Raw genomic sequence first — 144,179 nt, 5'->3', positions numbered from 1 at the left:
CCTGAGTTCTGTTGAGACAGATGAGGGTAAATATTCTGGCTGGTGGTAATTGTGCCACGGGTGTGGCTCAGGCATGTAGAACGGTAAATTGGATGTTAAACACTGGGAAGGGGGAGGACCTTGTCTCGTCAATTTTTCAGGCAGCATTTCATTATTTATTTTTCTTCTGTTTCTGGTAAGCACGTAGAACCCAGCGGCAGGAGGTCGGTTGGGCACACTTAGGGACAGTCCCCGACAATCGGGAGGGGGGAGGGAGTGAGAGATCAGGGGGCTTGGGTGGGGGGAGGTCGGCGATCACAGTGGGCGGGGAGGGGGAAGGGAGGGGGGGGAGGCCGTAATTGACAGAGGGGAGGCCAAAGACTTCATTGTGTGGCCGGGGTAGCAGTCCTGCTGCTCCTGGCCCACAAAGAGGCACTTACCTTTTTGAGTCGGGTGCATCCCTTTTGCTGCCGGGTTTCCAGAGCCCTGGGAAACCCACACGGCAAATGTTCAATTTAGCTTAGGCTCTCAATTGCACTGTAGGAGCCTGATATAAATATGTGAATGAAACTTTCCAGCTCTCGAGGGCGGGCGCTCGCATGACATGAAGCCTGCTGTCAAGTTTCATGCAGGAAGAATGAGCACTTGGATGAGGTACTGTAGGTCTGTCTGCAGCCACCAATGGCACCCAAGCAAGGAAAAAAGGAGAAAAGGGTATAAAAATGTGAGGGGAAGGGAAGTATTTCTCCAGCCTTTTTTTCTCCTTATTAAAAAGAAGTTGCCTTTCAACATAAAAGCAAGAGCAACTTAATATAGTTTATCGTTGAATTAATCTTCCAAATCTTGCCATGTTTGCTCTTGCCAGCAAATCTTGATGTTTCTGTATGTGGGCTTTAATGTTGTATTACAATTTATCTTGTAGTACTGAATTACATTTAATATTCAATATAATAGAATTCACAAGATGCTGCAAGAGATGCCAGCTGTTTATCATTTATTGAACCTCTGTTAACATTATGGAGCATTTTTAAACTGACGGATGATTTCTGTACTGCTTCAGTAAACAAAGCATATGTAGTCACCATAGCACTGCTTTATGAGACAGCTTAAACTTAATGTTATACGGATTTACACAGCACAGTTGGCACCCGATATCTTAAGATTTTGTTACCTGTGATATTGTGTGTTTTGAAATGTACAGACAAAATTCCTAGCTTGAAGGCAAGCTTCTCATATTACCTTCATTCTACTTTGCACACATTTACAGGACCAAATCATAGGACCGAGACCCAGCTGATTGTCAGGACTTGAAAACCAATAATAAATTTTAAATATTTTTCCAGTTTTCTTGCCACTTCTCTTTTCTCCTGAGGTCAAGACACTGACACTTGGTCGGTTATCTGTCCTTGGGCGCATCAAAGCCAAGTCCAATTCTGTCCCGGTCCAACACCTATGTAGAATTTACCAATATTTCGCAAAGATTCCTTGTGCCTTTTCCCCTGCAGAGGAGAAGAATTCCTTTCTGGCCTTTTAAAATGGAAGGAAAAACTTCGTGACACAAATTAGTTTAAAGGGGCAGACGAGGCCTGCAAGGGATAAAAGGGGATGCATTCATGGAGACACCCCCCCCCCCCCCACCCACCCCCACTGTTTGGACTCATAGGAAAGGGAATTTAATTTGGAACTCAATGAACATTTTGGTATCCTAGGAAAAACTCTGAGGAAGAGAGCTAAGAGCTTTACAAGTTTAAGATCTCTAAAGGAACATTTTGGAAGAGACTGCCAGAACAGAGGCTGGGATTTCACTCAGGAATTGGGTATTGGAGCTAATTTAATTTGTCTGGGAGAATGAGTTGATTGATAACTAACAAGAACTGTGAGACATAAAAATTCGCTCCCTAGTGACAATAAACGCATCAAGAGCTATCAGGCTAATCACCGGAGACCATTAGTGGTATGCATGTGCAAATAGACCTATAGAAATCACAGGCCCAGCCCAACGGCCTGAGAGTTTAAACACTGCTCCAACAATGCCAACAGGTGATTTTCCACATTAACACATCATAATCAAATTACTGCTGAACGAGCCCGACAAATTCTGACAAAGAAGAGAGCTCAAAACTAATGAGTAGCTCCCTTGAAACAAAGAGCTGGGCCAGATTTGGTGGGAGATAAGGAAGCCTTTTTGGGGTATATCTATTCCCAGTTTTACAAGGAAAATCACAAGCAGCCGGAGGTGGGTAGTGGAGAAAACTGCAAGAAATCATCAAGGACCGACCGAGCATGCCAACAGCAAGAGGCCCACGAAATGGAAGGTTGTCAGCAACCAAATTGACAACCCGGGCCACCACAACCAGCGAAACAACCAACCGAAACCAACTCAGCAAAAACCGAAGAATCTACATTTATTTCCACTCAACAATCTACTTCTGAATGACCAATGGGTGAGAAATTACCTAAAGGGGCTAATTAAAACTATTCCTGACCAAAGAAAGTGGGTACTTACCCCATACATCCAAAACGTAACTTACCGCATCAACGGACTCACCCCAACTGAAGACTACGCAGTCTGAAGTCCTCTCCTCCGTCCGGGGTCTGGGGTACGGCTCGCCTAGAAGGTCAAATACTGTCTAGTCCTGGTGGACGTGTTCTCAAAATGGGTTGAAGCCTTCCCCTGCTGAACAGCCACCGCACTAGGGACAGCTAAGATTCTAGTGAGGGAAGTGTTCTCCCGGTGGGGACTCCCACAGTGTGTGGAGTCGGACCAGGGGAGCCATTTCATCGGGCAGGTAATGCAGGCAACCCTTAAGGCTGTATGTTGACAATTTATTGAATGTGTTGTACCCCTCAGTGTATATTGGTATTACTATTCTGTGTGTGTTATTAAAGGTGTGCCTTTTACTTCCTTTTAGACACAATAAAGCCATACCTGCTTCCTACCTTGAAAGCGATTGTCTGTCCAAGTCTGCCACAGTCCCTTCAGAATTCCAGAGTCTAGAACCAAGGGTGTGGGAGCGATTCGAAATCGCTCATATAAGGTCATAAGGGAAAGCTGACCCCCCCGAAGACCACCCCTTACATAATGGCGACCACGAAGGGACTCTGGGGCAAGGAACGTGATAAGAGAGAGACTGGTTTCAGGAAAAGAAGCAAAATGGAGGAGAGGATTTCCTCATATCTGTTTAAGAGGGTAAATGTAGCTAAGGAGTGGGTACTCGATCTATTGTACGCTGAGCGTCCAGAAGATGCTGCGGCTCAATGGACCGAGAGCAAGGACCATAAAAGGTCGATAGAGAAGGCCATTTGGCTAATTTGCATTCGGTGACAGATCCGGCTTCTAGATGAGGAGAATGAGAAATTAAAGGGAGTATTGAAGCAGGCAGAAGAGAGGTCCAGTGCAAGGGCCACAGTCAGGGAAAGGCTGTGGACAGAGGTGGGACAGTTAAAGGAAAGTAGAGAGCTCACTAAAGAAAGGTACAAAACCCAAATAGACCTTTTACAGTGTCAGATTATTGAAGCCAAGAATAGCGAACGGGCGTTGCGGGAAGAGAATTCCTGCCTCGCCAAGCAAGTTAAAGAGTATGGGGAGAGGGTGAGAGACATTCAGGTAGCCTATAAGGTAGTCAGTACCAGGGAATTTGAGGCAGGAGACCATGGCCCGTGCCAGCAGCAGATCCAAAGCTTGAACCTTGCTGTATCCCAGGCTAAAGGCATGGTGTGCCTGATAAACCCGGGTTTAGCCCAGGAACACCTGATAGAACAAGGAGAAACCCCTCAGTCACTGCCTGCAGCTCCCGGGAATGGCCCGGAGCAGCAGGGGTGTCAGCCAGAGTGCAGGGCAGGCAAGGATTGCGAACTACCAACACCAGCAGCCCCGAGTTTTAACTCGGCTTGGCAGCAGGGGGAAGAGGGCGAGCCTATACAAGGGCCGGAACCAGGGCCAATGCACCCGGTCCGGCAGCAGAAATTTGGCCCGCCTGATGCCAATGGGGCAGCAGGACCCCTAGAAAGCAACTTCGTAGTCCCCCACGACACCCAAAAACTGAGGGCTATGATAGGCCACCTAAGTAACCTCACCCAACAGGGGGATCCCTCGGTACACTTCCTGGAAGTGGAACACACAGGGGATATTAACGGGTGCGATGATTCGGAGCAGGCTAAGCTGTTGCTCTTCTCGCTAGACACCAAGCTGTGCCATTCCCTGTCTGCAAACAGCAGAAAGGGGTGAAACACGTATGCTGCGGTTAAGGAGGAGGTTCTAGAGGCCATGGGATGAACGATGGGAGTCCTTTCTCCCGAGTGGAGAAGACAGTACAGCTCTATGGGGAGACTCCACAGGCTTTCGCCGACAGGTTGTGGCCGGTCTACGAAAGGGCCTGTAGTGGGGTTCTTGACCTGAACCCTAATGAGCTGGCTCACTGGCTCCGCAGTCTGGTGGCAAACAGCTTACCTGGAGTAAAGGCAAAAGCCAAGGTCTGGTTCGATCCAAGAGATCCCAGAACCACCGAGGAGACAGTGGTCAGACAGTTGACCCTGGCTTACCTGAACGGTGGTGGGACAGAGGAGCCCTCCTCTAAAGGGAAGGTCCATGAGATTAAACCCAGCCAAGGCAAGGGAGAGTGGCATCAGGAAGGTAGAAACCCTCCCCATAAAGGGGGCAAATGTTTTGGGTGTGGGAAAAGTGGGCACTGAAGGAAGGACTGTAGGAACCCTTGGAAAGAGACTAAGGGAAAGGCTCCTCCAGCCCCAGCCTGTAAGGCCAGGGCAGGAACACCCGATTCATATGAGACACTGGTAGCCGTCCTACAGACACTTATAAACGGACAGAGAGCAGTAGCTACCGCAACCGGTTCAGTAGCGGGTACGGTAAAACCCTCTGCTCCAACCCACCCAGATGCATGACTAGAGCCAGCGCAGCCTGTGTACCTGTGTTTCCTAGAGTATGATGCCTGGAAGAGACCATGCGTTACGATGGAGGTGGAGAAAGTGAAAGGGACCTACCTGCTAGATACTGATGCTTCCAGCACCCTTGTATATGTCGATAACCCAGCTACCTCACCTCTATCGAACAGGGTCCCGTACAGTCTAGTGGGGTTCACAGGCAATGAGCAAACCGGTTCGTTTTCCATCCCTCTCACCATTCAGTTAGGGATACTCAAAACCAAATGGAAGTGTGTCCTGATGAAATGGGAGCAGAAGGGAAAAGGGATCCTGGGTGCTGATTTTATCATTAGCCACCAGATCCTAGTGGATCTCAGGAACCACTGTCTATGGGGAGCCATAGGGACAGACAGGGAAAGTGAGGTGGCGGTGATCTCAGAAAAAAGAGCCAAGGGAACGTTGTGTACCGTGAAGCCAAAGGAGGGTTATGACTTGGAATTACTGGTCAGTAACACCCCAGTGGAGTACCAGGCATATGTACGGGCACACCTTGCAGCATTCGCCACCCACAAACATGACTGTGGTAGGGTAACGGGGGTGGAAGTTAGTATAGAAGGGGACCCCATGACCCGACCACAAAAGCAATATAACTTCCCCAGGGAGGCAGAGGCAGATCTGACAACAGCGCTGGGATCACTGGTAGAGGAAGGGGTGTTAAGACCGATAGCTACCCATGTGAACTCTCCACTGTGGCCGGTTAAGAAACCGGACAACTCACGGAGGGCCAGCGTGGACTATCGAGTACTAAATAAGAATTTCCCTGCCTGTGCACCCACTGTAGCAGCCATAGCGGACCTCATAGGGAGTATTCCAGCATTCGTGACCACTTTCATGGTGCTGGACATTTCAAATGGGTTCTGGTCCATTCCTTTAAAATGGGAGGACCAGTACAAGTTCGCCTTTACCTTCAAGGGCCAACAATACACGTGGAACTGTCTTCCCCAAGGCTTCCACAATAGTCCCAGCATTTTTCACCAATGTATGACGAACTGTTTAAAGGGCTTTAGCAGACCCCAGCAGTTGGTGCGGTATGTGGATGACCTGCTCCTGTTCACCGATCAGGGGGAGGAGCATGGCCCACTGCTGGCCAAGCTGCTGAAGCTGCTAAAAGAAGGCACAGATTGGCCAGAAGGAAGTCAAATTCCTGGGGCTGACTGTGCGCGCTGGGGAAAGGGCCATAGACAAGGCTAGAAGAGAGGCAGTACAGGAGTTACCGGCCCCCAACACGTGACAGGGGTAAGATCCTTTCTCGGACTCACTAGATACTGCAGAAATTTTATTGAGGATTATGCAGCCATCGCAGCCCCTTTGCTCAGGCTCCTACACAAGGGTGTAGAGTGGGACTGGGATGAGGGTTGCGAGGCAGCATTTAATCAGCTCAAGAAGGACTTGCAGACCGCACCAGCCTTAGGAGCGATAGATGTAGGAAAGGAGTTTTTCCTGGAGGTGGCAGCCAGCGGGGACAGTTTGAGCTCAGTGCTGCTTCACGAGCGGCACGGCCAGCTGAGGCCGGTGGTTTACTCCTCCAGGATCCTCACAGATGTGGAGAAGGGGTACTCCAACTGTGAGAGACACCTCCTAGCCACATATTGGGCAGTGAAAAGATCCTTGATCTTCACGGGAGGGTCTCCTCTAACACTCCAAACCCACCACACACCTACTCAGATGTTCCTAGATGGTAGGATTAAGGACGGGACAGTGAGCAGTGCCCGCATTGCTCGCTGAACCCTGCTCCTCTCCCAGATGGACCTCAGAGTAGAAGGCCCCCGTGAGCCAAGGCTCACAGCCAACCTAGTCTATCCAGGAAAAGCCAAAAGCCCACAGGTGCTCCATAGAAGGGGTATGGGAGGTGAACATTGGCCTTCGGGCTGGGTTACACCCTACAAGCCGGGACATCTATGTGGACGGGTCCAGCACGGTATCTGCTGGCGAACGACTCACTGGGTGCGGAGTCTATGACCCAAGGGCAGGTATTGCCCTGGCAATCAAGCTCTCCAGCACCATGAGCGCCCAGCATGCTGAACTGTCCGCCGTAATGTGCGTGGTGACCCACCCCAAGGAATTCCCTACCCCGTACACGATTTGCTTGGACAGTATGTTCATTTGCAATTCGTGTACAGAGTACCTGGCTATCTGGTCCCGTCGCGGATACACGTCCGCTGACGGGAGACCCCTGGCAATCAAGCCCTTGCTGGAGAAAATCATGACAGCGGTGGGGAAAGAGGGAAAGGTCTACATACATAAGGTGAAGGCCCATTCAAAAACCGAACCCCGTGCAGAGGGAAACCAACAGGCTGACAAACTGGCCAAAGAAGGTGCCCGCACGAGAAAGTTCTGGGACCCCTCTGACACCGGCCGCATAGCAGCGGTCAAGAACAGGGCAGCAGAGAGTACAGGGATAGCTTTGGCCCCGGACTTAAAAACAGTTCAGGCACAGGACCCAGTCCTGAAAGCTGTCCTGAACGCGCTAGCTAGAGGAGAGAGAGTAGAAGGTCTGTACGGCACAGCAGCCATTACCGTTAAAGAAGGCATGCTGTTTAAAGGGGACAATGGGTCGTGCCGCAACAGCACCAGAGGGAATTCCTAAAACTGGCCCATGAGGGTCCAGGAGCGGGACACCCCGGGCCTGAGACCACCTGGCAACGGGTGGAACAGGCAGGATGGTGGCCAGGACTCAGGGAGGACGTCCGCGAGTTCTGTGCGAACTGCCTGGTGTGTGCTGCGAACAACCCTGACCCCCAGAAAAGGAAGGTGTCCCTAGGACACGTCAGGAGGGTAGAGGGATCATGGCAGTCAATCCAAATTGACTACATCGGGCCCCTACCCACCGCCCAGGGAGGCTACAAATACTGTCTAGTCCTGGTGGACATGTTCTCAAAATGGATTGAAGCCTTCCCCTGTCGAGCAACCACCACACTTGGGACAGCTAAAATTCTAGTGAGGGAAGTGTTCTCCCGGTGGGGACTCCCACAGTATGTGGAGTCGGACCAGGGGAGTCATTTCACCGGGCAGGTAATGCAGGCAACCCTTAAGGTGCTCGGCAATGAGGGGAAATGGCACGTTGCCCACAACCCACAGTCATCGGGCATTGTGGAGCGTTTAAACCGCACCATTAAAGAAAGGCTGCGGAAGGAGACGGGAGACTCACCACAAAAGTGGGTGGAGGGCTTACCGTTGGTCCTAATGGGGATCCGAGCCAGCCAGTCAAAGAGCACGGGGTATTCCCCACACGAGCTCATGACTGGCCGGATCATGCGGACCCCCACCTATGTCCTAGCTCCGGTGCTCACAGAAGGTCAGCTCAGAGAGGTGAACTGGAACCGGTTTGTCAGGAACCTGTTTGAACACCTCAAACAGATTCACTGGCAGGCTGCTAGTAACATGGGCAGACAGCATCAGGGGAACCGATTGCTGCTAGAACCCAGCAAACACCACGAATGGGAGATAGGGGACCAGGTCATGGTGAGGAACTATGCTCGGGTAGGGGTTTTTGAAGCATTATATATGGGGCCATACAGCATTGTCGACAAGGCAAGCCCGATGGTCTATGCCATAAAACTGCCCCGCCGTACTAAGTGGTTCCACATCAACCAGTGCAAGCTGTACAACCCAGGGTCAGCCAAGCACAGAGGGCAGCCGGGAGGGGTGAACCGTCCTCAGGACAGGGACCCACCGTTGGCCGCCCCCGACGGTGGAGGGCCCACAGGGAATATGGCAGGCTCAGAAACCGTGCCTATATGGGAGGTGAATTGCACTACTAGGGGGGCTGTCCCACCCATCGTTTAGGATTCGGACGCATGCCCAGTAACCCAAGCCCTGAGAAGGATCCGCCATACATCACGGCCAAAGATACTGTGGTCACCGGTATCTGAGCCTCAGCGATTCTACCCTTGGAGAAGGGCAGCCCGACAGGGAAGGCCAAAGGTCAGAAGTACAGAGGCCGCTCAGAGTAGGGGTCCCCAGCCAGCCGCCTCCAGCGGTGAGGGTCAGCAGGAGCAGTAGCAACGAGCTGTCCCAGAGACAAGGGTCTCCAGCTTACCGGCTGCGGGGAAACACTAGCATCCAGGCGGCTATCAGGCTGCACAAGGCATAGGCCTGACAGGGACTAACCAGGTCCCGGAGACGGGTGGCGGTTGTACGTAGCTCTAATTTTTAGTTTAAGGCAGCTGACTGCACCATTTTACATGTTAAGGTTTAGTTTAGAATTGAGGGTAATGTTGCAGTAATGTTTAGGTGATTGTTTTGAGTTTGTCTTGTGTGTCAGCCAGCCTGAGAGCAGTTCTCAAGGGCAGGGCAGTGTGTTCTGTGTGTTTTACGGAAGTGGAAAGGAGGGAAGGAACCAAGATGTTGTTTAAGTTTATCTATGTTCTTCCATCTGTAATGTGGTTGTACGTTGCCTACATGCTGGTGAATATAATGTAATTGAAATGAAATGTAACTGTGCTGAAATGCAATTGTAGTGATTGAATCCCCTCCAAGCTGGGAGGGTGTAAATGTAAAACGTTTGTACCTGTAAAAGGAAAAGTGTGTATCTATGGTGTTGTTGCATAGTGTGATGCATATTTTGGGTATTAGTTTAGTTAATCTACGGGGAAGGTTATCTCTTGGGAGTCAGGAATTTTGCTCACCTGGAAGATGATACCATAAGCGGTATGGTATCACAGGGGGGAGTGCAGAATTTACCAATATTTCGCAAAGATTCCAGGTACCTTTTCCCCTGCAGAGGAGAAGGATCCCTTTCTGGACTTTTAAAATGGAAGGAAAAACTTCGGGACACAAATTGGATTAAAGGGGCAGGCGAGGCCTGCAGGGGATAAAAGGGGATGCATTCATGGAGACCCCCCCCCCCCACAGTGTTTGGACTCATAGGAAAGGGAATTTAATTTGGAACTCGTTGAACATTTTGGTATCCTAAGAAAAACTCTGAGGAAGATACCTAAGAGCTTTACAAGTTTAAGATCTCTAAAGGAACATTTTGGAAGAGACTGCCAGAACAGAGGCTGGGACTTCACTCAGGAATTGGGTATTGGAGCTAATTTAATTTGTCTGGGAGAATGAGTTGATCGATAACTAACAAGAACTGTGAGACATAAAAATTCGCTCCCTAGTGACAATAAACGCATCAAGAGCTATCAGGCTAATCACCGGAGACCATTAGTGGTATGCATGTGCGAATAGACCTATAGAAATCACGGGACAGCCCAACAGCCCAAGAGTTTAAACACTGCTCCAACAATGCCAACAGGTGATTTTCCACATTAACACATCATAATCAAATTACTGCTGATCGAGCCCGACAAATTCTGACAAAGAAGAGAGCTCAAAACTAATGAGCAGCTCCCTTGAAACAAAGAGCTGGGCCAGATTTGATGGGAGATAAGGAAGCCTTTTTGGGGTATATCTATTCCCAGTTTTACAAGGAAAAGAACACAAGCAGCCGGAGGTGGGGAGTGAAGAAATGGAGTAGTGGAGAAAACTGCAAGAAATCATCAAGGATTGACCGAGCACGCCAACAGCAAGAGGCCCACAAAACGGAAGGTTGTCAGCAACCAAATTGACAACCCGGGCCACCACAACCAGCGAAACGACCAACCGAAACCAACTCAGCAAAAACCGAAGAATCGATATTTATTTCCACTCTACAATCTACTTCTGAAGGACCAATGGGTGAGAAATTACCTAAAGGGACTAACTAAAACTATTCCTAACCAAAGAAAGTGGGTACTTACCCCATACATCCAAAACGCAATTTACTACATCAACAGACTCACCCCAACTGAAGACTACGCAGTCCGAAGTCCTCTCCTCCGTCCGGGGTATGGCTCGCCTAGAAGGCCAAGTGCAGCGAACCCCGAAACCGCGATTCACCGGCAACTGTCAAAAGGGATTGGTGAGCATAGCCCCTGAACCCTGAGAGCTATAACTTAGTTAGTTAGGGGAATTGGGAGGGGGAAGGCTGGGATAACTTGTGTAAATGTATCTGCATTCTCCTCTTTACCCCATTTAGAGTTTAAGCTGTATTCTTTTCCCCACAGGCTGTAATTTGACAATTTATTCAATGTGTTGTACCCCTCAGTGTGTATTGGTATTCCTATTCTGTGTGTGTTATTAAAGGTGTACCTTTTACTTCCTTTTAGACACAATAAAGCCATACCTGCTTCCTACCTTGAAACCGATTATCTGTCCAAGTCTGTCACAGTCCCTTCATAATTCCAGAGTCTAGAACCAAGGGTGTGGGAGCGATTCGAAACCACTCATATAAGGTCAGGGAAAGCTGACCCCCCCCGAAGACCACTCCTTACACCTATGTATATTTTCTAGCAGACGACACTGGGTTGAGATCAGTAACAGGAAGCATGGCCATTTCTTACTCGTCTCTAGCCCAGGGAAACTGAGGCTAATTGTGGTAATGCTGCCAATGATGAGATCAACTAACTCTGAATAGACCAAACATTGAATTTGGGGTCTTTCTTGGGTGTATATTCATGCAAGCAGCATATTTATCCCTTGAGTCTTGGGAGAATTCTTCCATTTATATTGGTCTACCTCTCTACCACCTCTCTCAACCTGTTTACTGCCTCTGTGCTGGCAGACTGCTTGTCTGACATCCAGTCTTGGATGAGCCACATTTTTTTATTTTTGTTTTTTATTTATTTTTATTTATTCATTCACAGGATAGGGATTCATATGCCCATCCCTAGCTGCCCTTGAGAAGTGGTTGGCCTGTGTGGTGTAGGTACTTTCAAAGGGATTCCAGGATTTTTGACCCAGCGACAATGAAGGAACGACAATATGTCCAAGTCAGGATGGTGTGTGACTTGGAGGGGAACTTGGAGGTTGTGGTGTTCCCATGTACCTGCTGCCCCTGTCCTTCTAGGGGCTCAGAAGAGCTGAGGGCCCAGAGGCAGCACGGGTCCGGATATAAAAGGAGTCAGAGGGTCTAGTAAGGAGGAGGAACTGAGGGAAATCTTTATTAGTCAGGAAATTGTGTTGGGGAAATTGATGGGATTGAAGGCCGATAAATCCCCAGGGCCTGATGAACTGCATCCCAGAGTACTTAAGGAGGTGGCCTTGGAAATAGCGGATACATTGACAGTCATTTTCCAACATTCCATTGACTCTGGATCAGTTCCTATCGAGTGGAGGGTAGCCAATGTAACCCCACTTTTTAAAAAAGGAGGGAGAGAGAAAACAGGGAATTATAGACCGGTCAGTCTGACCTCAGTAGTGGGTAAAATGATGGAATCAATTCTTAAGGATGTCATAGCAGCGCATTTGGAAAAAGGTGACATGATAGGTCCAAGTCAGCATGGATTTGTGAAAGGGAAATCATGCTTGACAAATCTTCTGGAATTTTTTGAGGATGTTTCCAGTAAAGTGGACAAGGGAGAACCTGTTGATGTGGTATATTTGGACTTTCAGAAGGCTTTCGACAAGGTCCCACACAAGAGATTAATGTGCAAAGTTAAAGCACATGGGATTGGGGGTAGTGTGCTGACGTGGATTGAGAACTGGTTGGCAGACAGGAAGCAAAGAGTAGGAGTAAATGGGTACTTTTCAGAATGACAGGCAGTGACTAGTGGGGTACCGCAAGGTTCTGTGCTGGGGCCCCAGCTGTTTACATTGTACATTAATGATTTAGACGAGGGGATTAAATGTAGTATCTCCAAATTTGCGGATGACACTAAGTTGGGTGGCAGTGTGAACTGCGAGGAGGATGCTATGAGGCTGCAGAGTGACTTGGATAGGTTAGGTGAGTGGGCAAATGCATGGCAGATGAAGTATAATGTGGATAAATGTGAGGTTATCCACTTTGGTGGTAAAAACAGAGAGACAGACTATTATCTGAATGGTGACAGATTAGGAAAAGGGAAGGTGCAACGAGACCTGGGTGTCATGGTACATTAGTCATTGAAGGTTGGCATGCAGGTACAGCAGGCGGTTAAGAAAGCAAATGGCATGTTGGCCTTCATAGCGAGGGGATTTGAGTACAGGGGCAGGGAGGTGTTGCTACAGTTGTACAGGGCCTTGGTGAGGCCACACCTGGAGTATTGTGTACAGTTTTGGTCTCCTAACTTGAGGAAGGACATTCTTGCTATTGAGGGAGTGCAGCGAAGATTCACCAGACTGATTCCCGGGATGGTGGGACTGACCTATCAAGAAAGACTGGATCAACTGGGCTTGTATTCACTGGAGTTCAGAAGAATGAGAGGGGACCTCATAGAAACGTTTAAAATTCTGACGGGTTTAGACAGGTTAGTTGCAGGAAGAATGTTCCCAATGTTGGGGAAGTCCAGAACCAGGGGTCACAGTCTGAGGATAAGGGGTAAGCCATTTAGGACCGAGATGAGGAGAAACTTCTTCACCCAGAGAGTGGTGAACCTGTGGAATTCTCTACCACAGAAAGTAGTTGAGGCCAATTCACTAAATATATTCAAAAGGGAGTTAGATGAAGTCCTTATTACTAGGGGGATCAAGGGGTATGGCGAGAAAGCAGGAAGGGGGTACTGAAGTTGCATGTTCAGCCATGAACTCATTGAATGGTGGTGCAGGCTAGAAGGGCTGAATGGCCTACTCCTGCACCTATTTTCTATGTTTCTGTGTCAGCCGACACTGCGATATGTGTGCGCACTAGGTCTGTCCAGCAGAGCAGGTCTCCAGTTGTCCTGGTTAATCCTTGCCACTGGATAAAGGCCTAGTTCTGTCAACCCCGTGTGGTGGCTGATGTGCAACCAAATTTTTAAAAAATCCACGCACAGGCATCTTCCACCCCTTCAATTGGAGTTCAGGACTGGAATATCGGGTCCTTCATTGAAACATCTGTGAACCCATGTGGAAGCAAGTCACCCTCGTTCGAGGGACCGCCTATGATGATGATGACTTGTTTTTATATTTTAACACCCCCAATCCTCACCCACCCATCATGGGGGGACAGCGGGGGGGGGGGGGGGCGGGGGGGGGGCGGGGAGGGGGTGGTTAATATTGAGGCTTATAGATTAGCTGGTGTGGAAAATGAAAAAATATTGTCGAGAGATGCTCTTCTGAGGGTCGACAGAGTTGAAGATCAGAACCTGAGCCAGAAATGCTAACACTGGATGCCTGAAATGATAGCTGTACTTTGGTTCCAAGTTTATATGCCAGGAGTGACATGCATATCCCAGCAGAGACAGGGTGATTCTGACAGAGCAAAGGCTATCCTAGCAGATGGAGGCATTCAAAACTGGCAACTATTTGTGTGAGCAATTCATGTCAGGTCCCATGTGAGTGTGGCTGGTTCATTTATCTCACTCAGAGCCACCTCAGGCAAAGTGGAAAGAGACTGGAAATGTGAAAATTGCCACGCCTAACTGTAGTTCGGCGATTTGTTGCCAAAGGTAAGAGATTAAGAACAGGGCAGGGCCAAAGCAAAAATGGAAATTGTGTTAATAAGGCCATGATTCCAATGGGAGTTTGTCAAATTATAAATAGCACGAGCCAGCCCACACTGCGATATGTGTGCGCACTAGGTCCGTGCAGCAGAGCTGGTCTCCAGTCGTTTTGGTTAAACCTTGCCACTGGACCAAGACCTAGCTCTACCAAGCTAGTGTGGTGGCTGGTGTGCAACGGCCACCACACTTTTAAAAAATCCGCACACAGGCATCTTCCACCCTTCAAGATTTAGTTCGGGACCTGGAATTTTAGGTCCTTCATTGAGACACCTGTGAACTTTTTTGACGTGGAAGCAAGTCATCCTCGATTCAAGGGACTGTCTATGATGATGAGTGTAATCCTACAATTCTAAAATATTTGCTTTCTCACACAATATAAATATTATTTTGAGTTTCTGCAAAAGCTGCCAATAAATGAAGTAAATTCAATGTATAATATTCAGAGCACGTTGCATCCCATTGGGTGAGCTAACATCCGGGAGGCAGGACATTTTGCGCCGGGCGCGGAAGACCCATCCTGCTAATGAACCCCGAAAGCAAAATAACGCTCTACTTCCTTTCTCGGGCGCCAGCAGTCGGACGTGTAGGGAGCAAGGCATAGCGTTACGGACTGGGCTGTGTAGCATTGCAGCGTAGGAGGGGCTCGTCCATTCATTAAAGGGAAGGACCCAAGCAGCAAACTCTGCACTGGAGAAATGGACCTCCCTGGACCACAGAGTACGTGGCTGACCAAACACGACACGGACCTCACATTGAAAGCGTCAACACGGCACTGGGAAAAATCACCACCATTTAAAAAAAATGTCTACCAACTCCCCTTTAAGTATCGCCCCACGAGCAGCCTGCAGCCCGGTTTATGCCACCTGAAGCTGTTGCTGGTATCGTCCGGCACAGCTTCAGGGGGCGCTCCCCAATTTTTGTTTCGGGACGATAATGGGGCACTGCGCACGGTGATGACGTGCCTGGCGCAATGGAGCGGGGCACTACGGGCTACCGCCACCGCTAAACACCCGGGTAATTTAGCAGGAGTCGTTAGCGGTGCCACATCTGGGCAAAAAGTTGTTTGCGCCCTTTTAGCACCCCATGAATTTCACTCCCACTTATAATAATAACTGAACAATCCAAACTTTATTGATTTAGAAAACTGAATATCTAACAGGAATTTATCCAGACCATATGTCATGATCAATTTTAATCTCAATAGAATCATAGATTTGTAGAATGATGCAGCACAGAAGAACCCCATGGCCTGTGCCAACTCTTTGAAAGAACTATTCAATTAGTCCCACGAGCCTGCTCTTTCCCCAGAACTCTGCAAATGTTTCCTTTTTAAATATATATTCAATTTCCTTTTGAATGTTGCTATTGAATCCGCATCCACCATCCTTTCAGGCAATGCATTCCAGATCACAACAACTCGCCACGTAAAAAGAAATGCTCATCGCCCCATGGCTTTTGTGCCAATTATCTTAGATCTGTGTGTCTGCTTGTTATCGAGCATCCTGCCAGTGGAAAGTTTTTTCCTGTCTATTCAATCAAAACCCTTCATAATTCTGAACATGTGTATTAAAGCTCCCCTTAACCTTCTCTGCTCTAAGGAGGACAACCCCAGCTCCTGCAGTCTCTCCATGTAACTGAAGTCCCTCATTGCTGGAAACACTCTGATAAATCTTCTCTACACTCTCGCTAAGGCCTTGACATCCTTTCTAAAGTGTGGTGCCCAGAATTGAACACAGTACTCCAGTGGGACCTAACTAGTGATTTATAAAGGTTTAGCATATCTTCCTTGCTTTTGTACTCCATGGCCCCGATATTTACTCGGGGCTGGGAAGAGAGCAGCGGGGGGTGGGGAGTGGGGACTTGGGTGGGGTGGAGGATTTCCAGATGGGAAACTCGGAAGTAAGGATTTCCGGATGTCCTGCGGAATCTAACTGCACAACACCTTTTACATTGTTTCTGTACGTTTCCCGCCCGGTAGCCAGCCTGATGTCTGCCTGTCGAGCGGGAAAGCAGCCGAGGAACAGTTGCCAAGTAAGTGGGGGGTGGGGGTTCAAAGTGCACTCGGGGTTGAGGGTGGGGGTCGGAGATCGTAGAGATGGATGTCAGAGATCACTCGGGGTGGGGATTGTAGATTGCGGGGGTGGGGAGTTGGGGTGGAGATTGCGGAGGGGTGGAGGTCGGAGGTCACTCGGGGGTGGGGCTAGGAGATCGTGGGTGGGTGGGGATCGGAGATCGTACAGGGTTGGAGATCGAGGGGGTCGAAGATTGCAGGGGGACAGATCGCATGGGTCAGAGATCGCGGGGGGGGTCAGAGATCTTGGGGAGTCGGAAATCTCGGGGAATCAGAGATTGCGGGGGGAATCAGAGATCTCAGGGAGTCAGAGATTATGGGGGGAGTCAGAGATCTCAGGGAGTCAGAGATCTCGGGGAGTCAGAGATCTCGGGGAGTCAGAGATTGCGGGGGGAGTCAGAGATCTCGGGGAGTCAGAGATCTCGGGGGGTCAGAGATTGCGGGGGGAGTCAGAGATCTCGGGGAGTTAGAGATTGCGGGGGGAGTCAGAGATCTCGGGGGGTCAGAGATCTCGGTGAATCAGAGATCTCGGGGAGTCAGAGATTGCGGGGGGAGTCAGAGATCTCGGGGAGTCAGAGATCTCGGGGGGTCAGAGATCGCGGGGGAGTCAGAGATCTCGGGGGTCAGAGATCTCGGGGAGTCAGAGATCTCTGGGGGTCAGAGATCTCGGGGGGTCAGAGATCGCGGGGGTCAGAGATCTCGGGAGTCAGAGATCTCGGGAGGAGTCAGAGATCTCGGGGGTCAGAGATCTCAGAGGGTCAGAGATCCCTGGAGGAGTCAGAGATCTCGGGAGTCAGAGATCTCGGGGGGGTCAGAGATCTCGGGGAGTCAGAGATTGCGGGGGGAGTCAGAGATCCCGGGGAGTCAGAGATCTCGGGGAGTCAGAGATTGCGGGGGGAGTCAGAGATCTCGGGGAGTCAGAGATCTCGGGGAGTCAGTGCTCTTCCTGGCCCATGAGCAGTGCTGTAAATGCACTTACCTTATGAATCCGGCCCTTCTTGTCTCCTGTTACCTGCCAGAATTCCCAAGCGCCGGGAATCCCAGCTTCCATGAGTTAAAAATAAAAAACCTGTTAACATGGAGGCACACAGCCTCCTTGAAAGATTCCAGTGACTGACCCACATCCTGAGAGTGGACTAGTTGCCTGTCCACAGTCCACTTCTGTTAAACCCGGAAATGGGCAGATTGGAGGCGGGTTGGATTCGGGTTTGAAATTTTTACCTGACCCAGGGATTATTTGCTCTTTAATTCGAAGGCCAGTGCTCTGTGATCAGTACAAGAAAAAACTCCCGAATTTAAATCTTCGGCTGGACCAACCTGTGCCTCCCCTTCTCTGAGCAACAGAGAGTCACTCGAAGATACCAAAGTCGGTGCTGGGTGTGTGCTCCTCATAATCTAATGAAAACACAAGACTCCCTAAGCAAGTGCTCTACTCGGAACTCCTACACGGCAAGTGAGTACCAGGTCTGTTGTGTATGGCGAAAGAGTCAGACTGAACACTGTGAGCTCAAAGTAAAGTGTGACCTTAGTCTTTTATTGCAGGTTTCCAGAGTGTCTCTCCAACCTGTGAAGCCTTCTTAAATACCTGTGCTCCCAAGGGATTACGGGATCCCTTGGGATTCTGGGGAATGAGCCCTCTGGTGGCTGTACAGAGTAAATACAAGTCCACATATATAACAACATTCCCCCACAAAGTCAATAGTGGAACTATTTACAATGTGAGTCGATCTGGGGCCCTTCTTGTCTTGGTTGATCATCTCGCTGTGAAAGCTGGTGTTGTTGAATCATTTGTTGGGTCCTCGCTGGGCTGCTGTGCAGCTGGCCTTGCTGGGCTGCCTGGTGTGTTGGGTCCTGCTGGGCTGCTGTGGATGATGGGTTCTGCTTCGTGGTAAACCGTGGTGTCGGTTGCCACTGGTGTGTATGTTGGGGGGTCAAAAAAGGTAGGGTCCAAGGTGGGTGGCTCAGGGTAGTCTGTGGATCTGAGTTTGATTTGGTCCAAGTGTTTCCGGTGAATGAGTCCATTTGAAAGTTTGACCTGAAACACCCTGCTCCCCTCTTTGACCACGACAGTGCCGGGAAGCCACTTGGGACCTTGACCATAATTTAATACAAATACAGGATCATTGAATTCAATCTCGCATGACACATTTGCGCTGTCATGGTATGCACTTTGTTGAAGCCGCCTGCTCTCTACCTATTCATGTAGATCAGCGTGAACTAACGAGAGAACATAAGAACAGTTCCAGCGTATCTTTCCCAGCCAGCTCCTGCCGAGCATAGAAACATAGAAACATAGAAACATAGAAAATAGGTGCAGGAGTAGGCCATTCGGCCCTTCTAGCCTGCACCGCCATTCAATGAGTTCATGGCTGAACATTCAACTTCAGTATCCCATTCCTGCTTTCTCGCCATACCCCTTGATCCCCCTAGTAGTAAGGACCTCATCTAACTCCTTTTTGAATATATTTAGTGAATTGGCCTCAACAACTTTCTGTGGTAGAGAATTCCACAGGTTCACCACTCTCTGGGTGAAGAAGTTCCTCCGCATCTCGGTCCTAAATGGCTTACCCCTTATCCTTAGACTGTGACCTCTGGTTCTGGACTTCCCCAACATTGGGAACATTCTTCCTGCATCTAACCTGTCTAACCCCGTCAGAATTTTAAATGTTTCTATGAGGTCCCCTGTCATTCTTCTGAACTCCAGTGAATACAAGCCCAGTTGATCCAGTCTTTCTTGATAGGTCAGTCCCGCCATCCCGGGAATCAGTCTGGTGAACCTTCGCTGCACTCCCTCAATAGCAAGAATGTCCTTCCTCAGGTTAGGAGACCAAAACTGTACACAATACTCCAGGTGTGGCCTCACCAATGCCCTGTACAACTGTAGCAACACCTCCCTGCCCTGTACTCAAATCCCCTTGCTATGAAGGCCAACATGCCATTTGCTTTCTTAACCGCCTGCTGCACCTGCATGCCAACCTTCAATGACTGATGTACCATGACACCCAGGTCTCTTTGCACCTCCCCTTTTCCTAATCTGTCACCATTTAGATAATAGTCTGTCTCTCTGTTTTTACCACCAAAGTGGATAACCTCACATTTATCCACATTATACTTCATCTGCCATGCATTTGCCCACTCACCTAACCTATCCAAGTCGCTCTGCAGCCTCATAGCATCCTCCTCGCAGCTCACACTGCCACCCAACTTAGTGTCATCCGCAAATTTGGAGATACTACATTTAATCCCCTCATCTAAATCATTAATGTACAGTGTAAACAGCTGGGGCCCCAGCACAGAACCTTGCGGTACCCCACTAGTCACTGCCTGCCATTCTGAAAAGTACCCATTTACTCCTACTCTTTGCTTCCTGTCTGACAACCAGTTCTCAATCCATGTCAGTACACTACCCCCAATCCCATGTGCTTTAACTTTGCACATCAATCTCTTGTGTGGGACCTTGTCGAACGCCTTCTGAAAGTCCAAATATACCACATCAACTGGTTCTCCCTTATCCACTCTACTGGAAACATCCTCAAAAAATTCCAGAAGATTTGTCAAGCATGATTTCCCTTTCACAAATCCATGCTGACTTGGACCTATCATGTCACCTCTTTCCAAATGCACTGCTATGACATCCTTAATAATTGATTCCATCATTTTACCCACTACCGATGTCAGGCTGACCGGTCTATAATTCCCTGTTTTCTCTCTCCCTCCTTTTTTAAAAAGTGGGGTTACATTGGCTACCCTCCACTCCATAGGAACTGATCCAGAGTCAATGGAATGTTGGAAAATGACTGTCAACGCATCCACTATTTCCAAGGCCACCTCCTTAAGTACTCTGGGATGCAGTCCATCAGGTCCTGGGGATTTATCGGCCTTCAATCCCATCAATTTCCCCAACACAATTTCCCGACTAATAAGGATTTCCCTCAGTTCCTCCTCCTTACTAGACCCCCCGACCCCTTTTATAACCGGAAGGTTGTTCGTGTCCTCCTTCGTGAATACCAAACCAAAGTACTTGTTCAATTGGTCCGCTATTTCTTTGTTCCCCGTTATGACTTCCCCTGATTCTGACTGCAGGGGACCTACGTTTGTCTTTACTAACCTTTTTCTCTTTACATATCTATAGAAACTTTTGCAATCCGTCTTAATGTTCCCTGCAAGCTTCTTCTCATACTCCATTTTCCCTGCCCTAATCAAACCCTTTGTCCTCCTCTGCTGAGTTCTAAATTTCTCCCAGTCCCCAGGTTCGCTGCTATTTCTGGCCAATTTGTATGCCACTTCCTTGGCTTTAATACTATCCCTGATTTCCCTTGATAGCCACGGTTGAGCCACCTTCCCTTTTTTATTTCTATGCCAGACAGGAATGTACAATTGTTGTAGTTCATCCATGCGGTCTCTAAATGTCTGCCATTGCCCATCCACAGTCAACCCCTTAAGTATCATTCGCCAATCCATCCCAGCCAATTCACGCCTCATACCTTCAAAGTTAGCCTTCTTTAAGTTCTGGACCATGGTCTCTGAATTAACTGTTTCATTCTCCATCCCAATGCAGAATTCCACCATATTATGGTCACTCTTCCCCAAGGGGCCTCGCACAACGAGATTGCTAATTAATCCTCTCTCATTACATAACACCCAGTCTAAGATGGCCTCCCCCCTAGTTGGTTCCTCGACATATTGGTCTAAAAAACCATCCCTTATGCACTCCAGAAAATCCTCCTCCACCGTATTGCTTCCAGTTTGGTTAGCCCAATCTATGTGCATATTAAAGTCACCCATTATAACTGCTGCACCTTTATTGCATGCACCCCTAATTTCCTGTTTGATGCCCTCCCCAACATCACTACTACTGTTTGGAGGTCTGTACACAACTCCCACTAACGTTTTTTGCCCTTTGGTGTTCTGCAGCTCTACCCATATAGATTCCACATCATCCAAGCTAATGTCCTTCCTAACTATTGCCTTAATCTCCTCCTTAACCAGCAATGCTACCCCACCTCCTTTTCCTTTTATTCTATCCTTCCTGAATGTTGAATACCCCTGGATGTTGAGTTCCCAGCCCTGCTCATCCTGGAGCCACGTCTCCGTAATCCCAATCACATCATATTTGTTAACATCTATTTGCACAGTTAATTCATCCATTTATTGCGGATACTCCTTGCATTAAGGCACAAAGCCTTTAGGCTTGTTTTTTTAACACCCTCTGTCCTTTTAGAATTTTGCTGTACAATTTGCTGTACAAAGCAGCGTGGGATCATCGCCCGGTACTACCCAGAGTGTTAGCTTGTACATAAGAACATAAGAATTAGGAACAGGAGTAGGCCATCTAGCCCCTCGAGCCTGCTCCGCCATTCAACAAGATCATGGCTGATCTGGCCGTGGACTCAGCTCCACTTACCCGCCCGCTCCCCATAATCCTTAATTCCCTTATTGGTTAAAAATCTATCTATCTGTGATTTGAATACATTCAATGAGCTAGCCTCAACTGCTTCCTTGGGCAGAGAATTCCACAGATTCACAACCCTCTGGGAGAAGAAATTCCTTCTCAACTCGGTTTTAAATTGGCTCTCCCGTATTTTGAGGCTGTGCCCCCTCGTTCTAGTCTCCCCGACCAGTGGAAACAACCTCTCTGCCTCTATCTTGTCTATCCCTTTCATTATTTTAAATATTTCTATAAGATCACCCCTCATCCTTCTGAACTCCAACGAGTAAAGACCCAGTCTACTCAATCTATCATCATAAGGTAACCCCCTCATCTCCGGAATCAGCCTAGTGAATCGTCTCTGTACCCCCTCCAAAGCCAGTATATCCTTCCTTAAGTAAGCTGACCAAAACTGCACACAGTTCTCCAGGTGCGGCCTCACCAATACCCTGTACAGTTGCAGCAGGACCTCCCTGCTTTTGTACTCCATCCCTCTCGCAATGAAGGCCAACATTTCATTCGCCTTCCTGATTACCTGCTGCACCTGCAAACTAACTTTTTTGGGATTCATGCACAAGGAAGAGTCAGCTGTGGCTCAGTGGGTAGCACCCTCGCCTCTGAGTCAGAAGGTTGTGGGTTCAAGTCCCAGTCCCAGACAAATAAATCTAGGCTGACACTCCAGTGGAGTACTGCATTGTCGGTGGTGCTGTCTCTTGGATGAGAAGTTAAACCAAGTGAATGCAAAAGATCCCATGGCACTATTTCAAAGAGCAGAGGAGTTATCCCCGGTGTCCTGGTCAATATGTATCCCTCAATCAATGCAACGAAAAAACAGATTATCTGGTCATTATCACACTAAGGGCTACAAGGAAGACACAGTGACTCTGTGATGTTTGGCTATATGAAGGTTGTGCAATAAAAGGGCTTTAAACCCTTGCCCGCTCCCACCGGGTGTCAGAAGCAGTGCTCAGCTGCCAGTCACAATATGTTTAGTGTCCCCCTCCCCTTTTATAGGGGGCACTTGGAAAAAAAAAATTCGATTCTGTGCCCCAAAAAAAAAAATGGCATTGTAAATGTTGGTGTTTCCCCCAGATCGGGGGGCACGGTTTAATGTTTTTCTGTTAACTCCTAAAAGAGTTTCATGCACAAGGACCAATCGTGGAGCTTTGGAGGCATGTCCTGCTCAGTTGGCTGAGTGAGCAGTGAGGAGAGCAGCTCCTGTTGTAGCTCCTGGCTGGGCCTGTGAATCAGCCCAGGAAGAGAAGGAAGGAAGGGGCTTCACCACCAACATTCACCCAGAGGGAGAGGAGGAAAGCAGAAAACATTAACAACTCTACCATTTCTACAAAGAGTTGGAGAGAGGGGGAAAGACCAACAACAACATCCAGTGTGGAAGGAGGGAGACTCTACCAGTCTACAGGTGGGTGTATTGGTGCAGTCCCTAAAAGACTTTGTTGTACCGGTGGGGGGAGGAAAGAAGACCAGTCGGGGGCCGGAACATTGCGGGGGTGTGTGTGTGTGGAAGTGTGTGTGGGGGTCTTGCTTACAACTAGGCCCCACACACCACTAAGGCACCCCTCCCCCATTGCCTAGCCTGGGATAGCTGGAGCTGCCAGGCTGAAGAAACAATTAATCCACCCTAATTAACATCGTTGGGAGTGTGTGCCTGTGTGGCTCCAGCTGCACCAGGCGAAGGCATCTTCTCCCCTCACCCAAAGACCACCCCAAAGACTATTTTGTTTGCCATCTCGGGATTGCACCCACCCACAGCTGCGAGGGGAGATTTGCCCTCGCAGTTTTCCCCCCTCTCTCTTTCTCTGTTACTCTCTGTTTCTCCCCTCTCTCTCTGAGAGCCCCTTCTTTCTTAAATTACAAGAACAATTAAGACAACTGAGCAGAGGGTGCAAGGCCCCTCCCCAATTGTCAACTAGGGGAGAGGTGTGCCTCATTAAGAGCTCCTCTGCTCAGTCTTTTGAACGAGGCCATTAAAGACCAGTAAGGCCTGTGACTTTGGGGTGGGTGTAGTTCTTAAAGGGACCCCGCGATGGCGACCCCATCCACGTTGGTGGCAGGGCCGGCAAGGACGTATGCGCAGGCGGCATCCGCAACCACGGTGCCTCCTGTGCCTCCTGCTGCCCTGCCACCTTTCAGATTAATAACGAAAAAGCACGGGGTCAAGAGCTACACTCACCCCACAATGAGCATCGAGGAGTGCGTGCGGGCGATGGCTGGGGTAGTCGGCCCCTCGGCCATTGTCGCGGCCTCCAAGATGTCTGGGAAGGCGGTGTTCTTCCTGGGGTCGGAGCAGGCGGTGTCCCTGGCCATCAAGAAGGGGCTCACGGTGAGCGGAATGTTCCTGGCGGTCGACCCTCTCGAGGCCACCGCTCAGAGGGTCGTTCTGTCGAACGTCCCGCCCTTTGTTCCCGCTGAGCTCCTCCTCCCTCACATACAACAACTGGGGGAGGTACGGTCGGGGGTCAACCCCATACCGCTCGGCCTTAGGGAGAGCCGCCTGCGCCACGTGTTCTCCTTCCGCCACCAGTTTTTTGTCCGGCTGGAGCGGGAGGAGACGACAGAGGGCCACTTTGATGTGGCGCACGAGGGGACTGCCTACCGCGTCTTTTGGACGTCGGACGGCGTGCGGTGCCATGCGTGTAGGGAGGTGGGGCACGTCCGCAAGAACTACCCCGCCTCCAAGGCCGCCAAACCACTGAAGGCGGCCAAGGCTGGCGCCGCCGCCACCCCTCTCTCTAGTCGCGACCGCGTACCGGAAGCCGTAGGTGCGCGGGCATCGTCGGAGGCCTTTGATTTCACGGCCTCCGGCGGGGGGGAGGGAGAGCGTCCGGCCAGAAAGAAGGCACGGGGAAAAGCGAAACAACTCAAGGCGGGCCCCTTCGGTGCGCCAGACAACCCGATCACCGCGCTCGGCCCAACCCAGTCATCGGCGAGCGTGGGGTGCCCTGAGCCCGTGCCCGAGCCCTTGAACAACACCGCAGAGGGGCCCGGGCGCGGGCAAGAAAAGGAAAAGGGGGGAGTGGAGCGGGAGGCCTCGGCAGACATGGAGGTCTCCCTGCCTCCGCGCTTCCCCAGTAACAAAAGGAGGCGCCACTCCAAGGAGGAGGAGGGGGAACAACACCCCCCCCGCGGAGGAGTCGGTGCCCGCCGCGCGTCCCGTGTCCCCCACCAGCGCCCCCAAATCGTGTCAAAGGCGAGAGGAGTCTATCCCCGGGGAGGGTGAGACAGTTGAGGCTGCCCAGCCTCTGCCTCCCAGGGTTGGAGTGGAAGAACTGCCTGTCGCGGGAGACGTGGGGTCGGCGGAGGAATGCATTACCGCCGGGTCGAGCGTGCCGGGGACTGAGGCAGGCAGGGCCGGAAAGGCCGTACCTGAGCCCGCCCAGCCAGTATCCAACTTCTCCCGGGATTTGCTCGACCTGGCAGAAAATGAACACGTTAACTTTAATTTAAATTTAAATTTTGAAGAAACCGTACACGCTGGGCCGGAGGGTGGCAGCGGGGAGGGGAAGGAACACCCACCCTCGCCCCCTACTTTGGAGCTGGAGCGCTTGGCGGGCCTGGGGATTTTCTATGGCCGGGTCTCTCCTTGTTCGCCGGTTCCTGGGGCGGAGGGGGAACCCCTTCCGCTGTCGTTTCCCGACCCAGCACCATTTTTAAAAGAGCCCAGTGGGGACTCCTCTGCCGACGATCCTGGGGGTGGGATCGGGGCAGAGCCAGGGCCGGTTGGAGCGGCCGGGTCGTTTGCCGTACCTTGTGCGGTCGATGGGCCGGCTGCTGGCGGCCACCTCCTGGAGGAGGACGGAGACTCGGTGGGGGATGCGGGAGAAGATCTAGAGTCCACCGCCAGTGAGGCGGTGGATCTGCTCGCGACCGCCGCTGAGACCCTCCTCATTCCTGCAAAGGAACTCCGGGACTTTTTGGTCCAGAACCAGGGTCGCCGCAACCAAGCCCATCTGGCCCTGGGAAAATGGTCCGAGCCAGAGCTGATCAAGGAGTCCGTCCGCACCGCCGCTAAAACCTTGGCCGCGGGCGGGCCCTTGATAAAGGCGCAATACCTTGAGCAGCGCGAGCTCGAGGGACTCCTCGCTGGGCTGCGGAGGGAGTGGAGGTCAACAAAAGACTCCGCTCCCTCCCCCACAATAGGTTAAGGTAGAGGTTGCACTATGCTTTTGCCATGAAGAGAACCATAGCCAGCCTCAACATCAACGGCGGCAGAGGGGCACGCCGTAGATTTGACATTTTTTCGCTCCTGCGGGAGGGGAAATATGCGGTGTGCTTCCTGCAAGAAACCCACACCGTTCCGGGAGACGAAGCCACGTGGCTCCTGGAATGGCAAGGAGAGGTCCGCATGAGCCATCTCACTGCCACTTCTAGTGGGGTGGCCATCTTGCTGGGCCCGCATTTTCAGCCGGAGATCTTGGGGGTCGAGGAGCCCGTGCCAGGCCGCTTGCTGCACGTAACGGTTCACCTGGGGGACGTGCCGCTCCATCTCGTGAACGTGTACGCCCCTCAGCCCGGCCCGCAGCAAGCGCGCTTCTTCGAAGAAGTGTCCGCTCTTCTTGGCTCCGTCGATGTCGGCGACTGCATTGTCCTTGGGGGGGATTTTAACTGCACCCTCGAGGCGAGGGATCGCTCCGGTGCCCCGCAGTGCATGACGGCGATGGAGAAGTTGAGGGACCTGGTCGGGTCCTTCGACTTGGTGGACGTCTGGCGAAATCTCCACCCCGACTCCAGCGCCTTTACTTGGGTGAGGCCTGGAGTAGGATGGTCCTGAGTCGACCGCCTTTACGTGTCTCGGGCGTACGTTTCCTGCGTCCCGGCGGCCTCCATGCGGCCGGTGCCGTGTTCGGACCACCACCTGGTGTGGGCGGAGCTCGCTTCGCTCCGCGCGAGGACGGGGTCCGCGTACTGGCACTTTAACAACCGGCTGCTGGAGGACGAGCGTTTCCAGGACTCGTTCCGTCATTTCTGGGCCGAATGGAGAAGGAGGCAGGGGGGCTTCCCCTCCTTGAGGCTATGGTGGGACGTGGGCAAGGCTCACGTCCGCGTCTTCTGTCAAGAGTATGCGAGGGGATCGACCAAGAGGCGGGCGGCCAGGGTCGGGCGCCTAGAAAAAGAGGTGCTCGATCTGGAATCCCGTCTCGGTCAAGTCGTCCAGGACCCGGCCCTGCGGACGGTGTACGAAGCGAAGAAGGCCGCGCTGAAGGACCTGCAGCTCGTCGGGTCCCAAGGCGCGTTCGTGAGGTCGTGGATCCGGTTCCTGCGGGATCTGGACCGCGGCTCCCCCTTCTTCTACTCGCTGGAAAAAAGGCAGAGTGTCCGTAAGCAGCTCTTGACGCTGCTGGCCGACGACGGCTCTCTCGTCTCGGATCTGGAGGGCGTCAACAACAGGGCCCGTGAATATTACGGGGCTCTGTTCTCTCCGGATCCGTCCAGCGAGGAAGCGCGTAGAGTTTTGTGGGAGGACGTGCCGAAAGTCAGCCCGGAGGGCGGTGAAAATTTGGAAGCTCCGCTAAGCCTGGCGGAGCTGACCGGTGCCCTCGACCGGCTCTCGAGAGGAAAAACCCCGGGGCTGGACGGGCTGACCGTGGAGTTCCACAGGGCGTTCTGGGACGTCCTGGGGAGCGACTACGCGCGGGTCCTGGGGGAAAGTCTGGCGACCAGGGAGATGCCCCTCTCTTGGCGCAGGGCAGTCATCGTCCTGCTGCCTAAGAAGGGCGATTTCCGCCTCCTTAAGAACTGGCGCCCGGTCTCCCTCCTCAGCACGGACTACAAAATCTTCGCCAGGGCGAAGTCTGCTCGCCTTGGCGCCGTGCTGGACCACATGATCCACCCCGACCAGTCCTACACGGTCCCGGGCCGGACAATCCACGACAACATCCATCTGGTCCGGGACCTCATCCATCATTCCCAGGAGGCTGGTCTATCGGTCGCCTTCCTATCTCTCGACCAAGAGAAGGCGTTCGACAGGGTGGATCACGACTATCTGCTCGGAACTCTGCGCGCTTTCGGGTTCGGGATGCATTTCGTCGCCCGGATCCGACTTTTGTACGCCGCCGCGGAGTGTCTGATTAAGGTTAACGGGTCCTTGACGGCGCCCCTTCGCTTTAGGAGAGGGATGCGCCAGGGTTGCCCCATGTCCGGCCAGTTATATGTCATCTGCGTGGAGCCTTTCCTGCGCCTCCTGCGGACGAGGTTGACGGGACTGGCTCTGCAAGGGCCGGGCGTGGAAGTCGTCCTCTCGGCTTACACCGATGACGTGCTCCTCGCGGTAGAGGATCCCGCTGACCTGCGGAGGATGCGTGAGTGCCAAGTGATTTACTCTGCCGCGTCCTCCGCCAGGATCAACTGGGAGAAATGTTCCGGATTCCTGGTGGGTCAGTGGCGGGTGGACTCCCTGCCGGAGGAGCTCAGGCCTTTTGCCTGGAGCACGACCCATCTCCTCTATCTGGGAGTCTACCTTAGCCCCGACGAGGAAGCCTGGCCGGCGAACTGGCAGGAGCTGGAGGCCAAGGTCGCCGCTCGCCTAGGGCGCTGGACAGGACTGCTCCGAGTGCTGTCCTACAGGGGTCGAGCGCTAGTCATAAACCAGCTGGTGGCCGCAATGTTGTGGTACCGGCTGGTCACTTTGACCCCTCCCCCTGCGTTTGTCGCCAAGATACAGAAGAAGCTGGTGGACTTCTTCTGGAACAACAGGAAGCACTGGGTCTCTGCCGCGGTCTTGAGTCTCCCGCTTGAGGAGGGCGGTCAGTCGTTGGTGGGCGTCAGTGCCCAGCTCGCGACTTTCCGTCTTCAGACCCTGCAGAGATACCTTTACGTCGAGCCCCTTCCTAAGTGGTGTGCTCTGGCGACGTATTTCTTCCGCCAGCAGCGCGACCTCAATTACGACACGCAGCTCCTGTTTGTGAACTTGGGGGGTGTCAGGACCGCCCTCCAGGAGCTGCCTGGCTTTTACAAGGAACTCATCAGGGTCTGGAACAAAGTCTCCACCAAGCGCAGCTCTCCGCTGGCTGGAGTGGCGGCTGTCCTGCAGGAGCTGCTGCTCGGGAATCCGTACCTCCACGACCAAGGTTTTATGTGGCAGTCGGAAGAGAGGGCTGTGGCTGGTGAGGTGACAGGGTCAGGGACCTGCTCGATGGCGGAGGAGCGGGCTGGATGGTGCCAGGCATGCTGGCGCGGCGTCTAAATTCAGCCAACGTCCGCCGCGCGGCCGAAGCCATCGAGTCGCTAAAAACAGCTCTGGGCCCTGACTCTTTAAGGTGCATCGAGGAGGCTCAAACACGTGGGGAGATCCCGTCCGAACTGACCCCCGTCCGGACGGAATTCCTCATCGGCGCCAAACCCCGGAACCTCCCTCGGGGGCCGGCGCCTCACAACTTGAGCCGCCTCGGGGAAATCCCCTCCGTGCCTTTCAGTTCCGCGCAGAGGGGTTTCCTGTACAGGCTGCTCCTGCACACTCTCAACTTTGCCATCCTCGCCGGCCGTCCGGACACGCCATGGCGTACCATCTTGCCGTCCGGAGGAGGCGGGGGTCCCCGATGGAGGGCACTCTATGCGGGAGTCCTCCCACTATTCATCGGGGACTTGGCCTGGGGGGTGGTGCACGGAGCAGTGCCGTGCAACAAATTTTTAAGCCGGTTCACGGACTCCCAGGCCACCTGCAATTTCTGCGGTCTGGAGGAGTCCGTGTTCCATGTTTTTATTGAGTGCACGAGGTTGCAGCCCCTGTTTTATTATTTAAAGGGGCTGCTCCTGAAATTCTGGCTGCACTTCAGTCCCACTCTCCTGATCTTTGGGCACCCTGTTCGGAGGGGAGCGGGTAGGTCCGAGGGCCTCCTCGTAGGACTGCTCCTGGGCACGGCCAAGGGTGCCATCAGCCAGTCCAGGCAGCGGGCGGTCGAGGGGGTCATTCAACCTGACTGTCTGCCTCTCTTCCGCTCTTACATCCGGTCCAGGGTGTCCTTGGAGATGGAGCACGCGGTGTCCACCGGTACGCTCGCGGCCTTCCGCGAGAGGTGGGCACCGGAGGGACTGGAGTGTATCATCACCCCCGGCAACCAAATTTTAATTTGATTTTACGTTTTAAAGTTTAATTTGTTTTAATTGCCGGTGCTTTTAGTGTCCCCCTCCCCTTTTATAGGGGGCACTGGAAAAAAAAAACACAAAAAAACCCCCAAAAAAGGCAAAAAAGGGCCTTGTAAATGTCTGGTGTGTCATCCAGGTCGGGGGGCACGGATTAATGTTTATGTTTTTCAGGTAAACTCCAAAAGAGTTTCATGCACAAGGACCCCCAGGTCCCTCTGCATCGCAGCATGTTGTAATTTCTCCCCATTCAAATAATATTCCCTTTTGCTGTTTTTTTTTCCAAGGTGGATGACCTCACACTTTCCAACATTCTATTCCATCTGCCAAACCTTAGCCCATTTGCTTAACCTATCTAAATCTCTTTGCAGCCTATCTGTGTCCTCTACACAACCCGCTTTCCCACTAAGCGGGTTGTCTTAAGTGCACTTGTCTGAAGTGAACAGTTTTCATGAGCAGTTCACCAGGTGGGATCCCAGTGAGTGAATGTGGTCTCATGCAGTAGCTAAGCAGGACTCGGGATAGGCGAGTCTGCAGTGAGCCTTCAGTTACCCTCTTCAAGCCTTGCTTGATGGTTTGCACTGCTCTCGCTGCCTGACCATTGGACGCTGGTTTAAGCGGGGCAAATGTGACATGTTTGATCCCGTTACGGGTCATGAATTCTTTGAACTCAGCACTGGTAAAGCATGGCCCGTTGTCGCTCACCAGGACATCGGGTAAGCCGTATGTGGCAAACATGGCCCGCAGGCTTTCAGTGGTGGCAGCGGACGTGCGAGCCGACATTATCTCACATTGAATCCACTTGGAGTACGTGTCTACAACCACAAGGAAGATTTTACCCAAGAACGGGCCTGCATAGTCGACGTGTGCCCTAGACCACGGTTTGAGGGCCAAGACCATAAACTTAGCGGCGCCTCCCTGGGTACATTGCTTAACTGCAAGCATGTATTACATCTGTGAACGCAGGACTCTAAGTCTGCATCGATACCGGGCCACCACACGAGGGATCTGGCTATCGCTTTCATCATTATGATTCCTGGGAGGGTACTGTGGAGGTCATTGATGAAGGTGTCTCTGCCCTTCTTGGGGACCACTACTTAATTGCCCCACAGAAGGCAGTCTGTCTGTACAGACATTTCAACTTTGCGCCACTGGAACGGCTTTATCTCTTCCTGCATTTCCACTGGGATACTGGGCCAGCTCCCGTGAAGCACACAGCTTTTGACTCGAGACAATAAGGGGTCCTGGCTTGTCCAGGTTTTGATCTGCCGGGCAGTGACAGGTGATTGCTCACTCTCAAATGCTTTCATAACCATGGCTAGATCTGCGGGCTGCGCCATTTCCACCCCCGTGATGGACAATCGCAGCCTACTGAGAGCATCGGCGCAGTTTTCTGTGCCTGGCCCGTGGCGGATGGCATAATTGTATGCGGACAACGTGAGCGCCCATCTCTGGATGCTGGCCGATGCGTTGGTAGTTGTCCCTTTACTCTCGGAAAACAGGGTTATAAGTGGCTTATGGTCAGTTTCCAATTCGAATTTTAGCCCAAACAAGTATTGATGCATTTTCGTTACCCCATAGACACACGCTAACACTTCTTTTTCTCTCGGCTTTAGACAGACTCCTGGATGCATAAGCAACCGGTTGCAGTTTCCCGAAATCATTAGCTTGGTGCAATAGACACCCGATGCCATGTAACGATGCATCACATGCTAGTACCAAACGCTTACATGGATCATACAACACAAGCAATTTGTTTGAACATAATAATTTTCTCGCTTTTACAAAGACATTTTCTTGGCTTTTGCCCCAAACCCATTCACCCTCTTTTCGTAGTAAGACATGTAGTGGTTCTAGCAGTGTGCTGAGACCCGGTAAGAAGTTACCAAAGTAGTTCAAGAGTCCCAGAAATGACCGCAGCTCCGTCACGTTCTGTGGCTTCAGTGCGTTCTCGATTGCCTCTGTCTTCGTGTTGGTGGGCCTGATGCCGTCCGCCGCAATCCTCCTTCCCAGGAACTCCACTTCAGGCGCCAGGAAAACGCACTTCAAGCATATTAATCTGAGCCCCATGCAGTTGAATTGACTAAGAACTTCCTCCAGGCTCTGCAGGTGCTCGACTGTGTTCCAACCTGTGACCAAGATGTTGTCCGTGTGCGGGACCGACTTCAGTAAACTTTCCATGTTTCTCTAGAATATTGTCATCGCTGATCGTATTACAAACGGGCATCTGTTATAAACAAAAAGACCTTTGTGCGTGTGAATGCAGGTGAGGGTCTTCGATGATTCCTCCAGTTCCTGCGTCATGTAGGCTGAAGTCAGATCCAGCTTCGTGAACGTCTTTCCTCCTGCCAGCGTTGCAAAGAAGTCGTCGGCTTTTGGTAGTGGGTATTGGTCCTGCAGGGAGAAACAATTGATAGTTACTTTGTAATTGCCACAGATTCTGACGGTGCCGTCTCCCTTGAGGACTGGGACAATAGGACTGGCCCACTCGCTGAACTCGATCGGTGAAATGATGCCCTCTCGTTGCTGCTGGTCTAGCTCGATTTCTACCCTTTCTCTCATCATGTACGGTACTGCTCGTGCCTTGTGATGGATGGGTCGCGCCCCCGGAATTAGGTGGATCTGCACTTTTGCTCCTTGGAATTTCCTGATGCCTGGTTCGAACAGCAAAGGAAATTTGTTTAAGACCTGGGCACACGAAGTGTCGTCAGCAGGCGATAGCGCTCAGATGTCGTCCCAGTTCCAGCGTATCTTTCCCAGCCAGCTCCTGCCGAGCAGCATGGGACCATCGCCCGGTACCACCCAGAGTGGTAGCTTGTGCACCGCTCCATCGTAGGAGACCATTATGGTAGCACTGCTGATTGCAGGAATCAGTTCTTTAGTGTAAGTTCTTAGTCTCGTGCGAACTGGAGTCAAGACTGGCCTTGAGGCCTTGTTGCACCACAACCTTTCGAAAGTCTTTTTGCCCATGATGGACTAGCTTGCCCCCGTTGACACAGGGAGTCCATTTAGTTCAACATTCAGCATTATCGGGGGATAATTCGTGGTGAATGTGTGCATCCCATGTACCTCTGCCTCCTCTATCTGAGGCTCTGGTTCGTAGTGATCCTCCGTGGATCTGTCCTCCTCTGCAACATGGTGGTTTGTGTAGGTTTAACAGGCTTAGCAGCTCACCTGCACACTCGTTGGAGATGTCCCATTGTTCCACAGTTCTTGCATAAGTATTCTTTGATTCAGCATGAATGGAAACGATGATCACCCCCGCAGCGCCAACAAAGTATTAATGGCCTTGCATTCATCAACCTTGATGGTGGACTCTGAGACATCTGCAGACGTGTAGCTGCAGCTATGTATGACTTGCCCTGTACATTGTGATTTGAAAACAACATCACTTTGTTTACAGTACTTGTAGCAGCACGTGGGCTGAGAGATTTGCTTAGTATTGTCACTGGTAGCAATGAACGCCTGGGCTATCACTATGGCCTTACTCAAGGTTGGGGTCCCTACAGTCAAAAGCTTGCAAAGAATGGTTTTGTGGCCAATGCCAAGTACGAAAAAGTCTCTGAGCATGTGCTCCAAATGTCCTTCAAATTCGCAATGTCCTGCAAGGTGTCTCAGCTCGGTGATATAACTCGCCACTTCCTGCCTTCAGACCTTTTGTAGGTGTAGAACCAGTACCTCACTATCAGAACGCTTTCCTTCGGTTTCAAATGCTCTCAGACCAGTGTGCACAAATCGCCATACGATTTCTCCATGGGTTTCTTTGGGGTGAGCAGGTTCTTCATGAGGCCATACGTTGGTGCCCCACAGACGGTGAGGAGGATCGCCCTTCATTTGGCAGCGCTCTCTTCTCCATCTAGCTCATTGGCCATGAAGTATTGGTCGAGTTGCTCCACAAAAGTTTCCTAATCATCTCCCTCCGAAAATTTCTCCAGGATGCCCACTGTTCTCTGCATCTTTGGGTTCAATATCTGTATCTCGTCGCCAGTTGTTGTGTATGGAGAAAGAGTCAGACTGAACATTGTGAGCTCAAAGTAAAGCGCGACCATAGTCTTTTATTGCAGGTCTCCAGAGTGCCTCTCCAACCTGTGATGCCTTCGTAAATACCTGTGCTCCCAAGGGATTATGGGATCCCTTGGGACTCCGGGGAATGCACCCTCTGGTGGCTGTACAGAGTAAATACAAGTCCACATATATAACAAGGTGGGCAGAGGACACCCTCAAAGCCTCCTTGATAAAGTGTAACATCCCCGCCGGCACCTGGGAATCCCTGGCCCAAGACCACCCAAAGTGGAGGAAGAGCATCCGGGAGGGCACTGAGCACCTCGAGTCTCGTCGCCGAGAGCAAGCAGAAATCAAGTGCAGACAGTGGAAGGAGTGTGCAGCAAACCAGACTCCTCACCCACCCCTTCCCTCAACCACTGTCTGCCCCACCTGTGACAGAGATTGTAATTCCCGTATTGGACTGTACAGCCACCTGAGAACTCACTTTTAGAGTGGAAACAAGTCTTCCTCGATTTCGAGGGACTGCCTATGATGATGATGAATGACTCCTATTCCTAGGATTTGGGCCGGGGTCATGTCAGTGTCACAACAGTGCCTGTCATCTTGTGTTGATGGAATTTATTTACAACTGGTATCCTGTGAGACTTTGGGGAAGTGAGGTTAATGCGTGGGGCCCAGTTGCAGCTATTCATTTCTGAGGAGATCATTTTATTGATGGAATGTGATTGGGCATAAAATTGAAATTAGAGAGAAAAGTTTTGCACAATAAGAGGTCTAAATTGACTTTGGGTGACCGACCTGCGGAGTGGTGATGGGATGAAATGGGAAATGGGGCAATGATTTGTAATGTCAGATTCCTGACCATTTTTGTGCGAGACACATTTTCTGTCATCAGTTTCAGCAGACGGCAGAAGTACCACCCATTTCTGGACACGTGCATGTAAATGATGCTGTAAGGACCCGGTGACATCATACATTCCACCTCATTTCTGGTCATTCATAGTCACATCATGTATAAAACTAGAATTCAAGGTTGTTGGGCACTATCCTGAAGACAGAAGTAAGTTTAAAGGGACACATATATTCAGTTCTGGTACAGTAAAAATGTTTATACTGTATAATGTTATTGTTTCTTTACTGTTGCCATGTACTTTGCAATTTGCTTTGAGCCATTGGTTAAGGAACTGTCATTCCCCCTCCTGCCCATTTCAAACAGAATACAATGGGTGATCAGTGGAAAGTTATTTGCCAGACAGATTGCAGAGCTGGGCCTTGACCAGACTTTCTTGGTTCCACTCTTACCTATGATCATGGCCAGAGCATCTCTAGCAATGGCTTCTTTTGCCACTCGCGTACCATCACCTCGGGAGTCCCCAAAGAATCCATCGTTAGCCCCTTCCTCTCTCTTATTTACATGTTGCCCCTTGCAACATCATTAGCAGACATGTGGTCAGTTTCCACATGTACACTGATAATACCTATCCACAGCTCCTGACCATTTCATTGTCTCTTTGCTGTCAGACTGTTTGTCCTATATACAGTCTTGGCTAAACCACAATTTTCTGCAGCTAAACGTTGGGAAGATTGAAAACACTGGCCCGGAATTTGCAGTTGTAATGACGACGAAACTGTCAGCGTTTGCCATAATTACTGTGTAAAACTGACAGCAACTTCTGCCATCTGCACATGCAGAGTTAAACGTGGCAATCCAGAAGTTTATGTCAGTGATACCCTGGTCCTCCACAGGGTGCTCTGTTGCAGTCTTTGCAGATGCAATCAACACAGAATCAGTGATTTGACATGAACTTCAAATTTTTACACACTATTCTCGCTGTAAAAACCATTGAAAAAGTTACACCTTATTGAATGAGGTATAACTGAGTTTTTAACAGTGTACTAAGTCATAATTACTGCTGAATAACCTAGCTGGCCCTGAAAAACTAAGTTTATAAGTGTGGAGTGTCATTCCATCCATTCCATAATAAGGATTTCATAGATTTTTAAAATAATAAAAATGTATTTTTAATTTATTTTTTTAAAGCTTGTTTATAATATTTCAGCTTCTACCTTAATCTCATGTATATGTCCCAATCTTTATTTTGCTGTCCGTAAAATTATTAAAAAGTGAAGGATAATTAGTGGTTTTTACTTCCTGGTTTGCTGTCTATGAGAATTCTTAAATCTGATTGGCTGCTCAGCCTGCTTGATGACTTCACTGTTCCTGAACCCCTTTAAGAGTCTGCGCAGCCCATTCAAAAGTCCATGCATGCATGTTTTTGCAATTTAAAAGCTGGCTCAACGGCTGTGTGAGACCCCTTGAGTGCTGTACAGCTTAAAGGGAACATTGCACCCTACCTGATCTTGGCAATCTTCCTCAGCTCTGCAACCTCCCTCCAAATTGCCCATTCCTTTGACTCCAGCCTACTTTCAACTGTGTCAGCTCCACTCTCTGGAATGCCCTCCTTAAACCCCTCCACCCCATCATCCCACTCTCCACCTTTAAGACTGACCAACCTTTTGGTCACCTCTGCTAATCCTTCCTCCTTTGGCTCAGTGTGCATTTTTCCTTGTGCCATGCTGGGCAGGAAGTTTTCAGGAAACAGCTGCAAGCCTGTGGAAATTAGGCCATTCACTGGTACACAGGTAAGTGTGAGGACCGGAGTTTTTGGGGAGTGGGGGGGGGGGGGGAGGCGGAGAAGGTCTTGTGGTAGGGAAGGGAGCCGCAATCCAGGCAGGGGAGGCCTAAACTTTCCTTGTTGAGCTTGGAATAGCACACCTGCTTCTCCTTGCCCCACAAAGGACAGTGAAAAACCTACCTTGAAAAGGCCTCTTCTGCTTCCAATCCTCTTCTGACTAATGTTCATCCGTGGGAAAGCCACAGCATCTTCCCTGCTGAGGTCAGAGTTAAAATCGCAGTCAGAGCCCGATGACATCACTGGATCCCGATCTGCATATTTAAAGAAGGACCCCACCAGCCTCAGAAGAGCAGGTTAAAATCAAAAATGGTGGGAGTCAGGCAGGACATCGGCGGGTAAGTCATTTGATCGAGCTAAGCTGCCGAGCCTCCCAGGTGGGTCGTGTTAAAATCGACCACTGGGTTCCTTTGTTTAACAACTGAGTTACAACTTCAGGTAACTACAAGTAGGAAAGCTTTCAACCCATCAATCGCCTATCAGAAATCACCTGACAGAGATGGGCACTGGGTGTATTAAAACCAAAGAGTCAAAACGATCAGAATTCTTTACATTCTCTCAAGAAGTTGATGAATTCTTTTCCTATTCTTTTTGTATTTAACCCTTGCATCACTCTCTCCTTTTACTAAGTTTGCATTTTGAAGTATGAACTGTTTTTTACTTTCAGACAGGAAGTGCTGAGGTCACCTTTCACATTGTCTCCAGCATTCACACTAACTCTGGATAGTTTATACCTTGCTCACCTTTCTACTGCCTTCCTCTTCTGAAAGTTATGTACCTCTTCGACTTGTTATCCATAAATTCCACTGTAGCCTTTACCCTCTCTTGAGTTGAGTTGCCTGGTTTCAGCCTGGCACTTGACGACACTGATACCACAGCATTGCCGTCTCTCTCATAACCTCACGGGGCTGTAACCATTGCTGCTGCTGTCATCCTGCCTCTAAAATCTCTGAACATCTCCTGACTGGTCACACTGAGTATCTCAAGGTCTAAGCTGTTTTAAATTCAGCCACTCCCAGCCTCACCCTACACCTATCTATCAGAAGTGGGTCCAGCCTCATGTAATTAGAGTTGGGCCTCCCACTCCCAATCAAAGTCCCATTCAGGATCAGCAGGGATCTTGTCAGTGCTTTTAACAGTGGAGTCTGGGGGGGTTGACCGACGAGCATTGCCCACTTTAGTACCAGTGGGTATTTTCAGCAGCAACAGAGGCTGCAGCTCTAGCCTGACTCTGCGACACAGTTTCCAATGAGAACAATCCTCCCTTTATACTCCACTCTACTTCATTGTTACTCCATGCTTGAGAACTTTTCTCAAACAAAACCTGAGACATTGTGAAACCTGGAGACCCGGGGAGAGGGATCCCTCCTGTGTCCAGAGCATCATGCTCTCAATAGTTGCTCCACTGGAATGGGCAATTTTATCAGCTATTTACAACCATTAAACGTTATGCTATGGGTAGCCCTCCTTGTGTGTTTGAGTACTAGAAAGAAAGAAAGACTTGGACTTATATAGTGCCTTTCATGACCTATTACGCAAGGAGTCTTGCCATCCACTATTTTATAACAATGTGAGCAGGCCATGAAATCATTACATGAAATAAAATACTTCATCCTTCAGTGCAGAGTAAATGTTGCATTAATATAGTTTTTCCTCTGCCCTCTCTTATCCTCTTCCCTTTCTCTCATCACGGCCCTCCTGCCTGTAGCTGCATGTTCCACCACTGCACTTTCTGCCAGTCTCCACTGAGAATATTAAGTCAGGACAAGGCAGGCAGGAGGAGGCCACAATCTCGCACTTGACAGGAGCAATTCATTCATTTTGATGCAATATTTTTAATTTAATATATATTTTAAAACTATCATGTTAAACAAGTGGAAGAAAAGACTGCAATTTCAGAGAGAATCTTGCAGTATCAATATAACTAGATAACAACTGATCATCGAACTAAACTTAGAAGGGAATTATTTGCTTATTGATATTGATTAGTTGTAGCATGTGATGCGCAGCAAACGCAAAATGAGAAATTCTCACAAATTTACTCATTATGCATGCATCCAAACATGTAAGACCATCAGCAGGCCGGGGCCATTAGAGGGAGCAATGTGCGACAGCAAGCCACTGCAGGGAGCAGCGTGTGCTGCTGCAGGAGGGCGACGGCTGTAACGAGGTCGACTGAATTTGACGTCACCCAAATCCAGGTTGCTGATTGGTGTGCGGGCAGGTACAGCTAGAACCGCGAGGTCTGGGCGAAGGAGCAACAATGTCGGGGCAGAGGAGCAGCGAGAGTTCATAGAGGGACATGATCAGGGCCCAGGAGAGGCAAGGGCCCAGGGGCAGCACGGGCCAGCCCACACTGCGATATGTGCACGCGCTAGGTCCTTGCAGCACAGCTGGTCTCTAGCCATCTTGGACCAAGACCTAGCTCTGTCAAGCCCGTGTGGTGGCTGGTGTGCAACAGCCACCACACGTTAAAAAAATCCATGCACTGCCATCTTCCACCCTTCAAGATGTAATTTGGGGTCTTTTTGGCATAGAAGCAAGTCATCCTCGTTTCGAGGGACTGCCTATGATGATGATGACACGTGTACATAGACATGAAAACTGACTCCTGAACTTATGGTTGAATGGTTTAAGTAGGCTGGTTTGTGAAAAGTTTTGTTACTTCACTATAAGCACAGGATGATACAGCACAGAAGGAGGTCATTTGGCCTTTCGTGACTGTGCTAGCTCTTTGAAAGAGCAATCCAGTTAGTCCCATTTATTGCCCTTTCCCCATAGCCCTGCATATTTTTCGGCCTTCAAGTATTTATCTAATTTCTATTGCAAGTTATTATTGAATCTGTATCCACCATCCGAATCACAACAACTCGTGCTGCATAAAAATAATTCCTCGGTTGCAGCACATTCTACTTTCTGGCCTGACCCAATATTCAGTCCTCAGTGTTAATTCTTCTCCGTTTGCTTTGTTGGCAATCTTCTAGTCAGGCTTTGCACAAAAAATCTTGGCAGATCTCCATCAACAGCTCCAGCCTTTTAACACAGCATTTCTGCAAAACCTCAATAGCCTCTCACTGAACCTGCTGGCTTAATGCTTCTTTGCATTTTCTGGCTCAAACAGGATTTCTAAGCACAAAAGGGAGACTACTGACCACTTTCATAGCTTTCCACTTCCTTCAGACTCATTTTTGTGCAAACAAACAATCTCTAGTTCTACAGATACATTTAAGATATACTTTGCAGCAGAGCTCAGACGCTTTCTCATTTTAGTCTCAGGTACAGTAAATTGGCACTGTGAGGCACCAAGTTAATCTGTCAAGTTCTTTTTATGAATTATAAGTAATTGCACTATGAGTATAAAAGTCTCAGGAGATTCTGAGCAATGGTAGGAGTATAGTCCAGAGCTTTTATAACTCCACCCTTCCCCCTTCGGGCCCGCCCTGAATTCGGGTGGTCATGTGATTGTAGAAGGGTATTGGCAGTGTTCAGGGCAGTAGGGTTCACATTACATTCACATTCTCAAAGGGTGAGAGAGAGGGAGAGTGCGCGCGCACAGTGTGTGAATTAAAATCAAGGACTACAGTGGGGAATTTACTAAACTGAGACAAGTAAGTTAAAAAAAAATCATACTGTAGCTAATGTTACTGTTTTCAGTTAAAAATTTATATTTAATGGTATGTGCAGTGTGCTTAAAGTGTTTTGATATGGACAAGCTGTAGTTCAATTATTGTTGGAAGTGAATGGAGGGCTAGTCTTAAACACTTTGTAGAAAGTATTCCTTATTCCTGCTTTACTCAGCTGTAACCGTGTTTTCTCCCTGTCTGCCTTACTTCTGTCTCTGACTTTTTTTTGTCTCTATTTCAGACTCTTCTCTCCCTCTCAAACTTTCATCATTTCACATTCTGATCCATTTAACTTGATCAGACACCCTAAATTTTTATCTGTATATTGTGAGACTGCTATTGCATAATGTATGAAGCTCTGGGCTGTTTACTCATCTGTTGTTGCCTTTGTGTCTTAAGCTGTTTCCTTTTCCTCAGTAATAGTCCTCTCACCATATATCCAGGAGCAGGAAAAAGCCAATTTGACAGATTACCCGAATTGGCTGAAGGGAAAAAAATCTAATTTTAACTGTTGTAACAAAAAGAAACACACAAGACAATATACCAATTCACTTCAGCTGCTCAAAGTATCATTAAGCCTCTTGCTGTAAACAACAACTATTTTGATCTGTGACATTAGAAATGAACATCATCCAGGAAGAATTGCAGAATTAAAAATATATCGAGTTACGGTTTTTGTCTGATCACTTGAACCAAAGAGGAATATAGTCGCACTTCGATAATTCGTACATGTTTAGGCAAAAACAAGGTTTAGTGGTAAAAATGAGCTGGGTAATGAATAATAATGTGTACTGTGCTGACGTGTGAAACAGTACCTGGAGATCTCTTCATCTGTGTAGTCATTGTGAAGAAATGCCTTGACCTGCACTGAATGGAAGAGCTTTGGGGACCACATAAAAAGATGTGGTTCTGATTACTAAGGTCAAAACTCTGTGGCTGGTCTAAAAGTAATAACTGTACTGAAATGGTTACAGTCTTTCTCAGAGAATACATTCCTGATATTTATTTTTTGCTGTTCTGTCAACTCCTTCCAACATGGTTGGAGGTAAAAATATTTCAGCTTTTGATCTATTCTGATCTTGTAATGGAAAGTTTCCTAATGTGATGGGGGCCTTACTCAGATATGTAATGATAATTCCATTTAATCCGAGACTCTGTCTGAACTCAGCTGAAAGTAATCTCGTCATCATCATAGGCAGTCCCTCGGAATCGAGGAAGACTTGCTTCCACTCTTAGCATGTGTTCTTAGGTGGCTGTACAGTCCAATACGAGAACCAGAGTCTCTGTCACAGATGGGACAGATAGTCATCGAGGGAAAGGGTGGGCAGGGAGCCTGGTTTGCTGCACGCTCCTTCCGCTGCCTGCGCTTGATTTCTGCATGCTCTCGGCGACGATACTCGAGGAGCTCAGCGCCCTCCCGAATGCACTTCCTCCACTTAGGGCGGTCTATGGCCAAGGACTCCCAGGTGTCCGTGGGGATGTCGCACTTTATCAGGGCGGCTTTGAGGGTAACGTTTCCTCTGCCCGCCTTTGGCTCATTTGCCGTGGACGAGTTCCGAGTAGAGCACTTGCTTTGGGAGTCTCGTGTTTGGCATGTGAACTATGTGGCCTGCCCAGCGGAGCTGATCAAGTGTGGTCAGTGCTTCAATGCTGGGGTTGTTAACCTGGACGAAGACGCTAATGTTTGTGTGTCTGTCCTCCCAGGGGAGTTGCGGGATCTTGCGGAGACGTCGCTGGTGGTATTTCTCCAGCGACTTGAGGTGTCTACTGTACATGGTCCACGTCTCTGAGCCATACAGGAGGGCGGGTATTACTACGGCCTTGTAGACCATGAGCTTGGTGACAGTTTTGAGGGATTGATCTTCAAACACTCTTTTCTTCAGGCGGCGAAGGCTGCACTGGCGCGCTGGAGGCGGTGTTGGATCTCATCGTCGATGCCTGCTCTTGTTGGTAGGAGGCTCCCGAGATAGGGGAAGTGGTCCACGTTGTCCAGGGCCACGCCGTGGATCTTGATGTTTGGGGGGCAATGCTGTGCGGCAAGGACAGGCTGGTGGAGGAACTTTGTCTTACTAATGTTTAGCGTAAGGCCCATGCTTTCATACGCCTCGGGTCATGCTGAGCCAGCTGTAGGTGTGAATGGTGCTGTTGTGGGTAGTGTGCATGGTTTGGCACTATACCTGCTCATATTGTCTTAAAAGTCATGAAAACATGGCCTCTCGCTTGTTTTATGTCTCATTTTCTTCTAAAACTACATCTCTGTGGGCTCAGTTTTATCCAGTGATTTGCACCGTTTTTTTGGAGCAGGCTGCTCTTTTTGGCCTAAGTTGTAAAACCACAGTTTCCCAATCAATTAGTTAGTTATGATTTTTTTAAGTCAGTTTTTTTTTAGCCAAAGCGGGCGTAACCAGCCACCTACGCCACTTCTGGCCATTTAGGGAAGTTTGACCAGCTGAGAATTACTCCAGTTCGGCTTCGGCCAGCATATGTGGCCTCTCCAGAAAAACCTTCCCTAGAGTTAAGGAAATCGGCGCAGGTAAGGAAAGCGGTGCAACAGATGCCCGGACACACTAAAATAATTGAAAAACACATAGCAGCAACTTAACTCCAATCCCGCCCGAAGGCTGTTCAGTCCCATTCTTGGTCCTCGGTTCTCACACACACACACAAACAGAGAGAGAGAGAGATATTCTTTTAATGTTTTGGGAGCTGGCTGTATGCTTCATTTGCAGCCTCAACTCGCATTGTGTCCCTGGTTACCATGGCAGCCCAATCTTTTTGACGCAGATCAAGGCTCCACCCCCAAAACTAAAGGTCGGGTTAGGCCACGGCAAAATGAAGAAATCCAACGAGGAAATTAGAACATTTTTTTGGGGTGTACTTGGGGCCCCCAAAAAATCGGGCATAACTCTTCAAGTACGCCAAAAAAATGCTTTGGGGAAAATTGAGCCCTATGTTACTGCATTAACCCACTGAATCCTGTGTTGTGAACACCTGCACATACATCTCATACAAAATACTTTTAATGCAAATAGTAAATAGAAAAGGAAAAGTAGTAGTTTGGTAACATTTCTTAAAGGGGCATGATCTTCGTGCAAAATGTTTGATAAAACTTTTCTTGTCTGGGGGTTAATGCCTTTGTAAACAAGAAAGGGGATTTTGGTAAACACTTGTTATGAAGATTTGCTCCTTTCACACACATTTTTTGAATATTCTTAAGAAAGGTATAATTGAGTTTAACAAAAGGATTTTGAAATGCCACCTCAATTTTCAAAGGGTTAATCTGTTTATTGGCTAAAAGATGACTTTTATTTCTTGAAGTTATTTAATCTAATTTTGGTCTAGTTATCTCCCACTGAAGATACTGCTTCCAAATCCCCCCCAGGACACCAGGATCACTACTTGGTAGATTTGAAACACATGAATTGAGCAGATGCATAGTTGAAATAAAAGGGCTGAAATAAATTATTTGTCTTGGAATATGTCACGTCTCTATGTCTACATCTACACATCACAGTTGCACTGAGGTTTTAAACAGCTGCAATGAAAGAGCTTCTCCATTGGTTCAATGGGCAAATGCATTGCATGATGCGGCACTGAGCTGTACAGACCAGTGAGGCACCAGAATTAATACCTGGCTGATTTCAGCCAATGTAGCAATTGTGATGTGCCTATTGGCTTCACGGTGCCTGGCCTAAGGGAGGAGCCAAAGTTCCCTTCCTGATTCCTGTTTGAAAATCCCTGCTGTAAAGTGCATGGGTCTTGGATGAGGACAGCACTGGGCTTCCCTGTGATGTCATCTGCACTTGGATAGGCAGCTGACACTGAAGCGTGGGTTTTAATTCTTGGATGGCCAGCATGCTGCCTGCACGATCATAGGAACAGGAATAGACCATTCAGCCCTTCGAGCCTGTTTTGCCAATCAATGAGATCATGGCTGATCTGTATCTTAACTCCATCTACGTGCCTTAGCTCCATATCCTTTTATACCCTTGCTGGGGACATGCACAGTCCATCTTGAGGGTGGAGCTTCATTACCATGCCACCAGTGGGCCATACCCACCCCGAACGACTCCAGACCGGAACAATATCGGCTGGCTCAGAGGTAGGGAGGGGAGGAAATTAATTGTGGAGGTGGTAGCATAGTGTGGCATCAGCCTGTATTATTCTTGTAGAGCCCTGAGGAGCGCTCCTGCTCCACCATGTACCATAAAAATCATTTCTCACCTACTTTGTGGGGCCTCTTCCTCTTCACGTGCGCATTGCGCATGCTCTGCCCAGTTGTCCTTCACAATTGCATTGAAGTACTATGTACAACTTAGGATCCCAATTTGCATTTAGCAATGAGGTTCCCACCTAATTCAGGCAGATGTCTGAGCCATTCAGCGGAATGCCTCGGAATATATGGCAGTGCAGCAGGAACACATAGTAAGTTCACAACAGCAATTTTAACTCTGTTGTTGCCTGTTTCTGGCAGGTGAGACCTGTTAAAATCAGCCTTCATTGTCCAGGCTCACACTGTAAGAATGGTCTGTTGGACAATTTACAAAAGAACTACTGGTGCCTGTAGAATTGTATCCCAGAAAGATTCAGTGGGAGAAAAGGGAAAGAATTTTGGAGAATAACCAACAGTAATTCAGTTTAAAAATGCCGCCTTCTGAGGTGGGTTAAAAAAGTTAACATATTCCAACAATGTAAATGATACAAGGGAATTGAGAATATGTTTCCTTATTTGTCAGTTTTGTGTAGGTATGTTTAGTTTAGGCCTTGTTTATACAATCTGGATGGGCATGATTAACAGTGAACTTAAGACAGAGGTACAGAGTTTCTTAACCGATAAGGGAATAAGAGGTTATGGAGAGCGGGCAGGGAAGTGGACCTGAGTCCATGATCAGATCAGCCATGATCGTATTAAATGGCGGAGCAGGCTCGAGGGGCCGTATGGCCCACTCCTGCTCCTATTTCTTATATTCTTTTGTTCTTATTAAAGCAAAGCATAGCATAGTTACAATAAATAAAACTTCAAACATGTTACAAAATGAGAAAATACATAATGCAAAAACAGATTGTCTGAAAGTTAGAATAAGCAGCTATAATCTAGTCAAGGATACAGACAAGATTTATTTCTTCGGTTCAATTAAGTAAGATTTAATTGTTGATAAATCTGCCCCTTCCCCAACTGCCCCACTTTGTTCCATTTTCTACTCCTGCCTTCTAGTTTAGTTCTGCACAGTGTAAATCAGGCCATACACAGCCCAATAGAGATCATCATAACCTAATGGACAACCAGTAGTTGTGAGCTTGAGTGGTGCAGGAGGGGGTCCCGTTTCCTTCACTCCCACTGCTAATTTTCCTGAGATCAGCAACATTGGCTGTGTAGGACTGAATCCTGAGGATCATGTCAGTGAATACTCCTGATGTTCCAGCAGTGTTGTGAAAGTGCTGAAAATGTAAAAGATGGTCATTACCTCCAGCAAATTATAACGTAATAGTTTTATCCATGAGGTGCATTCTGGAATTGGTCTAAATCCTAGGATTTATCCTTGGAATATATATTATACCACTCCATTAATGGGATATTTCTGCCTGTGTTCAGTTGTAGGAAAGAGTGCCATAACCTCACTCGTATCAATAGCATTTAAATATGTGATTCTGTCGTGCCCAGTGTCATAGTGCAATATCCTGTCTGAAGAGCACTTCGCTTTTCACTGGTATGAACAGGTATGGCTGAGTATGGCTTGTATTTCTGGAGGAATCGCATTAATAATACTGAGCAGCCACTAAAAAAAATCTGTTGACTGTCAGACTATGTTTTTATGTATGTTTGTATAGTTATGAGGAACTAATGTGATTTAAAAAAAAATTATTCCATCATTGGATGCAGCCTAACATGACATTTCAGTATCTTTCTTTGCAACTAGTAATATATTGTAAGTCATCCTACTATTATGATCTTAACTCATGCTTTCTGATAATTAATGGTCTTTAGATCAATGAGTAAAAGAAACTAGTCTCAAGGGCTTGACTGCTCCAGTGTCAAAAATGTATGTGTTAAATCAGGTACTGATATAACATTCTATGTAACAAATGAAAAGAAGCACCCTTTGCACTCAATTTTAATCACTCTACCATTAACGACTTTCAGCTGCCTAGGTCCTAGGCTTGAATTCCCTCCATAACCCTCTCTTCCTCTACTGCTCTCTCCTCTTTTTAAGATGCTCCTTAAAACCGACCACTTTCCTGTCCTAATATCTTCTTTGTGGCTTAGTGTCAAATTTTGTTTGATAACACTCCTATGAAGCATCTTGGGACATTAAAGGTGGTACTGTATATAAATACAAGTTGTTGTTGCACTGTAGAAAGAAAGAAAGACTTGCATTTATATAGCGCCTTTCACAACCGCCGGATGTCTCAAAGCGCTTTACAGCCAATGAAGTACTTTTGGAATGTAATCACTGTTGTAATGTGGGAAACGCAGCAGCCAACTTGCGCACAGCAAACTCCCACAAACAGCAATGCGATAATAACCAGATAATCTGTTTTTTTGTTATGTTGATTGAGGGATAAATATTGGCCAGGACACCAAGGATAACTCCCCTGCTCTTCTTCGAAATAGTGCCATGGGATTTTAACGTCTACCTGAGAGGACAGATGGGGCCTCGGTTTACCATCTCATCTGAAAGACGGCACCACCAACAGTGCAGCATACCCTCAGCGCTGCACTGGAGTGTCAGCCTAGATTCATGTGCTCAAGTTCCTGGAGTGGGACTTGAACCCACAGCCTTCTAACTCAGAGGCGAGTGTGCTACCCACTGTGTCACAGCTGGCACTAATAAATTCGACCCCAATACGTTTATCATTTTCATTTTGTAAAACTCTGAAAGCTTTGTTCCATAAATATCTCTATAATAATAAGTAATACTGTTCTAGTGCCCACTTGTTTCGTAGGAATCGTGATTGAAAGTTATGAGATTCTCAAGCCATGAAGTTCCACAGGCTCAAGGTGGGCTCTGGTGGGGATTTTGGGATTTATAGGGTTAATAAAGCGAGTGCCAGAAGAACTGAATTATTGGCAAACGTTGTAGAATGTAGCATAGCACCAGGAGAAAGTGCAATCAACACAAGGACAGATTAACGCATGCCTGATGTCTTTTTGCTGAGTGACACGGTTTAAATTGTGAGCACAAGGCATTTTCAGATGTGTCTCGGTTCAATAAAATAACATCGCAGTGGAGCAAAGCGCAAGACCAGAGATGGTCTGAAAATCACACAGAAAGTGCAGTGGGGACCATAAGGCCAAAAAGCACCCTGCAGGGGCTGGAGCCAGAGGTTGCTCGAATCATATAAATTGTAGGCTGCAGTTATCTCAGTTTATTACTCGGTTTTGTTTTCTGTTGGGCTCCCACTGCCACTGACAACAGAAAAAAGTTGGTCTTTGGACTGTTGCCATGTATGTGTGTAGACAGTGTGCAGATACCACTGTTGTGATGTAGCTCTGATGTGACTCCGTCAGTTTCCAGCTTCATGCTGGTGGGGGGGGGATTTGATACAACATTTTCCTACTGCTGTACCAAAGATTCAACTGCAAAAGTTCATTCAGTTTCAGAGTTCAATCTTTCCTGTAAGAAAATACTAGGGATCATATATAATGTGCTAATATAGTGGGGGGAAGGGGGCAGGAGAGTTGGAGGCGGTGAGCGGGGAGAAAGGTAAGTTTGAATGTTAGCAATTCCTAGATTCTTCACCCCTGTCTGGTTCCTTTTCTTTTGGTTTAGTGGTGTGCTGGAGCTGCTGGCTTCTGCCCACAGGTCGAGGAGTCCCTGTTTCTATTACAAGCAGTTGGTCTCAAGTAAAGCCCAGTGGACTTTGTCATTGCTACCAGATGCATAGGATAGGAGTCATGCATCAGGAACCAGCTTTTTAAACACTGTCTAGTCAATGAAGTGATCTGACAAAAACAGAAGTTTTACAATTTTCGAATAATGCCCTGCTTGCAAGACACCAGACATTTGATATTAGTGTGTTCTGGCATTTAAATAAATGTAGTGCGAAAATGATGTTGTGGGTCTGACAGTTATCACACAGTAATTTCTTATGAGAACAAGTTCCTTGACCACACCCAAAAAATAAAAATATCTTAAGTTACCAGTCTCAATACTCTTAACCTACACTCTGAGGCCTAGAAATTCATTTGCTTCCCTTTTGGGGGTGGTAACATCCGAGAGGCGGGAAACTTTGCGGTAGGCGCGGTAGTCCCACCTCGTTCGCTAAATTTGGGTTACCGCCCCCAGAAGGAAGTGGAGCACATGCTGGGGTGGTAATGGGCGCACGCCTCAGCAGCGCTACACACTGGGCCACGTAGCACTGCCGCGTATAAGGGGCTCTTCCCTCAATTAAAGGGAAGGGCCCGAGCTGCATTTTCTGCCAAAGAAGAAGCCACCTACTTGGACCACCGGAGGGCAGGGGTGCCGCGCAATCAGCCCGGCATTCAAGCGGCACCGACCCTGCGAACAAACCACGACCGGAGCGGCAACGAAAAGGGCAGATTTTTTTTCACAGCAGCCAGCCACTTCCCTTTTAATTTTTGCCCTGGTAGCGGCCGAATTTAGCAGGAGTCATTAGCGTTGCCGTGCCCGGTCGCAAACTCATTTGCGCCTCGTTGGGGGCGCTAATGAGAGGTGCAAATGCACCCAATTTCTCCCCCTAGCTTCTTACACCTTTATAGATAGAAATGTCTGAGTAAAAGGTTTTGAAGACTAAAGATATCTAGAAAAAGTAGGCAACAAATTCCTTTTGTGCGAAAAAAAAGTCCCAGTGAGACTGCAGAAACAAAACAGTTCAAAAACGCAATGAAAGCAACACATTGAAACAAAGCCATATAAAATAGATTGGAAGTGAGTAACACATTATTATTACATTGATGGGAAAAGCCTATGAGACCCACTGACAATTTGCTGAGTTTGAGCCAAGAGTGCAGCTTCACCGGTGCAATAGTATGACTCCCATTTCTGTCACTTACCCTCTGTACTTGAGTTCTAAGTTGATAGGATCATATTCAACACAAACTGGTTCCCTCTACAGGTCAAATCAATGATAGGTGTGGAGTAACTAGGGATGAATACAGTAGTCATTTTTTGATTCAGTTCAGTCCAAAATAAAACAAGTACAGATATATACATTTTAGGAATATATTTAATGTATTTTATATGTAGGCTTAATGTGAATAGATTCATATTCAAAAAAGTCTATCCCTTTAAAGAAAGAAACACTAAGTTCATACAGGTTCAGTGTGCTGGCTTGCCTGCTCTGTGCTTACAGAATATCATTTTGGAACTTGTGCCAAATATTTAACTTTACTACCAGCCATAAGGGCGTGACTGGGCAGACTGGCAGCAGGCTGAGGGAGGTGGCTAGACACTCATATAGTTGTATCTGGTGGGGGAAGTGCCTGTATTCTCTTGCAGTCTAGGTAAGCTCTTTGTTCTGCTTATGCTTCTGGCTTGTTGTTAATGGACCATATTAAATTCAGGTAGTCCAAATCCATATATTAAGTCAAAAGTTATATAAACCGTCGTAAACTTTTTGCAGTTTTCACTGATCAGCTTGCTGGTTTGACGAGAATGGTTACTTTTTACCTGATGTGGATTTCCACAGTAAAACCTGCAGTAGTCAAGCGAACCAATCTACAATATGTGTGTGTATCAGTGATAATGACAAAGAATTTAATATGATGGAGTGATATAAAGGTGATATAAAGGTTCATATCATTCACTAATACTTGCTTCATATTATTGTATTTGTGCTTTGGTGCTTAATTTGACCAAGCTTTTGGTCACCTATGCTAATTTCTACTTGTGCGGTTCGGTGTCAAATGTTTTATCTCATAATACTCCTGTGAAGTACTTTGGGACGTTTCACTATGTTAAAGGTGCTATATAAATAAATACAAGTAGTTGTTGTTGTTGTTGATTTACTTATGATCAACAGTGGAGGATCAGGGCTATAAAATATTGGCCAACACTAGGAAAAACTTTGGAATTTATATATCATTAGCCCAAAAGCTTTATCTAATAATTTTGGAAAATGAGGAGCTGAATACAGGGAATCTCATAAGCCTTATAAATAATGTTAATAAACCTGATTGTTTTCTACATCCCCAAATTCACGGCAGCCCTGCTTACTGGCACCAGAAGCGATATAATTTTTACCTTGTGAAAAAAGGGATTCATTCAATCCCAGGAATTGTAGACAAGGTTTAACTGAACTGTATCAAATGAAAGAGAATTTGTTTTCTTAAAAAGATCTGTATTCCCATAAGGTGTCACTTGTTCATTTGTGCAAACATTAGCAAACTCAAAAAACAGATTACATTTGGATTGGACATTTAAAAGAATCGTTCTCCTAACTAAACAACACTCATCGATGTCAGTCAGCGTACGAATGGCAAACAGCCAATTATCATTTCCTCAAAACCCCCCTGACCCAAACTGGCCCAGCTGCCCATGTAAATAAAGCTGTTTAGAATGTGTAAATGCCTCTCCCTGGTTTCACTCCACCTCAGCCAGCCAGAGCGGTTTCCTGCTCTTTGTTTCAAGGCTGTGGTTTGCGTCATGCATTCCAAGTGCTATTTCAATGTTCTTTCCTGTTTAGGTTGTTTTCTACCAGAGGAGCTGCAGCCCTGTCCCAGCCCTGTCCCAGCCCCAGCTCCTCCCTTCCCCCAGAGCTATTATCTGTTGACACATTCTGTGCTGATGGTCACTTCTCCCTGGTTGTCTCCAGTCAGGAAAGATGAAGCTTCTTACAAGATAACAGTTTACAAATTGATTTAAACTAGCTTTGCAGTTATTTTCTTTTTGACATCAAAGTTAATGCTCAGAGTACTCTGGGAGCTGAGACAAACGAAGGAAGTATCCAGTTGCTGTAAGTTAGATTTGTTGACATGCGAAGTATTTGTGGAGTGGCTTTCATAACTATATTTTAAACAGACAATATATTATAATTGAAATTATAAGATTTTTCTGATTGTTTCTTTTTTTAGGAAGAAACTGTCGACTGAAAAAGGAACGACATCAGTTGAGTGAAGAGACAAGGTAAGTGTTCTGTTGTGATTACCTCCTCCTAGTTAACTTATTTAATTATGTGGGAGAGATTGTGTTGCATCTATTGTAAGCACGTGAATATGCATTGGTTGACCAAGCTACTTTTCATGTAGACCTTTTAAATTATCTTTATAGCTGCTCGTACATTGGTTTTAGTGGGGTGTTGGTGCCGCCAGTTCTCGATGCACGGGTCCTGTGCATCCAGCACCAATCCCAGAGTAAATTCACTGGATTTGTTTAGGCCAACTGGTATATAAAACACAAGTCTTCACGGTGGCTGACCTTATCGAATCTGCACCCTTACGTTAACATGGTATCCAGCTTGCCTTGCTTTATAACTATGTTAACCGCAACTAAGACCACCAATTTCCACCTCCGTAACATCGCCCGACTCTGCCCTTGCCGCAACCCATCCGCTGCTGAAGCCCTCATCCATGGCTTCGTTACCTCCAGACTTGATCATTTCAAAGCAGTCCTGCCTGGCCTCCCACATTCTACCCTATGCAAACTAGAGCTCATCTAAATCTCGGCTGCCTGTGTCCTAACTTGCACCAAGTCCCGCTCACCCATCACCCCTGTGCTTGCTGACCTACATTGGCTCCTGGTTAAGCAACGTCTCGATTTCAAAATTCTCATCGTTTTTAAATCCCTCCATGGCCTTGCCCCTCCCTATCTCTGTAATCTCCTCCAGCCCCACAACCCTCCTGAGATGTCTGCGCTCCTCTAATTCTGCCCTTTTGTGCTCCCTGATTATAATCATTTAACCATTGGTGACCATGCCTTCTGTTACCGAGGCCCTAAGCTCTGGAACTCCCTGCCTAATCCTCGCTGCCTCTCTACCTCTCATTCCTCCTTCAAGACGCTCTTTAAAACCTGCCTCTTTGACCATCTGCCTTAATTTCTCTTTGTGGCTCAGTGTCATTTTTATTTTTGTTGTCTCATAATACTCCTGTGAAGTGCCTTGGGACGTTTCACTACACTGAAGGCACTAGATAAATACAAGTTGTTGTTGTTTTGTTACACCTAATTGTACTCAGAAATCAAGTTGTGACACGTATCGTGTGCCTGCAGTGCAACTAATATGATGATGACATGATGATGCCACCATTTGCTAGAATCTAGGATGTTTCATATATTACTGGAGATAAAATGTTGGAAGTATGAAATATAAAAAATGTTACAAGAACACTATCATTTCCTGAAAATAGGAAAGACAGATTAACTTTTCAGGTTCAAACTCTTTGTCAGAACTTAGTCCTTGAGTAATGATGAAGAGTCTGACCGAAACATTCCCCTGTCTTTTCTTCAGATGATGAGCCTGCAGACTATTTCCACTCTTTTCTGTTTAACCACCACTTACACTGTAGACAGCCCGTACTGTCATTATTTGTCTGTATTTACAATCTGCGTGTTTCACACCTTTTTGCAATTAAATAAGGGGTCTTATTTGTTCATCTGTTGGTGAGGTTGTGCATCAGGCAACAGAGAATAGATTTTATACATCCATTTCTCTGTCATTCCAATGGGAAGCATTTTCAAATAGTTAATGATTGGTTAATAACAAGTTGCGTGTTTGTTCAAAAGGTCAATGTGGGGCTCGGTCTTGTTCTTTTATCAAACAATTATATAATGTTTTGGTTCTCAATTTTGGTTCGATCAGCTTGGCTTGATTTGAATCAAACTGAGTATTCCAACAAGCAGTCAGCATGCTCATTCCTAAATAATCTACTCCATCAGGATTGTCAGTAAATTGTTTTGGCAGATGTATATTCACAACGTTCAACGTAAAATATTTATTGCCCAAGTTTTATTTTGCTGGTGTGACTTAATGATCAACAGATAAAATATTACTGTCTGTAACCTCAAGGAGCAGTCATAGTCAAACAGAAACATAAATTTTGTAACCCGATTTATACAGTAGAACTGGTTAGCAAGCTCTCTGGTATGGAGTTGTATTCGTGTCCCAAGTGTGGGTTTGAGACAGGAAACCAGACAGCAGTCTGCCCTGATAAGGGAGGGTATTGTCTGAGGGAGTTGGCTCAAGTGCACTCCCCAGAGATTTTTGGGTGGGAAGGGATAGCTGACAGGATACCACATATAAAGCTGCCTAATATTCTTCACGATTGCTGGCTGTTTTTACTTAACTGACTAATGGAAAAAAGCTGCATACATTTACAATGTCTTTTCATCTTACATTTAGTTATATATCTTCGTCACAAATGTATTAATTTCAGTATTTGTTTGAAGCAAATTATAATGGAGTACATTCATCAGCAGACAAGAGAAATATGATCCAAAGTATATGAGCATGAGCATTGTGAACAGGACTTGGGATGTTTGTAGGGTGCATGAAGATATCTGGAAGAATGATAAAATTGAACAAATCTAACTAGTGCCTTGATCAATTACAGCTACCATTCTTAACGGATCAAATTGAAGATGGGTGCATTTCTATGGCAACAGTACAGGCAGTTGACAGCTTTGTGAATTTGTCTCAGGACTGCATGACTCACGAAAATAATTACTTGGTTCATTTTTTTCCTCTTGTATTCCTGCCATTCCCCTGCCTCCTTGTTCACCTGCACACGACAGCAAACGGTGTCTGCTCAGAAGGTGAGACAGAATAGGCCTTCAAAATGCTTGGTCAGTCCCGCTATACAGGCAGTCACCAAGAACTGTGATTCAAGTCAGCTGATCCCGATCAGTTCAATTTTTGCTTCAGCTCATCTGCATTACCTTGTCCAACGTGGCAGTCTGTCTTTGCAAAAACTGAGGGAAAACTCACTGAACTGAGACCATGGTTCAAACAGCAACAATTTGTACAGGGGTATTGGTGAGGCCACACCTGGAATACTGCGTGCAGTTTTGGTTTCCATATTTACGAAAGGATATACTTGCTTTGGAGGCAATTCAGAGAAGGTTCACAAGGTTGATTCCAGAGATGAGGGGGTTGACTTATTAGGAAAGGTTGAGTAGGTTGGGCCTCTATTCATTGGAATTCAGAAGAATGAGAGGTGATCTTATCGAAATGTGTAAGATTATGAGGGGGCTCGACAAGGTGGATGCAGAGAGGATGTTTCCACTGATAGGGGAGACTAGAACTAGGGGGCATAATCTTAGAATAAAGGGTCGCCTATTTAAAACTGAGATGAGGAGAAATTTCTTCTCTCAGAGGGTTGTGGATCTATGGAATTCGCTGCCTCAGAGATCTGTGGAAGCTGGGACATTGAATAAATTTAAGACAGAAATAGACAGTTTCTTAAATGATAAGGGGATAAGGGGTTAGGGGAGCGGGCAGGGAAGTGGACCTGAGTCCATGATAGGATCAGCCATGATCGTATTAAATGGTGGAGTAGGCTCAAGGGGCCTTATGGCCTACTCTTGCTTCTATTTACTATTTCTTAATTTATATTTATATAGTGCCCTTGAAATAGAAAATAAATCCCAAGGTATTTCCTAGAGGTGTAAAAAAACCTAAGCCAAAGATTAACAAGGATGACCAAATGTCCCATTCAGCTGGACAATGGAGGAGAGGTCTTGGAGGCAGATGGTGTGATCCCTCCTTGATCACATCATGTCATTTGTGACTTCAGTTAGGACCATTTTGGTGCAATGGCGTGTTATAACCTGATTGGAGAGATTCAAACCAAGAGTTGTGGGAAAGACGGGCATGGATTTTGGAAGCAACAACACATTCAAGAACTTTGAGAGAAAAGAAAGATTGGGAACAGGCCAATAGTTTGCAAGGATAGAGGAGACAAGGGTGTTTTTTTTTTAATGAGGGGCATGATGGCGGTTATTTTGAATGGGAGAGAGACAGTACCTGAGGACAGGAAACTCTGGACAATGTCAGAGGAGGATAGGAAGGTAAGTCGGGTGGTCAATAGTTTAGTGTAAGTGATTACCCTCAAAGCCTCCTTGGTGGAATGCAACATCCCCACCGACACCTGAGAGTCCTTGGCCAAAGACAGCCCGAAGTGGAGGAAGAGCTGCTGGAGAGCGCTGAGCACCTCAAGTCTCATCGCCGAGAGCATGCAGAAAGCAAACACAGGCAGTGGAAGGAGCGTGCGGCAAACCAGACTCCCCACCCACCCTTTCCTTCAATGCCTGTCTGTCCCAACTGTGACAGAGACTGTAATTCCTGCATTGGACTGTTCAGTCACCTAAGAACTCACTTTTAGAGTGGAAGCAAGTCTTCCTCGATTTCGAGGGACTACCTATGATGATGATGGAAGTGGAGTCAATATAGCAAGAGGTGCGTCTCATGGAAGAGATGAGCTTGTGAGAGCATGAGGGGACATGGGAGGGAAACTAGAGATAGACACAGATTCAGGGTTAGTGCAGGGGGAAGCTTGGGAAGAGTTTTGGCTTGGTGGGAAAGGAAAAAGGGAGAAGCAGCAGAGGTAGCTGAACTGATGATCTCAATCTTAGTGACAAAGAAGTCCATGAGCTCCTTGCACTTGAAGGTGAGGGTGGAGGGAATAAGGGAGAGAGGTTTGAGACAATGGTTGATAAAAGTGGATAAAGAAGCTGGGGGCTTTCTTTGCTTTCCTGGAGAAGTGAGTGACTTGGACGAGACTTAGAATTTACTTTTTTTAATGATAGGTTAATTCACCTTAGCATAGACTTCTTTTCAAAATAACTTGCTGCATAGTCTGATCCTTGTTTGCAAAATAGTTTTTTAAAATTGTTTTGTCATCCCCAGTTATCGAATTTGATGAAATAACAGTTAGTTTGCGTAAGTGCTTCTAATACTATAATAGATCTTTATAAATCCATGTGAATCGTGTGACAGTTGTATGTAATAATTAGACAAAGTATATCTAAAGTTTTCATGTTGCTGTGGGGCAGCTGGGATGGGAAATTGTGCCAAATTGGTTGTGCCAATGTGTCATTTGGGTAAACATTCTGCTGAGTGAAATTTGATCTTGGAGCATTGGAAGTGAAGAATAGTTTGAGCTGAGAACATACTCATCAGTAAGTGCTCTTATTTCTCCTAAGACTTTCATGAAACAGTTGAAGAAATACTAAAAATGAATGTTTTCTTTCATTTTGTGGGTTACTGATTTTGGTGTCATGCAGTATCTCATTTCAGAAGTGTAACCTTTGGACATTGACAAAGACAATTGACCATTCAATTAGATTACACCAAAACCTATTGCAATCACTTCAAATAAGAGACTTTCCTAAGAATATGTTATTTTTTCTATTGTGCTAATTGTTGGTAAGCTTATGTATATTGAAGGTCTTTAATTTTTTTGTGCATATATATTCCTGTTAAAATTTGATTGAGGCATTTTTATTTGTTTTGCCACATGAACTGGATTTTAGAGGTAAGAAGAATGATTATAACACCAAGTTTGGTTCTCTCTTTGTGGCTGGCTAAGTTGTATTTATTTAAGTGACCCAATTGGTTAATGCTCTTGGACAAATGCTTACATTACATTGGCTTTGCCTCCTCATCCACCTCATTTGCATAGTGAGGTAGTTGCTTGGTCTCACTATGCAGGAAGGGGTGGATTAGCTTTCCAAATTTCTGTCAAGAACATAAAAACATAAGAAATAGGAGCAGGAGTAGGCCATTTGGGCCCTCGAGCCTGCTCCGCCATTCAATAAGATCATGGCTGATCTGATCATGGACTCAGCTCCACTTCCCTGCCCGCTCTCCATAACACTTTAATCTCTTATCACTCAAAAATCTGTCTATCTCCGCCTTAAATATATTCAATGACCCAGCCTCCACAGCCCTCTGGGGCAAAGAATTCCATAGATTTACAACCCTCAGAGAAGAAATTTCTTCTCATCTCAGTTTTAAATGAGCGGCCCCTTATTCTGAGACAATGTCCACTAGTTTTAGTTTCCCCTATGAGTGGAAATATCCTCCCTCCATCCACCTTGTTGAGCCCCCTCATTATCTTATAAGTTTCAATAAGATCACCTCTCATTCTTCTGAACTCCAATGTGTATAGGCCCAACCTACTCAACCTATCCTCATAAATCAACCCCCTCATCTCCGGAATCAATCGAGTGAATCTTCTCTGAACAGCCTCCAATGCAAGTATATCCGTCCTTAAATACAGAGATCAAAACTGTACGCAGTACTCCAGGTGTGGCCTCACCAATACCCTGTACAGTTGCAGCAGGACTTCTCTGCTTTTATACTCAATCCCCCTTGCAATAAAGGTCAACATTCAATTTGCCTTCCTGATTACTTGCTGTACCTGCATACTAACTTTTTGTATTTCATGCACAAGGACCCCAGGTGTCTCTGTACTGCAGCACTTTGCAATTTTTCTCCATTTAAATTATAATTTGCTTTTCTATTATTTCTGCCAAGGTGGATAACCTCACATTTTCACACATTATACTCCATCTCCCAAATTTTTGCTCACTCGCTTAGCCTGTCTATATCCTTACATAGAAAATAGGTGCAGGAGTAGGCCATTCGGCCCTTCGAGCCTGCACCACCATTCAATAAGATCATGGCTGATCATTCCCTCAGTACACCTTTCCTGCTTTCTCTCCATACCCCTTGATCCCCTTAACCGTAAGGGTCATATCTAACTCCCTCTTGAATATATCCAATGAACTGGCATCAACAGCTCCCTGCGCAGGGAATTCCACAGGTTAACAACTCTCTGAGTGAAGAAGTTTCTCCTCATCTCAGTCCTAAATGGCCTACCCCTTATCCTAAGACTGTGTCCCCTGGTTCTGGATTTCCCCAACATCGGGAACATTCTACCCACATCTAACCTGTCCCGTCCCGTCAGAATCTTACATGTTTCTATGAGATCCCCTCGCATCCTTCTAAACTCCAATGTATAAAGGCCCAGTTGATCCAGTCTCTCCTCATATGTCAGTCCTGCCATTCCAAGAATCAGTCTGGTGAACCTTTGCTGCACTCCCTCAATAGCAAGAATGACCTTCCTCAGATTAGGAGACCAAAACTGAACACAGTATTCCAGGTGTGGCCTCACCAAGGCCCTGTACAACTGCAGTAAGACCTCCCTGCTCCTAGCTATGAAGGCCAACATACCATTTGCCTTCTTCACCACCTGCTGTACCTGTATGCCAACTTTTGCAGATTTTTTGTGTCCACCTCACTATTTGCTTTCCTACTCATCTTTGTATCATCAGCAAACTTGGCTGCATTACACTTGGTCCCCATATACAGGTCATTAATATAGATTGTAAATAGTTGAGGACCCAGCACTGATCCCTGCGGCACCCCACTAGTCACTGATTGCCAACCGAAAAATTACCCATTTATCCTGACTCTCTGTTTTCTGTTAGTTAGCCAATCCTCTATCTATGGTAATATATTACCTCCAACCCCATGAGCTTTTATCTTGTGCAGTAACCTCTTATGCCTTCTGGAAATCCAAATACATCACACCCACTGGTTCCCCCTTATCCATCCTGCTCGTTACATCCTCAAAGAACTCCAGCAAATTTGTCAAACATGATTTCCCTTTCATAAAACCATGCTGACTCTACTTGATTGAATCATGCTTTTCCAAATGTTCCGCTGTTTACTTAATAATGGACTTCAGCATTTTCCCAATGTCAGATGTTAGGCTTATTGGTCTAAAGTTTTCTACTTTTTGTCTGCCTCCTTTTTTAAATGGGGGCGTTTACATTTGCGGTTTTCCAATCTGCTGGTACCGCCTCAGAATCTAGGGAATTTTAGTAGATTACAACCAATGCATCCGCTATCTCTGCAGCCACTTCTCTTAAGACCCTAGGATGTAAGGCATCAGGTCCAGGGGACTTGTCTGTCTTTAGTCCCATTATTTTACCTAGTATAGTTTGGGCAAGTTAAACATCCTTCACAAAGCCATGGGGCTGGGTGTGGAAAGGCAGGAACATAAAGTGCCACAGAAACATTTATTAACAAAAGGTAGATTGTTTGCTTACATTAATAGCTTGCTGAATAATACTTTTGGATGATTTTGTTGAGGGAGGTACAGCAATGGAAAAGTAATGCGATGAGCTTGTGCTGTTATCTTCATCATGGCCTAAAATCCGTTAGTACAGTTGTTTCCTATGGCAGTCAGCTTAGGTCTCCCTGAGTGGTCTACAGTGATTAACTGTTTATAACACCATTCCTTTTACGGTAAGGTAAAATTCATAATACAATCTGCCTAGATTTCAAATATTTAAATTGAGGAAATTCTATTGCAAAAAGCAGGTGTTGAAAGGAGGTGGTGGGGGTAGGAGGGGGACTTTTAAAAGGAACATAATCATCATTAAAAAAATGTTCTTGCTGACCCTTTTCTCACATGAAGCAATGTTGTAAATCTTATTAAAATGTACCGTCTCACCATTTGCACGTGGCATCATTGTGATAAAAATGCTTCTGTCCTCTGGCTCCTCTCCTTATTTAAACAATAGATCTGCCAAATAATTCTTCATAAAGACAGAGGCCCCATAACAAGCACCAAAGAGCTACCAGACATTCTAAGAAATAGGGTGCTGGGGGCGGGGTGGGGGGGGGAAGGGGGGATGTCATGTTGGTGTGAATCAATTGGATCAATTTACCTTTTTCAGAAAAAATATTTGTGGTAATGTTAAAAAGATTAAATGGAATCCAGACAATAGCTGCCCAAAGAAAAATATAGCCAGGATGGTATCTACAAAAGTGTTAAATTGGAACATCTGGTTAGCTTATTCTAAGCCATTCTGATCTACTGTGACTTCTGATATAACAGACATGGTTTATGTCTCCCTCAGTAATTGAGAAAATAGAATCCTTATAAGGAGCCTTTAAAACACATCACGTCGCTAAAGATAGCGTTATAAAAGTGTGATTTAAAGGGTGCATTAATGCAGGCAGAAATATAAGTCCTCTCCTCTCCTATACTTTACAATCAAAATCCTTTTTGGAATCTCTCAAAAGTGCAAACTTTGTATAAAACGCTAACTTTTTAATTTGACTGAATCCAGCCCCTTGAAGTGGTTACAGTTCAATGAAGTCCTGTCTCCTCACTGTACCTACGGGATTAAACTGCTTATTGACAGGACATTGAATATCGGACTCTGTTACTTTAATGTCATGATCCGGTATCCAACTTGCACAAAAGCACAGAAAGTATGTTGTTTAATAATGCTCAATTTAAATGTGACTTGGTGGACTATACTGAGGTCCATCACTTTAGATGGGTATTTCTGTACTGGTATTTTAGCTGGCAGACAAACAAGAGGAAGAGCAAGATAAATCTTAAATTATGTCAATTTTGGATTTTGCTACTGGGGGAATTTTATTCACTCTTTAAAGTAGGGGTGACCCTTAATTAAATTCTGCTTCTGATGGTGAAGCAGACGGGAATGTAAATATACTATTTCCAAAATCAGTAAGATATAGTCACAAGCATTTGTACAGTAATGATTACGGACCAGAGATTAGATCAAAAGGGGAACAGTTACTTTGGAAAGATAACCCTGTCGTATTGCTCTGTCTCCACCCTCTACCCCCTAAAATGAAATTGGTCAAATTAGGTTTGCAATGTTTAAAATATTATGAAACAGGCCCAGAGGCTAATCACTGATTTCCAGCCACTGCCACTTCAGGTACTTATACACGAAGCAATTTGCACTTCTCTATCGTAAAGTTGCAATATAATCCCAGAGACAGGGCCTACTCTGACACCACAGAAAAGAGCCCTCCAAATTAGTTTGCTTGAATTATATTTCCTATCCTTCATCGCAGCAGTCCTCAGCCAACAGATGGTTCTCTAAATATTTAAATTTTAATTGCTGAGAAAGAAGCTCTGAGCATGTGCGCAGGTCTCTCTCCAGGGCTAGAGAATTGCACCTGAGGCCAGGCGATATAAACGAGACACGTAGCTGCAGTGCCGATTCCAAATAGGAGGATGGAATGTGGAAGTGGGTCAATGTTTGGTGTGCGACATTCCATGCAGCATTATAGTTGCGGAGAAGGAATAAAAGTGCAGAATCGCTCTGTTTTCACCAAAGGTGTAAGGTCCAACTGAAACAAAATCAGCCCGATTCAGATTTCACATCAGTTTGGTCCCCCTCATTCCTTGGATTTTAAAAATAATTTCGGAGCAGCTTCAGTAACTGTTTAATGAAAGACCTTATTCCACTTCCTGTACTTTTTGTCCCTTTTAATCTCACTCATAGTAAACAGTAAACTTTTGTTCCCATGGCAGACTTTGCCCATACTGGGCTCTGCATTGGCACATCATGTTGCCAGTGTGCATAACCATGGGGACAGTTCAGCTCATGACACTGGTGTGTTCAGCATCTAGTAGCACAAATGAGCATTGTTTTGGCAGTGTGGGAATCCTGGTTCTGGTGCAGTATCCTCACTCAAGTGGTTTGTATTTCAGTGTAAAGTATATTTGGACATGTTTTTTTTCTTGAAATTTAAAAAGCATTTTACACAGAAGTAGCTGTGCATCTGGTTCCAAAATGTATCTTGCTACTGAATAAATGGTAGGTGCAGCAGTACTTTGCACCTGAATGAATCATAATCAAAACCAGGTAAACAATTGACCTAAATTATTTAGGAATTAGTGACTCAGCAATGTAGGAAGGTTTCAAACCAATTATATTCGTAATTGAATATTCTGCAAATCACTAAACAATGACAATGAATCATTGGCATACAAACAAATCATGAAAATTTAGTAACTTCCTGGTTAGATGTACTTTAGCCTCTTCCACAGAATACACTCTTGACCGGTCTCCCACATTCCACCCTCTAAACTTGAGCTCATCCAAAACTCGGTTGCCCATGTCCTAACTTGCACCAAGTCCTGTTCACCCATCACCCCTGTACTCGCTAACCTACATTGGCTTCCGGTCTGGCAATGTCTCAATTTTAAAAGTCTACATCCTTGTTTTCAAATCCCTCCATGACCCCACTCCTCACTATCTCTGTAATCTATTCCAGCCCTACAACCTTCGAAGTTTTCTGTATTCCAATTTTGCCCCCTTTTTATCGATCCACCGTGTCTTCAGCTGCCTGCACCCTAAACTCTGGAATTCCTTCCTTAAACCTCTCCACCTTACTACCTCTCTGTCCAAGTTAAAACCTACCTCTTTGACCAAGCTTTTGATAAGTTGCATGAATATCTCCATATGTGTCTCATTGTCAATGTTATCTGATTATGCTCCTACCAAGCACTTTGGGACATTTTTACAATGTTATAGGCACTATATAAATGCAAGATGTTATTGTTGTCATGTTGAATAACTCATTAGATTATCTGTTTCATTTTATATATATATATATCAACAGGAAACATTTTTCTTTATGTAATTTCTTGTACTCACAAAGTTGAGGAATGTTATTGTTGGGGAAATGGAGGAATTTTTCTATTTCAGATCCTAATTATCAGCATCAAGCACCCTGACATCTGATATAGTAAGCCAAATGTGAAATTAGTCACCCCATCTTAATCTTCTTTGGTTCAACACCCATTTTTCTTCACACTCATGTCAAGCATCTTTTTATATGAAGTTTTTCCATGTCAGAGGCACTATGTAAATACAAATGTTGTTGTTGTTGAATAAAGGCACTAATACCCTTTTCACAGTGGATTAACCCAACCCCCCTGCCCCCCCCACCCTCAAGACTATCTACAATTCCACCAGTGAATTTCGTCATTGGCCAGAAGAACCATCCTTATGGCCTCTCCGAGTGAGGTTGCCAATTTATAACAAATTCCAAGCAGTTTTGTGGAGCAGGTCTACAATGCTCGCTCAGAACTCTGTTGATACCATGTAATCTCATGAGGTAGATGTTCTGAATTATTGATCCTGGTTGAGAACTTCCAAGAAGCATCAACCCCCCCTCCCCCCGCCACCCCCCACCTCACATTGTGCGAAACTCTGTATCAGAAGTGCAAACACACAAAAACCTATCCCTATGTTTTTATAAGATTATTGTAAGTGGCACAACAACAGGGCACGGGTAGAGACAACTGTCATGAAAACCAATGTGTATCAAAGTTGACCCTGCTGTCTGCTGAAAGTACAAATTCCAGAAGTGCCTGTGCTGGGGTGCCAAGCTGCCATGTGCACGGATGCAAGCCCCAACAGATCTACTTCAGTAAGTGATGCTTGACACTATGTTTAAACTTCTGCATTCAGGGGACAAAGTTCCAAGCAATAGTGCTGCCTGGGAAAGTTCCACAAAGCCAGTCGTGCGAAGCCTCATTGCTAAGTTGTACAGTCTGCGTACTTTGAAAAAAATAAGTTTAAACTTAAAGAGAAATAGTGATTGTTTTGTTACTTGAATAATGATAACAATCTTCTGAAGACCAGGATCTGACAAAGTGAGCAAATGTGTCCCCAGTACTGTACCACACCCATACTGACTGCGCAATGGTGCATCAGAAGGTAAATATATTAATTTGCTGTTGAGTAAGAGTTGCAATGAGTAACTTTAATCACAACAACCTGGCATGTGGGTGTACCAATGCACTGTGGTGCACAATGATACGACATGATTTATGTCACAATTCCTGTCACGTCAGGTTATTGATCTCAACCAGGAGAAATGCATAGCAGCAGGTGACAAGTTAGAGGGTGTGAACCGACCACTAGCATGCACTTCTGGGTAGCCAATTACAGAGTAGGAATAGCAGAGACCGCAGAACAGATCTCCTGTCTGCCCTATTGGCTGAGGAATGGCTTGTAGCAATGAAGGAATATTAAAGACAAAAATACCAAACCAAGGAATGAGAGGAGCAAAGACAGTACTTTGGAAAATTCACCTCCCTAGATACAACTGGGGAAAACTCATTTGGATTTATTTAATGTAGAATTACTTCTGCACCATAAATAAGTACAGGTATTAGTATTTTGTTAGTCACCATTAGAAATTAATATTGGACCACTGACTCATTACAAGTGTCTGAAAAGATTGCTCAGCAGAATCTAGAAGATTTTACTTATTAAATCTTCCGAATTTACTGAGGTTTATGTGGGCCTCGAATTTCCTTAATCAGATTTGCGGCAAAATTTGCGGCAAAATTTCCACTGGTCTTGCCAGTAGCAACTAACGTCAACATTTCCTTCAGATCTCATTTGGATACATTGGAACATATAATCTGGTGTAAAGCAAGCAACAGTTTATCAGCCATTGGGGCCCTGGATCAATGCCTCTGCTGCCTGTTGACAACACCCACATGCAGGAATTTGGCTGCTCTCTGAAAGAGATCGTCCGTCACTTGGATGATACACGCTCCGACAGCTCCCTGGCTAATGTGGCACAGATGCCCTGTGACACACTGGAAGGATACAGAACCGTAATATTTGAGGGTTGCTGTCACTTTAATCGTCACAGACAGAGCAGTTGTGACAGTGCAGCAAGTATTCAAACCTTCATGATGAAGTTGGCAGAGATGCCCAAAGGCATCCTTGGAGGGGGCAGCCATCTGATCTATGGCTCCTCGGAGAGGTCATTGTAGTACTGTACTAATGTGGCTTGTAAATGCATGGAGGTCGGTAGCACTTGGTGGGCTACTGTCCTCAGCCTTGCGGCCTGATTCTCCTGAGCAAGACAAGCTGCTGCTCCATTATAATGGTAGAGAGTGGTATGTCCATGGGAAAAGCTATCCCTTGTCTGAAGTTGATCTGAGGGTGGGATCCGGGATGGGGGAAATCAGAGGTTGCAAATATTTTTCCTGGGAAGAGAGTAAAGCACTACAGTAAAAGTGATTAGTAAGTGTGAAGGAAAGGATTGAAAAGTTCCTTGGAAGCCTGTAATCAGTAAGTGAAGTTGATGCCCACTTCAGCTCACCAACTCCTCACTTACTCTTGTCTGAAGTGGAGCTATTAGACTAGTGTTTTTGGGTACAAACTTACACTGATTGCAGGAGCGGCGAAGCCCAGGACACGTCCATGTCCTTGAACAGTGCAGCTAGACACTAAGGTGCTTTCATAATCGTAAAATGTGCACTGTTAAAATGAGTAAGAAATTTGCATCTAGCGCAATAATGGTGCATAAGAGCTGCAATGTTATAAACATGATTTTCCTTACTCTTTATAACAATGGTGTAACTGCCAAAGATTGTGAAGAATTCCTCCCCCAGTGATTTTTCATCTCTGGGAGTTGATAGTCTCCTAACTCTGCTGGCTGGAAGTGTTCTATGTGAAATGAGTTTGAGTAGAGTTCTAATCCAGGCACAATTCCACAGAACTAGTCATTGTTTGGGTCAAATTGGCAATATCACAGAAAGAGTAGATAAGATTGTGAGAAATAGTAATTTCACCCAGGCAGTGCTCTTCTGAGGCTGGGGTTGAAGCACATAAGTGCGGTATAGAAGGAACTTTAGCCCTGATCTGGCCGCCTGATGCTGATTTGGGAGTACTCGATGCTGACACTATGCTGAGAACCAGAAGAGTTCACCGAGCCAGCAGCACAAATGACTAAAATTGCCCCTTGAATTACAAATCCTCAGGACTGATGATCAATTTTCTCCCTAATTTTCTGGGGGCTCCGTTGTCCATTCAAAAGTCCGCATATGCGCGTTATTTTCAATTTAAAGCAAGCTGACCAGCTGTATGGGAACACTGGAGTGCTGTGCAGTCACGCAGCTAAAGGCTTCATTACTGCCCACCCTCATTTTAATGAGACAAAAATTTAACCCATACATAAAATTTACAGCACAGAAACAGACCACTCAGCCCAATAATTCTATGCTGGTGTTTATGCTCCACACAAGTCTTCTCCCACCTTACTTCATCTCACCCTAGCAACTTATCGATAGTACATCTATATTTATATAGACATTGTACCTGTCTGATTCTAAAATGCACAGATTAAAAACGTACCTTTGGAAATAGCAACATAAAACTGAGAAACAAACATAAAATTCCAGACTCCAGCTCCAGGCTGCAAGTAAAGTATCTTTTACACTCCTAGCTCTCCCATCAGATTGCTGCTCTGACACAGAAAGCAGTGAACAACTAGCAACTACACAACGGCTATAAGTTCAAAAAGACTGAAGCAAATGCAGTAGAGTGCATTATAGACAAGAAGGCCACAGCAGATTTCATAATAATAGCCGCCTGCTAGATTGTCATAGATTGCTCATAACTATGGGGACGCCTCAATTAACCACCATTATGGAGGGGTGCCTTCTGTTGAAAATGGAAATCGGCAGATTATCAGACCAAAATTTGGGTTTGCATGTATGGTATAGCAATTTTGTAGGCATGGGAATAAAGGCCAACACAATACAGATAACAGAAGAAACACAAGTAGACTGTGCAGTGAAGTTACCTCTCAATCATGGCTTTGTCTTTCTGGCAGAAACCAGGATGGTGAATAATGGAAGTTTCACTGTGATAAAATGAATCCTCCTCTATCCCTTTGTTAAACTGAGTATATACAGTACTTCATTCATCTGTTCGGGTAAAAAGAAGCAGCCAGTACCCGAAATCTGAAGAGAAAATAGGGAATGCTGAAAATGCACAATTCCATCAGTGTCAGCAAAGGACAGATAAATGATTCAGATAGGACTCTTCATCAGAGTTACCCAGTTCTGGAGGAGGATTTTACCCGAACCATTAACTTTTCTTTTATCTTCTTCAGCTGTGGATTGGTCTTCTGTGTATTTCCAGCATCTTCTGTTTTTGTGCCAATTGTACGTGCTTTAAATATTGCTGTGGGTCTGCATAGATCTAAGAACCATATAACTTCAGTTTTGTTCTTCATGACTTCGCTGATTCATATATGGGTTTGAGAATAGTTTTAATGCGGGCACACCTTTATGTCTTTTAACATACTGAAAGTTTTCATTTTGAGTGTATTGTCCTAGTTTTTGTCTTGATATTATCTGTCTTCACCTCTCACCATGCAAGTCATATTACAATTGCAAAAACTCTCCGCCCTAGGCAAATATCTTAGCAGTCATTTTTTAATCTCCTTATGTTTAACACAGTGAAACCTGTGCGTCATTTCTACGTACACAGATCAGGCAGTGTTTATCAAGGATTACTGTCATGAACTAATGCAGGCAGCCAAACGTATCATCAAATGTGTTTCTAATTGTAAAGGGAAAGTAAAAGAGAGTAATCAGATAAAGGGCTAAACTGTTGTGCGTACTGCTATCAAAAACCTGCAGTCTCCCACCGTTGAGCTTGTTTTGTTGGGCTATTCAGAAGATTGTTCAAGGAGTGCATGTCATCCACGACGAGGCTGCCATCGCTACTCTGGCCCCACCTAAGCCTCCCACACTCATGCAAATATCTTTGTGCATTCACTTGGGAGGAAAATACTGTGATGTTGTTCTTAAGTCTTTCTTTATGTACACAAACCAGTTTTGGCCCTTCTACCTGGCTCAAATGATACTTGTGTATTGTGGAACACACAGAACTTGTTACAATCATCCTGACACTTGTACTTTAATTGTTAAATATTTATTATTAATTTAAACATAAAGAGGCAGAATGTCTTCTTCTTTAAGCCTGGGAAGCACTTAGGTACCAGTGCAAAGCAGAACAAAAGAGCCAAAAACTGTAACACCATGTTTCTTCCTCGTTTGCTTTGTCCAAATGGGGGAGGGGGTGTGAGGTACGGGTGTGGGAGGGGGTAGGATGTACGGGTGGGGGAGGGGGTATGAGGTACGGGTGGGGGAGGGGGTAGGAGGTACGGGTGGGGGAGGGGGTAGGAGGTACGGGTGGGGGAGGGGGTAGGAGGTACGGGTGGGGGAGGGGGTATGAGGTACGGGTGGGGGAGGGGGTAGGAGGTACGGGTGGGGGAGGGGGTGTGAGGTACGGGTGGGGGAAGGGGTAGGATGTACGGGTGGGGGAGGGGGTATGAGGTATGGGTGGGGGAGGGGGTGTGAGGTATGGGTGGGGGAGGGGGTGTGAGGTACGGGTGGGGGAGGGGGGAAGAGGTACGGGTGGGGGAGGGGGTAGGAGTTACAGGTGGGGAAGGGGGTAGGAGGTACGGGTGGGGGAGGGGGTAGGAGGTACGGGTGGGGGAGGGGGTAGGAGGTACGGGTGGGGGAGGGGGTGTGAGGTATGGGTGTGGGAGGCGGTGTGAGGTACGGGTGGGGGAGGGGGTAGGAGGTGGGGATCGATAGTGCTTGTCTAGAATAAGCATAGGCATTATCATTATATGTAAATGAGTCTGGAGTGATGTCACCATGGTTCCTACCTCAGTTTCCAGGGTCTCTGCCTGGAAGAGGCCCAGATGAACGTTGCCTAAATATAATTGGCCTTAATGCGAGTGTTCTGCTCCCTCGGATCAGAGGATCTGTGAAGAGGGTTGGAGCAAAATCCTGGAAATGGGAAAAAAATGAATGGCCACACCTGAGTATATTTTCTACACTGATTCAGTGAATATTGTGGTGAATAATGAATATAGCATTGTGTATTAATGCTGCACAGAAAAGGTAATTAATCACACACCAGTCCAAATTTTAGAAAGATTTTGACTTAGGTGTCAACTCTTATCAACTGTCAGCCTTGGCTCAGCACTCTTGCCTCTGAATCTGAAGGTTGTGGGGGAAAGTCTCACGCCAGAAACTTGGCTGGGCTGGCTCTTGAGTGCAGTCCTGAGGAAATGCTGCACTGTCATAGCTGCTGTTTTTTGGATGAGATGGTCTGCCCTTTGGGTGGATGAAAATGATACAACAGCATGATTCAAAGAAGAGCAGGGGAGTTGTCCTGGCCAATATTTATCCCTCAACCAACATCTAAAACACATTATCATTTCATTTGTTGTTTGTGGGAGCTTGCTGTGCACAAATTGGCTGCTGCATGTCTAACATTACAACAGTTACTACACTTCAAAAGTATTTCTTTGGCTACAAAGCATTTAGGGATGTCCTGAAGTTGTGAAAAGCAATGCAAGTTATTTCTTTCTTTTACCAAGGGAACCGGGGATCCTAAAGCTATTGGAATAAAAAAGTACTGTTTTCCACAAGGAGGTATAATAGTAACTAATTAAACGTCCAGTGCTTTTTTTCTTCGTCCCTCTCTGACACTTAGAAATGCGAAAGCAGAGACACAAAATGCAGCAGAAACATTTTGAAATTAATTCGGTGGTGCTAAAATCTACTAGCAACAATGAAATGGAAACCCACATAGAGCCAGCTTCCTGGATGGTCACGGTGTCTTTCCCTTCTTTTCTGAATACCTGCACGTACTCAGTCTCGGTAACTGGATAGAAGCAATCATTGTTGAGTTAGGACACACCCTGCACAAAGTATGCATTGAGGCGACTACACCTATTTTTAATAAATAAATGGGTTAAAGGAACAGTGCCATCAATATATAGTATCCACAAGATATTTAACTTGGATTGTAAGTAGATGCAGTCAATGGCCTGATGGCATCGTTGATCAAATTTGCATTTATTAATTTATATTTGTATTGTACTTTCAATTAAAAACATTTTTAAACTGCCTTAAAATAGTTGCACTTCAGCAGATTACAGCAGTTGTTTATCTGGCCTGTCTAAAAGCTTTCTGCCTTCTTATCGTTGTATTTAGATTGTGACATCAATTGCACTGGAAATAGTTACACAATGACCGGAATTTTGAAGTTTAGACCCATTGGGAGGGAGGTGGGGGGGGGGGGGGGGGAGGGGAGCTGGTAGAGCTGGGTTATCCCACACGCTGTGGATATTTAACTTCACAGTGTGCAGGTAACGTCACGGGCAGATTCTCCGTCTGGTATCCCTTTCTACTATTTGAGCATGTTCCGTTGTCCCAGGGTCTTTGCACAAGCATGCACATTCACAGTTGCTCACAAGTAATGTTCCAAACTTTTAACATTCTGACTACGGCCCTTCTCTAATGTCGGGCTAAGAAATTCATTGCCAGAAATTCATTGCTTGCCTGGATCAGTGTGCTGAGAGCTCAGCCTGTTTGTGGCCAGAACAAAATGTGTCCCACAGCATGCAGCACCAGCACAAGTGGGGATTTATGTTTGCTGCCTGTGGCGTGGAAGAAACCACCTCTTTGAGATCGGTCTCTGTGCTGCCAGAGTCATTAACAGTCCCTCATTTATATTACGGCACTACTTCCAAAGTCGATGCTGCGAATAAATGTAGCCAGTGCTTGTGGTCATAAAGCACACGTGGACCATATCCTTTGGATTAACAAAAAGTTTACTAAAGAAGCAACATTTTTTTTAAACCTGCAGTAATCATGGTACAGAAGATCCATAAACCCTGAACACACTTGTTAGAACAGGCTTGAAAACTGAAGGGAGAAAATAGCAAGCTAGGCTAATTTGAGGAATAACTCCGATGGGTAGATCAGAAGACAGACACCTTTTGTCACAAACAAATCATTGTGCTCAGTGCGCCTTTAAAAGCAGTGTGAAATCTCAACCAAAACTACTGCAAATATATATGTTCTGGGAGGTGTGACTCTCAATGCTAAATAATTGCTGTTTAATTTCCCTGCCCAAAACCTTTAAAGAAAAATGCACAGCCTTAAATCAAGAAATTAAAATTCCTGAATGCATGATTTATCACACACCTCCCTATCTACCCAAAGGACACACGCCAATGACCCACAACATCTCTGTCTTGTATGTTAAAAAGACCTAAAGGCCTACTCCAGTAAGCAAGGTACTTTATTCAGTTATACTTTCTAAAATATTTCATTCTTATTTATTCCAAGGAAATTATATTTAGTTGGATTAGCCAGAAAGATGACAAAAGCAATATTAGATTCGAAGAATCAAACTTCCATTAGACTTCTGTAAGATGTGTTATGATATGTTAATCATCAGAATGCCATCACAAAGTAAATTCAATAGGTACATTTATCCTTTTATATAAACAGAATCTTAAATAATTCGCCTTTTATAATTTAGGATTGACAGTGACTTTGTAACTCACAATACCTGTGTGTTCTAACAGCACATTTCTAACACACACTGGAGGTGAAATTGCTCTTTGGCGAAAGCGTGGAACAGGGGAATGCGGACCAGCAGCCAGGTTTACATCACGCCTGATTTACTTTTCCATTAATTTAATTGAGCATGGTGTAAAACAAGTTGCTGATTCTCCATCGCCCATTTCACACTTTCACCGAAGACCACTTTCTGCCCCACTGACATTTCGTTTTGTTTTGAGTTTTTTTCCCTTTCTCTGCTCCGGTTCCACAGTTATTGGTCACCCATTAACACTTTGCTAAACTGGCCATATTTCATAGGAGTAACTTCCCGAATGTGCATTCCTGCAATGGACCCTCGCCCACCAGAAGCGCACTTCAGGATCTTTTCCGTCGAATTAATTTTAGTGAACAGAAAATCATGGGAGTGCTCCACGCACAGTTTTTGCGTGTGACACGACATGACTTTCTCTCAAATTTAGGGGTGAGAAGAAGAGATGCAAGATCTTCAAGAAAAAAAAACGATTGTTCAGTTGGGTTATATTCTTTTTACACTTCTAATATTAATTTGTTGTGAAATCTAAGTGTAACTACACTACTACGTGTATCCATGGTTGGGAGTAGGTTTAGGGACAAAGGGTTATGACAATGCAAACTATTAATCAAGGAAGTAGAAACACCGTGCATTTTTGTTAACTAGTTGACCCGTGTGATATGGGTTCCTGGAATTGGTGGGTGGGAAGTGAAGGGAAAGCCAGCTGATTTTTTTCCAAGAAGCATGCAAATGTCCTTCAAAAACAAGTCTTACTCTGTTAAAGTAAAAGTAATCCTTTCTGCTGGCGTCCACATCCTCTATTTCAAAAATATAACTTTTGGGAAAGGATGTTGCGGTTGGTGAATTTTCACATGCCTTCTGGTCCTCGTCTTTAATCAAGGGGTACTGGGTCATTATCTGTTACTGGTATTTTAAATCCTGTATTGTGGAAATGTGCATTGCTATTTCCTTAGATCCATGTGTGGGAAAGTTACCTTATTGTTTGGAGTCAGAGGATCTATCCAAGCAGTCTGAGATCAGAAGTTCCTGCTGTAATGGGACACTTTTGAGATTGAAATTGTGTTGTGTGAAATCTGTAACGAACATTAACTCATTTGTTTGTCTGCTAATTTAACAAAGATGTGAACCATTTATTTTATATTGATTAATTCCTTTCTTAAAATAGTGGACAGAGAAACATCATACAAGCATGTTTACTAAAATCACACACTACAATTTCAATCCCTTATTTCAAATTTATTAAAGGTATAGTCTTATCTCCTTAGGATATTATGCAAAAAGGGTTAGATGCTGCCTTACAGCCTCATTGAAGTGTATGGCATTCCATTTTATAGCTGTGTATTTAAATGTGTGTCTGTGGTGGATCCTATCCTTATCTTTTATTATCATCCTTCTTGCTGTTCCCATACTAAACTTCTTAATAGTGACTTGGGATTGTGCAGGATCCCTCTGGTGCCTGCCTTAAGCCCCTATATTTTACAGAACTGCTTTAAGCAGAAGTGATTCTGCAATATTCTCGACCTTCCGGTGCTGTGGAATTTATCCCATTTACATCATCTGGCACAAGTTACTGCAGTCGCGACTTTCACTTCTGCTCATGGGCCTACAGGCCAGCAAGTGGAAAGCATTACCACAGGACTACAGAAGCAGGTTGAGCAGTCAGCTGTCTGCTACTTGAAAAAAGTGGGCCAGCTTGTATTCACTAACAATGGTGCTGCTGGGAGAAGAAAAACCCATGAAAAGCTACCTGCTGTAGTCAATCTCTGCTTCTCCTGCATTGTTATCGAAGTCAAGTGGGATCACTGGTGGTATTGAAACATAACGGATCCATTAATGTGAGTCATTAACTGAATCAAGCACCATGTACCAGCTATCACCTGTCGTTCCCGTGTCGAGCACCATGTGCCAGATATCACCTGCCGTTCCCGTGTTGAGCACCATGTGCCAGCTATCACCTGCCGTTCCCATGTTGAGCACCATGTACCAGCTATCACCTGTCGTTCCCGTGTCGAGCACCATGTGCCAGATATCACCTGCCATTCCTGTGACCAGCACTGTGCACCAGCTATCACCTGCCGATCCCACACAAGTTCTTCTGAACTCTCACCATAGTTTAACCGGAAGATCGGCAGAAACTCCAGAGAAACGCCAGAAGAGGCCATCTACGAATTTTCTTTGGGGTTTTTGCTGCAAGTGGGAGATAGGGGAACCAGTGCAGAAATTCAACTTTGAGATGAATATGACTGCACATTGAGGGGATCATTTACTGAGCACCTGGACCTTGCCAGCCAGCAGCAAATAACAGAAATTCATGGGCACAGCACAGTTTTCTGTACGAGGATTCTCCCCCACTGCCCGCACCACCCCCCCCCACCATACTCGTATGTACTCAGAAGATCCCCTTGGCCAATATCTATCCCTCAACCAACATCTGGTCATTATCACATTGATGTTTGTGAGACCTTGCTGTGCATAAATTGGATGCTGCATTTCCTACATTGCAACAGTGACTACACTTCAAAAATACATTATTGGCTCTAAAGCACTTTGGGTTGTCCTCCGGTTGTAAGTGGCACTATATAAATGCAAGTTCTTTCCTTTCCTTTAGATCTGATTTGTTTTTCTTGAAACTAAAATGTTACCAACACAATCGTAACAAGATCGGGGCCAAGAAAAACATGAGTTCGGGGCCCAGAAGAGGCGAGGGCCCAGGGGCAGCACGGGCCAGCCCACACTGCGATATGTGTGCGTACTAGGTCCATGCAGCAGAGCAGGTCTCCAGTCGTCTTGGTTAATCCTTGCCACTGGACCAAGACCTAGCTCTGTCAAGCCCCTGTGGTGGCTGGTGTGCAACGGCGACCACATGTTAAAAAAAATCCACGCATATGCATCTTCTACCCTTCAAGATGTAGTTCGGGACCTGGAATATTAGGTCCTTCATTGAAACACCTGTGAACTCATCCCTTTTTGGTGTGGAAGCAAGTCAAATTCGATACGAGGGACCGCCTATGATGATAATGTAACACACACTCCTCAGGCAACTGTATCAGTCGAGTTCTGCCAAGGGATCACCTTTGCTGCATTTACCTTTGGGATGGGTGATAATTAAAGATGCTTTGTTGCAGCCCTTAAAAGATTGTCATATTCTATTTTGGAGAGCATAATTCCTCTCCCGAGCGTGGATGGGCGAGGTGACCAGTCAGACCACACTTCAGCCATGACAAATTCAACTTCTAACAAAGGCCAGCACACCCTTCCAGTAGTCATTCATCTAATAAGTTGTTCTCAATTGTTGGTTAGGCTATCCATTCTCACTGAACAAAATGGTGATGAATGATACACCCTTTGGTAGATTCATTTGTGTAAAGTTACACCACCTGGTAAATAAGTGGGCAGAAGCTTACTGCTGCCCCTCAGTGGCAGTTACAAACAAAGGCAGAGGGGCCTGGCAGTTTTCATGACAGGTGAGTAATGTGCTACTGGGAAAGTACTAAAGGAAATGGAAGAGAGCACATTAAAACAGTACAACGTATTTCTTTTAAATTCATATCGATGTTAAAATTGTATTATTTGGTCTAATTTGGTCAAAATGAAAATGACAACCTTGGAATATTTGCTAACTGGGCATAGAACTAATACAATAGATCTAAAATGTTATTATTAAAACCTTGATTTTAACTCAGGCGGGAAGCAGGTGGGTGAAGGGGCCGAGGTGAGCAGCAACTTGAAGGTAAATCAGTGTCAGAACAGTGAGAGGCATTCAAGGAGGAGATCCGTAGAGTTCAGGCCAAATATGTGCCCTTAAAAGAAGAGTGGGACTAACAAATCTCGAGCCCCCTGGATGTCGAGTAACATGCAGGGTAGGATAAAGAAAAAAAGAGAGGCTTATGACAGATATCGAGAGCTAAATACTGCAGAATCTCGAGAGGAGTATAGAAAGTCCAGGGGTGAAATTAAAAGGGATATTAGGAAAGCAAAGAGAGAGCATGAAAACTTCTTGGCCAGTAAAATCAAGGAAAACCCAAAGATGTTTCATAAATATATTACGAGCAAGAGGATAACTAAAGAAAGGGCAAGGCTTATTAGAGACCATGAGGGTAATCTGTATGTGGAGGCAGAAGATGTGGGTATGGTTCTTAATGAATACTTTGCATTTGTTTTCACAGAAGAAAGGGACGATGCTGACACTGCTATCGAGGAGAAGTGTGAAATATTAGATGAAATAAACATAGTGAGAGAGGAGGTATTAAGGGGTTTAGCAGCTTTGAAAGTGGATAAATCCCCAGGCCCAGATGAAATGTATCCCAGGCTGTTAAGCGAAGCAAAAGAGGAAATAGCAGTGGCTTTGACGATCATTTTCCAATCCTCTCTGGCTTCAGGTGTGGTGCCAGAGAACTGGAGGACTGCTAATATCGTACCTTTGTTGAAGAAGGGAGGAAGGGATAGGCCGAGTAATTACAGGCCTGTCAGCCTAACCTCAGTGGTGGGAAAATTATTGCAAAAAAATCTTGAAGGACAGGATAACTCTTCACTTGGAAAGGCACGGATTAATCAAGGACAGTCAGCATGGATTTGTTAAGGGAAGGTTGTGTCTGACTAACATGATTGAATTTTTCGAAGGCGTAGGTAGTATATATGGATTTTAGCAAAGCTTTTGATAAGGTCCCACATGGCAGACTGGTCACAAAGGTAAAAGCCCATGGGATCCAGGGCAAATTGGCAAGTTGGATCCAAAATAGGCTCAGAGGCAGGAAGCAAAGGGTAACGGTTGATAGGTGTTTTTGCGATTGGAAGAATGTTTCCAGTGGGGTTCTGCAGGGTTCAGTACTAGGTCCTTTGCTTTTTGTGATATACATCAATGATCTAGACTTGAATATAGGGGGTATGATTAAGGAATTTGCAGATGATACTAAAATCGGCTGTGTGGTTGATAATGAAGAAGAAAGCTGTGGACTGCAGAAAGATATCAATCAACTGGTCAGGTGGGCAGAACAGTGGCAAATTGAATGTAATCCAGAGAAGTGTGAGGTAATGCATTTGGGGAGAGCTAACAAGGAAAGGGAATACACATTAAATGGTAGGTTATTGAGAAGTGTAGATGAACAAAGGGACCTTGGAGTGCATGTCCACAGATCCCTGAAAGTAGCAGGCCAGGTAGATAAGGTGGTTCAGAAGACATATGGAATGCTTGCCTTTATTAGCCAAGGCATAGAATACAAAAGCAGGGGGTTATGCTTGAACTGCATAAAACATTGGTTAGGCCACAGCTGGAGTACTGTGTGCAGTTCTGGTCACTGCATTACAGGAAGGACGTGATTGCACTAGAGAGGGTACAAAGGAGATTTACAAGGATGTTGCTGGGAGTGGAGAATCTAAGCTATGAGGACAGATTGGTTGGCTGGGTTTGTTTTCATTGGAACAGAGGAGGCTAAGGGGAGACCTCATTCAGGTGTATAAAATTATGAGGGGCCTAGATATAGTGGATAGAAAAGGCCTATTTCCCTTAGCAGAGGGGTCAACAACCAGGGGGCATAAATTTAAAGTAATTGGTAGAAGGTTTAGAGGGGATTTGAGGGGAAATTTTTTCACGCAAAGGGTTGTGGGGGTCTGGAACTAACTGCCTGAAAGGGTGTTAAAGGCAGAAACCCTGAGCACATTTAAAAAGTACAGGGTACTTGAATGTGCACTTGAAGTGCCGTAATCTACAGGGCTATGGACCAAGAGCTGGAAAGTGGGATTAGGCTGGATAGCCTCTTGCTGGCCGGCATGGACACGATAGGCCGAAATGGCCTCCTTCCATGCTGTAAACTTCCAAGATTCTATGATTCAAACCCCGCAGACCTCGGCAGCGTGAGGCTCAGGAGATTTTAAGCTGCAGCTGGCATGTGGGTGGCAATGCATCGTCCCAACCAATAGCACAGCAGGTTACACTGAGTTTTCCACTTGGCTGTATTCTGTTTCACCCAATTAAGGTAGACAGTGACAGGATACATATTTATTCAAAAGCTGGACGAACAATGTACATGTTAGAAGATAACTGGAGGGTCACTTTCACAAATATTTCCTTTCTGCATGAGGAGTCCTGTGGGAGCTGCCGACCTCTGTGTCCAGATTTGGTGTGTCTGCTCCCAACAGTGATGCTCTATGCAAGGAGCACAAATTCATTCAAACTTACCTTTGCATGCTTACAATAACTGTATGTTTGGTGCACATTTGCTGTCTATCTGCATTACTGTGTCGCCGGTGAATGTGTTTACTACAAACAGAAGCCTCTTGCAAGATAAATAAAGGGGGGGAAAAAGTATTTTACAGCCTTAGACCTGAATTTGAAAATAAGGAAAATATGCATCTTCAGCAGTTTTGAAAAAAAGCAGAACGTTTGAAATGCACACTTTCTTCATGAGAAAGTGTTTGACAAACGTGTTTATTTGGGAAGAGACCCGCATAATCTGTGTTGCAATGGCATCTTGCACAAGTCATACAATTGTGCATTTTCACATGTTTGTAATTATTGTGTCATGTGTTTGTAAATAAGGTGAAGTGTTTGGGATACTTTTTTGCATGAAGATAGTTTTCCTTTGAATTGTTTTGTATTGCAGTTCAGATAAATTATACTTTGTTGCTTTATCCAAAACTCCCAAGAGATCTGTATTTCCCATTGTGTGATGTATTTTGGCTACATTATTTATTCAAGTGTGTTGTTAAAGTCATTTGTGGATGATGCATGATATAATAGAGATAATAACTTCAGTGAAGCTTTTAATTTGCACTGAGTTACATACTTGCGTTGGGACCGTTTCTGTTATATTGGGTCACATAGTAACAATTTAATATATTAGACTAATTACACATGCAATTCTTATAGAAATGTTTTATTTTAAGCAGCCAAACATTGTAAATTGAGAAACAGCTGAAATTGAAAAATTAGCAAAGATTTTAACAATTTATAGTCCAGGTATAAACCTTTTTAAAATTAACATTTTTAATTATAAAAGAGACAAATCGTACACCAGCTTTCACACCGATATATTCTCAACACACTTGAGGGCTGGGCATTCACAGGGTGGGGGCTGTACAGGGTGTGAGCATTTACAGTGTGGGTGCAGGCACAGGGTGGCGGTGTTCACAGGGTGTGGGCAGGCACAGGGTGGGGTTGCGTAGGGTGGAGGCAGGCACAGGGTGGCGGCGTTCACAGGGTGGCGGCGTTCACAGGGTGGCGCTGTTCACAGGGTGGGGGCTGCGTAGGGTGGGGGCAGGCACAGGGTGGAGGCAGGCACAGGGTGGCGGCGTTCACAGGGTGGCGCTGTTCACAGGGTGGGGGCAGGCACAGGGGGGGGGCTGCACTGCACAGGAGCTATCCCATCTTTTCTTGGTTGTTGTATTGGGCTGGGTTGCTCTTTCTGTACAACTGGAGACCAATAGCAGTGTGCCCTCATTGGCATCAAACCGCCGCTCCCTCTGCAGAGATGTGTTGTGCGGTTTATGAGGTGACCTATTGTCTAGGACTTCAGGAAAGGGGTCCAAACTGCTTGATACTTCCCTAGTTCTACGTGAAGGCCACATGTTACATGCTCTGTCTAGCATGCTTCTCACAGGTGCTTAATCAACTTGGGTTATGCTTTATGTGTAGACACAGAGTTCACGATTCATATTTAAGATCTTTCCTTTTCCTTTGACAGACGGAAAACTCAACGCTTGCTGGGGCTGCAACTTGCTCAAAATGCTTACATTTGACCGTTTGCCTGGGAAACAAGACCCAATGGAGCCAGTTTCAATGGTGAGTACACATTGTTGTCATTAAGCAGTTGGATAAGAAGCAATATCTCCTAAAATTAAATCCATTACTTCAGTTTACGATTCTTACCTATTTTCTGATCCAATGCTTACCTCATACTTCATCAATACAAATGCAATGGTCATGCTAATTTAAAGGAGAAAGACCTCCTTCAAAATATAGCAGACATTTAAATAGGAGTCTTCCTTTTTGACAATGGGTTTTAAAAGGTATATATTTTGATTATGTTTCAGCTTACAGTGACTTTATCCAATGAATAGCTGAGCCATGCAGACCAAAACACTGTCATTTTGATTTACAGACTGTGGTATTAGTTAATCTCAGTTGGAGTAAGAGGGAGAAGATAGGGCAGCATTTCCACTCCTGATCATCATCCAATAACCTTCTGCTGGAAGTCCACTTGTATGGACTTTGGGTGAGGACAGGATCGAACAGGGCTGGGATTCTGCCTCTCCCTCCTCCGCTGTGCTGTGAAATAGCCAGGTGACAGTGCAACAAAGAATCAACCCTCTCAAACGGATGGGGAAAGATTGTTGAGGAAAATTGATGAGACAAAACAATGTTTCAGCATTTAGAGGAATGAGAACTTATTTACAATGTATTCTCGTATAATGTTTCCTACAGTGATTCAATGGTCATTCTACTGAAACCCTCTCCAGTTTATATAGGGGACTTTTAAGTTTTGGGTTATGGGGATGACCCAATTTGAATATGCAAAACAGGTGCAAATACAGTAATTCAATCCACTGGTGTTTCTACTTGTATAAAAACATACGCTTTACCCATCAAACTTTGCAAAGGTGGGAACTATAATTCAACAAAATGTGCTCGGTTTACTATTGGCAGCACATCGGTGGTATTTCTCCTCTCCATTACCCAAGTCAAGTAAAAAAAAGACTTGGATTTATATAGCGCCTTTCACGACCACCGGACGTCTCAAAGCGCTTTACAGCCAATGAAGTACTTTTGGAGTGTAGTCAGTATTGTAATGTAGGAAATGTGGCAGCCAATTTGCACACCAGCAAGCTCCCACAAACAGCAATGTGATAATGACCTGATAATCTGCTTTTTTGGTTTGTTGATTGAGGGATAAATATTGACCAGGACACCAGGGATAACTCCCCTGCTCTTCTTTGAAATAGTGCCATGAGATCTTTTATGTCCACTTGAGAGAGCACACGGGGCCTCGGTTTAATGTCTCATCCAAAAGACAGCTCTCTGATTGTGCAGTGCTCTCTCAGTACTGCACTGGGGTGTCAGCCTAGATATTTTGTGCTCAAGTCCCTGGGTTGGGACCTGAACCCACAACCTTCTGACTCAGAGGCGAGAGTGCTACCCACTGAGCCACAGTTGACACTACTGGCTTTTTATTTCATTATACATTTGTGTTCTCAATGACCTGCTAGTAAAATATCTGTATATGGAGCATGCAGTTTATCAGCAAAACATCATTTGTATCACTCCTTGTTCTTGTGAAATGGCCCATTAACATTAGCCCACAACACTGAAACATTTCTTTTAGTTTATCATTACTAGCACAAATGAAATAAATTATGGTAGCTGTTTTATTTCTGAAACATTATCAAAACAATAGCCCAGGTTATGCATTTTAATTGCTTCACAGCACTGATAGGAAGTACAGCAGCTCTACTGTGCAGATATTAGTAATTGTCTTTTGCTGTGTAATGATCTGTTACTACCACTAGATATCTCTAGAATGATTACTATCTTGCGGTAAAATATTGATGTGACAGGAAAAGGAATAAAAGAAAGACTTGTATTTATATAGCGTCTTTCACGACCACCGGAATTGGCCGAGGAAGTACCTTTTGAAGTGTTGTCACTGTTGTAATGTGGGAAATTAAGTAAAAACAAAATTCTGTTAAGCAGCTTTGTAAAAATAATAACAAAATCAGATAAGGCTAGAAGCTGCAGCTGTGGACTATGTTTTGCCATAGTTAAGGAGTAATGAAATACTGAGTTGCAAAATATTCAATTGCTCCTGGTATCATGCAACTACTTGTTTTATTCTCTGCCAGTTTCTGCCCCTGCCCCACCCTCCTCTTCTCAAAGCATTGACTTCTTGCTGGGTTATAGTCCTCAGGCCATCCTCCAACATCATTCATCAGGTGGTCATTATTTATATATGAGCCTTGACTAGGGCGATTCACAGCCAAGCCTGATTATATTCCTCCCTTTACAATCAGAATTTTTTTACCAATTTCCTCCTCCAGGGGACTAATTTTAATACCTTTTACTGTTGCCTGGTTGAAACTATATTAGTCAGCCCAGTCCCAACCTTCCTGGTCTGTGTGGCTCAGCTACTTACTGGATAAACTGATGGAGTCATCAGGGTAGCTAATTATTAAAAGGCAAAATATAAATTAGGACAAAGAGACTGGCAGTCACATGACTACAGTCCCTATCGCAAGTGTCACTGTAATTTTAGAAAGAGCAGTCAGAGCATTGCTGCTCTAATCCAGTGCTGGGACACAGGCCAGTAATGTGCCTGTCGAAAATGAGGTGAATAGTTCGGCAATGATTGTGTGGCCCTAATACTGCACCTGCTAGTGGCAGTCCTCGCCGTACAACATGTTGGGGGAGAAATTCCCCCGCGGCCCAATTGGAGATAGTAACAGGCTTGGGGTGGGACTTCCTGCGACCAGGGCGGAAGTTCCGCCCCGGCTGTGAAATTACGGTTACCGCCCCTCACAGGAAGTGGAGCGCAATCTCGTGCTCTTGGGGCGGGTTCCGGGCTGATGCTAAGGCAGCACTATGCAGATGCTTCGTGTATCACTGACGCGGTTCAATGCCCCTCCCCTTCAATTAAAGAGGAGGGCCACTGCGCACACTGGCTGGCCTCTGATAGCCTCCACTAGGCCACCAGGGCGGTGTTGTACAGAGGCTGCAGCCCAACACCCAAAATGGAGTGCCGGGCTGCACGATGGCGGCCCGGACCACGCAACAGGAGAAGAAGTTGGGCCAACCAATGAGTTGGCGAAACTGCCAAGATGATGGCACGGGCGCTCGTGACCTCCCATTTAACCTCCGTCCAGTGAGTGGATGTCGGCCTGCTTCGTGACCCGCGAGGTTGGCGCTGACACTGCTCGTGGCAGCCTCGCAGGGCACAGGGTAATATCCGCCACGGGGCGGAAAGGGGTCGGTACGTGGCACTACTGTGGCAGCATCTCCGCTAACTCACGGGCAATTTTGTGGGAGCTGGCTCCCTCCCCGCTAACGGGCTTCAAAAAAGGGGCAATTTCGACCCCTTTATCTTTCTTACCTGTAAAATTGGTATTTAAAATTCAGTTATTGAATGGGATTAACTGGCAGCACAGAACTTTTCAATACCAGGAAGAACAATAAAACGTCACTTTATCAATAAATGTTGGGACCAAACATTCTAATTATCATAACAAAAGCAAAATATTGTGGATGCTGGGAATCTGAAATAACGTTAACATTTCAGGTTGATGACCTTTCATTAGAATTGAAAGATATTAAAGATTTAACATTAAATCTCTACCATCTTCCAGTTCTGATGAAAGCTTATTGACCAGAAATGTTAACTCTGTTGCTCGCTCCACAGAGGCTGCCTGACCTGCTGAGTGTTCCCAGCATTTTATGTTTCAATTTGATATTGTAATCACCATGATTTAACTGATGAGAATAATCTGTTATCAACCTGCAGGTTTAAAGAATTAAGAGCTATTTGGTATCATGGAAAGCAGACCTTATGCACTGGGATGGGCTTTTCTGGGTGAATCCTGAAACACAATCTGGAAAAATCATGGATTCAAATAAGGTCCTGTGGTTCAAAAGGCTACTGAAGCATCAGTCAAGCTCCTACCATTTAAAAAAAAAACAGGAGCCCATTTGACCCCCTGTTTTACCATGTGGACTTCTGGACTATTATTGAATATCCTCCCTCCCCTTGGTAAAATGCTGATGGAATCTTTTGTGTGTACTTCATTGTCGGGCAAGCACTAGTGTCATAGCTGTTCCGATCAACTTGGGTAGGGGATGGCCAGGTCTTCAATCTTATAGCAGAGATGTTGTTCCTATATTCAGGGTACTCAACTGCTTCTTATGTCATGTGGAGTAAACCAAATTGTTGAACATTGGCATCTGTCAGATGGAGGCCCGCTAGTATTACCCACATGGCACTTTTGGCTGAAGACACTTGCAAACACTTCAGTCTGTCCTTGACTACCCATTCTTGACTGGTTGCAGTAGGACTGCAGATCCATTGGCCTTTGAACTGTTTTGTTCTGTGTCTAGAACATGCTCCTTTTGGGATTTAGCAGTTTTGCTAGATTGGTGTCTCATAAAATGTTACTGGGGCTGCCACATTGAACATAAGTCAGTATCTTGGCTTAATGGCGATGAGGAGTGAGGGATGTGCCAGACCATGAGATTGCAGATTGTGGTGGTATATCATTCTGCTGCTGATGGCTCACAGCATCTCATGGATGCCCAGTGTTGAGCTGCACATCTGTGTGACAGCTTTCATGGTCATTTTTTTCCTGGTGCCCGATTTATTGAATTTCTGAATTGAAGTGGTGGGATTTGAACTCATAACTTCTGCGTTGCTATTCCAATATCATAAGCAGTAGGCTACTGTGTCTTAAAAAAGCCATCAGAATTTTTTTTTTAAACTGTGCAACACTGGAAAAAGCATTAACAGCTATGAGACATTTGCCACACTTTGGATTTCATTGCTACTCACAAAAGTACTGAATGCCAATAGCGAGGCAGGCATCATCAACAAAGCAGCAATTACCAACACCACCTCAATGGCTCAAACCTTGAAGCAGTCATCAAAGATCAGAATTCTCCTGCAGTACAGGTCTCATGATGTCCATTGAAGAAGAATATCCTCCATCACATAAGAACATAAGAAATAGGAACAGGAATAGGCCATAGGGCCCTTCGAGCCTGCTCCGCCATTCAATAAGATCATGGCTGATCTTTGACCTCAACTCCACTTTCCCGCCCGATCCCTATATCCCTTGATTCCCCTAAAGTCCAAAAATCTATCTATCTCAGCCTTGAATATACTCAATGGGCCCAAGTTTCGAGCTGCGCCTAGAACGGCGCAGTCCCAACCTGGACGCCCGTTTTTCGCGCCACAAAGTGCGCCTAAAAAAACCCTCTGTATTCTTCACCTCCCTGCAGGTCCTCTGGCCCTCGGCGCAGCGCAGTAGGAGCTGTAGGGGGCGGAGCCAGGTCCCTGCGCTGAAAACAGTGCTGGGACCTCTGCACATGCGCTACAGTGGGCACGCAAGTTCAGTAGCTCCAGGCGCCCGAATCTGTGTGGGAGGGGCCGAAGCACGCAGCCCCTAGCCCTGGCCCAATGGCCTCACTGGGGCTGCGTGAATAAGGCTCCTCCCACGCCCAGCTCCTGCTTCCTCCCGACCCGACTCGACTCCCGCTTCCTGCCTCCGGACCGGACCCGACACCGGCCTGACTCCCGCTCCCCCCCGCCCCCGGACTGGACCCGACCCGACTCCCGCTCCCGCTCCCCCCCCCCACCCCCGACCCGGCCCGACCCGACTCCCGCTCCCCCCCCGGACCCAACCCGACCCGGCTCCCGGTCCCCCCCCTCCCACCGACTGGACCCGACCCGACTCCCGCTCCCCCCCGCCCCCGCCCCCGGACTGGATCCGACCTGACCTCCTTCTCCCCGACCTGACCTCCCTCTCCCTCCCTCCCCCCGACCCGAACCGAACCGACCTCCCTCCCACCACCGCCCCGACCCGACCCAACGCCACCTACCTGTAAATCTGGTGCTGGGGACGGGCCCTGCCCGAAGTCTCGGGCCCGGCCCGTTCAGCCTCCCTCCCCCTTCTCCTTCCCCCCCCCCATCTCCTTCCCCCCCATCTCCTTCCCCCCCATCTCCTTTGCCCCCCCATCTCCTTTCCCCCCATCTCCTTTCCCCCCCATCTCCTTTCTCCCCCCTCATCCCTTTCTCCCCCCCCTCCCCCCTTCTCCCCCCTCTCCCTTCTCCCCATCCCTCCCCCTTCTCCCACATCCCTCCCCCTTCCCTCCCTCTGCTCCCCCCCTCTCTCCCTCTACCCCCCTCCTCCCCCTCCCCTCGCTGTCAGAAACACAGACACTGACAGACAGAGAATGAGAGACACACAGACAGACAGAGAGATAGAGACACTGACAGAGACACACTGAGGGGGGGGCATCCCAGCACGCTGTTGGAGGGCTCCCGGTGCTGCAGTCGGTAAGTAGAAAATGTTTCATTTATTGATTTAAAAAAAAAAGATTTCTTATTAATTTTTTTTGATTGATTGATTGGTTGATTTATTGATGTATTTATCATTTATTATTGATGATGGCTCTTTATTTGTAAAACTGAAGTGTTTAATGTTTGTACACTTCCCTTTAAACCCCCCCCCCCTCTACCATTCCCTACGCCTGATTTGTAACCTACGCCTGATTTTCTAAAGTGTAGACAAGGTTTTTTCGAGCGTACAAAAATCTTCACTTACTCCATTCTAAGTTAGTTTGGAGTAAGTTTTCACTGACGAAACTTTGAAAACAGGCGTAAGTGGCCGGACACGCCCCCTTTTGAAAAAAAATTCTGTTCCAAAGTGAAACTGTTCGAACTGACTAGAACTGGAGCAAACTAAATGACGAGAATTCTGATTTCTAAGATTCTCCGTTCTACACCAGTTGCTCCTAAAAATCAGGAGCAAATCATGTGGAAACTTGGGGCCAATGTTTCAGCATCCACAGCCCTTTGGGGTAGAGAATTACAAAGATTCACAACCCTCTGAGTGAAGAAATTCCTCCTCATCTCAATCTTAAAAGACCAACCCCTTATCCTGGGACTATTACCCCTAGTTCTAGACTCTCCAGCTAGGGGAAACAATCTCTCAGCATCTACCCTGTCAATCTACCCCAGAAGATTATGTTTCACTGAGATCACCTCTCATTCTTCTAAACTCCAGAGAGTATAGGCCCACTCTACTCAATCACTTCTCGTAGAACAGCCCTCTTATCCCAGGGATCAATTTAGAGAATTTTTGTTGCACCGCCTCTAAGACATGAATGTTCTTTCTCAGATAAGGAGAACAAAACTGTGCACAGTACTCCAGCTGTGGTCTCACCAAAGCCCTGAACAATTGTAGTAAGACCTCCTTACTCTTGTACTCCTTGCAATAAAGGCCACATGCCATTTGCCTTCCTAATTGTTGCTGTACCTGTTATATATGTAAACTTGTATATACTCTGTACAGCCACCAGAGTGCTCATCCCCTGGAGTCCCAAGGGATCCCATAATCCTTTGGGAGCACAGGTATTTAAGGAGGCCTCACAGGTTGGAGAGGCACTCTGGAGACCTGCAATAAAAGACTACGGTCATACTTTACTTTGAGCTCACAGTGTTCAGTCTGACTCTTTCTCCATACTTAACAACTGGCGACGAGATACAGATAATGAACTCAAAGATGCAAAGAACAGTGGGCATCCTGGAGAAATTCTCGGAGGGAGATGATTGGGAAACCTTTGTGGAGAGACTCGACCAATAGACCAATACTTCATAGCCAACGAGCTGGATAGAGAAGAGAACGCTGCCAAATAAAGGGCGATTCTCCTCACCGTCTGTGGGGCACCAACGTATGGCCTCATGAAAAATCTGTTTACTCCAGCAAAATCCACGGAGAAATCGTATGATGATTTGTGTACACTGGACCGGGAGCATTTGAACCCGAAGGAAATTGTTCTGATGACGAAGTACCGGTTCTACACCTACAAGAGGTTTTGCAGGACATTGTGAATTTGAAGGACATTTGGAGCACATGCTGAGAGACTTTTTCGTACTTGGCATGGGCTAAGAAACCATACTTTGCAAACTTCTGACTGTAGAGACCTCAACCTTGAGTAAGGCCATAGCGATAGCCCAGGCGTTCATTGCCACCAGTGACAAAACTAAGCAAATCTCTTAGCACACAAGTGCTGCTACAAGTACTGTGAACAAAATGATGTTGTTTTCGAATCGTAATGTACAGGGCAGGTCACACATACCTGCAGCTACACATCCGCAGATGTCACAGAGTCCAGCATCAAGGATGATGAATGCAAGGCCATTAACACCTTGTTGGCGCTGCGGGGGTGATCATCGTTTCCATTCATGCCGTTTCAAAGGGTACATTTGCAAAGGCTGTGGAACAATGGGACACCTCCAACCTATGTGCAGGCGAGCTGCAAATCCTGTTAATTCTGCAAACCACCATGTTGCAGAGGAAGACAGATCCATGGAGGATCACGACGAACTGGAGCCTCAGACTGAGGAGGCAGAGGTACATAGGGTGCACGCATTCATTACAAAGTGTCCCCCGATAATGCTGAATGTTGAACTAAATGAACTTCGGTGTCAATAGAGCTGGACACGGGTGTGAGCCAGTCCATCATGGGCAAAAAGACTTTCGAACGATTGTGGTGCAGCAAGGCCTCAAGGCCAGTCTTAACTCCAGTTTGTACGAAACTAAAAACTGACACAAAAGAACTGATTCTCGTAATCAACAGTGCTACCGTAAAGGTCTCCTACGATGGAGCGGTGCACAAGCTATCACTCTGGGTGATACCGGGCGATGATCGCACACTGCTCAGCAGGAGCTGGCTGGGAAAGATAAGCTGGAACTGGGACGATGTCCGAGTGCTAACGCCCGCTGACGACACTTCGTGTGCCCAGGTTTTAAACAAGTTCCCTTAGCTGTTCGAACCAGACATCGGGAAATTCCAAGGAGCAAAAGTGCAGATCCATCTAATTCCGGGGGCGTGACCCATCCAACACAAGGCGAGAGAAAGGGTAGAGATTGAGTTAGACCGGCTGCAACAAGAGGGCATCCTTTCACCGATCGAGTTCAATGAGTGGGCCAGCCCAATCGTTCCTGTCCTCAAGGGAGACGGCACCATCAGAATCTGTGGTGATTACAAAGTAACTATCAATCGTTTCTCCCTGCAGGACCAATACCCACTACCAAAGGCCAACGACTTCTTTGCAACGCTGGCGGGAGGAAAGACATTCACGAAGCTGGATTTGACTTCAGCCTACATGACGCAGGAACTAGAGGACTCATCAAAGGGCCTCACCTGCATCAACACGCACAAAGGTCTTTTTGTTTATAACAGATGCCCGTTTGGAATTCGATCAGCGGCGGCAATATTCCAGAGAAACATGGAAAGCTTACTGAAGTCAGTCCCGAGCACCGTGGTCTTCCAGCACAATATCTTGCTCACAGGTCGGAACACAGTCGAGCATCTGCAGAACCTGGAGGAGGTTCTTAGTTGACTCAACCACGTGGGGCTCAGGTTAAAACGCTCGAAGTGCGTTTTCCTGGCGTCTGAAGTGGAGTTCTTGGGGAGGAGGATCACGGCGGATGGCATCAGGTCCACCGATTTGAAGAAGGAGGCAATCGAGAACGCACCAAGGCCACAGAACGTGACGGTGCTGCGGTCGTTTCTAGGACTCCTGAACAACTTTGGTAACTTTTTACCGGGTCTCAGCACACTGTTAGAACCACTACATGTCTTACTGCGTAAAGGGTACGAATGAGTTTGGGGCAAAAGCCAAGAAAATGCCTTTGTAAAAGTGAGAAAATTGTTACGCTCAAACAAATTGCTTGTGTTGTATGATCCATGTACAAGCCTTTGGTACTAGCATGTGATGCGTCGTCATATGGTGTCGGGTGTGTATTGCAACAAACTAATGATTTTGGGAGACTGCAACTAGTTGCTTATACATCCAGGAGTCTGTCTAAGGCTGAGAGAGCCTACAGCATGATTGAAAAAGAAGCGTTAGCATGTGTCTATGGGGTAAAGAAAATACATCAATATCTGTTTTGGCTAAAATTCGAATTGGAAACTGACCATAAGCCATTCATATCCCTGTTTTCCGAGAGTAAAGGAATAAATACTAATGCATCGGCCTGCATCCAGAGATGGGCGCTCACGTTGTCCGCATACAACTACGCCATCACCACAAGCCGTGACTCCTTATTGTCCCTAGCCAAAAACTGTGTGCTTCACGGGAGCTGGTCCAGTGTCCCAGTGGAAATGCAGGAAGAGATAAAGCTGTTCCAGCGGCGCAAAGATGAAATGTCTATACAGGCAGACTGCCTTCTGTGAGGCAATCGAATAGTGGTTTCCAAGATGTAGAGACACCTTCATCAGTAACCTCCGCAGTACCCACCCAGGCATTGTAATGATGAAAGCGATAGCCAGATCCTACATGTGGTGGCACGGTATCGATGTGGACTTAGAGTTCTGCGTGCACAGATGTAATACATGCTCGCAGCTAAGCAATGTACCCAGGGAGGCGCCGCTAAGTTTATGGTCTTATACCTCCAAACCGTGGTCTTGGGTACACGTTGACTATGCAGGCCCGTTCTTGGGTAAAATGTTCCTTGTGGTTGTAGATGTGTACTCCAAGTGGATTGAATGTGAGATCATGTCGGCTAGCACGTCCGCTGCCACCACTGAAAGCCTGCGGGCCATGTTTGCCACACACGGCCTACCCGATGTCCTGGTGAGCGACAACAGGCCATGTTTTACCAGTGCTGAGTTTGAAGAATTCATGACCCGCAACGGGATCAACAGGTCACATCTGCCCCATTTAAACCAGCATCCAATGGTCAGGCAGAGAGAGCAGTTCAAACCTTCAAGCAGGGCTTGAAGAGGATAACGGAAGGCTCACTGCAGATTTGCCTATCCCGAGTCCTGCTTAGCTACCGCACGAGACCCCACTCACTCACTGGGATCTCACCTGCTGAACTGCTCATGAAAAGAGCACTTAAGACAAGGCTCTCGTTAGTTCACCCTGATTTACATGAACAGGTAGAGAGCAGGCGGCTTTAACAAAGTACATAACATGATAACGCAAATGTGTCACGCGAGATTGAAATCAATGATCCTGTATTAAATTATGACCAAGGTCCTAAGTGGCTTCCTGGCACTGTCGTGGTCAAAGAGGGGAGCAGGGTGTTTCAGATCAAACTTTCAAATGGACTCATTCACCGGAAACACTGGGACCAAATCAAGCTCAGATTCACGGACTATCCTGAGCAAATCTTGGACCCTACCTTCTTTGACCCCCCCAACATACACACCAGTGACAACCGACACCACGGTTGGCCACGAAGCAGAACCCATCATCCACAGCAGCCCTGCAGGACCCAACACACCAGGCAGCCCAGCAAGGCCAGCTGCACAGCAGCCCAGCGAGGGCCCAACAATTGATTCAACAACACCAGCTTTCACACCGAGACGATCAACCAGGGCAAGAAGGGCTCCAGATCGACTCACATTGGAAATAGTTACACTATTGACTTTGCGGGGTAGTGTTGTTATATATGTAAGCTTGTATATACTCTGTACAGCTCCAGAGGGCTCATTCCCTGGAGTCCCAAAGGATCACATAATCCCTTGGGAGCACAGGTTGTAGAGGCACTCTGGAGACCTGCAATAAAAGACTACGATCACACTTTACTTTGAGCTCACAGTGTTCAGTCTGACTCTTTCTCCATACTTTACAGTACCTGCATGCTAACTTTCTGTGGTCCTGTACGGGGACACCTAAATCTTTCTGAACTTCAACATTTAATAGTTTCTCGACATTTAAAAAATATTCTGTCTGTTTTATTTCTACCAAAGTAAATAACCTCACATTTCCTCAAATTATACTCCATCTGACACCTTGTTGCCCACTCACTTAACCTGTCTATATCCCTTTGCAGGTTCTTTGTATCCTGCTCGCAGTTTACTTTTCCATCTAGCTTTGTATCATAAGTAAACTTGGATACATTACACTCAGTCCCTTCATCTAAGTCACTGATATAGATTGTAAATAGCTGGGGCCCAAGCACTGATCCTTGCAGCACCCCACTACTTACAGCCTGCCAACCGGAAAGTAACCCGTTTATCCCTACTCTCTATTTTCTGTCCTTTAATCAATCCTCAATCCATGCTAATACCTTACTCCCAACCCCATGAGCCCTTGTATAACAATTTATTATGTGGCACTTTATTAAATGCGCTTTGGAAATCCAAATATACTTCATCCACTGGTTTCCCTTTACCTACCCTGCTAGTTACATCCTCAAAAAACACTAATAAATTTGTTAAATACAATTTCCTTTTCATAAAACTATATTGACTCCGCCTAATCATATTATGATATTCTAAGTGCCCCATTACCATTTCCTTAATAATGGATTCTAGCATTTTCCTGACGACTGATCTGAAGCTAACTGTTCCCTGATTTCTCTTTCCCTCCTTTCTTGAATAGCGGAGTTACATTTGCTACTTTCCAATCCGCTGGGGCCGTTCTAGAATCTAGGAAATTTTTGGAAGATCACAACCAATGCATCCACTGTCTCTGCAGCCACCGCTTTTAGAACCTTAGGATGTAGGCCATCAGATCCTGGGGATTTGTCAGCTTTTAGCCCCATTAGTTTCTCAAGTACTTTTTCTCTACTGATACTAATTACTTTAAGTTCTTTACTCTTATTAGCCCCTTGGTTTCTCACTATTTTGGTATACTTTTTGTGTATTCCACTGTGAAGACAGAGACAAAATATTTGTTCAAAGTCTCTTGCCATTTCCTATTCCCATTATAATTTCACCTGTCTCAGCCTTTCAGAGACCAACACTTACTTTTGCTATTTTCTTCCTTTTTCATACTTGTAGAAGCTCTTACAATCTGTTTTTATATTTATTGCTAGTTTACTCTCATTCTATTTTCTCTCTTTTAATCAATTTTTTGCTCATCCTTTGCTGGTTTTTAAACTCTCCCAATCTTCAGGCTTACTATTATTCTTCACAACATTAAAAGCCTCTTTTAATCTAATACTATCTCTAACTTCTTCAGTTAGCCATGGATGGATCACTTTTCCCGTGGGGTTTTAATTTCTCAATGGAATGTATATTCATTGAGAATTTTGGAATATTTCTTTAAATGCCACTGTTTATCTATCATCATACCTTTTAATTTAATTTCTCACTCTATCTTAGCTAACTCGCCTTGCAATAAATGCTGGCCTTGTCAGCGATGCCCACATCTCATGAACGAATAAAAGAAAACTGTAATTGGCTTTATTTAAGTTAAGACCCTCGTTTCTGACTGAAGTATTTCACTCCCAAACTCAATGTGAAATTTTATCATATTATAATCACTCTTCCTCAGATGATCCTTTACTATGAGATTACTAATTAACCCTGACTCATTACACAATATAAGATCTAAAATATCCTGTTCCCTGGTTGGTTCCATGATGCATTGTTCAAGAAACTGTCTCACTTAGAAAAATATTCATTTATGAATTGCTGTTATGGATATTACTTGTTTGGGAAGTACTAGTTATTTTGTACAGTGAGACACATGGTAAAAACAAGGATAGACGTATTGACGGGTCCTTCTATGCAAAGCGTAGGTGTTTCTTTATTTGGATAATTGGTTGTAACAATTTTAACAGGATGAGTCTAGTAGCATCCAGAATGTCTTGGAAAGGAAGCATCAGTCAAATTCTATCCTTGCTGAGTGATCAAAGCAGCAGAATTAAATCCTGTTTATATGTGCTTTTACAAATTTGTATTTTTTGTCAATTTTCAGCTCAGTTGTTGATGCTGGTAAAAGTAAAGAATGAGGAGTTATTTACTCGAATTAAATTTAGAAGGAAAATCTCTTTCCTCTTGACCTCAGTTTTGTCTGGAGCTGTGGAGAAGATGATTTGAATCAGACTAATATTAATACTTGCACCAAATGTGCTTTAAATGATAAGTTATTGCAGGCAAGCAATTTAATTAAACCTAATTCTATACTTCTCAGCATATGAACTGATTTAAGACAACCCTCACCATAGCCTCAGGGGAACTATGTTTAGATTAGGGCATCATGATATGAAGCAAATGTAACCACAAGAGGTTTGAGGATACAAATAAGACTTCATATCCAACAAAGCCCAACATGGCCATTCAGCACAAGCAAGGGTCCTGTTAACTTTCAGCATAAAGCACTCAGTGATGCATTAAATTGGGGAGGCAGTGGGATAAAATTCAAATCTCTCAAGTACCTTTTAATGAGCAAGTGTAATTTAGATAGTGGTTGAGTTAATTGGTACAGCTTTGCACATAGAACAAGAAGATTTCCAGGAAGGCTGCTCTTTTCATCGAAGCAGATTTTTCATTGAAGTTTCCACAGTTCATGTAGATATTACATTCTTGTGTATGTTGAAAAAAAAACACAATTTCCAGTAATTGTGGATGGGAGGCAGAATAATTTATTAATTCTTCAGTATATTTTAAATAGAAATGAACAGGACGTGAAAAGACATCTATTCAATTGAAAGAAATGAGAGAAAATATTACTGCTCGAATCTCTTATACCCCTCGCATGCTTCTTTCACATAAACATTTGGCACTATTCTATCCTAACAGAAGGGAAATTGTTGGGATGATGTCTAGTGAAGGACCCTGACTAATGCTTTACCTTTGCCACTCTAAGCACTATGTGCTTTGGCAGATGTAGCCAACACCATAGTTTTGGTGGTGTGTCTATTTTTTGATTAGGAAAAAAGAATATTTTTCCCCTTTTCTTTTTATTGGTCTCCAAGCATCACTCATCAATCTCAGGTGAACAGATGTCTAGCTCCCAGTCCTTCGCCAATGCCACTATTAATCCAGTCTGTAGGAGGTTTATAAAGATAGGCCATGGTGATCCTATGTAACCAGCATTCTACCGCCACCAGAGGGCGTATCTGTTGGAGTCCCAAGGGATCCCAGCATCCCTTGGGAGCACTATATATAAGCAGGCCTCCCATGCTGTACCAACACTCTGGAGTTAGAAAAAGAGACTAAGGTCACACTTACTCATGTCTACGGTACTCAGTTACATTAACTTATTATGGATGTAACAACTGGTGATGAGATAACAAACAATCACGCGAAAATGCAGAGAACTGTTGGTACCCTGGAGAAATTCTCAGAAGGGGACGATTGGGAGGCCTTCATGGAGCGACTCGACCAATACTTCGTGGCCAACGAGCTGGAAGGGAATGAGAACGCTGCCCAACGAAGGGCGATCCTCCTCACCGTCTGCGGGGCAACAACCTATGGGCTGATGAAGAAACTTCTTGCTCCGGTGAAACCAACAACCAAATTGTATGAAGAACTGTGTACGCTGGTCCGGGAGCACCTAAATCCGAAGGAAAGCGTTCTGATGGCAAGATATCGATTTTATACATGTCAACGATCTGAAGGCCAGGAAGTGGCGAGCTACGTCGCCGAACTAAGGCGCCTTGCAGGACATTGCAAATTTGATGGATTCCTGGAGCAAATGCTAAGAGACATTTTTGTGCTTGGCATTGGGCATGAGGTTATCCTTCGCAAACTATTGACTGTTGAAATACCGAACCTGAGCAAAGCCATAACGATAGCCCAGGCATTTATGTCCATCAGCGATAACACCAAACAAATTTCGCAGCATAAAGAGGTTTCGGCAAATACTGTACACAAAGTAACATCGTTTTCAGGCAGGAATGCATATGGCAGAACGTACACGCCTGCAGCTGCACAACCTCAGATGACTCAGAGTCCACCATCAAGTGTTATGGCGAGGCAGTTAACACCTTGTTGGTGCTGCGGAGGTGATCATCGAGCCCATCAATGCCGCTTCAAACACTGCGTGCAAAGGCTGTGGAACAATGGGACACCTCCAGCGAATGTGCAGACAAGCTGCAAACCCTGCAAACCACCACATTGCAGAGGAAGACCAGTCCATGATGGATCAAACTGAACTAGAGACTCGAACCGAGGAGGCAGAAGTGTACGGGGTACACACCTTCACCACAAAATGTTCACTGATCATGTTAAAAGTTGAACTGAACGGAATTGCAGTATCCATGGAATTGGACACGGGTGCTCAGTCCATCATGAGCAAAAAGGCCTTCGACAGGCTGTGGTGCAACAAGGCACACAGGCCCAAGCTGAGCCCCATTCACACCAAGCTGAGGACTTACATTAAAGAGCTGATCCCTGTAATTAGCAGCACAGCAGTAAAAGTCTCCTATGATGGAGCATTGCATGAACTACCACTATGGATAGTACCAGGAGATGGCCCCACACTGTTTAACAGAAGCTGGCTGGGAAAAATACACTGGAACTGGGATGACATTCAAGCGCTTTCGTCCATCGACGACACCTCATGTGCCCGGGTACTGAGCAAGTTTACGTCGTTGTTTGAGCCAGGCATCGGAAGTTTCTCGAGGGCGAAGATGCAGATCCACTTGATTCCTGGTACACGACCCATCCACCACAAGGCATGGGCGGTGCCATATATGATGCAAGAGAAAGTGGTGAGCGAGCTGGACAGGCTGCAAGGAGAGGGCATCATCGCGCCGGTGGAGTTCAACGAGTGGGCCAGTCCGATTGTTCCGGTTCGCAAGGGCGATGGCACGATCAGAATTTGCGGGGACTATAAAGTAACGATTAACCGCTTTTCGCTGCAGGACCAGTACCTGCTACCCAAGGCAGACGACCTATTTGCAACGCTGGCAGGAGGAAAGACATTCACCAAGTTGGACTTGACCTTGGCCTACATGACGCAGGAGCTGGCGGAATCTTCGAAAGGCCTCACCTGCATTAACACGCATAAAGGTCTGTTCATCTACAATAAATGCCCGTTTTGGATTCGATCGGCCGTGGCTATTTTTCAAAGGAACTTGGAGAGTCTGCTAAAGTCAGTTCCGTCCACCGTGGTCTTCCAGGACGACATACAGGTCACAGGTCGGGACACCATTGAACACTTGCAGAACCTGGAAGATGTTCTAAGTCAGCTGGATCGTGTAGGACTCGGGTTGAAACGCTCGAAGTGTGTTTTCCTGGCGTCAGAGGTCGAGTTCTTAGGGAGACGAATTGCGGCAGACGGCATCAGACCCACCAACGCCAAGACGGAATCAATCAAGAACGTGCCGAGGCCACAGAATGTGAGGGAGCTGCAGTTATCCCTGGGACTCCTCAATTATTTTGGTAATTTCCTACTCAGGTTGAGCACCTTGCTAGAACCTCTATATATGTTGCTACGCAAGGGAGATGATTGGCTATGGGGGAAATCACAAGAGACAGCTTTTGAGAAAGCCCGAAATCTGTTATGTTTCAACAAACTGCTTGTCCTGTATGATCCTTGTAAACGTTTAGTGCTAGCTTGCGATGCGTCTTCATACAGGGTCGGGTGTGTGTTACAACAAGCAAACGAATCGGGATCATTGAAACCGGTCGCTTATGCGTCCAGGAGCTTGTCCAAGGCCGAAAGGGCCTACAGCATGATTGAAAAAGAAGCTCTGGCATGTGTTTACAGGGTAAAAAAATGCATCAGTATCTGTTTGGGCTTAAGTTCGAGTTAGAAACTGACCATAAGCCGTTCATATCGTTATTCTCAGAGAGCAGAGGTATCAATACCAATGCCTCTGCTTGCATCCAAAGATGGGCACTCATGCTATCTGCATACAACTATGTAATTCGCCACAGGCCAGGCACAGAGAACTGCGCTGACGCCCTCAGTCTACTACCATTGCCCACCACCGGGGTGGAAATGGCACAGCCTGCAGACTTGCTCTTGGTGATGGATGCATTTGAAAACGAAAAGTCACCCGTTACGGCCCGTCAGATCAGGACCTGGACCAGCCAGGACCCTTTACTGTCCCTTGTAAGAAACTGTGTCCTCCATGGGAGCTGGTCCAGCATCCCAGCGGAGATGCATGAAGAGATCAAGCCTTTCCAGCGACGTAAAGACGAAATGTCCATACAGGCGGACTGTCTTTTGTGGGGTAATCGTGTGGTTTTGCCCAAGAAAGGCAGGGAAATGTTCATACGCGACCTACACAGTACTCACCCAGGCATAGTAATGATGAAAGCTATAGCCAAATCCCATGTGTGATGGCCCGGCATCGACTCAGATTTGGAGCCTTGCGTGTGCCAATGCAACACTTGCTCTCAACTGAGCAATGCACCCAGGGAGGTACCGCTAAGTTTGTGGTCATGGCCCTCCAAACCGTGGTCTAGGATCCACGTTGACTTCGCTGGCCTGTTTCTAGGCAAAATGTTCTTGGTTGTTGTGAATGCCTATTCTAAGTGGATTGAATGTGTAATAATGTCTGTAAGCATGTCCACCACCACCATCGAAAACCTACGAGCCATGTTTGCCACGCATGGCCTGCCTGATGTCTTTGTCAGCGACAACGGGCCGTGCTTCACCAGCGCTGAATTCAAGGAATTCATGACCCGCAATAGGATCAAGCACGTCAGATCTGCCCTGTTCAAGCCGCATCCAATGGCCAGGCAGAACGGGCAGTCCAAACCATCAAGCAACGCATGTCGGAAGGCTCGCTGCAGACCCGCCTGTCCCGAGTCCTGCTCAGCTACTGCACCAGACCCCACTCGCTCACCAGGGCTCCCCCAGCCAAGCTGCTCATGAAAAGGGCGCTCAAAACAAGGCTTTCTCTTGTCCATCCTGATCTCCATGATCACGTCGAGGGCAGGTGGCATCAACAAAGCATGTACCAAGATTGCGCAAATTTGTCATGCGATATTGAAGTCAATGACCCTGTATTTGTATTCAACTATGGACATGGTCCCAAATGGCTTGCTGGCACTGTCGTAGCCAAAGAAGGGAGTAGGATATTTCAGGTCAAACTCGTAAATGGACTAACTTGCAGAAAGCATTTGGACCAAACCAAACTGCGATTCACAGACAGCCACGAGCAACCTGAAGAGGACACCACCAATTTTGACCCTCCGACACAAACACAAGTGGCAACCGACATCACGGTTGACCACGAAGCTGATCTCATCATCTCCAGCAGCCCAGCAAGGCCAGCTGCATAGCAGCCCAGCGAAGGCCCAACCAACTCACCTGCATCTGTGTTTGTACCGAGATGATCGACGAGGGAACGGAAAGCTCCAGATTGTCTCACCCTGCAAATAAGTGTACTAGTGACTATGGGGTCAAGTTTCGGCCTGAGTTGCTCCTATTTTTTTGGAGCAACTAGTTTAGAATGGAGCATCTTAGAAATTGCAATTCTCGGCATTTAGTTTGCTCCAGTTCTAGTGAGTTAGAATAGTTTAATTGTAGAACAGATTTTTTTTTTCAAAAGGAGGTGTGTCCAGCCACCTACACCTGTTTTGCAAGTTTAGGCAGCGAAAACTTACTCCAAACTAACTTAGAATGGAGTAAGTGTAGATTTTTGTACGCTCAGAAAAACCTTGCCTGTACTTAAATCAGGCGTAGAGAACGAGAGATGGGGGAGGTGGGGGAAAGGGGGACTTACAAACATTAAACACTTCACTTTTACAAATAAAGAGCCATCATCAATAGTAAATGATAAATAAATCAATAAATCAACCAATAAAATTAAAAAAAAATGTAAAAATTAAAAATAAAAAAAATAATAAATCAATCAATAAATAAAAAATTAAGTTGCTACTCACCGACTGCAACACCGGGAGCCCTCCAACAGTGTGCTGGGATGGGGCCCCCCCAGTGTGTCTCTCTCTGTTTCTCTCTCTCTGTCAGTGTCTCTCTGTGTTTCTGACAGCGAGGGGGAGGGAGGGCGAGAGGAGGAGGGAGAGGGGGAGGGAGGGGAGAGGAGGAGGGAGGGGGAGAGGCGGGAGAGGGAGGAAGAGGAGGGGGGTGGGAGAGAGGGGTGGGGGAGGGAGGGGGAGGGAAGAAAGGGGGAGGGAGGGGGAGTGGGAGCTAAATGGGAGGGAGGGGAGCGGGAGCTAAATGTGGGGGAGAGGAGGGGGAGGGAGGGGGCGAGGAGTGGAGGATGAGGTAGGGAGGGGGAGAGGAGAGGAGGGTGAGGTAGGGAGGGGGAGAGGAGGGGAAGGGAGGGGAGAGGGTGGGAGGGGAGGTGATGGAGGGAGAGGGGAGGAAGAGGAGAGAGGAGGGGGAGAGGAGAGGGAGGGAGGGAGGAGAGAGGGAGGCTGAATGGGCAGCGCCGAAGACTTTGGGCGGGGCCCGCCCCCAGCAAGATGCCGGGCAGGCGGGCCCCACCGACGATGACATGGGGGGGGCGCAGGAGCTAAACGGGAGGGAGGGAGGGAGCGGGAGATAAACCGGGGGGTGGGGGGACGGAGAGGAGGCCTGAGTCAGATCTTCGCCCTGGCAGCCCATTCGGCCAGGGCTAGGGGCGACGTGCTTCGGGTCAATCCCACACAGCCTCGGGGGCCTGGAGCTACTGCACATGCGCACACTCTAGTGCGCATGTGCAGAGGTCCCGGCATTGTTTTCAGTGCCGGGACCTAGCTCCGCCCTCCACACGTTCTGCTGTGCTGCACCAAGGGCCTGGATCGACCAGACGGAGGGGAGAATACCAAAGTAAATAATAGGCGCCGTTTCTGTTCTAAAAAGTCGGTGCGCCACACGGTGATGCGCCGTTTTAATCCTGGGGGCAAACTTGGGCCCTTTGGGAGGGAGTGATGTTATGTATGCAACCCTATGTAACCAGCATTCTATCGCCACCAGAGGGCGTATCTTTTGGAGTCCCAAGGGATCCCAGCATCCCTTGGGAGCACTGTATATAAGCAGGCCTCCCATGCTGTACCAACACTCTGGAATTAGAATAAAGAGACTAAGGTCACACTTACTCATGTCTACAGTACTCAATCATGTTACCTTATTATGGACGTAGCAGTGACCATACTGAGGATTTCCTTTCCCTATGAGATTGGGAACAATTTGGCTCCGTGTTTCCCCACAATGCCATGGTTCAGCTCAATAACACATTGCATGCACACAATGTTTTTTACACCAGAATAAGCACCTATTCAGAGAATTCAAAAACAATCATTATATGTCAACAGGAGAAAAATGTAAATCAGATTGAAATATTAAATTGGCATTCATACTAATTGATATTGACAGCTAACAATAGCTGACAAATAGTCTGATTGTGTATCTAGTCACATTAACTTGGAGTCATACAGGTTCTTGGAACTCCCCTGGGAGGGAGGGATGGAGGGATGGATGGATGAGAGGAAAAGAAATACTTGCATTTCATGACCTCAAGACATCCCAAAGTGCTTTATAGCCAATGAAGTATTTTTTGAAGCATAGTCACTCTTGTAATGTAGGAAGTGAGAAAAAGTATAAAGAGGAAATAGCAGAGGCCTTGGCCATCATTTTCCAGTCCTCTTTGGATTCAGGCATGGTGCCAGAGGACTGCTAATGTAGGACCCTTGTTTAAGAAGGGAGAAAGGGATAGGCCGAGTAATTACAAGGCCTGTTAGCCTAACCTCAGTGGTGGGAAAATTATTGGAAAAAATCCCGAAGGACAGGATAAATCTACATTTAGAAAGGCAAGGATTAATCAGGGACAGTCAGCACGGATTTGTTAAGGGAAGATCATGTTTGACTAACCTGATTGAATTTTTCGAAGAGGTAACCAGGAGAGTCGATGAGGGTAGTGCATACGATGTAGTGTATATGGATTTTAACAAAGCTTTTGATAAGGTCCCACATGGCACACTGGTCATGAAGGTAAAAGCCCATGGGATCCAGGGTAAAGTGGCAAGTTGGATTTAAAATTGGCTAAGAGGTGAAGCAAAGGGTAATGATTGATGGATGTTTTTGTGACTGGAAGGATGTTTCCAGTGGGGATCTGCAGGCCTCAGTACTGGGTCCCTTGCTTATTGTGGTATATATCAATGATCTAGATTTGAATGTAGGGAGTATGATTAAGAAGTTTGCAGATGACACTAAAATTGGCTGCGTGGTTGATAATGAAGAGGAAAGTCATGGACTGCAGGAGCATGTCAATCTACTGGTCAGGTGGGCAGAGAAATGACAAATTGAATTTAATTCGGAGAAGTGTGAGGTAATGACTTGGGGAGAGCTAATAAGGAAAGGGTATACACATTAAATGGTGGACCACTTATAAGTGTAGATGAACAAAGGGACCTTGGAGTGCTTGTCCTCAGATCCCTGAAAGTAGCAGGCCAGATGGATAAGGTGGTTAAGAAAGCATATGGAATGCTTGCCTTTATTGGCCGAGGCATAAAATACAAGAGCAGGGAGGTTATGCTTAAATTTTATAAAACACTGGTTTGGCCACAGCTGAAATACTGCATGCAGTTCTGGTCGCCGTATTATAGGAAGTACGTGTTTGCACTGGAGAGGGTGCAGAGGAGATTTACGAGGATGCTGCCTGGAATGGAGAATCTTAGCTATGAGGACAGATTGGATAGACTGGGTTTGTTCTCCTTGGAACAGAAGAGGCTGAGGGGAGACCTCACTCAGGTGTATAAAATTTTGAGGGGCCTGGATATAGTGGATAGCAAGGGCCCATTTCCCTTGGTGGAGGGGTCAATTAAGGACGCTGGTGGAAGGTTTAGAGGGGAGCCAGTAGCTGGGCGTATATTATTCTAGAGTCAAAAAAAACTTTGTAACAGTAGGGAAGATTTTCAATTTATTTTCCATCTCATAAGAACATAAGAAATAGGAACAGGAGTAGGCCATTTGGCCCCTCGAGCCTGCTCCGCCATTCAATAAGATCATGGCTAATCTGATCATGGACTCAGCTCCACTTCCCTGCCTGCTTCCCATAACCCTTTACTCCCTTATCACTCAAAAATCTGTCTATTTCCGCCTTAAATATATTCAATGACCCAGCCTCCACCGCTCTCTGGGGCAGAGAATTCCATAGATTTAGAACCCACTGAGAGAAAAAATTCCTCCTCATCTCAGTTTTAAATGGGCAACCACTTATTCTAAAACTATGGCCCCTAGTTCTAGATTCCCCCATGAATGGAAACATCCTCTCTGCATCTACCTTGTCGAGCCCTCTCATTATCTTATATGTCTCAATAAGATCACCTCTCATTCTTCTGAATTCCAATGAGTATAGGCCCAACCTGTTCAACCTTTCTACATACGTCAACCCCTTCAACTCAGGAATCAACCGAGTGAACCTTCTCTGAACTGCCTCCAATGCAAGTATATTCTTCCTTAAATAAGGAGGCCAAAACTGACTCACCCTTAGATACTATTTTCTAAAGTCCATGTTTATCACTAGTTCCATGTAAAACAATCTACATTCATGCTGCTATCGGCTTATCCATCACATCTATGAATCACAACAGACATTCCAAAAGTAAATGAGCCGATAAATCTGGCAATCTACCAATCAGTATTTTAACATGACAGCATTTAGTTCTTAAAGGAACAATATCTTGATCACTGAGAAGAGAGAACAGTTAGTACAGTCATGTCATTTTCAACATGATGACCTAAATATCAGCAAAGTATGATATTGTTGTGATGCAATAACATTTTTGAAAAATTTATATCATTACATCATAGTGTCTGGCAAACTTAAAACAAGAGCAAAATACTGCAGATGCTGGAAATTTGAAATAAAATAGAAAATGGTTAAAATACTCAGCAGGTCAGGCAGCATCTGTGGAGAGAGAAACCGGGTTAACGTTTCAGGTCAATGACCTTTCATCAGAATTTGAAAAAGTTAGGGATATACAGGTTTTAAGCAATACAGAGGCAAGAAAATGGAGGATGTGAGGAAAGACAAAAGGGAAGGTCTGTGATAGGGTGGAAGGCAGGAGAGATTAAATGACAAAAGAGATGTTGGAGTGAGGCAAAAGGGGATGGTTATGGGACAAGTAAAGAAACAAAAGCTGGGTCTAGAGGAGGTATAAATGCGAACAGCAGAATCATTATCAGCACCCTCTGTCTGAAAAAATGGCATCAGTGGTTATGATCTGAAATTGTTGAACTTGATGTTGAGTCTGGAAGGCTGTAAAGTGCCTAATAGAAAGATTTGGTTCTGTTCCTCGAGCTTCATTAGAATAGTGTAGTAGTGCAAGGGCTTCAAACAAGGCTTGCTGAGCACTTCACATGGCAGCTCCTCTTCACAGAAAGACTACTGTGTTTTGATTGCGCTGTTTGCTTCACTCAAATAGCACATTTTTTACATGTAGTTAGCTTCAACTGCACTTTATTCCATCTTATTAAATCTACAGTGAGTGAAGGGATGCTTTAGATATTCAGCTGCTAGAAGTGCTAAACCACTGTGCTACCCACTCCCCGGGTAAAGTTCTGTTGCAGTCACATTGTACCTATTTCCTATTGGTTTAGTGTGACGTTTCTAATTTTCACATGCAGGATTATTTCACTCTGCAGGATTAATTTTAATTTTGTTTTAGTTTCCTATTAGAATCCAGTACATCTCTATATAATGAACAGTACAATGAACAGTGCAGTGTGAAACAGACTAATGTTTTAATGTGAGGAAACACGGTAGTTTAAAAGACCACTATTCATATCATTATTAGCAACAAGCATCGAGATAATTGTATTTTTTCAAACCCTAAGCTACTGTTGGGACACAATTCAAGGGTTATCTCCGGAAGCCTTGGCTTAAACCCAAGGAATAAAGAAATATGTAATTTCTCAACTTCTGATTTAACCTTTCAGTGCCTAGGCCAAGATCTCAAATATGTTACTTTCTTTTTTAAATTTGATGCTGCCAATTAAGAAACGTTCAACGGTTCTGTATGTTTCTTTCCTTCAATTTTAGAACATACAACTTTATTGGACAACATTGGCCCTGATTTTAATTCAGGACAGCCTTCGGCGGGTGAGCAGTGGTGTGAGTTAGAAACTCACCTGCTGCTCCAGAAATGAGGCTAGAGTATTTTAACTGCCAGGCCTTATTTAAATCCTGCCAGACGACTTTCCACCTGAACCAGCCGGGAAGTCGACAGGAAGAGACTGCAAATCACGCTTCTCAGATGTGGGGTAAGTGGCAAGATCAGCAGTCGGACATTCCCATGGGAGTCCCGTGATCGGGAGAGGGCGGTGAGTTTGCATTGGAAAGGCCTAAGCTTTCCTTATGGTCCCTGGAAAAGCACTCCCGCCCTTCCTGGCCTCAACAGGTCTCCAGGCCCTGATCCTCTTCTCCGCTGGGTTGGTCTGGCAGGAAACACACTGCCACTTCCCGCTCAGGCTGCCGAGTTAAAATTGCAGTTGGTAATCGGGACTTGACACGCATATGTTAAAAAGGACCCCACCGGCTTTTGGCAGGTGTCCTTGCTGCCTGCTCGGGAGAGCAGGTGATAATCAGAATCTGTCAGGTCCTGGTATTTCTGGGTGGGTAAGTAATGGGTGATTTTACCTGCCCACCCAACTGGTTTCAATCAGATGGATAGGGTTAGAATTGTCCCCAGTGTCCCTGAAATTGGGTATGAAGATCCCTTTCAAACTGCAAATGTGACCAAACTCATTGGCTGTGGATGGGAGACTTAGAAGACAGTTCTACTATTCTATAGCGTAGCGAAACATGATTTTATTACTGACATGTGAAATAATACTGATGAATGCTTAGGGGGAGAAATTCAATAACGCCCCGCTTGGGGCGTTAACTTTTGAAAGCTGGGAAAATTAGCACCAGGCACGTATGATTCCCAGTTTTTTCTAAATTCAGTCTTTGCGCTTCAGGAAGGAAGTGGAGCACGAAATCAAATGCTCCACTTCCTTCCTGGAGCGCTAAAGGACGCAGGCGGGGCTTAAAGGGAAGGGCCATCGCTGTAGGTTCTGCAATGCGACCAGTGAGCTGCGATCTGGCCCAATCAACCCTATGTGCTATAGCAGAGTGTCAGGCTGATCAACTTGCACCTCCGAAACTCCAGGCCTCCCAAACAATGCCTCTTGCAGCTGTCGTTGTTGCTGCCTGGCGATGCTGCTGGAGGTGGAACCAAAGTTTGGGTCCAGGGCGCTACCGGGGTAATGCACACATAACGTCACAATCTCCGGGCGCAGGAAATCATGGTGCAAAGTGTTGCTGACGCTGCAAACCTCCCGGCCAAATTAGTGGGAATCGTTCATCTCGCTGTCGTCAGTGCCCCGTTATCGCTCCCCGGAGGCAATAACAGGAGGCGCTAAGAAAGGCAATTTCTAGGCCCAAATGTCTTCATCTGAAGTCCCTCTCGCCCCTATTTTAATGGATATTAATGTGTTTAAAAGAAATGAGTAATACCTCCACTAACATAGTGGAGAGAGGTTTCAGATGAATGCATTAAGCATCTTACTTTAGTATCCCAACAGTGTCATTTAAAGGTGGTTGCTATACATGGTATGTATTTTAAGAAGTGGAAATTACTTTCGGTTCTGAAAAGCTTAAAAAAGAAGTAACTTTATGATTAAGTGTTTGACAAATTATTTTCTGTTTGGAGAAGTGCTGAAGCTAATTGTCATGACCCTATTGCTGTCAAAACTAAGATCATCTAACTCACACAGACCGGGAAATGACTATGTTTGGCTCAGCGATACAATGCCATTATTAATGGTGCCATCAAAGGAGTTAAACAATCTGATTCCTAAATACATTTACACAATCGCACATATCTATAACTCAGGCATTGTGAAGTGAAAGAAAAGAAAGACTTTCATTTATATAGCGCCTTTCACAACCACCGGATGTTCCAAAGCACTTTTTGAAGTATAGTCACGTAGGAAAAGCAGCAGCCAATTTGCACACAAGCAGCAATGTGATCATTTGTTTTAGTGATGAATATTGGCCAGGATACCAGAGATAACTCCCCTGATCTGCTTCGAAATAGTGCCATGGGATCTTTTACGTCCACCTGAGAGAGCAGACAGGGTCTTGGTTTTACATCACATCTGAAGGACAACATCTCCAACAGTGCAGTACTGACTGGAATGTCAGCCTAGATTTTTGTACTCAAGTCTCTGAAGTGGGACTTGAACCCACAACCTTCTGACTTCAGAGACAAGGATGCTTCCAACTGAGCCACATTCGGCCCTTCGAGCCTGCACCGCCATTCAATGAGTTCATGGCTGAAAATGTAACTTCAGTACCCCATTCCTGCTTTCTCGCCATACCCCTTGATCCCCCTAGTAGTAAGGACTACATCTAACTCCTTTTTGAATATATTTAGTGAATTGGCCTCAACAACTTTCTGTGGTAGAGAATTCCACAGGTTCACCACTCTCTGGGTGAAGAAGTTTCTCCTCATCTCGGTCCTAAATGGCTTACCCCTTATCCTTAGACTGTGACCCCTGGTTCTGGACTTCCCCAACATCTGGAACATTCTTCCTGCATCTAACCTGTCTAAACCTGTCAGAATTCTGAACATTTCTATGAGATCCCCTCTCATTCTTCTGAACTCCAGTGAATACAAGCCCAGTTGATCCAGTCTTTCTTGATATGTCAGTCCCGCCATCCCGGGAATCAATCTGGTGAATCTTCGCTGCACTCCCTCAATAGCAAGAATGTCCTTCCTCAAGTTAGGAAACCAAAACTGTACACAATACTCTAGGTGTGGCCTCACCAAGGCCCTGTACAACTGGAGTAACACCTCCCTGCCCCTGTACTCAAATCCCCTCGCTATGAAGGCCAACATGCCATTTGCTTTCTTAACCGCCTGCTGTACCTGCATGCCAACCTTCAATGACTGATATACCATGACACCCAGGTATCGTTGCACTTCCCCTTTTCCTAATCTGTCGCCATTCAGATAATAGTCTGTCTCTCTGTTTTTACCACCAAAGTGGATAACCTCACATTTATCCACATTATATTTCATCTGCCATGCATTTGCCCACTCACCTAACCTATCCAAATCACTCTGCAGCCTCATAGCATCCTCCTCGCAGTTCACACTGCCACCCAACTTAGTGTCATCCGCAAAATTGGAGATACTACATTTAATCCCCTCGTCTAAATCATTAATGTACAATGTAAACAGCTGGGGCCCCAGCACAGAACCTTGCGGTACCCCACTAGTCACTGCCTGCCATTCTGAAAAGTACCCATTTACTCCTACTCTTTGCTTCCTGTCTGCCAACCAGTTCTCAATCCACATCAGCATACGACCCCCAATCCCATGTGTTTTAACTTTGCACATTCATCTCTTGTGTGGGACCTTGTCGAAAGCCTTCTGAAAGTCCAAATGCACCATATCAACTGGTTCTCCCTTGTCCACTCTACTGGAAACATCCTCAAAAAATTCCAGAAGATTTGTCAAGCATGATTTCCCTTTCACAAATCCATGCTGACTTGGACCTATCATGTCACCTCTTTCCAAATGCGCTGCTATGACATCCTTAATAATTGATTCCATCATTTTACCCACTACCGATGTCAGGCTGACCGGTCTATAATTCCCTGTTTTCTCTCTCCCTCCTTTTTTAAAAAGTGGGGTTACATTGGCTACCCTCCACTCCATAGGAACTGATCCAGAGTCAATGGAATGTTGGAAAATGACTGTCAATGCATCTGCTATTTCCAAGGCCACCTCCTTAAGTACTCTGGGATACAGTCCATCAGGCCCTGGGGATTTATCGGCCTTCAATCAGCCAAGGTTTCCAGTCGTGTTGCTAGCTTGTGATTTTGTTTCGTGGAAGTTGGGTGAGAACAGGACTGAGCTTATCACTGCCACTCCCTTGGGTTAACTAGTCTGCTACTATTCACTGTTTAGGCTCACACATAAAGAGTGGCTACTGGAATGAGGTGTGAAGACAGCCGACATCTGTTGAAAAGGAGAGCCGAAACACCTAAAATAGAAGACCACTTTACACTTTTATCTTAATTAACAAAATATAACTATGCAATTTCGTTGACGTCAATCTTAGCTATTGTGGAAACGGAAGGAGTATATAATAATTCTACAATTATAAGGAGCCTTATATCCAAGGGCACCATCACAAGGTATCCTGAGAATCATGTTGTTACTGATAAAACTTGAGGTTAGGTAAAGTCAACATTGTACGGTAGTGTTGTGAATAAGAGGTTAGATTGGAATCTGTTTCTAAGATGCTCAATTGATATAATCTATTTGTTTGAAGCACCTTTAAGGGTTTTGAAATGATACAAAAATGCCCACTCAAATATAATGGGGCCCTCGGCCCTTCCAATGCACTTCCACCTTAACTCAGGAGGGAGTGTTGTGGAAGAGCTAGAAAATATGCCAGATCCCGGCCTGCTTAGGAAGTTCTTGCAGGGCCTTTAAGGAGCGCAGCCTCCACCTACACTTTATAAGACCAGTGACGTGGAGTGGATGGGGCCAGAGATGGGAACTCCCTAATTAGTATTTGTATGCAAGTTTCCGATTGAGTCATTTCAGAGCTGTCGTTTTGAATTTTTACACGGCTAATCATTTTCCATTCTTTTCTTATAGCCATTCCAACAAGGATACATGGTCCGATTAAAGAACGATATTAAACCTGAGAATAAACACAGCATCATTTACTCAACGCACCATGGCTGCCACAGTGGACTCTTTCAATCGCTTGAAGCCAATGGAGGCCAAATTGAGCCAGTAGATCTTTCACTGAACAAGAGACATTCTCCGCATATGTCAACCTCCCCCTCCTCCCCCTATTCATTGACTATGCTAACTTCCCCATCTCCTACAATGAATGTATCACGCTCTAGCTCACCTAATAAGAGGTCACCTCAGCCTCCTATTAGCATGCCACTAACCGTTCCCACAGTGCTTACAGCTCCACTTTTATCCCGTTCGACAATCCCAGGCACAGGCTTGTACTCCGTTATTCACCCAGTGGTGGTACAGCCGGTAGTGTATACACAGCCTATAATGGTCCCTGCTATGATAAAGGACGAGATGAGAAATAATCAACAAGGTGAGTGGATTTACTGGGAGTACATTGTACTATCTGAACAGGCCATAGCAATCTGCAGGCTGAATGGCCTTTGTCCATTTGTTGTGCTGGTGTGTTCACTAATGATTACATTGCAGCTTGTTTGAGATTATTGTCAAAACCTTAAAGAGAAGAAAGAAAGAACTTGCATTCCCTTTCATATCCTCAGGACATCCCAAAGCACTTCACAGCCAGTGTGATCACTGTTGTTATGTAGGCAAACATGGCAGGAAATTTGCATACAGCAAGGTCCCTCAAATGGCAAAGAGATGGATGACCAGTGAATCTGTTTTATTGGCGATGGTTGAGGGATAAATGTTGGCCAGGATGCTGGGAAAACTCCCCTGCTCTTCTTCAAATAGTGCCATGGGATATTATACATCCACCTGAGGAGGCAGAGGGATTCCTGGCTTAACATCTCATCTGACAGATGGCACCTCTGACAATATAGCACTCTCTCATTACTGCACTGAAGTGTAGGACTAGATTGTTTGCTTAGGTCCTGGATTTAAAGCCATAACCTTCTGGCTCAGAGGTGAGAGTACTGCCACTGAGCCAAGCTGACATTTAAAAAGATAATTTATTTAAAAATGATTTAATATTTTTTAGTTTCCCACAAAAATCAAAAGCGTAGTTAAATATATTTACATTATGGGTTGGATTTTCCTTCCAGTGGTGGGGTTGCAGTCGAGCAGGACATCCGCACTTCTCCCCAATCCTCTCGTTATCCTGACCTATTTTTCTGGGTATGAGTTTTTTGACCATTTACAGTGCATTCCAAATGAGATTTCCACCACCAAGACGGAGTCGACCAGGGTTAGTGAGGAAATTAAAGTCAGTTCTACTACGGGTAGATTGCAGTGAGTGATCTTAAGGGGAAGAAGATCTATGAAGAAGGCAGGAGCTGCATTTGAGGGAACGATAGCATAATGGTTATGTTACTAATAAACCAGAGGCCTGGATGAATGATCTGGAGACATGAGTTCAAATCCCACGATGGCAGCTGGGGAATTTAGATTCAGTTAATAAATAAAAAGCTATTATCAGTAATGGTGACCATAGAAACATAGAAAATAGGTGCAGGAGTAGGCCATTCAACCATGTAACTACTGGATTGTTGTTAAAAAAACAGCTGGTACAAAATGTCCTTTAGGGAAGGAAACCTGGCCTATATGTGACTCCAGAACAGCAGCAATGTGGTTGACTCTTAACAGCCCTCTGAAGTGGCGAATTAATAGGAATTAGGAATGGGCAATAAATGTTGGGGTTGTCAGTGATACCCACATCTGTGAATGAATAAAGAAAAAAAAATATTTGTAGGTCTTACAGAGGCAGAGAGACGAAGGCCTGCAAAGGTATCTGGATGGGGGCAAGATTGGAAGAGAGGAGACCTTGACCAGGCTTTTTCCCACAATGTCAGGGCCATGACCAGCTCCACCTCAGGTCCACCACCACCTTCCATCAGACAGACCCAAGAAGTGGCAGTGAGAAATGTGATGGAAGGGCTGGTCCTGCCCTCCACCACCACCAGCCAGTTTTTACATATAGTGGGCGGTGAAGGAGTGGCAGTAATGGTGGGGCGGGCGGGCGGGGGGGAGGAAAATCAAGGTTGGGAGGCAGCAGCAGGACCTTCCACTGCATTTCCCCACCAGTTCCGCCACTATCTCATCTGATTTTGTTCGGGATAATTGAGGAAAAAACAGCCCAAATTGTGCATATAAAGTCATTGACATTGAAATACAAACATGACATGTGCTTTGCTTTCTTGTGTATGTTCCCATTTTAATATTTCTTTTCCCTCCTTAGGTCCTCCGATGCAATGCACGATTCCTGGTGCCCGACATCTCTCCAGGCAACAACACATGCAGTTTTGTAACCATTCAAGAGGTTAGTGACTTGCTAGGATAGAAATTGTAAGGTTCCACTGCTGGCGTGATGCCTCGGTAGCTGGACAGCAGGTTGGAGATAAAGCTACAGCATTGTAGCCCAGATTCTGGAGCCTGCACTCATATCTAATAAGGCTCCTCACTTGCAGTAGAGTCCTGTAATGTCAGCCCCATCCAATTTCTCTCCCTAGTTGCCCTGAGGAGGTGGTGGTGGGTTGCTTTCTTGAACCATTATTTGTAGCGGATTGATACTGATTGGTTTGCTGGACCACTTCAGAGGGCAGTTAGGAGACAACAATGTTGGTGTGTGACTGGAGTCACATGTAGGCCAGACTGGGTAAAGATTGCAGTTTCTTTCCCTAAAGGGCATTACTGAACCAGTTGGGTCTTTACGACATTCCGACAGCTTCATGGTCACGTTTACAGATCCCAGATTTTTATTTCCAGATTTTTTCAACTGAATTCAAATTCTCAGGAATCTCGGGTGCAAGCCCACATCCTACTGCCTATGAACACAGTGTGTTGCACTGCCAATGTGCTGCAACATCAGGTTGCGTCAACTGTTGTTGGGATTCTATGTTACAACAGTTATTTTTAAAGATGAACATAAAGGGGGCTGGTGATAAATTCTCATTACTTATCTTGCACTGTCTCAGGCTACTCATTTGAGCTATTTCATTTTAAAGTGTTTGGAGATTTAGTTCAGTTGACATTCACTCATTTTAATTTTATGGATTTTTTATCCTTTGACCTTTGCCTGCCCCCTCCACTTCTCTCCTGACAGTATTGATTCCTTGCTGTGGTTCAATTCCGTGTGCTCTCTGTGGTACCCCATTCAATCGACCATTTGTCGTTTGTCAGGTTTGACAGTGAGTGTTGGGAGGCTATTCTAGGGCCAATCCTATTCTCTTGTCCTCATCCAATGTGTAGAATTGCGCACATCATGTGGGTTCTTGGTTAGCACTGAGCGAATGACTTCCCCCAAGGACTCAGAACAATTGTAGCTCCTCAGATCGTGTATCTCAGCAAGGGAGAGGGTTCCACCTGGGAACTTTCAGATTTGTGTGGTTCTGTTGTGTTCATACTCTCTTTGTTGGTTACACGAACCCTCACTAGACAGACATTAGGACCCTGTGGGGGGCTATTCACGCCTGCTGTAAACATGCCGGTTTTGGATGCCATTTTGAGAGTTGCTATAAAGGACACTGTTAGTTACACTACTGTTTCAGTTAGTCTGTTTATTTACATACACAACATAATTTGGCGATGAGGATGAATCAAATTAACCTCCCTACCCCCACCCCCGCCTTTCCTCTCCACACCTGGGGACCCTTCAATTCCGTGGCCGAGATGGATAAAAAACTTTTCTATGTACATCACGGCGAGTGGGTTAGACGGCGATAACGTAACACTAGCTCGCCGCCGTGCAATACTTACCCACTGCCTCAGCAATGAAGGCCAACGCATTTTTGGTCAAATCGAAGACACAGAGTCCTACAACAAAATGGTAAGCGCCCTAGAGAAATATATTGGGCCAAAGAAAAGTATCATGAAGGAGAGATACAAATTTTGTCAAAGGGGGCAAGGGAACGGTGAACCAATCAAACAGTATATCATTTCATTAACTGAACTGGCCGCTATGAGTAACTTTGGAGCACTCACAGAGGGAATGATCAGGAATTAAATTATTGAGAAAACAACGATATCCCGCATTCGGAAACGCTTGCTAATTGAGGATGAAAAATTGACATTGGATAAAATAACTAATTTGGCCATCCAAATCGAATCAGCGTTTTCTGATTCAAAAACAATCAAATCCCCTGCTCCCCCTGCGTAGCAGACTTCAGCTACAGCCCATGTGCAAGGCGTTCGTCCAAAGTGGAAATCACAGCGCAGACCAAGGGCTAATAATAAGCCACCCACTACGGATTGCAGGCCTAACTTCCACTGTTTTAACTGTGGGGATAAGTCACATTCAGCAAAGGATCCTAACTGCCCTGCATGTGGGAAGAAATACTCAAAATTAACCATTTTGCTAGTGTCTGTCGCTCATCGCAGCATATTCGACATGTCGACAACCCCGATAGTGATAAACCCAGTATGGTTTACATCGTTAGTGACATTTCGCACATCGGTTCGGGCAAATTCAAGGACTGTAATGTAAACATTGACAGCACACACATCTGCCTCATTATTGACCTTGTAGCCAAAGTCTCCATATTGAGTGAGATTGCGTACAAAATCCACTTCACGCACTTTCAACTGCAGCCCGCAATTTCCACTCTACATGCGTACTCCGAACTCCAAAATTGAGGTACTTTGAGTCATATATGTCCTGATATACTACAAGGACATAACATTGAGGAACTTTTCCTTTCATGTCACGAAGGGACGAAGCCTCATGGGTGTTGACCTTTTTGACAAGCTTGGGTTCAAAGTATACGACCCAACCAGCACACCTGTGTACACGGTGGACTTTGACAAGCAGTATCCCTCAGTTTTCACAGGGTTTGGAGTGACAACAAAATTGTGCCATCATCCCCGCATCGACCCTTCCATCAAACTGGTTGCGCAGTGACTTCGCCATCTCCCATTCGCAGAATTAACGCGACTCGGATCTCAGGAATCATTGAGAGCATCGACTCCTCACCCTGGATCTCGAACTTAATCATTGCTTGGCATAAAAATGGGGAGATCCGCCTATGCATCGACCTGAAAGAGGTCAACAAGGCTATCATCCCCGACAAGTACCCTCTTCCTACCATCGACGAACTGTCTTCAGAATTCTACAGCTCAATAGTTTTTACGAAACTCAACATGCGCCGCAGTTACCTGTAAATACCCCGAGCGGAGGACAGCAAACCGCTCACGGTATTCACGACGCATGATGGTCTGTATTAGTATCGACATATGCCCTACGGACTATGTTCTGCACCAAGTGCATTTCAGACGATTGTCACTACTATGCTAGCAGGCATAGAGGGAGCCCTCAATCTACTTGATGATATCGTCGTCCATGGATAGACAATGGAAGAACATGACCAACGACTTCACGCAGTTATGGCTAGACTTGCTATACATAACATTACACTTAATGCCGATAAGTGTACATTCGCTGCTGGAGAAATAAACTTTCTGGGCTACAGAGTCAAAGCAGAAGGTGTCAACATGGACACAATCCAGCGAATGCAGGAAGCTACCAACATCAAAGAACTTTCATCATTCCTCGACACTTCTATCTGAAGTTTGTCCCGCACTACGCGCACATTGCCAAACCACTTCGCAAATTGCTGAGCAAGGACATCCCTTGGGAATGGACAGATTCCCAGGCTCAAGCATTCACCACGCTTAAGGTGAAAATTAAATCCCCTCCTATCCTCGCGCACTTTGATCCGAATGCCATTATGTACGTCACCACGGATACATCAGGCACCGCCATGGGTGCTGTGCTCTCGCAATGGATTGACGGGCTGGAACACCCAGTAGCCTGCTCCTCTTGCACGCTCTCGTCTGCAGAACGTAAATATTCTACAGGGGAACACGAAGCACTCGCTTGCATCTACGCATGTGAACATTGGCACATCTACCTCTATGGCAGGAAATTTACCCTCCATACGGATCACCAAGCGCTAACTACGCTACTCGCTACAACTGGATCTGGGCACAGACCAATACGAATCAGCCGATGGTCAGATCGCCTTCACCGGTATAACTTTGATGTATAGTATGTCGCTGGCAGTCGCAACCACGTAGCTGACATGCTCAGCCGTTCGACACCTGCTTCTGACTCTAGTGCTGACTTGTTCACAGATGACGACACATATGTCACGTCGATCATCACTCAGTCCATCAGAAACCTTGTCTCTTGCGAAGAACTCAAAACTGAATCACAGCCTGATGCTACGCTCCAGCACATGTGCCACTTCCTGCAGACTGAGTGGCCTAAGCAAATCCCGGAAGAGCTGAAAACCGTCTACAGAATTCTCTGTTTGGAATGATGGCTGCCTAGCTCATGGGGATAGAGCAGTAATTCCCAATTCGCTTCAACAGCATGTTCTCTCATTGGCACACGATGGACACCCTGGTATTGTCCACATGAAGCAGAGATGTCGCGATTCAGTATGGTGGCCTGGGATTGACATTCGCATCGAGGAGTTTGTCTCTCACTGCAAAGCGTACAGACTGACCGAAAAGGCCACAAACATCCGACCAGCACCAATGAAGCCCATTTCATGGCCACAAAGACCATGGCAACAACTTCAGTGGGATATCTTCGGTCCAGTTGAAGCAGCTCCACAGCACCAGCGTTTCCTTGTTGTAGTACATGACCTGCATGCCAAATGGCCAGAAATCGCTCCAACAAGTTCAGTGACCTCATCAACGATTGTCACTATTCTGTAGTGTATGTTCATGAAGTGGGGTCTCCCAGAGGTCATGATCACTGACAATGGACCATAGTTTGTGTCCGACCAGTTCGCGGATTTCCTCACTCATCGTGCTATAGAGCATCGCCTTATTGTTCGATACAATCCTCAAAGTAACATAGCTGTTGAGCAATTTAACCACGTCATCAAAAAGGGTTTGAAAGCCAACCTCACAGCAGGCCAAACATTCGACGAAGTGGTTCAAACCATTCTCTGCACATACCGATCGACAAAGCACTTGCTAACGGGGAAGACACCCGCTGAGCTCATGATTGGGCAGATCTTCGCTTGCTACTGGACATTCTCAAACCCCCTGCGAAACTCAGATAACCACACTCACATCCCAGATTTTGGAACGCCAACGAAAAGCGAAGTCCTGCACTGACACAAAATGACGCGCTATAAAGCCCCAACTGAAGAACTGAGATTGGGTCAGAATTAAGCGCGCAAGCCATAGTCATAAGCTCACATCTTCACTTTCGCCTCCAAAACAGATGGGACGAAAGTTCAGCCCTCACACCTACGAGCTCAATGATGGAACTCGATGGAATGCTCATAGACTGATCCCAACTCACAGGCCAACAGACCAGCAGGATGGAACAGAGGCATCGTTCTGTTTCCCAACCAAAAACCTCGATCAAATACCGCAAGCTTCACACTGGTCTTAGCGTATCAGAACATGGCCTGGCTATCTCAAGAACTTTGACTGTTCATAGACTCTGTTTTTCAGAGGGGGGAAATATGTTGAGTTCATACTCTATTTGTTGATTACGTGAACCCTCACTAGACAGGCATTAGGACTCTGCGGGGGCTATTCATGCCTGCTGTAAACATGCTGGTTTTGGACACCATTTTGAGAGTTGCTATAAAAGACACCGTTAGTTACATTACTCCTGTTTAAGTTAGTCACCCCACTGAGCCACTGGGGAGCTATATTTGGATATTTCTAGACCAAATATTCAAATTTTCACTAGGCAATTATGTGTAGAAATATAAGCTACCTTTTCCCATATTAAGCCAATGGATTGAAATTATTATTTTACTATTCATATTTCATTTTTTCTGATGTTTTATTACAAAGCAACACATTTTTAGGATATTACAAAAACATTTTTTTAATACCGTAACTAAAATAAAAGTAATGTGAGATTGGGTGAGATGCTGCTCACTGCTGAATATCAGAGGAGTCTGCTCTTCATGAGCAATATGATATTTTGTGCCTTGAAGACGCAGTTTTTGATTAACAGTTCGTTTTTTTCTGTTGAATAGTTCAGCTGCTTAATTCTGGTGAACAAAATCACATGATAAAAGCAATTAAGTGCGAGCAAGAGTTCGATCTGTTGGACAACTGCATCAACGAGGTGTCTTCTTCAGTCCTCAGTCCTATGCAGCCAATTACATCACATGAGTAAGTACCTTGTACACCTTTTCTCAACCATTTTTATTTCAAGCATTAACATAGAGGTACAAAATATGATCTGTGTAGGCAGCCTTAGGGAGGGAAAGCAGGGGGAAGTTTTTTGGGGGAACTCACTCCCCTTCCCTCTGCATTCTATCATCCCGTGGCATAGCATGTTACTGGTCTAAAGTACTACTTGTGATGTATGCCTCTAAAGAATGTAGGCCTGCAGGTTATAGGAAAGTTTCTATTTCCGAAGAAGGGCAACAAAACTTTACCATTAATCAACGTTAGGATGCTTGTTGAAAGTCTTTTGTATAAGCACAGAGTAGCCATGGCATGTTGGATTGAGGATTATATGAAAACAGTCCTGGGATTTTGATTTATTGCATTTTTATTTGCTGTGACAGAACATTATATTGAATGCCAATTTACCAATAGACAGCTGGAATTATCAGTTATTCATTATCAAGCCATGCCCAGCTCTTCAGATGTTCAAAGAATTCAAGAAATGGTTGCAAGTCTTTAAAAAATTGATTATTTCATCAGTGCCAATAACTAATTCTTGACTAGGTCATGTAGTATCTGAAATGTTCCTGAATTAGGATTTATCATATTGTCAGCTTACTTTTTCCTTATTGTACAAGTATAAACGACAGTCGCATTTGCAATAAATGCATTTTTGTATTCCATTAAAGCAAAAAAATGTTGGCTTGTGATAGTCATAAGAATTAGGAGCAGGAGTAGGCCATACGGCCCCTCGAGGCTGCTACGCCATTCAATAAAATCATGGCTGATCTTCGACCTCAACACTACTTTACCGCTGGATCTCCATATCCTTAGCTATCTCAGCCTTGAATATACTCACGACTCAGCATCCACAGTCCTTTGGGGTAGAGAATTCCAAAAATTCACAATCCTCTGAGTGAAGGAATTCCTTCGGTCTTAAATGGCCGACCCCTTATCCTGAGACCATATATTAACGACTTGGAAGAAAGGACTGAGTGTAATGTAGCCAAGTTTGACGACGTTACAAAGATGGGAGGAAAAGCAATGTGTGAGGAGAACACAAAAAATCTGCAAAGGACATAGACAGACTAAGTGAGTGGGCAAAAATTTGGCAGATGGAGTATAATGTTGGAAAGTGTGAAGTCATGCACTTTGGCAGAAAAAAATCAAAGAGCAAGTTATTATTTAAATGAAGAAAGATTGCAAAGTGCTGCAGTACAGTGGGACCTGGGGGTACTTGTGCATGAAACACAAACGGTTAGTATGCAGGTACAGCAAGTGATCAGGAAGGCCAATGGAATCTTGGCCTTTATCGCAAAGGGAATGGAGTATAAAAGCAGGGAAGTCTTGTTACAGTTGTACAGGGTATTGGTGAGGCCATATCTGGAATACTGCGCACCGTTTTGGTTTCCATATTTACGAAAGGATATACTTGCTTTGGAGGCAGCTCAGAGAAGGTTCACAAGGTTGATTCCAGAGATGAGGGGGGTTGACTTATGAGGAAAGGTTGGGTAGGTTGGGCCTCCACTCATTGGAATTCCGAAGAATGAGGAGTGATCTTATCGAACCATATAAGATTATGAGGGGGCTTGACAAGATGGTTACAGAGAGGATGTTTCCACTGATAGGGGAGACTAGAACTAGAGGGCATGATCTTAGAATAAGGGGCCGCCCATTTAAAACTAAGATGAGGAGAAATTTCCTCTCTTAGAGGGTTGTGGATCTGTGGAATTTGCTGCCTCAGAGAGCTGTGGAAGCTGGGACATTGAATAAATTTAAGACAGAAATAGACACTTTCTTAAACAATAAGGGATTATGGGGAGCGGGAGGGGAAGTGGACCAGAGTCCATGATCAGATCAGCCATGATTTTATTGAATGGCGGGGCAGGCTCGAGGGGCTGTATGGCCTAATCCTGCTCCTATTTCTTATGTTCTTATATACCCTAGTCTTACAATTCCCTGTTCTGGTAAAGAGGAGGAGGCACAGCATTCTACATGGGTCCATACTGGCTACTTCAGATGACTCACTGTATAGTTTTATCTTCTCATTTACAAATATAACCATGGCAGAGATTATTCCATTAACAGCTATTCATTTTGCACTGAACAATTTTTCATTTTAGTAAATTGTAGCGAAAGAAAACAAAACTTCTTAAAAATGTACATAGGATTACATAGGATAGGATATACGACACAGAAACAGGCCACTTGGCCAGACCAGTCCAGACCGGCTTTTATGCTCCACTTGAGCCTCCTCCTGTCTTTCCTCTTATAATTCTATCAGCATAACTCTCTATTCCCTTCTCCCTCATATGCTTGTCTAGCCTCCCCTTAAATGCATCTATACCATTTGCTTCAACCACTCCCTGTGGTAGCGAGTTCCACATTCTCACCATTCTATGGGTAAAGAATTTTCTTCTGAATTCCCTATTGGATTTCTTGGTGACTGTCTTATATTGATGGCCTTGAGTTACGCTCTTCCCCACAAGTGGAAACATTCTCACGGTATCCACGCTATCAAAACCTTTCATAATTTTAAAGACCTCTATTAGGTCACTCCTCAGCCTTCTTTTTTCAAGAGAAAAGAGACCCAGCCTGTTCATCCTTTCCTGATGTGTATACCCTCACATTTCTGGTGTCATCCTTGTAAATCTTCTCTGTACCCTCTCCAGTGCCTCTGTATCTTTTCTATAATATGGCGACCAGAACTGTACGCAGTACTCGTTAAGTGTGGTCTAGCCAAGGTTCGATACAGGTTTAGCATAACTTCCCTACTTTTCAATTCTATACCTCTAGAAATAAACCCTAGACCTTGGTTTGCTTTTTTTTCTAGCCTTGCTAACCTGTGTCGCAACTTTTAAGAACATAAGAACATAAAGAAATAGGAACAGGAGTAGGCCATGCGGCCCCTCGAGCCTGCTCTGCCATTCAATAAGATCATGGCTAATCTGACCATGGACTCAGCTCCACTTCCCCGCCTGCTCCCCATAACCCCTTATCCCTTTGTGATTTGTGTGTTTGTACTCCAAGATCCCTTTGTTCCTCTACCCCACCTAGACTCGCAACCTCCAAGTAATAAGTGACCTCCCTATTCTTCCTACCAAAATGTAATACCTCAACATCATTTGCCAATAACCTTTTAAATTAAGGTTAATGTTTCCCTTTCCCTGTGCTTTTGCTAGTCCAATGCTGTTTCTCCATACAAGTGAAGTATATTTTTCAATGAGGGATTGAATATGATATTCAATAACCTATTTACTCCCAAGAGTTTTCTGGTAATAGATGTTGTGCAACTTCAAAGAATGCACAACAAGTCGCTTACGGCTCCAGATTCATGAATGGTAGCATTCCTTTCAGATTCTGTGAATTATAACCTCCGGTTAGAGGACTAATTATGATGTAATTATTTAACGTATAGTCATGCGTCGGGCTATAAACCATGGAACATGTGAATGTTATGTTTATGTTGGGCAATGATTTCCCACATTGCAAAATTGTCTGTGAAAACAATTTTACCATCAAGCCCAAACCCTCGATACTGCATTGTGAGTCATTATTGCTTGATACGGTATTATTTTACTTTAAGTGTACAGTTTCACAGTCTATGCATATAGTGTATACATCTACTTACTGATTTCTGTCCTCATCTTTGCACAAGCGTGTGTTAGTTGTTCATCTAATGATTCAGTATTAGATCTCATCACTCGCCTGCCCATTGCTATTCATCTTTACTCGAGTTATACAAAATACAGCCCTGGACACTATTGTTGCTTAGGTGTTTTTTGTTGAACTAAATTGCCCTTTTAATTTTTTTCGATATAAAACAGTCCTGTTCTGCGTATGCAGTGTTGATAAATATTGAACCTGTTCCACCATTAAAAGGAGTGCATTGTATTCTGTACAACATCGCAGCTCTAGAACACATCCACCAAAATATTAGGAATTATGTAGTTATTGAATTATGTTTTTCTTCCTTTTGCTGACATTTTCTCTCCTCCTTTCCTGAAGGCATCAACACCTTGCTGGGTTACATTTCAGTGGGTGCCATTCCCACACCTCACCAAGTGGCCATTCTTCACTCACGAACCTAGACAATGAGTATTGGTAGGTTATTTAATATGGCGGTGGGAGGGGGGTCATTGCAACTGAGCCTGATCCTATCCTCACTCTATATCCTCATGTGCCCACCTCTCAGTAAGATTCACTAGATAGCGAGCACGAGGCCACTGACACCCATCAGCCTACCACCCCACACCACTGCACACCACCACCACCCCCTCCCCCCCAAACCCATGATGCTGAAGTCAATTGTAGTCCCCAATGTTACCTTGGCTTAGATCAGGAAACTCAGCAAAGAGCAAGGATCCATCCTGCAACCTTCATGGTCTTTATTGTGCAGCTACTTATGGAGTCATAAGAGGAGCTAACAAAATATGCGTACATTAATTTATTTAATCCTATAATGCACATAAAGTTTCTTAATTGTACTGTTAGAATTTAATATTGTCTGCTTTGTGATAACACTAACACTGCCCCATGCTTATGCTTTGCTCTGATATGTCGTCAACTGTACATGATTAAATAACATTGGAAACTTGTTAGGTAATGCTTGTTTTATGGTAGAAGATTTGTTTCCAATGTGATTAATACAGCTACAGTAGCCTAGTGATTTTGGTACTGGAGTAGCAACCCAGAGAGTTCAAATCCCATCATAGTAGGTTATTAATTTGAATTTAATACATCTGTAATCTATGGGCTCGGGTGAAATCTGCTAGATTTTGTTGTAAAAGGCTTTTGACAAGGTCCTACACAAGAGATTAATGTGCAAAATTAAAGCACATGGTATTGGGGGTAATGTACTGACGTGGATAGAGAACTGGTTGGCAGACAGGAAACAGAGAGTAGGAATAAATGGGTCCTTTTCAGAATGGCAGGCAGTAACCAGTGGAGTGCCGCAGGGTTCAGTGCTGGGACCCCAGCTATTTACAATATACATCAATGATTTAGATGAAGGAATTGAATGTAATATCTCCAAGTTTGCAGATGACACTAAGCTGGGTGGCAGTGTGAGCTGTGAGGAGGATGCTAAGAGACTGCAGGGTGACTTGGCCAGGTTAAATGAGTGGGCAAATGCATGGCAGATGCAGTATAATGTGGATAAATGTGAGGTTATCCACTTTGGGGGCAAAAACAGGAAGGCAGAATATTATCTGAATGGTGACAGATTAGGAAAAGGGGAGGTGCAACGAGACCTGGGTGTCATTGTACATCAGTCATTGAAGTTTGGTATGCACGTACAGCAAGCGGTGATGAAGGCAAATGGCATGTTGGCCTTCATAGCTAGAGGATTTGAGTAGAGGAACAGGGAGGTCTTACTGCAGTTGTACAGAGCCTTGGTAAGGCCACACTTTGAATATTGTGTGCAGTTTTGGTCTCCTAATCTGAGGAAGGACATTCTTGCTATTGAGGGAATACAACAAAGGTTCACCAGATTGATTCCCGGGATTGCAGGATTGACATATGAGGAGAAACTGGATCAATTGGGCTTGTATCAACTAGAGTTTAGAAGAATGAGAGGGGATCTCATAGAAACATGTCAAATTCTGACGAGATTGGACAGGTTATAGGCAGGAAGAATGTTCCCGTTGCTGGGGAGTTCCAGAACCAGGGGGCACAGTCTAAGAATAAGGGGTAAGCCATTTAAGACCAAGATGAGGAGAAACTTCTTCACTCAGAGAGTGGTTAACCAGTGAAATTCTCTACCACAGAAAGTTGTTGAGGCCAGTTCGTTAGATATATTCAAAAGATAGTTAGATATGGCCCTTATGGCCAAAGGGATCAAGGGGTATGGAGAGAAAGCAGGAAAGAGGTACTGAGGTTGAATGATCAGCCATGATCTTATTGAATGGTAGTGCAGGCTCAAAGGGCCGAATGGCCTGCTCCTGCACCTAATTTCTATGTAACTGGTTCACTAATATCCTTCACAGAAGAGACTCTGCCACCCCTACTTGGTCTGGTCGACATGTGATTCCAGTCCCACACTATGTAGTTGACTCTTAAATGCCCTCAGAGAAACCAGGGATGGGTAATAAATACTGCCTTGCCAATGTTGCCCAGGTCTCTAGAACAAATGAAAACAAACTTATTTATACGTATCATGAATTAGAGCATTTCCAAGTACAGTTACCAGCTGACAATATATTGCTCATTTGGCACAATCCAGCTACAACTTTAGCAAATCTGCATTGGATGGACCAAAAATTAGGTCACAGCCTTAGGTTGGGGAATCTGTACTCACTTGTAAGGCACTTTTATACTCCACCTACCCTTACAAGGCCAACACCATAGGATGGGGCACTGCCAACTTTGGGAGTTCCGATATTCTAAGCCAATCAAAGGGATTTAGCGTACAAGGCTGCCAAAGGATGGAAGTAGTCCCACTTAGGATTTCAGGTTGGGATTGTGGCCTAATATCGAAAGGTTTAAGGTGGAAATTCTCACAAAGGGGGCTAAGGGGAGGTACATTTTATCTCTTTCAACAACAACAACAACTTTCATTTATATAGCATCTTTAATGTAGTTGAACATCCCAAGGCATTTCACAGGAGTGTTATCAAACAAAATGTGACACCGAGCCACATAAGAAGGTATTGAAACAAATGACCAAAATCTTGGTCAAAGTCTTGGTCAAAGTAGGTTTTAAGGAGAGTATTAAAGGAGGAGAGGTGGTGTGGTTTAAAGAGGAAATTCCAGAGCTTGGGGCCTAGGCAAATGAAGGCATGGCCACCAATGGTGGAGCGATTTAAGTTCCGGGATGCATAAGAGGCCAGAATTGGAGGAGTGCAGTGATCTCGGAAGGTTGTAGGGCTGGAGTAAGTTACAGAGATAAGAAGGGGCAAAGCTATGGAGGAAATTGTAAACAAGGATGAGAATTTTAAAAGTGAGGCTTTGCCTGACCGGGAGCCAACGTAGGTCAGCAAGCACAGGGGTGATGGGTGAATGGGACTTGGTGCGAGTTAAGATATGGGCAGCAGAGTTTTGGATGAGCTCAAGTTTATGGAGGGTGGAAGATGGAGAGAAGGTACTTACACCCCCACAGCCTGCTACATATTCTGGTCTCTGGGGTAAGAAAGTATTGTATCTGTGTCAGTTTTAACACCTATTATATTATGTTCAAGTAATCCAATTACATTTTTATAACCGTGACTTGTTTATATTGTAAATGAAGCATTGCAATTATATTGTGTGTACACAAATACTGCTATGTTTCAAGAGACACAATGTGCTTTAACCACCACCCCCCCCATACACATACATGTTAATATCAAGTTTCTATATCAAGAGTAGCTTATAAAAAAGTAGTATCTTTATTTATTTATAATAATATGTTAACTGTCTGTACTTTGCTGTCAATCAATTCTGTAATCATCTGTATCTAAAGAGGTGGAATTCTCATCCAAGCTAATTTTAGCAATACGGTCATTCTGAGTATAAATTTCTTGCTTAAAATCTCACACCAACCTTTTAGCAAATACAGGAATTTCACCCCAAAGTCTATTTAAACATCGTTATAAATTACAGACCAGGCTAACAAAAGAGCCTTTTGGAAATCTGTTTGTGAGGTGGTGACTCTGTAGCAGACATCCTGTGGGTGGAATCCACAGCTGAAACTACTTTTAGGTGTTGACATCAGTGTTTGAGAGCAGCCACACCCCACAGGCAGTATCAAAACAACAGGAAACATTTAATAGCACATTGAAGGAGTGGCTCCAACAGTAACGATCTAGAGTTCTGAACTTTTGCAGGCAGAAAAGGTAATGGAGGAGAATATTATAGAATCTAAAAAACAATTTGCCTCACCAATATCTAAACATCATCAACTCATGCTTGTGCTCATTTTAAAGGATGTCTGGGCTGAAGAATGGAATGCTTGAAAGGACAGCTTCAGTTTGATGTTTTTAATCAGAAATATTTTCACATAACATTGAAATTTATCTTTCCTGGAAACAATTTTTTTTTTAACGAAGTAAAATACATGGAACTGCTACGCTATTTAATAAAAAAGGATAATAATTTGGCTGCTGGTTTGCTTTGCAATTCATCAAATTAGAATGGCAACAGTAAGAAATCTTTTGTATTCATGGTGGCCTTTAATCTTGCATGTACCATCAGGGAGAGGCACTGAATGCAGTTTAGGCACTCCCTCATTTGTCTATAGTTGTGAAAATAGGTTTTGCGGAACAGGGAACTGGGTGGTGTCATGGGTTTGAACTTTTTACTTTCCTGCCCAGTTATATAGGATGAAAACACCTTCATGACAGCTATGAAGGATCCTTATTGAAATTAATTTGAGAAATTTAGAACATAAAGTGTATATGAAATCATATCACAGAACTATCCTCCAGTTTACTGCAAGTAGTTGGCAGACTGCAACTAGCTAACTCACCTTTGGGAATGAACCATTCATGGATACACAGAAGGAGGAGCCTTTCTGGAATTGCCATTTAAACACATCAAGCTAAATTTATACAGGTAGAGCGTCCGAAATCCGGAAACCTAGTGACTGAGGCTCTTCCGGATTTCGGGTATTTCTGGATTTTGGAACGTCTTTCTGACGTCTCAAATCCGGAAATGCCCAGGCCGAGGTTCGGGTATTTCCGGATTTCGGGACGTCTTTCTGTAGTCCTTTGCTGCTCTCCCTCTCTTGTGTTTTTGTTAATCCAGAGTCTCATGCATCTGTTTGAAGATAGTCTGATCTACTTTATTGTTTTGCCTTGCTGAAACTGATTGGATAGTCTATTATTTTTTGGCAATAACCATCCACAGTAGATTTTATGATGTTTATCCGATTCTGGATGACTGCACTGTGCATGTCCGGTTTTCGGATGGCTGTTTTGTTGTGCCGTTTGGGAAGTGCCATTTGCAGAGTTTCGCCGGGGTCTTGAGCGGCGGTTTTAGGCAGGCCGCTGGTGTGCAAGGCTGGGGGTACCGCAGTCGCCGTGTTTTGGAGTTGTGGTGCGCACGCATTCTGGCCGAGGGAAGATGCCCGGGGGGGGACCTGCGTTGTGGACCCTGGAGCAGTGGTGCCTGTGGGTGTGAAGACCTGCAAGAAGAGGTGGGTTGGAGTTTTTGTTTTTTGATTCTTGATTGTTTTGTGAGTTTTCATTTTTGGAATTTCCCTTGGCCTGGCTCACGGCGGTAATCGGTTTGGCAGGGTGTCCATATTTCGGAGCATTTTCCGGATTCCAGATGGCCCTACCACAGATTGGCCTGGTGTCCGGATTCTGGCCGGACCCGCCACGGATAGGCCCGGTGTCCAGATTCCGGAACATTGCGTATTTTGGAACTCAGGATTTCGGACGCTCACCCTGTACTTCAGTATAATGTAATTTGTTCTACATTTAAATTTATGTCATTTGAGGCAGAACGTTTGCATAGTGTTGGGGTAGTGTAGGGTAATACCATGTTCATCTCACCTATGACATACCTGAACTCAATACTATCAGTGCAAACAAGGAAATAAAATCCCTTCTTCAGCATTGAGAATTCTTGCCATTTAAGCATAAAAGGCAATGTCAAAAGGATACATTTGAAAAAAAAAACTACCACTGGTAGTAACACATCACTCAAAATGTTTGGGAATCCTTTCAGAAAATCTGGGAAACTTTGTAATATGTCAGTAAATGTTGTAATTGTACATAATTTTATTTAATACCATAGCACAACATCACCAACTCTGCTTCTAGTTCATCCTTCAGTTACATGTCAGTAGGCCTTGCTTGAAATTTAAGGACTTCTTCCCAGAGTCATTTGCTCCCACTGTAGTCTAATATCTGGCGATGAAATGAGCCATAGGCTTTCCAGGATTATACAGTGCTGATAACCATGGGGCACCGAGGACTAACCTTTGGTAAATCATACTTTCTTTGCAACTTATTCGACATAATCATTATATTGAGATGGGAAATCCTAACAGTCCATGTTAGAAATGGAAATGGATCTGAAGAAAACCAAGGAATGTTTCACATTATAGAATTCTGCAATTACTTATATTCAAAAGGGTAGGTCAGTAAAGGAACAGAAGTTAATACTCCTAGATAAAAACCTGACTTTTAGCTTGTTGAAAACCTACTCAAGTCATGTGTTATTGATAATCTTTTACTGTAATGCTTCATGCTTTATGATGACAGCATGTTTTGCTGCCTGTAAAATTCTGGTTCCCTTTTACTCAATATTAAACAAAAATCATTGTAAACAGTTCCCTTTAGATAATTGCCCGTGAGAGTTCTAATTAAATAGTCCACTTAAAAAAAAAACTTCCCTGACTTTCTTGTCAAATTCATATTAAACAACTCTGGCTTTATATGTGCTATTTATTTATAAGATAGGATGTTGTCTTCAATCCCTCCCTTCCCCTTCAACCCCTCCCTTCCCTTCAACCCCTCCCTTCCCCTTCAACCCCTCCCTTCCCCTTCAACCCCTTCGACAACTCCCTTCCCCTTCAACCCCTACCACCAGAGAAGCAGCTACTGAAAATGAACAAACTTGTTTAAAGCCCTTTCATGTGGATTGGAGTAACAGGTGTTTGCATTTGTATGAATGTGATCATTTTGTCCAAATAGCTTGAAGCCTCCAGATGAGGAAGACTCCTTTTGAAAAATTAAGTCAAAATTTTAATTGCAATAGGTTAGACAATCACGTTTTTGGTTGCTAACAAAATTGGTTATTTGCATATACCTGGTGATCGAATTCAATCTGTGCTTGATGTGAAGCTTTATGAGCTGTTAGATGGCAGCAGCAGATGATTTTCTTGTAGCAGAAATATATCTTTATGCGGAGACCTGTAACTCAGCCAGGAAAATGCAAAGTATGCACTTCAGGAGCTGATTTGCTGCCATAGAATAAAGAATGTTTACAGCACAGAGGAGGCCATTCGGCCCATTGAGCCCATGTCTGCTCTCTGCAAGAGCACTTCAGCTAGTCCCACTCCCCGTCCTTTCCCGTAGCCCTGCAAATTTTTTCCTTCAGGTACTTATCCAATTCCCTTTTGAAAGTCATAATTGAGTCTGCCTCCACCACCCTTTCAGGTAATGCATTCCAGATCATAACCACTCGCTGTGTTAAAAAGTTTCTCCTTTGGTTCTTCTGCCAATCACCTTAAATCTGTGTCCTCAGGTTCTTGACTCTTTTGCCAGTGGAAATAGTTTCTCCTGATCTGCTCTGTCTAGACCTCTCATGATTTTGAACACCTATCAAATCTCCTCTCAACCTTCTCTGCACTAAGGAGAACAACTCCAGCTCTCCAGTCTATCCACTTAACTGAAGTCCCTCATCCCCGGAACTATTCTTATAAATCTTTTCTGCACCCTCTCTAAGGCCTTCACATCCTTCCTAAAATGCAGTGCCCAGATTTGGACACAATTCTCAAGTTGAGGCCGAACCAGTGTTTTATAAAGGTTCATCATAACTTCCAGGAAATGTGGCTGGGAAATTGCTGCACTCCTTTGACTGAACCTCTTCCTGCCAATACCAACCAGAGCACAGAGTCTTGCCTCAGAACATAGCAGCAATGTCAGATAGAAGCTGCAATCAGGACTGGCATTAAGGAGGTAGAGTGCCTCTTGGGGTGAGTTGGAAGGTGCCACTGTGATACAGGGGCAAGAGTGCTGTTGCACTTATATAAACTTTTGAACACTTCTTTGACTTGTGTGGGAAGAATATAATGAGGTTTATTTCCATATTAAAGTTTGAAGAGAAAATGTGGCTATAAGCAGATTCTGACAGTAGAAGACTTGATATTAAGAAATGGGATCCACAGTGCCTGTGTTCAGCTCACCTGCGTTTATGGAGATGAAGATGAAATGGCGACAAACATAGAAACATAGAAAATAGGCGCAGGAGTAGGCCATTCGGCCCTTCGAGCCTGCACCACCATTCAATATGATCATGGCTGATCATGCAACTTCACTACTCCATTCCTGCTTTCTCTCCATACTCCTTGATCCCTTTAGCTGTAAGGGCCACATCTAACTCCCTTTTGAATATATCTAAGAACGAGCCTCAACAACTTTCTGTGGTAGAGCATTCTACAGGTTCACAATTCTCTGAGTGAAGAAGATTCTCCTCATCTCGATCCTAAATGGCTTACCCCTTATCCTTAGACTGTGACCCCTGGTTCTGGACTTCCTCAACATCGGGAACATTCTTCCTGCATCTAACCTGTCCAGTCCCGTCAGAATTTGATATGTTTCTATGAGGCCCCCTCTCATTCTTCTAAATTCCAGTGAATATCAGCCTAGTCGATCCAGTCTTTCTTCATATGTCAGTCCTGCCATCCCGAGAATCAGTCTGGTGAACCTTCGCTGCACTCCCTCAATAGCAAGAATGTCCTTCCTCAGATTAGGAGACCAAAACTCAAGGTGTGGCTTTACCAAGGCCCTGTACAACTGCAGTAAGACTTCCCTACTCCTATACTTAAATCCTTTCACTATGAAGGCCAACATGCCATTTGCCTTCATCACCGCCTGCTGTACCTGCATGCCAACGTTCAATGACTGATGTACCATGACACCCAGGTCGCGTTCCACCTCCCCTTTTCCTAATCTGTCACCATTCAGATAATAGTCTGCCTTCCTGTTTTTGCCACCAAAGTGGACAACCTCACATTTATCCACATTATACTGCATCTGCCATGCATTTGCCCACACATCTAACCTGTTCAAGTCATCCTGCAACTGCTTAGCATCCTCCTCACTGCTAACACTGCCACCCAGCTTAGTGTCATCTGCAAACTTGGAGATATTACATTCAATTCCTTCGTCCAAATCATTAATGTATATTGTAAATAGCTGTGATCCCCGCACTGAACCCTGCGGTACCCCACTAGTCACTGCCTGCCATTCTGAAAAGGACCCATTTATTCCTACTCTTTGCTTCCTGTCTGCCAACTAGTTCTCTATCCACGTCAATACATTACCCCCAATACCATGTGCTTTAATTTTGCACACTAATCTCTTGTGTGGAATCTTGTCAAAAGCCTTTTGAAAGTCCAAATACACCACATCCACTGATTCTCCCTTGTCCACTCTACTAGTTACATCCTCAAAAAAATTCTAGAAGATTTGTCAAGCATGATTTCCCTTTCATAAATCCATGCTGAATTGGACCGATCCTGTCACTGCTTTCCAAATGCGCTGCTATTACATCTTTAAAAATTGATTCCAACATTTTCCCCACCACCGATGTCAGGCTAACCGGTCTATAATTCCCTGTTTTCTCTCTCCCTCCTTTTTCAAAAAGTGGGGTTACATTACCGACCCTCCAATCCATAAGAACTGATCCAGAGTCTATAGAATGTTGGAAAATGACCACCAATGTATCCACTATTTCTAGGGCCACTTCCTTAAGTACTCTGGGATGCAGATTATCAGGCCCTGGGGATTTATCGGCCTTCAATCCCATCAATTTCGCAAACTGACCAATAAGGATTTCCTTCAGTTCCTCCTTCTCGCTAGACCCTCGATCCCCTAGTATTTCTGGAAGGTTATTTGTGTCTTCCTTCGTGAAGACAGAACCAAAGTATTTGTTCAATTGGTCTGCCATTTCTTTGTTCCCCATTATAAATTCACCTGATTCTGACTGCAAGAGACCTACATTTGTCTTCACTAATCTTTTTCTCTTCAAATATCTATAGAAGTTTTTGCAGTCAGTTTTTATGTTCCCTGCAAGCTTCCTCTCATACTCTCATACTCTATTTCCCCCCTCCTAATTAAACCCTTAGTTCTCCTCTGCTGAATTCTAAATTTCTCCCATTCCTCAGGTTTGCTGCTTTTTGTGGCCAATTTATATGCCTCTTCCTTGGATTTAACACTATCACTAATTTCCCTTGTAAGCCACAGTTGAGCCAACCTCCCCATTTTATTTTTATGCCAGACAGGATGTACAATTGTTGAAGTTCAACCATGTGATCTTTAAATATTTGCCATTGCCTATCCACCATCAACACATTAAGTATTATTCACCAGTCTATCCTAGCCAATTCACATCTCATTCCATCGAAGTTACCTTTCCTTAAGTTCAGGACCCTAATCTCTGAATTAACTGTGTCATTCTCCATCTTAATGAAGAATTCTACCATATTATGGTCATTCTTCCCCAAGGGGCCTCGCACAACAAGATTGCTAATTAATCCTCTCTCATTACACACCACCCAGTCTAGAATGGCCAGCTCTCTAGTTGGTTCCTCGACATATTGATCTAGAAAACCATCCCTTATAAACTCCAGGAAATCCTCCTCCACCGTATTGCTACCAGTTTGATTAGCCCAATCTATATGTAGATTAAAGTCACCCATGATAACTGCTGTACGTTTATTGCACGCATCCCTAATTTCCTGTTTGATCCCAACCCCAACCTCACTACTACTGTTTGGTGGTCTGTACACAACTCCCACGAGCATTTTCTGCCCTTTGGTGTTCCGCAGCTCTACCCGTACAGATTCCACAACATCCAAGCTAATGTCTTTCCTTACTATTGCATTAATCTCCTCTTTAACCAGCAACACTACTCCACTTCATTTTCCTTTCTGTCTATCCTTCCTGAATATTGAATACCCCTGGATGTTGAGTTCCCAGCCTTGGTCAGCCTGGAGCCATGTCTCCGTAATACCAATTACATCATATCCGTTAACAGCTATCTGCGCAGTTAATTCATCCACCTTATTACGAATACTCCTCGCATTGAGACCCAAGATGACTTTCTTCTCCAAAGCTGCAATCAGAAAGGCTTTAATATCCCATCTGATTTTAAATTGATTGCCTCCAAGATCAAAATATAATAGCAGAACATTTTGAAGAAATTGGGTACATGGCTGACTAGCTTGGGCGAATAGGCCACAGTGCTAGTGTTATGTATTAAAAGGAATTGCAGTCATTTTATTTCTGATACACATCAACACATATACATTTATGAAACTCAAAGGTGATAAAAGAAGTAGTTGAGGCATTTCCCTGACTTATTGCTGGTGTGCTGAAAGCATTCTTGCGAGTTTAACGTGGAACTTTCCTTTTGTACTGATTTAATGTAATCCACTTTAATATGAAAAACCTTGGCAATAAATAATAAAGTGACCTATCTTTAGAAGAATGACTTGGATAGCATCAGAAATCCGCTGTGTTTGTGGCTGTAGCTTTCTCGATTTGATGTAGCTTTCTCAATTATGGATTTATAAACAGAAATGTATTTATAGGACAGCAGTCTTAATATAGCATTCCTCCACCATCATACTCAATATGTTAAGTACCAATCTGGTTGCTCTGACCAAACTGGATTGCCCAGTCCATTCCAACCAATGTCATTTTGGCTTTTATAGGTGCCCACCACTGTATTGACAGAGCTTTTGCTCATCTTCCTCCTGGAACTGCTTAACCAAACTCGTTAGTTCTAGGAGAAGAAATGATCATAAAATTGTAGTTCTTTATCCCTGTGTTTCTGAAAATTAGATATCAGTAAACACTATATGCTTTGTTGAAATATAGAACTGATTCTTCTCTGTATTTTGCTACATTTGGCATCAGATGCATATTGTCATTCTGTGACAACTGTTCTTCATTACCCAAGACACCCTCACTGGTGGAGGCACCTATCTCTTTCACAAAGCAAGAGCTCCTTTATATACTGAAACAAGAGAGAAATGTGCATTGTGTGCTTACATGTCAAAATAAATGGCTACAGATTGAAATACAAATAATTATTAAGCTCCATGTTGGTTTGGACCTGTTTAAGTGTGAGCTGTGCATGCTCCACAAAAACTGTATTATGTTTGAACTTGATTCCTAATATAAACTTAATTAGTTTAAGGTGACTCCATGGAAATGAAGAGGAAAGGAAACCATATTTATAAAGATTATACCTATCTATGATATGTACTGAAGACGGGTAAAAATCAATGAAGTTCATTCTGGAATCTCATTAGACTGAGAAAGACTCAACCAAAATCTTTAATGTTATGCATTTTGACCCTGTTACTTCTTTGCAAAGTCTGTTGGCTTTGATTGTGGTGGCTTGGAGAATGTATTGAGAATGTTGTTGTATGAGCACCCTTTCCAATATGTTCTGGGAGTAAACGATGAATTAACACAAAGTCCTGGGACACTCCATGAGTGATCCTCTGCAAATAAATGGTCTTTTCACAACAAAGGGAAATGAACCCTCTGAATCCAAACATTGTACATCAATCCATCACACAGTCCTCCGTGTTTAAATGACTGTTAGTGCTGAACTTTAAATAATCTTTATTGGGGACCATAACAAATAAATATATCTGCATTAAACATCTCTGCTAAGTGCTGAATCAATGTAAAAAGCGTATATGTTTTTCATAAGTTATGAGCTCAGGCACACTGATTTCTCTATCCTATCTGAAGCCCAGCTCCTAAATATACAGAACAAATGGAATATTAATATGGTCAATATATGAGTAATCCATTGTTGGTTGAACAGATGAAATGGTTATTTCCCTTCTTTCAGGAGCCACACTCCTTCAGTTATCGTGCACGCTGTAGCAAGACCACACCCGCCCGAATCCCCAGACACTCAGAAGAAGCGTCGCATCCACAGGTGTGACTTTGACGGATGTAACAAAGTGTACACAAAGAGCTCACACCTTAAGGCACACAGACGGACACACACAGGTAAGAGAAAGAGAGTACCATGCCTAGGATATTGTTACGTCTTTTGAGTCTGCATTTTAAAAATAGAGCCATGAAGCTACTGTCAATACAAAAATCTTCTGGGACTAGCTATGTGGTCTGATCATTTTAATTAAGTTGTCCAAGCTAGTCCCTAACAGTTTGTTGTAACCATTTAAAGAATCCAGCCCTGAATTTCTGCAGGATTCTCCTGATCACTTGCTGTAGCTTCGGCAGAACATCGCGAAAACCCTTGGAGAAAAAGCATAAAAAGTTGTTTTTAGCTCTTTCTCCTGGGGTTCCACCAATCTCTCGCTGGAGAATCGCTGCAGAAATTCCAGGCAGGATCATGTCCCTTTGTTTTCAGCTACATTGGCTAATGGTTCAAACTGTCACATCTTTTGGCCAATTTCATTGTTCTTTGTTGTTTTGTCAGCTATCACTAAGCACTTATTCTTTCTATTTAAAATTGTGTTTATTCTGTTTTCATGCAGCAAGGGACGTAGTGATCAATACAGGTTAATGATGCAGTTCACTTCATTTTCTTGAAGTCATACCTTTATTTAATACCAAGTATTTTCTTGGTTTGCCTGGAATGTACTAACACGAGTGGAGAACAAATTAATTTTAATGGACAGGAAATCCTGCACTGAATTGATGCCTGAATTTCCAATATGAATGCCCAGTTTGAGCATGAATTCATAAAATGCACCCTTACAGGTTACTGCTGCTACCAGCTCATTCAGTCAGTGCCCATAGACAGGCTGCAAATTGATCCCATTTGTGTAAACAGTCACTTTACTGCTTTCTGTTCCTGTACAAATAAACCTGAATTTCAAGGTATATTTTTCACGGTTTTAAATTTTGATTGGCTTCACGACAGTTATTTTCATGAGTCAATAATTAAAATTATGGATATTCTTATTCTGAACTAATCTAAGGCTAAATTTCTTATTCAATCAAATCATTATATCTAGACTCACATTTACTTTGATATTTGGTCTGGATTTTCCTTCATCATATGCATGGTTTAAACATAAGAACCATTGCAATGACTTCAAACTATTTGTTATGACTGAACTTACGTTTTTCCTTTTTCCTGAAGGTGAGAAACCCTACAAATGTACTTGGGAAGGTTGCACGTGGAGGTTTGCTCGCTCGGATGAGTTAACCAGGCACTACCGCAAGCATACCGGCATCAAGCCCTTCCAGTGCCCCGACTGCGACCGCAGCTTCTCTCGCTCAGACCACCTCGCCTTGCACAGAAAGCGCCACATGCTGGTCTGAAACTGTCACCTTTCACGATGTAAGCCAGACAGGATGCAAACTAAACTCATACATTTTTCTTAACCAAGATTCAGCTGGGCCGAATCCTTCAACAAATGAACACTTCCATGTCGTCAGTATCTGATACACAAACAAAGCTCATTTTTCTTGTTATGTGCAAGAGTTCTGTTTAACACCATAAATGCCTTTACATTAATGCATAGCATTCCCCAATGTGTGCACGGGCTGGGCAATTTTATAAGTATAAAATGACATATTTGTGCAATCTGATTTGTTTGTTGAAATTGTCGGCATTTCCATTGACTAATAAGCCTTTATCATCTTGCCAGAGAGATTCCCCTTCAGTGTAGCCAAAACCAGAAACCTCATCTAAAATGTTTTTTTTGCCAAAATATTATCACTTATTATTCAGACCCAGATTTGTAGTGCCGGTTATGACATTTTAGTTCTAAGGGTGGACAACTCCAGGAAATTCATGTCCAAACAACTGTGAAAAATGAAAGGCCACAACATGCGACTGGAGGAACATGCCTGTTTTGACCAACTTATTGATACATTTCAGGATTGTACTTATCTCCTGTTTCTCAAATGTCATGTGACAGTTCTTCAGTGTTAGTATTCTGAAGGTTCATTTCTTTACAACCAATTTTGGCAGTAACGTCCAGGTTTAATTATCAACTTCAAGCAGTTTAATGAAGTTAAGCACTGAAGGTTCACCAACAATGACTTCTCTTCATATCGATGCGCAATGAGAGCCTCATTGTCTTGCAAACTCCTTTATCAGAAATTCTCTCATTCAAACTAAATTTTCCCTTTTCCCAAGCGGAAGTTTCATATTTTCAGTGGTGGAGCTCAGACTCAATAAAAGTTTTTTTTTAAGGCAGGAAATCAATCGATCCAGTACCTTAGAGTTTGGCTACATATTCTGTGTCCTACACTATATTGCATTTTTTTTTTCATTTCTGGTCAAGTTACTTCTTTTAAATGTAGATCTTGTTAACCAGCTTAAGAAGGTAAAAAACAAAAATAAAAAAACAGGGTTTCCCAAATAAAATAGATCAAATTACAAAAAAAAATAAATGTTGAGGGCCTGTTTCCTGAATCTGTCTTTGTTGGAAAAATATTACCAACCACAGATCACAGATAAGATGGTCAAAAAAGTTAAGAACATTAAAAAAAAATTATCCTATAATAATTTGGCCAAATTCGATTCCTTACAGCTACAATTAGTAGGAAAAAGGAATGTTGTGTAGTAAGTACACAACTTCTACAAGTGATTATATGCCTTGCAATCACCAATAAAACATATTGCCACGTAATACCGTTGTCTTTGTTATGGACAAAAATCAAAATGACTCAATTCACATTAAAAATAACAAAAATTTCTTAATCAGCTGAGTGAGAAAGGAGCGTTTCATTATCAGTTCCAAAGAATTCTGCTCCACTTTTCTGTCATTGATTAAACCAACAGCTTAGCTGCTCTACAATTATACCAATATCCTGACATATTCCTTTGGCAAGTAGATATAGAAATTCGTAGATACAATGCTGGTTTCGTGATGTATTGACCAGATGCAGCAGTTGTTGTGCCCTAGTAAAATAATTCCTGGAAAACACTAAAAGAAATTGTTGTAATCGATGGGAATGAAGAATTGGGGGAATTTGTATAAGAAAATGTACTCAGCCAAATAAGGCACTTTATCAAACTTAGTTGTTTTCATTTATTGCAACATTTATAACATTTTGTTTTAATTGTTTTAAGGTATTTGGGGCCAATTATTTTAAGCTGCTCAAAAATAATCATCATTCTTTTAAACCCTTGTGTAAGTATTTTTACTATTGGTTCATTGCTTGCAATTGTTTTACTGTATCCAGTCAACAAGTTGAATGCTGAAGGTATAAGTGGCAGAAGTACCCTTTTTATATATCTCTGGGGCAGATGTCAGCCCTGTTCTGTGTAAAGTTACAATTACAGCCAACAGAAAGCATTTTAAAATGCAATTCGTTAGAATCCAATTTTATTCATTTGTGCCATATTTTGAAAATCAAACTTTAATTGCCATAGGACTAACTTTTCAAATATATTTACCACCACTGTTCCAATAAGTTTTTTGTACATTTTTTAAACAGCACAATCTTTTAATTGAACAGTAAAACAAAATGATGGCCTAAGCACCTGTATGGCTTTTGATAACATAAATGTCAAAACTTACAAAAATGGGTTTACAAATTAGCCTGATATCACATACATATATAAATCACTGCTTTTCAAATATATTGTGGGTGAATCACTCTCCATGAATCAGTCCTCTATATTTAAAATTAGAAAGTAAATCATCACAAGCACACCAGTTTTTGGTCTACGTTCATGCTTTAAAAAGACAATGGCTGTAAGATGGGTAGTGACCACTGCAGCCAATTTGAATATGTATTTAAATCAATAATGTACTTTAATGCATACTAAATATCATAAATCATATTCCAACTCTTTGAAACATAATACAATGTGAATACAACATTTATTTCTGCAGATCACCTACTGATTCAGTTTCTAAAAGTATATTGACTAGTTTGGAAGGTATCAAATTTGATCCCCAATTTATATGGAGTTAGTTAATCTCACCCCAGGGAGCAGTGGAGATGCTACATTTAGCCTCAATGACTTTTGGCTAAGTTGGAAAAAAAAGAATAAACGCAATAGGGATTCCCGTTCCCAATCAGGATCAAGTGACTGATGCTGGAAAGTGTAGGGTTGTCAGATGAGGACAGGATTGGGCTTGACTGCGACGTCCCCCATGGTTGAATGGCCCACCACCATCCACTGTCTACACATGAAGAATAGCTACTTAGGCAAGGAATCCAGGGGAGATGGGGGAGGGAGTTGTCTAGACCTGTGGAACTGCACCCCAGCAGTGGTCAGTCCTGTAAGGGAGAATATTGGAGGTGACATTTTTTAGATTGATTTCTGCAGACAAACAAGTTTTCATTGTAACATCATGGTAAGGTGACAAATAATGATAATTAAAGTAAGCTTTCCAAAAAGCAGATCAGAAAGTCATCACTTAGAAAATAAGACCCATGGAGTTTATAGGTTCAAACTATCAGGTGAAGGTTGAATAAGAAGTAAACATTCTAGAGGTAATTTTTTAAAGTTACACTCCGAGTGTGGGCACTGCTGGCAGGAATACCAATCAGGAATTCAGTATGCATTGCCGGTAGGTGATGCTCGGTACCAGGAGCACAAGCTGCAACATTCTGTGTAATAGGACAAGAATTGTTGAAGACATCAGATTCACATACGTTTTGGTGAATTATTTCTATTCTAAACATGGGGCTGAGGAATACCTGGAATATGTGAACACAGCAATTTGTGGCAGCTGGCCTGCCTCGTGGGTTGGAGTCATTCTTCTTTTGTACAATAGAGTGACTTGGCTTTCTGTAAGATAGAGGTGTGGGGCACCTGTCATAGAGTAGGAGATCTGTTGAAGAATTTACGATACAATGCCCTTGAAAATGGGTGCAATCAGGTAATGTTCACAACATAAATAAATGTGGTGAAATTTTTTGGTTTTTTTATATAAAATAATTTTCCTCATTGCTTCAAAAGGTTAAAAAACAGTAAGAATTTCTTTTTATTATAATCAAGCAGTAAGGGTGTGAAGAGACTATGAAACATCGTGTTGTATGCTGTATCATATACAGAGGTGGGAAGGGGATTTGGATGGTATACAATTTTGATTCAATTCTTCTCAGTTTAAATACTTAAAATGTGAATTTTTTTGGGAGGGAACATATGTTTTGGTTTAGAATGTTGGTTTTGGGATAATAACTAGAGGACATTAATATTAAGCGCATTTAAGAAAACTCAAGAGATGCTGAACAGATGAAAGAAAATGTCATGATTTTAGTAAATATGGTTTTCTTTTGTTTTTGTAATCATATACAGTGGTTGTTACAGATCAAGCTTTACATTGATTCACAGAAGCATTGCCTAGTGTGATTGACTATTCAGAGTCACACTGTGCACTGGGATTATATTTATCATGCATTATATGGCGCAGCTGTAAATCCTAAATTAAATATTTACATTTTTTTTAAATGTATTTTTTGAACTTTAATATTAATACAGGGGTATGTAGAGCTTTTAACAGATACAACAATGTGTCTGTATGTAATATAGCAATCAATGTAGTATTTAAAGGCCAGTTAGATAGAAAGGATGTGGCCCTCAACGCTGGTTCTCCCCATGAACTTCTCAACTTTCGGGGAGGGAGAAATTCACTGTTGCCAGCAAGAATTCATCAAGGAAAATGCTCTATCTATGAGACATGTAACACAGTTACTTTCTGAACTTCAAAAAATAGCATTGTTGCCATTTTCTTTTCAAAAAAGGATGCAGAAATAATGCATTATTGCCATAATAGTTCATACGGTTGAGAGTCAATTACAACCACTAGGTTACAGGCCTACCTATTGTTTGAGTTTGACTTACTCAGTTGGATGATTTTCACCCATTTGCTTGATTTGCATCCCATCCACCACCTTAAACATTCACTCCCTTCCCCACCAGCGCAGTGTGTACAAGATGCGCTGCAGCTACTCACCGAGGCTTCTTCGACAGCACCTCCCAACCCCATGATCTCTACCACCTAGAAGGACAAGGCACATGGGAGCACCATCACCTGCAAGTTCCCCTCCAAGTTACACACCATCCTGACTTGGAAGTATATCACCGTTCCTTCATCATTGCTGGGTCAAAATCCTGGAACTCCCTCCGTAATAGCACTGTTGGAGTACCTTTACCACGAGGACTGCAGCAATTCAACAAGGCAGCTCACCTTCTCAGGGGCAATTAGGGATGGGCAATAAATGCTGGCATTGGCAGTGATGCCCACATCCTGGAATAAATAAAAAGAATTAGCCTCAGGCAGGCCACCAGATTGGGTGGAGGAATGAATTGATGTTACAGCAGTGATAACAGTCATGTGGTCCAGGCTACCCCTTTCCCTTTCACCCCACCTACTCCAAACCCTCTGACTAGTGTTACACCTGCAACAGGGAGGAATCCAAGGGAAAACATTTAAAACAGCTAACACTGTTAGAAGAAGACATTTGCTTTCCAAAGGTGTATTTTAAGTTCTTTTATGGATCCATTAAAAAAAATCACCCTTAAATATTATGTTCTATTAGCCCCATTTGTGAAGATAATTCTCTCCACCATACACTGTTATGCACTTTCACTTCTCAGTTTATAATATTCTACATTTACATGGCCAGAATTATTTCATCTGCTCAACATCTCTGCAGGCCTGCCTTTGAGTACTCCACCAGTTTATTGCGACTAGTTTAAGCAATAAATTATGCTGAAAATGTAGAACAACATAGGATTATATTTCAAGAGTTATACAGCTGAATAAACAATTCTGGGTTTATATTGAGTCTTGTTAACTTTATTTAAATCGTACAATAGTGTCTGCAGCCTGTATAATTAAAGATGTGAAATTTTAAAGATTTTTTTACTATTTCTTCAAGATTTCTGGATTGTCCCATGGGAGTTTAGTAATGACATTTTGTCATATCAAACTGTGAACACAAATTTGTACTGTACAGTCTTCTTATTCTGTATTCAATATGTATATGTATTGTACATCTGTCAATAAAGCTGTATATACACAAAAAAAGTATTTTTTTTCCTCAATGAATTGAACGGATATTGTAATGTGAAGTCTGATCAATCAGCATGTCAGGGAATCCTGCACTCTCATCACATCAATGTAACTAGCTGCAACTCGGAACACAGTCCATGTAAAGAAATAAAGTCCATAACAGGCCGATTGATATTCCAGAACAGTCAACTTACACAACACCGATGAGGACTGATTCCACTGACACAGAATGCATTGGCTGGGAAATCATGGCAGGGCCAGAATTTCCTGTAAATGTGCGTCCAAACGTAAAGTCAATTCCTGGTGTAAAAGTAAAAGGAAATCCGGCTGTAAGTGTGTTATACACATACTTAGGCTATGTCCGAATTGGCTCGATGTTTTACACTTGTTTATTGAGCCAGACACATTGTGGCTCATTATAATAGCTCTGTCCCCATACAGGTTCATAGGTGTAAACGTATGCACAGAATTTCAGGCACACTGGCACCCGTAGTCCCCTCGAGGTGGAAGTGGAAAATTGTGTGTAAGTGAAATTTAAAAGGGTGGAGACAATTAAAGGGGAGTGTCACAATGGAAGAGGATTCATTAAAACTTTTAGAAAAACTCAAAATGCACGTCAACCATTAGCAGTCAGCCCAGGCTAAAGAGGCAAGGAATAAGTGACAGATAGAAATGAGGAGAAAGGAATCACCATGAGACTGCAGCTCAGCAGTTCTGTCATCAGCTGAACTGTGCATATTAGCAGCTGATGTCCATACAGCTCTGCATCTAGCTCTCTGACACAGGCCTTGTGAAGGCAAAAGCAAAATATTGTGGATGCTGGAAATCTGAAATAAAAGTAGAAAATGCTGGAAACATTCAGCAGGTCAAGCAACATCTGTGGAGAGAGAAACAGAATTAACATTGCACATCGATGACTTTTTATCAAAACACCTCGGAAACCACTTGCTCACAGTTGTATCTTGCACTGTGGAGGCACAATGTTGTGAGACTACTCCTAACACCTTGGAAAATGGTCCACATAGGGCATTCGGCACAGGAAACTGCCCCGACACACCACAAAGAGAAAAATGTGTAAAAGGACGAGAGAGAGGAGAGAAAATTGAAAACAACTAGATAAACTAAAAAATACAACACATAAAAAGAATTAAGGGGTAATTGTTCATCTTGGCATACCCAGCAGGAGAGGATATTCTAAATTTTGGTGTATAGTGTACACAATTGTCTGACTACTAATTAGGAATATCATACATAGTCTGCCTGCATTTCTAATATGCACTCCCAGTGACTAGACTTGCTGCTGTGTGTAAAGTGAGAAAATTACCCCTTTAAAGAATGGGATAGAGGCAGACCGTTGCATGAACAGTGATGTAACCCATGAGTAACAGCATGCGAAATACCAAGCGAGATCGACTATTACATAACACCCTATTCTCCAACTTGTCATGAGCAATGCCACAGGAGATCATCCAGCCTGCTATTAATTACATTATGATTCATGTCCTAGATAAAACAATAGTAAAGAAACACAGCTAATTCTTTATTCACTGAAGCTGTGACAGTGCGTCATTCTGCTCATGTCGAGCTTCAAACCTCAATCAAGTCATCCAGTTGAATAAAGGTCAGAAAAAAATTGTTTGTAATCTACCAAAATTCCCTAGATTCTGGAGCGGTCCCAGCAGATTGGAAAACCGCAAATGTAATGCCCCTATTTAAAAAGGAGGTAGACAAAAAGCAGGAAACTATAGACCAGTTAGCCTAACATCTGTCGTTGGGAAAATGCTGGAGTCCATTATTAAGGAAGCAGTAGCAGGGCATTTGGAAAAGCATAATTCAATCAAGCAGAGTCAGCATGGTTTTATGAAAGGGAAATCATGTTTGACAAATTTGCTGGAGTTCTTTGAGGATGTAACAAGCAGGGTGGATAAGGGGGAACCAGTGAATGTGGTGTATTTGGATTTCCAGAAGGCATTCGATAAGGTGCCACATAAGAGGTTACCGCACAAGATAAAAGCTCACGGGGTTGGGGATAATATATTAGCATGGAAGAGGATTGGCTAACTAACAGAAAACAGAGAGTCAGGATAAATGGGTCATTTTCCAGTTGGCAAACAGTGACTAGTGGGGTGCCGCAGGGATCGCTGCTGGGTCCTCAACTATTTACAATCTATATAAATGACTTGGATGAAAGGACTGAGCGTAATGTAGCCACATTTGCTGATGATACATAGATGGGAGGGAAAGCAGAGTGTGAGGAGGACACAAAAAATCTGCAAAGGGCTATGAACAGGCTAAGTGAGTGGGCAAAAATTTGGCAGATTGAGTATAATGTGGGAAAATGTGAGGTTATCCATTTTGACAGAAAAATAGAAAACAAATTATAATTTAAATGGAGAAAAATTGCAAAGTGCTGCAGTGCAGTGTGACCTGGGGGTCCTTGTGCATGAAACACAAAAAGTTAGTATGCAGGTACAGCAAGTAATCAGGAAGCCAAATGGAATGTTGGCCTTTATTGCAAGGGGGATAGAATATAAAAGCAGGGAAGTCCTGCTACAAATGTACGGGGTATTGGTGAGGCTACACCTAGAGTAATGCGTACAATTTTGGTCTCCATATTTAAGGAAGGATATACTTGCATTGGAAGCTGTTCAGAGAATGTTCACTAGGTTGATTCCGGAGATGAGGGTGTTGACTTATGAAGATAGATTGAGTAGGTTGGGCCTATACCCCTTGGCGTTCAGAAGGATGAGAGGTGATCTAATTGAAACATATAAGATAATGAGGGCGCTCGACAAGGTGGATGCAGAGAAGATATTTCCACTCATAGGGGAAACTAAAACTAGGGGATATCGTCTCAGAATAAGGGGCCGTCCATTTAAAACTGAGATGAGGAGGAATTTCTTTTCTCAGAGGGTTGTAAATCTATGGAATTATCTGCAACCAGAGAGCTGTGGAGGCTGGATCATTGAATATATTTAAGGCGGAGCTAGACAGATTTTTGAGCGATAAGGGAATAAAGAGTTACGGAAAGCTGGCAGGGAAGTGGACTGAGTCCATCATCAGATCAGCCATGATCTTATTAAATGGTGGAGCAGGCTTGAGGGGCCAGATGGTCTACTCCTGCTCCTATTCCTTATGTTCTTTTGACCATTCTCGTGTAATTTCCAGGTATGAATTATTGTCAGCCACCTTTATGTTGGAGAAGGAATGATCTGGGTGTGCAAGGAACACTAAAGGAGAGAAAAATATAACTAAAATAATTTATTGTTGCGAGGAATACAGAGTGAGAGAACTGCAAAAGCCATAAAAATTACACATATGAATTTCCAAACAAATGATGATTTCACTTATCCTGTACTGGGCTGATTCTGTTTTCCTAGACTCCCAGAGGGAATCTACATTCACAGGGAACCATTTTATAAAGAAAAAGAAAGACTTACATTTATATAGCACCTTTCACGATCTCAGGATGTCCCAAAACACTTTACAACCAAAGGAAGTGTAGTCACTGATATAAGGTAGGAAGATGGCAGACAATTTACGCACAGCAAGCTCCCACAAACAGGAATGTGCTAATCACCAGATAATCTGTTTTAATGATGCTGGTTGAGGGAAACATTTTGGCCAGGACTCCTGTGCTCTTCTTCAAAATAGTGCCATGAAATTCTTTACATCACTCAAACAGATTATCTGGTGATTAGCATATTCCTGTTTGTGGGAGCAAACAGGGCCTTGGTTTAATGGCTCATCTGAAAGAAAGTGTCTTGTATCCTACAGGGCTATTGTTGGTACTATCACAAGGTGTGCCACCAGAGGGCACAGCAGTGGGGGACTTGTAGGTTGCCTGTACAGGTGTGCCTGGCCTAGTATAAAAGGCAGGCCACCAGGTGTGAGCCTCACTCTGGAGTTAGCAAATAAAGGACTAAGTTCACTACAGTTCAAGTACAACACATTGCCTCGTGGAGTCATTATTAGAACAATTGGCGACAAGATTACGAACTTTCACACGAAAATAGCTACCCTTGGTACGTTGCAGCAGTTTGCTGATGGTGATGATTGGGATGCCTTTATGG

At 44.8% G+C, this 144,179-nt stretch overlaps 1 protein-coding gene across 5 annotated transcripts; it reads left to right on the top strand.

The window, feature by feature from the left end:
- Nucleotides 1-40,165: 40,165 nt before the first annotated feature.
- Nucleotides 40,166-140,052, top strand: LOC139242755 (Krueppel-like factor 3). Of its 5 annotated transcripts, none has more exons than XM_070870500.1 (9): nt 40,166-40,250; nt 51,301-51,352; nt 78,931-79,028; nt 108,264-108,729; nt 110,554-110,634; nt 116,327-116,465; nt 120,474-120,569; nt 132,993-133,156; nt 134,259-140,052. In XM_070870500.1, the coding sequence occupies exons 3-9, from the start codon at nt 78,972-78,974 to the stop codon at nt 134,438-134,440; spliced, it is 1,185 nt and encodes a 394-aa protein (XP_070726601.1). In that variant the 5' UTR covers nt 40,166-40,250; nt 51,301-51,352; nt 78,931-78,971; the 3' UTR covers nt 134,441-140,052. The 5 variants fall into 5 exon arrangements, with proteins under 5 accessions (XP_070726601.1, XP_070726607.1, XP_070726604.1 ...); XM_070870503.1 differs by lacking the exon at nt 40,166-40,250 and adding an exon at nt 49,699-49,731; XM_070870501.1 differs by lacking the exon at nt 40,166-40,250 and adding an exon at nt 51,021-51,182.
- Nucleotides 140,053-144,179: the final 4,127 nt, after the last annotated feature.

Source organism: Pristiophorus japonicus, chromosome 2 (assembly GCF_044704955.1).
Source record: "Pristiophorus japonicus isolate sPriJap1 chromosome 2, sPriJap1.hap1, whole genome shotgun sequence".
Lineage (NCBI taxonomy): Eukaryota > Metazoa > Chordata > Chondrichthyes > Pristiophoridae > Pristiophorus > Pristiophorus japonicus.
The sequence above is the reverse complement of the archived record's forward strand: the minus strand, read 5'-3'. Positions and strand labels throughout refer to the sequence as shown.

Coding starts and splice junctions, on each gene's coding strand:
- LOC139242755 (XM_070870500.1), top strand. CDS start 78,972: ATGCTTACATTTGACCGTTTGCCTGGGAAACAAGACCCAATGGAGCCA. Junction 110,635..116,326: donor GTTTTGTAACCATTCAAGAG/GTTAGTGACTTG, acceptor TCTGTTGAATAG/TTCAGCTGCTTAATTCTGGT. Junction 133,157..134,258: donor ACACAGACGGACACACACAG/GTAAGAGAAAGA, acceptor TTTTTCCTGAAG/GTGAGAAACCCTACAAATGT.